The sequence below is a fragment of the Rosa chinensis genome, chromosome 4 (genome assembly GCF_002994745.2).
Source record: "Rosa chinensis cultivar Old Blush chromosome 4, RchiOBHm-V2, whole genome shotgun sequence".
NCBI classification, from domain to species: Eukaryota; Viridiplantae; Streptophyta; class Magnoliopsida; order Rosales; family Rosaceae; genus Rosa; species Rosa chinensis.
The window spans coordinates 59,859,126-59,982,590 of NC_037091.1; the positions used below are offsets into that span (position 1 = coordinate 59,859,126).

The 123,465-nt window shown below is 38.7% G+C and overlaps 12 protein-coding genes and 2 long non-coding RNA genes across 17 annotated transcripts; 2 read left to right on the top strand and 12 right to left on the bottom strand.

Annotated features, from left to right (window-relative positions):
- Positions 1 to 4,771: 4,771 nt before the first annotated feature.
- LOC112198382 lies at positions 4,772 to 7,566 on the bottom strand. The gene is made up of 6 exons (XR_002935964.2): positions 7,178 to 7,566; positions 6,278 to 6,348; positions 6,010 to 6,080; positions 5,758 to 5,835; positions 5,320 to 5,415; positions 4,772 to 5,153 (listed from the first exon to the last, which is right to left on the bottom strand). It is a non-coding gene; the product is annotated as an uncharacterized LOC112198382 (long non-coding RNA).
- A 9,008-nt stretch (positions 7,567 to 16,574) lies between these two features.
- LOC112198375 (trans-resveratrol di-O-methyltransferase) lies at positions 16,575 to 18,019 on the bottom strand. Its single transcript, XM_024339487.2, has 2 exons — positions 17,221 to 18,019; positions 16,575 to 17,104 (listed from the first exon to the last, which is right to left on the bottom strand). The coding sequence occupies exons 1-2, from the start codon at positions 17,986 to 17,988 to the stop codon at positions 16,793 to 16,795; spliced, it is 1,080 nt and encodes a 359-aa protein (XP_024195255.1). The 5' UTR covers positions 17,989 to 18,019; the 3' UTR covers positions 16,575 to 16,792.
- A 1,319-nt stretch (positions 18,020 to 19,338) lies between these two features.
- LOC112199680 (protein FAR-RED IMPAIRED RESPONSE 1-like) lies at positions 19,339 to 21,282 on the top strand. Its single transcript, XM_040518818.1, has 4 exons — positions 19,339 to 19,533; positions 19,819 to 19,992; positions 20,202 to 21,182; positions 21,265 to 21,282. Exons 1-4 carry the CDS (start codon positions 19,339 to 19,341, stop codon positions 21,280 to 21,282), a joined length of 1,368 nt encoding a protein of 455 aa, XP_040374752.1.
- Positions 21,283 to 48,441: 27,159 nt separating this feature from the next.
- On the bottom strand, positions 48,442 to 49,981 carry LOC112197309. The gene is made up of 2 exons (XM_024337928.2): positions 49,506 to 49,981; positions 48,442 to 49,429 (listed from the first exon to the last, which is right to left on the bottom strand). Exons 1-2 carry the CDS (start codon positions 49,799 to 49,801, stop codon positions 48,553 to 48,555), a joined length of 1,173 nt encoding a protein of 390 aa, XP_024193696.1. The 5' UTR covers positions 49,802 to 49,981; the 3' UTR covers positions 48,442 to 48,552.
- A 1,470-nt stretch (positions 49,982 to 51,451) lies between these two features.
- LOC112197308 lies at positions 51,452 to 53,118 on the bottom strand. The gene is made up of 2 exons (XM_024337927.2): positions 52,736 to 53,118; positions 51,452 to 52,551 (listed from the first exon to the last, which is right to left on the bottom strand). The coding sequence occupies exons 1-2, from the start codon at positions 53,053 to 53,055 to the stop codon at positions 51,675 to 51,677; spliced, it is 1,197 nt and encodes a 398-aa protein (XP_024193695.1). The 5' UTR covers positions 53,056 to 53,118; the 3' UTR covers positions 51,452 to 51,674.
- Positions 53,119 to 54,214: 1,096 nt separating this feature from the next.
- LOC112197684 lies at positions 54,215 to 55,850 on the bottom strand. Its single transcript, XM_024338449.2, has 2 exons — positions 55,320 to 55,850; positions 54,215 to 55,199 (listed from the first exon to the last, which is right to left on the bottom strand). Exons 1-2 carry the CDS (start codon positions 55,631 to 55,633, stop codon positions 54,335 to 54,337), a joined length of 1,179 nt encoding a protein of 392 aa, XP_024194217.1. The 5' UTR covers positions 55,634 to 55,850; the 3' UTR covers positions 54,215 to 54,334.
- Positions 55,851 to 56,749: 899 nt separating this feature from the next.
- On the bottom strand, positions 56,750 to 58,831 carry LOC112199963. The gene has a single exon (XM_024340959.2). It carries the CDS (start codon positions 58,276 to 58,278, stop codon positions 57,049 to 57,051), a length of 1,230 nt encoding a protein of 409 aa, XP_024196727.1. The 5' UTR covers positions 58,279 to 58,831; the 3' UTR covers positions 56,750 to 57,048.
- A 3,062-nt stretch (positions 58,832 to 61,893) lies between these two features.
- On the top strand, positions 61,894 to 64,223 carry LOC112197451. Its single transcript, XM_024338129.2, has 8 exons — positions 61,894 to 62,301; positions 62,573 to 62,653; positions 62,750 to 62,809; positions 63,211 to 63,254; positions 63,378 to 63,420; positions 63,519 to 63,590; positions 63,671 to 63,772; positions 63,858 to 64,223. The coding sequence occupies exons 1-8, from the start codon at positions 61,942 to 61,944 to the stop codon at positions 63,975 to 63,977; spliced, it is 882 nt and encodes a 293-aa protein (XP_024193897.1). The 5' UTR covers positions 61,894 to 61,941; the 3' UTR covers positions 63,978 to 64,223.
- A 248-nt stretch (positions 64,224 to 64,471) lies between these two features.
- On the bottom strand, positions 64,472 to 70,382 carry LOC112197450 (choline/ethanolaminephosphotransferase 1). 4 transcript variants are annotated; one of them, XM_040518332.1, is made up of 19 exons: positions 70,215 to 70,382; positions 69,633 to 69,828; positions 68,968 to 68,977; positions 68,817 to 68,867; positions 68,500 to 68,577; positions 68,288 to 68,363; positions 68,168 to 68,190; positions 67,967 to 68,067; positions 67,570 to 67,664; positions 67,379 to 67,447; positions 67,008 to 67,077; positions 66,425 to 66,488; positions 66,306 to 66,346; positions 66,117 to 66,201; positions 65,882 to 65,944; positions 65,607 to 65,665; positions 65,434 to 65,486; positions 65,126 to 65,198; positions 64,472 to 64,912 (listed from the first exon to the last, which is right to left on the bottom strand). In XM_040518332.1, exons 2-19 carry the CDS (start codon positions 69,767 to 69,769, stop codon positions 64,891 to 64,893), a joined length of 1,170 nt encoding a protein of 389 aa, XP_040374266.1. In that variant the 5' UTR covers positions 69,770 to 69,828; positions 70,215 to 70,382; the 3' UTR covers positions 64,472 to 64,890. The 4 variants fall into 4 exon arrangements, with proteins under 4 accessions (XP_040374266.1, XP_040374264.1, XP_040374265.1 ...); XM_040518330.1 differs by having other exon boundaries at positions 69,633 to 69,811; positions 70,215 to 70,381; XM_040518331.1 differs by lacking the exon at positions 70,215 to 70,382 and adding an exon at positions 70,030 to 70,177 and having other exon boundaries at positions 69,633 to 69,811.
- A 6,435-nt stretch (positions 70,383 to 76,817) lies between these two features.
- LOC112199865 (protein STRICTOSIDINE SYNTHASE-LIKE 10) lies at positions 76,818 to 78,648 on the bottom strand. Its single transcript, XM_024340837.2, has 3 exons — positions 78,303 to 78,648; positions 77,645 to 77,914; positions 76,818 to 77,438 (listed from the first exon to the last, which is right to left on the bottom strand). Exons 1-3 carry the CDS (start codon positions 78,557 to 78,559, stop codon positions 76,934 to 76,936), a joined length of 1,032 nt encoding a protein of 343 aa, XP_024196605.1. The 5' UTR covers positions 78,560 to 78,648; the 3' UTR covers positions 76,818 to 76,933.
- Positions 78,649 to 99,938: 21,290 nt separating this feature from the next.
- LOC112199681 lies at positions 99,939 to 100,751 on the bottom strand. The gene has a single exon (XM_024340658.1). The coding sequence runs from the start codon at positions 100,749 to 100,751 to the stop codon at positions 99,939 to 99,941; it is 813 nt and encodes a 270-aa protein (XP_024196426.1).
- A 399-nt stretch (positions 100,752 to 101,150) lies between these two features.
- On the bottom strand, positions 101,151 to 106,296 carry LOC112196586 (protein STRICTOSIDINE SYNTHASE-LIKE 10). The gene is made up of 3 exons (XM_024336959.2): positions 105,968 to 106,296; positions 105,562 to 105,831; positions 101,151 to 101,885 (listed from the first exon to the last, which is right to left on the bottom strand). Exons 1-3 carry the CDS (start codon positions 106,243 to 106,245, stop codon positions 101,390 to 101,392), a joined length of 1,044 nt encoding a protein of 347 aa, XP_024192727.1. The 5' UTR covers positions 106,246 to 106,296; the 3' UTR covers positions 101,151 to 101,389.
- Positions 106,297 to 108,931: 2,635 nt separating this feature from the next.
- On the bottom strand, positions 108,932 to 111,206 carry LOC112201133 (ubiquinone biosynthesis O-methyltransferase, mitochondrial-like). The gene is made up of 7 exons (XM_040518819.1): positions 111,079 to 111,206; positions 110,721 to 110,799; positions 110,372 to 110,449; positions 110,198 to 110,246; positions 109,648 to 109,709; positions 109,459 to 109,557; positions 108,932 to 109,331 (listed from the first exon to the last, which is right to left on the bottom strand). Exons 1-7 carry the CDS (start codon positions 111,204 to 111,206, stop codon positions 109,242 to 109,244), a joined length of 585 nt encoding a protein of 194 aa, XP_040374753.1. The 3' UTR covers positions 108,932 to 109,241.
- Positions 111,207 to 111,244: 38 nt separating this feature from the next.
- Positions 111,245 to 113,431, bottom strand: LOC112196968. Its single transcript, XR_005809403.1, has 5 exons — positions 113,233 to 113,431; positions 112,528 to 112,651; positions 111,784 to 111,962; positions 111,520 to 111,662; positions 111,245 to 111,314 (listed from the first exon to the last, which is right to left on the bottom strand). It is a non-coding gene; the product is annotated as an uncharacterized LOC112196968 (long non-coding RNA).
- Positions 113,432 to 123,465: the final 10,034 nt, after the last annotated feature.

The window sequence follows — 123,465 nt, forward strand, 5'->3', positions numbered from 1 at the left end:
CCACAGCTTTTACATACATTCGTAAGGATGAGTCTCAGCAAGAAAGTCTCAAACAGGCACAAGTTGAAGTATCCAGCCTCGCTATTCAGGCATCAGCACCTTTTCTTCAGCAGCAGAGATCAGTCCCAGTTCATCAGCAAGGACCTCCGCCCGGCTATGCTAATCGCCCTCGTCCTCAGTGTTCTTATTGCACCGATGTTGGGCATATTTGAGAGACTTGCCGGAAACTGAATCCGCACCTCAAACCTAAAAGGCAAGGTTATCGTCCTAAGGCAAAAGCAGCTGCTGTTCAATTGGTTCAAGAACCAGATTTCTATGGAGTGGCTGGCCAAGATCATCATACAGCCGGTGGAACTACTTCTACAGCCTCTATAGCTGGTCGAGGTAAAAGTGGTATGGCTTTAAAGGTTTCTAACTTTGTTGGTTCTGATACATGGATTATTGATTCTGGTGCCTCTGATTATATGACTTATGACAAATCATATTTTACTTCATTGTCTTCCCCACCAGTATCCTATGTAACCAATGCCAACGGTGAGGCTTTTCCTGTGTCAGGGTCAGGGTCAGTGCGTATTACCCCCACTTTAGAACTCCATAATGTGTTATATGTGCCTGACTTATCTCATCACTTGATATCTGTCCCACAATTGAACACTGAGTCTAAACTCTGCAACCTTTTATCCTATGTATGTGATTTTTCAGGATCTTCTCACCAGGGAGATAGTCGGTCAGGGGTATCTGAGGGGCAGGTTGTTCCATCTGGATCAGACATACGCAGGAGAGAAACCAGGGGTACAGTCCCGAGCCCCTTTGACTTCGACTTCTGATAAGCTAAGTGAAATTTGGTTGTGGTATCGCCGTTTAGGGCATCCATCTTTTAGTCTTATGAAAAAAACCATGCCTACTCTGTTTATTGGTGTGGATGAGTCAGTTTTACATTGTGAAACATGTGTTTTGGCCAAGAGTCATCGTGCTACTTATTCTCCTAGTCTTTCTAATAAAAGTGTTATTCCTTTTGAGTTGATTCATTCTGATGTTTGGGGACCTTCTAGAGAGCCTACTGTATCGGGTATGCGATACTTTGTGTTGTTTATTGATGATTGTACGAGATTGTCATGGGTTGCTCTTCTTAAAACCAAAGATGAAGTCTTTCCTGCCTTTCAAACATTTCATAATCTTGTTCAAACACAATATCATAGCACCATTAAAGTCCTTCATTCTGACAATGGGGGGGGGGGGGGGGAGTATGTTAACCATGTGTTCCAAGAATTTTTTCAAAACCATGGGATTGTTCACCAAACCATGTGTCCACAAACACCATAACAGAATGGAGTGTCCGAACGGAAAAACCGACATTTACTTGATATGGCTCGTGCCCTTATTTTTAGTGCTCATATGCCTAACTATCTTTGGGGCGATGCTATACATGCTTCCTCTCATCTTATCAATCGTCTTCCATCCAGTGTCCTTCAGGGCAAAATTCCATTTGAGGTCCTCGCCTCTCATGTCTCCTTACCATCATTTCATAATCTTCCCGCTCATGTATTTGGTTATGTTGCTTTTGTCCATGTCCCCAAGAATCAGCGGTCTAAGTTGGATGCCCGAGCCCTTAAGTGTGTGTTTGTTGGCTACGGAGGCTATCAGAAGGATTTCTTTTAGTCTTAAGAAATCTTTTACGTGATCTGGGTTTCAAACTCAAAAATTCCATCCAGTTATATTGTGACAACAAGGCAGCTATTGACATATCACAGAATCCAGTACAGCATGATCGTACTAAGCATGTGGAGGTTGATCGTCACTTTATAAAAGAGAAGCTAGATGCCAAAATTATTAGCTTTCCTTTTGTTCTAACTGAAGAGCAACTTGCTGATGTACTTACCAAAGGAGTTTCCAAGAAGGCGTTTTATGACTCACTAAGCAAGTTGGGCATGGTTGATGTATATGCGCCAACTTGAGGGGGAGTGTTAGTGTGAGTCTATATCCCCTATTAGGAATAGATTACAAGGGAATATATTGTTGTAACTACTTACCTTGTATATGTTGTGTAGTACAATAGTACACAATAGTTGTAGTACGCTGTAGTATGATTGTAATATGTTTATATACACCACAGAATGGGTGTAATAATCACCAGGAAATTCATTCTCTCAATACTATCTTATTTGACTGGATGTTTCTCCTATTTCGGGCTGCACGAATCGAACTCGATCCGTCTTTCTCAAATCTGGGGCGGAGGCAGTGGTGCAGCAGCGACGGACTTCGGCTTTCCAATGGTGGTTTCTGGCGTCATCGATCCTACGTGGGTTGTGGCTGTGGCGATTCAGATTGGATCGAGGCTGTAGAGATCTCAAATGGGATTTGCCTCCGCTTTGGTCTGGGATCGTTTTGTGGCAGTCTGCCTAGTGTAGGGGATAGCTACGACGTGACAAGGCGTTGAAGCTCCAAAGGGATTCAGCGCAATGACATATTATTGCGTAATGTTGGTGGCTGGGTTGTATTGGTATAGGTTTGGTTGATACTCATTGTAGCTCGCTAGTATGGGCGTAAAATTTGGTTAGGGGTTGAGCCTCTTTGGTTCATGGAAGTCACTTATGTTGATGGTCCCGTAACTATGGATCCAATGCTTTGTAATCTGTTTGGTTATTGATAGAATTTTCATCTACTCAAACAAACAAACAAAAATTTATCACATCAAATATATATCTAGTACTCATTTAAATATATATATATATATATATATATATATATATATCTCTAGTAATAACAATTCAATCTCAACCTCTTCAGCACACCACAAAAGTTATAAATCCATGCCAGACGAAATGGGTGTTGCTAGAATCCAATAAAGACGATGACTTTCTCAACTAGGTCAAGCACAAACACTGAAAAGAAATGGAATTCACAACCAGGTATTCTTACTTGGCTGCAAAATTGATCTGGGTCTCGCTCAAAAAGTTGGGGGAGGGTTCAGATATCCAAGCGATAATGATGAAGAAGAAGAAGTCGATCTGGGTTTTAATTAAATTAATAATGAAGATGAAATAATTAGCAAGTAGTAGTAATAGTGTCCTGTTTCGGAGTTTTCAAATAAGTCTTCTAAATCTGTGGTCAAGGACTCCATTCTTGCCTTATCCTTCCAATCTCCACAGACTTATGGAAATGGACATGTTTTCCTCTCTTATTTTATAGATAGTTAAGCCTTTGGCTTCTACTAACTTCCCATCATCTTTCGATTTGGCTACTCTTGTGGCTCGTCGTCTTCATCACAATCTGAGACCTAATCAACCCAGACGAACCAAACCAGCTCCGGTGTGCTCTTGATTTTCAATGGAGTTGGTGTTATTTTCTTAAATTGAAACAGAAAGACATGTTTAATGGGTGGAGGATGAAGAACTGGAAGAGTGCGCTGGATATATATATATATATATATATATATATATATATATATATATATATATATATAGAGAGAGAGAGAGAGGCAGATTGGCAATGGTAAAGGAAAAGTGAACTTTAGAAACAAAATGAAAACCAACATTAGATCTAATAATAGCCACATGTCTTTATCTCCTTGAAAGCTTAGGTTGCTCAAGTAAAATACTAGCTTAGGAGAGGATCCTCTCCTTCTTATATATTCTCAATCACTGTATGATGGAAAAAGTCGTCAAGTTTAATGTTTGCCTGTATGCATCATTCAACTTCAATGTCAAGAACTCAATAATGGAAGACATTACGGCCACGTTTGGTAACCATTGTTGGGTTTTCAGCCCATGAGTCTTTCCTAAGACAATTGTCTTAGAGTATGAGAATTGTTTACCCAGTAGGTTTTGGATTCCTACTGATGAATGGAGTTCCAATAAGGAAGAAAAATCCGTATTGATGTAGGATCACCTGTAATCCTTGTTGATTACAGAGAAGGAGAAGGTATAATCGTCTACCACCAATAGGAATAAGTTTCCTAATCGGTGAAGAAAGCTGATATCCTTATGGCTATATAAGGAGGGGTTTTGCTCTAGGTTTTTCATCACAAAGACAGAGAGCAAAGTATATTCCATTCTCGGAGTTAGAGAGTGAGAGAGGGCAAAGAAGAGAGAGATAGGAAGAGAAGAGAGAGTCTTTGTTATTATTTTTGGATGAACCCATTATAAATATTGTGGAAGATCGTTTTTCTGCCCAGTGGACGTAGGCAATTAAAGGTTTTACTGAACCACCTTAAATCTGTGTTCTTGTGCTCATATCTTTGTGGTTGTTTCTCTTGGTGTGCTGTGCTTATTTGTGGTTCTCAACACATATTGACCGATTCTCAACAACCATGAAAGGATTGGATTGGTTTACTTGTCTGAATAGGATTGGATTTGCAATAGGTTAAGATAGCTAATCCTAATCTTATTTGTTGTTTGTTACAAGATTGAATAACAAACTGAATATGTTCAAAAATAAATAATAAAAAATAAAATTAGATAGAGATCCATCACCATCGAACCGTGGAAGGCGCAACCGCAGTGAAGAGTGAAGCCCTTGAGGGCTTCACCTAATTCATAATTATAGGGTGTTCTCATGTACACCCTCCACCCTTTCTCCCTCAAGAAGCGAGGAGGAATACCATCTGAAGCAACTGACTTGGCAGTAAAGTCACCCATCTCACGCAAACGTTGCGATACATAATCTCCATATGCTGATAAACATCTGAGGGATCGATCTAATGCTTTTGGTTCAACCTCATTAATATAGTTCTTGGGGAAAAGGCTAGGGTTCTTCCAACTTGTGCATGCACTACTACAAATTTCCCCAAATCACACTGAGTTGAATCAGTCCCTATTGGGACAAAGCACACTGATAATAGTGGCTAATGCCATTAGCCACTATGCAGCCACTAATGAGATATCAGTCCCCTCTATTAGAGGTGCTATTGGGACAATCCACACTGTTAAAACAACAGTGGCATACCAAAACCCAATGCAACATAACCTTTTTCTCTCCCACTGTTATTGTATCAGTGTGTTCTCAATGGCACCAACATCAGTGGCAAAACTTGGGGATATATTAAAAAAAAATAACAATTTGACTCAGCTACATCTACATATTTCTGTGGAGTTTTCCCTCTTCGAGGCACCCATCGCTTGCTTTCAACAGTAAGCCCTCCCTCTGCAATGTACCTGATTGATTAACAAATCGGTCAACAACACAATAACAAAATTATATATGTACTTGTGTGCTTTCTGAAGTTGCAGTGTGGGTTCGATCATAATTACACATTTCATGAAACTGAAAGAAAAAATGAAACATAACAAAGCAAAGCAAAGCACATTAACCAATACAGACCTGGCCATGTAATCAATCTCATGTCCAAGTTCAGCTTCCTCTTGCAAAGGTTCAACCCTTGAGCTCACCAGTGTTTGATACTTTCTGCTCAAAATCCTGCAAGAAGGTGGAATTTGGGTCTGTCTTAAAACTCCAAGATTGATGTACTAAAAAGTCTTTAGTAGGTTAGAACTCTCTAACTGAAAAGTTCCAAAGTGAAGTACATATCTAATTATCTCAGAAGGTGATAGTTTGGAAAGTGAAGAGGGATTTGATTAAAATTAATTGGGACGAATTCCCTTCAATAGAAGGCCAAGGTCATCCCTGGTAAAGATGAATTCAGAACAATGTCAAGAGGACTCACTGTGAACTAGAATGGAGTGTGACAATTTAAAATGTTTTAGACAAAAAAGGAAAAAAGGAAAAGAAAACACCATTAACATTTACATAAGTACTTACGCATAGGTTTTCACATTAGGCTGCAACCGCTTGTGGTCTTCAACCATCATGCCAAGTAACTCAGCAACATCTTGCACTCTACATATCATTTTAAAACAATGAGGGAATGACCAGTATCATAATAGAATCCAAAGAAAATTGAATCTTGAACTTGAAACAACAACTAATTTGTCAAAAATCCACATTATCAGAAAAGAAAAATTGAAAGAACACAGTATAAAACACACCAAAAAAAAATTGAAACAACACTACCTATCATAAGATTCAGCTCTGGAATATGCTTGGATCACCCAATTATGTCTCTGTATCAGGTTTCATGTATTCTGTTTTGTAAAGAAAACTATAAGTATAAACCCTGAAGAACAGAAAACAAAGGCTTTTGAGAAGTATTAAACTTGAAGAAACATAAATACTACCCTGCAGCCAGCAAAATGTAGAAATCATATATAGACACAAGTAACAACAAAGTTTAAAAAACAAAAAAAACAAAAAAACAAAAAAAACTAACAAATAAACAAACCTTCTCCATACTCCATGTTCTCAAACGTACGTAGCGAAAGCTATTTCACTTCAACACACCAAAAATTTATTCTGCAAAAAATAGAACAAAGTTACCCTCCATAAGCTTTTACTTTTCTTCAATAACAAAGAATATGACCCAAACCCTTAAAAAAATCACATCTTCATACATTTCTAGACCCAATGAACAAAAGCCAGAAAAAGCCCTACACTAATTTCAGTGTGAGCGGAAGCCATTGTGAAGCAAAAATTGAATAAAACTCATAAAGATTGAACCTTTCTTGCCGTGGAGATGCAGGACTCACTGCTGCGGCAATACAATTGTTGGACATATGTTAATAGCCCAAACAAATTAAAAGGAGCTCAGTAGTACTAAACCTAGAAACACTTATCATTTAAACATACCTGATGCAACTAAGAACTAAACCAAAAAAAGAGGAAGTTGCTTTTCACTATTGCAGCAAAACTGTGCCCTAAACCAAATAAGAACTTCTACAGAAACATGAACGAATCCATCTGCAAAGTGCTTCTGTAGGCTTTGGCAATGGAAAATCCTAAAACTGTACTAAATTTGATCAAAGTTATGCACATAGATAAGGGAAGCCCCGTAAATTCTTACGGCATTAGCTATTTAACAACTCTGCCTAGCATTTTTAAAACCAAACAATAGAAAGAAATTTAGCCCTGCTGAGTACTGACTGTACTATGTTTCTAGATGTTACCCTAATCATTAGAATCAACATAACAACTTTCAACAACTCGCTCTGCATGTGTTTAATCCAAACTATAGCAGCTAAGTTTTCTAGGTGATAATCACACTACAATTTGGAACAATATGCACACTGATTGCTCAAGAATCAAACTTTCCAACCAAGGCAAAAGTAAGAAGGAGTTGTAATACCTTGCAAATACCACATTCCCAAATTGCCCTGCGCATTCCGGTCACCGGCCTCGGCAGCTTCCCGGTACAACCCAAACGCCTTAACCTTGTCGCCTCTCTCCCAGAATATGAGTCCGGCATCGACCATCGCCTTCGTGGACCTAAGCTCGGCAGCCTTCAAGAACATCTTGAGAGCATTGTTGACATTAGGTTTGAAGTCGCCGTGGCCGTGCTTGAACTGCTTCCTCCAAGTCAAGAACTTCGTGGCCTCCCTGGCCACATCACAATTGAAAGAAGTCACGCAGAAGATTGAAAACACTAGAGAGGAGAGAGATCGAAAATTAGGAGGGGAGAAAAAACTAGATCTTGTTTAGGTCGAGAGAGAGAGAGAGAGAGAGAGAGAGAGAGAGAGAGAGAGAGAGAGAGAGAGAGAGAGAGAGAGATGAGGGGAGAAACTTCCAGATCTAAATGAACTCTGAAGGGGGTATATTGAATGAAGTTTTTTCTCATCGTCAGATTAGCTCTTCCATCACTAATCCGACGGCTATAATTAGAATTGGTGGCTCTGCAATAGTATGAAAAATAGCTGAAGAGATAAACAATGCTTTAAAGTAAGAATAGTATTTCTTGTTGACACCATTAACAGTGACATAGTAATTAAATAATTAATTACTTATATGTATTGTATAAATTAGACACTGATGATCAGTGAGAGGGAAAAAAATTTCACTGATGTTTTATATCAGTGCTAAACTATTCATTTTGGGACTGATGACTTTTTAGTGGCTAAAAAAAGGGTGCTAATGGGGAAATTTGTTGTAGTGATGCTTCCCTGAAAATAAATTGTTTATAAGTAATAATTAAGCCAAATTAAAGAGAGCAAGGGGCATGAAGAGATGAACATGCACGAAAAATATTGTACCTTCTGTGCCTCCCACTACGGCGTATCACATAGTATGTATTGGAAGATAAGGGCTGATCAAGCACTAGAATGAAGGTAACCTCGTCGTTAATATCTTCGGTATATCCAACGGTTAAGTCCATGGTCTGAGTGAAAGGCAGCTGCTTAATATCAATATGTTTGCTGATGTAGGACGAGATTTTAGCCAATTTCAATAAAGAATCTTAAAAAGAAAGAAATGTCTTTACATTAAGAAAAATGATTTGAATATTGGAAATCGATATTCAAATAGGCTTCTTAATGATGAAATTAATAATAAATTACTCTTTTGGATATATCGGGATTCTAGAGCAAAATCTTGATTGGGATTCCAAATACATATTTGTGTAATATTCTTTAGTATCCTGGATTCTATTTCTGATTTTTATTTAATGATGTTTAATTAGGTTTCTTAGTTTTAGTCTATAATAAATTGTTCTTTTTGTTTTCTAGTTGTATTAGGTTTATGCTATGTGCCCTATATAATATATAATGCACCTCTTAGATTGTAATTTTGATTCAAGTTATCAATATAAAAAAATCAAATATTCAAGAAATTTCTCTATGTTTCTTACAACTGTGTCCGTAATTGCTAGTGGATTCTAATTCATCTCATATGGCTTTTGTCGCTTGACGGAGTCTCTTGTTATCATGTTCACGCTTCCCGCATCATTTGGTTTCAGAGTGGGTATCGCCCGCTCCTTAGCAGACGACTATCCAAGGGAGAAGTTCACTACCGCCAATGTTAGTATAGGAACTTGTATGTTGGCATTCCCTTTATACAAAACTAGAGAGTTCTAGCTTAAGAGTGTGTGTGAGAAGAATGATCTTAACAATTGGAATTGAAGTTCAACGCATGTAACGCAAGACAAGATCTTACTGACTAGTATGGAAGTTTTTGGTAAGGTTTTTTTTTTTTTTTTAAACCCACCCCATTCCCACCCTTGGTAAGGTTCATTCATTACATTGTGCATAATTAAGTTCCAGTATTGTTAGGTATGCTTCAATCTTGAGGTCGTCTGTTTAGTATTCCTTCTATGTACATTATCTATGTGTCATGTTTTTAAAGGATATGTGTCATGTTTTTAAAGGAAACCATCATCGAGATTTGATTTCAATTTTTACGTCACTAATTTACTAATTTAGTCGTGTACTGATTAAAGCATATATATGTTTTATTTAGTATAAAATCATTGTCTTATCTTTTAGGAAATCTGATTCCTATTAGATATCAATTTACTTTTATTAGTCTTTATCACACCCTAATTGTTTTAGGGGAAGTCCACTCTTGATGCATATATAGGTTTTGCATTAGGTTGCATTGGGTTGCACTTTGCATGATAGAAAAGTTTCTTTGTTTCATAAAGGCAAAGCTTGTTTGATCAGTAATTCATTTGTTCCATGTCTAAGTGAATTAGTGAATCAAGAATTCATTCATACATCATTCACATCATTCTTATGTCTTGGAAGTCCTATGAGTTAAGCTAAGGTTCAAGCACAATCAAGTTTTGAAGATTGACGACTTGAGACGTGTGAAGCACAACTAGGGGCAGTAAGCAAATTGAGGAGAAGTAGTTCAACCGGCTAGAATGTGTGTAGCTAGAGGTAACCGAGTCCAGAGTTATATATCCAGATTTTAACCACTTTCAACAAAGAATCTCAAAAAGAAAGAAGTATCTTCACATTAAGAAGAATAATTTGAATATTGGAAATTGGTATTCAAATAGGCTGCTTAATGATATAATCAATCATAAATTACTCTTTTGGATATATTGGGATTCTCGAGCAAAATCTTGGTTAGGATTCCAAATACATATTTGCGTAATATTCTTGAGTATCTAGAATTTTATTTTCAATTTTTATTTAATAATGTTTAATTAGGTTTCTTAGTTTTAGTCTATAATAATTTTTTTTTTGTTTTCTAGTTGTATTAGGTTTATGCTATGTGCCCCTATATAAGACACCTCTTAGATTATAATTTTGATTCAAGTTATCAATAAAAAAAAAAACCAAATATTTGAGAAGTTTCTCTATGTTTCTTACGGTTGTGCCCGTAATTACTAGTAAATTTTAGTTAATCTCATATGGCTTTCGACGTTTGACGGAGGCTCTTGCTATCGTGTTTACGTTTCCCGCATCATTACATTCTAAAACACAAGGTTTGGATTGATTCTTCATCTTGGAGTACAAGATAACCAGAATTTGGTCCGTCCGGGCTTGGTATTCTGGTCCCTCGGGTTGGTAAGAACAGGAACTCCGGAGACCACATATACATAGACAGAGGCCTTGTCACATACATTTTAACTGTTTTCTTGAGGTTTGATGGGTCACTTTGTCACCAACGGATTAAGGAAGAAGATGGTGAATAGATAAGGAAGACTCATCACTTTGAACGTGCTTGATGGAAGGTTAATTGATTCAAAGAGTAATAATTTATAGGATTTTCGTGTGAACTAGCTAGCTAGTTATCGACTCTACTTTAATCCTAATACTGTGTGTTGATTTTTGTTTCTCCTTTTGGATTCTATACCCTTAGTCCGGCTTAGAATATTTCAAATGTCATTGTTGTATTTTAAACTAATCAAATTAAACTAATTTCCGTAAGGAAAATGATTTGTGGCCTCAATGAGGCTTAAGATTTGTGGTCTCAATCTTAGATGTCATGCCATGTCACCTATACACATCACCAATTTGTCAAATCATGACATGTAATTCTTGAAAAAAATATCATATTATCCTTCCAAAATCTAATGAATCTAAGTTATTTTGGCTTCTTTTCAAAACAAAATATATATATTTTAGCTTTCTTCTAAAAAAAATATTTTGGTTTTTTTTTTATTTTTTTTTCTTTTCATTACACTCATGCTTAGATTTAAACAACAATTTTTTTCTTCAATCAAGAATAGAAAAAAATTCATGTAATTTAGTCAATAAATTTGCACGTACACTCGATCAATAAATTTGCATAACATATGTATATGAATTTAACATTTGTTGGGCTTGTAAATTTTGAAAATATAATGTGAAAAATACATATTCATATGATTATATATATTCTTTTGTTCATTTTTTCCTCTCTTTATGTAGCGGGTTTACATGTTATATTTGAGTTTATTATTGTTTTTTCCCTTATATTTAGATTTGTAGATGATAATTAATGGCTGGAATTTTTTCTTACCTTTTAATTTAGACATATGTATTTTCCAAATTCAATTTATTAATGCTATTTTTTTTTTGATGAAATTAATCAATATTTGAAAAGAAAAGTTAATGCCTATTTCGTGACTATATTGATGCTATTTGGAAAGAAAATTTATAGGAAAGAATTTAATTAAATGAAGAAAAATATTTTTCAAAGAATTTGTAGACATATCTCTTAAATTAATACATAATTAATAGCTTATCTTTTTTTTTTGTCACCTAATTTAATTCATCAATGTAATTGATTCATCCCCTAACATCTAGAAAGAAATATAAAAGGGTAAAATTGGTGTTGCAATAGTATGACGTGACAAGATTTATTATGTGGAATTGAAAATAAAATTTGTATTTACTTACATGGCATGACACCTAGAATTTGAGGCCACAAATCTTAGGCCTCATTGAGGCCCTATATCATTGCCCTTTCCGTAATCTTAAACAAGAAAGCTAAGTCAGAACATTCCGGGAATCTTTTGAGGCCGGTTTTTAATGTTTGTATTTAAAGGAAATGATGGAAAAGGTCACATTAGATTGTGAAATGATAAAAAGGTCACCTAGTTTCCCACTTGATAAAAAGGTCCATTATAAATTGTTAGTAATATTAATTTAGTCCTTATTAATAATAAAGTGATGTTAAAAAAGGTCAGTTTTTAATTTTTTTGATTCCCATTCTACCCTTAAGCTTAATACACGTTTATAACCGTGCATTCAAATTTGACCTCCCATTTTGATCAGAAATTCCAAAACCTAAAAGCTTGATTCGATCTTGATAGGAGCTCTCTCTCTCTCTCTCTCTCTCTCTCTCTCTCTCTCTCTCTCTCTCTCTCTCTCTCTCTCTCTCTCTCTTCTTCCTTTTCCACACAGACACAGACCTCGCCTGCACCAGAGCTTACTTCGATCTCTTCGTTTTCATCACCGCGGCGAAGTCGATATCTGCTTCTACAGTATCGGGACCGACTCGCCGGTAATCGGATTGCTCCAGATCGTTCAGGTTGATCCGGCGTCGACCTTGAAGGAGACGATGAAGGTTGCGGTCTCCGGGAACTGCTCCATTATTAGCAGCTTGCCGTCGCGGTACTCGAAGAGGAAGAGCAACAGAGCAGTATACCAAATGATGCACTGGAGCACGATGACCTGGACCATAAGGCTGCCGGACTCCGGGATTTTGTAGCCGTACATGGCGATCAACAAAGGAATCCCTATGACCAGAGTAATCGAATCGCTTAATTGAATCCAACACTTCTCATTCTGTTCCAATTTTTATATGTATGCATCATTCAGACTTGATATGTGATGATGAACTAGTACCACTAATTTCTGCACTAGCTTGCTTGCTTGCTTCAATTTGTACTGGTTGGGATTTAAGCGGAATCAGAGACTTGCTTACAATCGAAGTTGAAAAATTAACCTCGCTAGAGCTTTCATAGTGATATGAGAGAAGAATTAACTTTCATGTAAGTGTGTTTTGATCCTGCAAATCAAACGGAAACATCTCAAATTAAACAAATCAAGCTTTAACATGCATGATATAAATTAAATTCCCATTAAATGTAGCTTGCATTTGATATTGGAATTCATGAGACCATTGGTATTGATTATGCGTGTATGCAATTAGTAACAGTTGTGGTTCTCTGTAAGCTGGAGCTTGTTCTTGGGATGATCAAGTTATATGGTGAATAAGTGACTCATATCTTTGGTTGGTATTGATGGTGTGGGAACTAAGATGAGTCATGTGGGAATAATGAACTATCAAGAAAGTTTGTACTATAATCCATATAATTGTGTTTGTTGTATTATAAATTTTTTTTTTTCCATAATCCATGCTATGTTCATTGATTCTGTTATGTCTTTTAATTGATTCTATGTTCTTTGATTTGTTTCATTATGTTCCAGCTCTTATATTTACAATTCATTGGCTAAATTCAAGGTAGAACAAAGATCTGCAAATCTGAAATTGTGTTTCTGGGCTTTTGATACAGTTGCCTTTTTACTGAAAACTGTACATTTTGGTTGGGTATTTGAAGTTGGTGTCTTCATAAAAGTTGCAGTAGACATCTTAAAGATCATTTAAAAATTCGAATCTCTGGAAAAAGATTTTTCTAGAATTAGTTATGATTTTTCAAAGTTACAGGTCTGTTGCATGATTTTTGTTTTAGACAGCAGCACTGTCATGTTCTTGGTATTTCTTTTACTAGCTTCCTATTCAATCATGCTTGGAGGAACCAGCATTTCAAAACTAGACATCCCCAGGTTTCAAATGAAACAAACCTTTTCCTTTTTGGAATTCATACAAAGGATTTAATGATTTATGTCACCATGAAGTTAGCGTTTTGCATAATTCATGAGACCATTGGTATTTATTTGGTAATACTAATACCCAAGATGAGTCATGTAGTTGTGTACGTGTTTTGATTTCTGTACTGATCAACTTCAATTCTCAGGTTGCTATGAGTGTCGATGATATTGTCACTTCTGGAGCCAAGCCATTATTGTCGATGATATAGTGACTTAGGCAATGACATGCAATATGACAGTGACTTGGTTAGTGACATGTATATAACCTTAAAAACTGTAACCTGGTAACTTGGCCAATGACATAATCAGTGCCTTGAGGTTAACAGTGACCTGGCCAATAACCTTACAAACTAAGGACCTGGCCTAGCCAATGACGTGTATAACAGTGACTTGACAGTTACTCGGTCAGTGACTTGACAGTTACTTGGTCAGTGACTTGATCAACATTGGACATGGCCACTGACTTAGCCAGTGACATAGTCAGTGACTTAGGCAATGACATGCAATATGACAGTGACTTGGTCAGTGACATGTATATAACCTTAAAAACTGTAACCTGGTAACTTGGCCAATGACATAATCAGTGCCTTGAGGTTAACAGTGACCTGGCCAATAACCTTACAAACTAAGGACTTGGCCTAGCCAATGACGTGTATAACAGTGACTTGACAGTTACTTGGTCAGTGACTTGACAGTTACTTGGTCAGTGACTTGATCAACATTGGACATGGCCACTGACTTAGCCAGTGACATAGTCAGTGACTTAGGCAATGACATGCAATATGACAGTGACTTGGTCAGTGACATGTATATAACCTTAAAAACTGTAACCTGGTAACTTGGCCAATGATATAATCAGTGCCTTGAGGTTAACAGTGACCTGGCCAATAACCTTACAAACTAAGGACCTGGCCTAGCCAATGACGTGTATAACAGTGACTTGGTCAGTGACTTGACAGTTACTTGGTCAGTGACTTGATCAACATTGGACATGGCCACTGACTTAGCCAGTGACATAGTCAGTGACTTAGGCAATGACATGCAATATGACAGTGACTTGGTCAGTGACATGTATATAACCTTAAAAACTGTAACCTGGTAACTTGGCCAATGATATAATCAGTGCCTTGAGGTTAACAGTGACCTGGCCAATAACCTTACAAACTAAGGACCTGGCCTAGCCAATGACGTGTATAACAGTGACTTGACAGTTACTCGGTCAGTGACTTGACAGTTACTTGGTCAGTGACTTGATCAACATTGGACATGGCCACTGACTTAGCCAGTGACATAGTCAGTGACTTAGGCAATGACATGCAATATGACAGTGACTTGGTCAGTGACATGTATATAACCTTAAAAACTGTAACCTGGTAACTTGGCCAATGACATAATCAGTGCCTTGAGGTTAACAGTGACCTGACCAATAACCTTACAAACTAAGGACCTGGCCTAGCCAATGACGTGTATAACAGTGACTTGACAGTGACTTGGTCAGTGACTTGACAGTGACTTGACAGTTACTTGGTCAGTGACTTGACAGTTACTTGGTCAGTGACATGTGTATAACCTTACAAACTGTAACCTGACCAGTAACTTGGCCAATGACATAACCAGTGCCTTGAGGTTAACAGGGACCTGACCAGTAACCTCACAAACTAGGGACCTGGCCTGACTAATAACTACACTGGCCGGTGACATGACCAATGACATACAATGTGACTTGGCCACTGACATGTGTATAACAATGACTTGTGGTAGTATTACAACACAACTAATCAAGAATTAATACAACAGCAAAATACTTCACACTCACTACAAAGAAGAACTAAGGCACCAATAATCTGGTGTTTGGATTATGAATTGGAAAGGAGGAGATACTCTATAATTACACGTGTTTGAATCTTAATATTTTTTATAATAAATTTCAATGAAACAATGAATGATAAGAAGTCCCCAATTTCCATTTCAACGATCCTTGATTATATGATTGGGGTCTGTATCTCATGTTGTTCTTGTTTGCTACTAACTCTTTTGCCCTCCTTGCTCGTCCATTGCACTCATAAACTCCTCTACTGCTTAAACTGCAATCAAATCATCCCACATTATTAGAAAGGAAGTCACCTAAAGCACAATAAGAAAAAAAACTCATTTGAACATAGAAGCCATGTTATCTTTTGTCCGATACTCACATATATATATATATATATATATATATATAATCAAATGTTCTACATACTTAAGCCAAGTACATATCAGCCCAGATTTCCTTTGTTTTCGTGATGTCAGATTTCCTTTGTTTTTTTTACTTCAACAATAAAACCTGGGCTTACCTTGATGGTGAGGTCGAGAGGGAGAGCCCAGGAGATGGAGTTATGCTTGGAGGCTCGTCGTCTCGCCGAGATCTTACCGGCCTCGAGGAGCACTGATCTCAACTGCAGGGCGTGATCAATGAGCTTGATCTGATCGGTGTCGGAGTTACGGGAGTCGAGGATCCACTCGAAGGAGAGATCGATGGTGAAGGGCGGCGAGTCGGAGAAGTCAAGGAAGGTCTCAAGGAGTTGCGGTCAAGGAGGTTGGGATGGTAAGGGTTTGTGGGGAGAGAGAGAGAGAGAGAGAGAGAGAGAGAGAGAGAGAGAGAGAGAGAGAGAGAGAGAGAGAGAGAGAGAGAGAGAGAGAGAGAGAGAGAGAGAGAGAGATTTTGGTAAAGGGTTGAATCTGAACGGATAACATATTAACGGAAGGGAGGGAGAGAGAGCCAGCGGTGGCAGCTTTTGTAATTAAGTTTAACTCTAGTGGTAGGTTGTTAATAGCTGACTTTAATTATCAGGAGGATATTTGTGGTGTCTGGATTATCATAAAGTACTTTAAAATGATCTCTTTTATCATTGTCCCTTGTATTTACATGCATTACTCATCCTTAATAATTAAATTTAATTTAATTACAGGAGCTCGAAATTGAAGACATTATAACGAGGACAATTTTACATCTCATCCATAGAGCATTCTTTACATTAATCATGCATAAATAAATTTGAATTTATTCTATACCCCATCCAACTTCTTGTGGCCAGCTCATAATCCAGAGTGTTGCTTTTATTCCAAAAGGTGTCCAAATTTTTCTTATTAATAGAAAGTACTACTAACATAAAATGGAATGCAAATTTCACATAGCTCACTCATCCCCTTGTTATATACTTTCAAAGGTAAACCTCAATAAGAGACCTAACTCCCAGTGTATGTGAAATCTTATAGTAAGTGAATCCTGCAGCCACAAACAGCTTCTCCCACTCTTTTTCAGTGCGTTCTCTTCCAGTGAGATTCACCATCATCAACATGTCCCATAACAGTTGTGTTTCAGTTGCCCTGTTATTCATCTCCTTGTTATCTACGGTTACAACGATGTCTATAATGATAACCTTTCCTCTGTCACTTTTGCTGATCGAAATTGCTTCTCTACACCTCTTCAATATCTTCACGCTTTCTTCATCATTCCAGTCATGCAGAATCCACTACTCATATAAATCATCCAAAAATTAATAATTCATTAGTAACACATGTATGAACTATGAAGCACAAAAGTTATTGAAAACAAAAAAATCCATTTGAATATATATAAAATACATACCTTGAGTAAAATTGCATTTGCTGGGGGTATTTTCTCAAACATGTCTCCGACAACAAAATCCAAGTTGTTGGTCCCTTTCAAGTTATCAATGACATGTGGGAGATCCAATACAGTGCATTTTATGTGTGGAAATGCATTGGCAATGGCAAAAGCCATAGTTCCTCTACCACCTCCGACATCAACAATTGAATTCAAACCCTCAAACACTCCTTGACACTCTTTAATCACCACCCTCGAAACAAGCTCCGAGTCGGCAACCATTGCTTCGTCAAACATGCTACCAAACCTTGGTTCATGAGCCCCCAAATCGAAGAACGACATATCATATGTCATCTCAAATGGGGTGGATCCGTGTTTTCGGAACCACGAGCCCAACAAGTGCAACGGGGCAATCAACATTGGGTCGAGTAGGAGAAGCAAGAACGGTGTCATTTTCAAAGGCTGGTCATTGAGGAGAAGCTCGGAAGATGGTGTCAGGGAATAGACTACTTCTTGATGAACGTCGTTATGTTTGACAAAAAATCCAGATTGGACTAAAATGCGCATGAGGCGATAGATGAAGCGAGATTTAGAAGGGTGGACATTGAGTCTAGAAATAAGGTTGGAGAGGGTAATGGGTTGGCCATGGTTGTGAATGATATCTGGGATGCCTAACTGAATTGCACATTTTAGTGCCATGGAGTTTATGAACTTCAATATGTGATTCCAAACATGGACTTGAGCTTGAAGAAGCTCACGAGAACTACTATTATTAATAGCTAAATCCATGTCAGTTTGATTTCGCTATATTATTGTCAAAACATATGGACGTGCAGTTCTACTTATAGTTGCATGTTGATGATAAAGGGAGGACCGGAGGAGCCTATTGCCAAAATTGAGGATTTCAAATTTAATAAAAGCATGCACGTGTTTCGCATTTCAAGATATACAAGCATTTCATATTATGCATTGGATTCTAAATAAATATTGAAAACTTGGATTGTCTATCTTCTAATCCAACTACTAAAGTAGGAATTATTGATTCAGAATCCATGCATCTAATTAAATATTGATAACTTTTGGATACTCAATCTTCAAGATATGTATAAAGCACTACTGCCAAATTATGTAGATTTAGCATGGAGTAAAATAAGATAAATATTCTGACATGCGGACATGAATGTACCAAAGTGGATCCAAGGAGGCGTCGCGCCTTCTGGACTAAGCGTTCGAATTCTGGAGGGCAAAAAAGAAGAAGAGTGATGCAGTTGACGGCGTCATGTGCGTCAACAATGGTAATTCTGAATGGATGAAAGTGAAAAATCCCCGTGGTAAGTCGATGTGAGTTTGACTTGTATTGGAGAGGCTGGAAGTCATATGAGCTGAAAACATTATCCTGAACCACCACGTGTATCATGTTATAATTTCCCCTCATAACATTAGTTTAAGTTCTTATATATATATATATATATATATAGAGAGAGAGAGAGAGAGAGAGAGAGAGAGAGAGAGAGAGAGAGAGAGAGAGAGAGAGAGAGAGAGAGAGAGAGAGAGAGAGAGAGAGAGAGAGAGAGAGAGAGAGAGAGAGAGAGAGAGAGGTTCCAAAGAGGACATCCTTGCTATAGTTAATTTGCAGATGGGTCAAGCACAGCCGTCCATTTCTTTAAATGAAATGCAACGGCTCAGATCAATCTCCTTGAAAACCAAAACGCGGGTCGAACTAATATGTTCCACAACGATCAACTGTAGACCCTCCACTTTGGTTGTATTGAAGTCTCTGCATCTGGTTCGATCAGTTCTCCACAATCTCTTCTCATCTTGTCTCCAAATACTAGAAAGAGAACTCAGGTTGCACGATTGTTGCAACCGAAGCTTTCTTTTTTCCTTTCTCTCATGAAAATTGCATCTTTCTTATGGTCCCGACATCTCTTGGAGTTTTCGAGCCAAAAGTTGCAGACTTGGAAGCAGAGAAACACATCTACAGTATGGATTCTCTCTCTTTTCTGATTTGTTTGATTTCCAATTACAAAATCTAGGGTTTTTAGGGTTTCCATATTTTGGGACTTTTCTTCTTTCTGTTTCTGGGTTTGGTTTTTGTTTCGATTGTTGATCTTATGTGTGCTTTTCAGTTTCAAATAAATGGAGTCAGAGGATGATCAAGTTTATATTCCTCAAGTAAAGGCAAAGTTGATGCCTAAATTATACCAAGAGTTTGAAACAATAGATGATGTTGCTGCTTTCTACAATAGATATGCAAAAGAAGCAGGGTTTAGTATTAGAAGTCATTCTAGTGCGACTAGCAAAGATAAGAAACAACTTATAAGGAAGGAGTATGTCTGCTATAAGTAAGGAGATTCCAAAGTTGAAGGAGAAAAGCGTAAGAGAGGATTACCAAAAGTGGGTTGTAAAGCGAGAATTGCAGTTATGAGAAAGAAGGAGTCTGGAAGATATGCAATCTCTATATTTGTTGAGGCTCACAACCATCCATTAACAAGCCCGCCTAGAGTACATTTGTTGAGATCTCACCGTCGTGTTTCAGAAGTTAACACAGTTCTATCACAGCAACTAAGTTTGGTGAATGTGGAGAAACATAAACAGTTTGAATTCTTTGGTGTTCAGGCAGGTGGCATTCCAAATATTGGTTTTATACAGCGTGATCTATATAATTATGGAAGAACTTGTCGTGAAGAGAAGAAGGGGCGTAATGGAGATCTACTGTACATGCATTTTGAGAATGAGAAAGAAAAAGATTCTTCTTTTGTCTATACAATGGATGGAGATGAGGAAAACAGAGTAACACAGTGCTTTTAGGCTGACTTAATTTCAAGACCAGCTTATAGCTTTTATGGAGATGTAGTTATCTTTGATACTACATACAACACAAATCGATATGGAATGATTTTTGCACCATTCACTGGTGTTAGCAATCATGGGCAGACAATCATCTTTGCTTGTGCATTCTTGAATGATGGACAGCCGATACTTTTGTTTGGTTATTCAAGGAATTTCTAAATGCTATTCCAAGAGATGCACCAGAAAATGCCCCCAAGATGATCATTACCGACCAAGATCCTGCTATGACTAAAGCCATTTCAGAAGCACTCCCACAAACATTTCATAGATATTGCAGTTGGCACATTCTTAATAATTTTTTTGAGAAGCTAGATGCGATTAAATATCGGGATTCCTACCAAGACTTTCATAGCTGCATATGGAATTCAAGTAGTAGAGAGGAGTTTGACTCAAGATGGATTGAAATTATTGAGAATAGTGGGTTGAGTGATAACAAGTGGCTGGAGTCGATATACGAAATCCGTTCATCATGGATACCAGCATATGTCAATCATGTTTTCTCAGCTGGAATGTCAAGTAGTCAAAGACCAGAGAGTCAACATTCTTTCTTCAAGAATTATGATTCTAAGTGGAATTCATTGGTGGAATTTATGGTTCAGTTTAAGAGGGGACTTCTTCACCAACGACATTATGAGTTAGAGGATGATCATATTAATATTGATGAGAAGGCAAAAACTGTCATGTCCTTTGACATAGAAGATCATATAGCCAAGGTTTATACACATAAACTATTTTATGAAGTTCAAGAACAGTTGAGAGAGAGCTTCAAATATAAACTTGAACTTGTGTTTGAAAATGTCACTCAAGAACAGTTTAAGGTTATACGAAAGAATATTGATACTTGTAAGTCTCGTGAACTTACTTATGAAAAGAAATCTGATTTTGCATCATGCAGCTATAGAACGTTTGACAGTCAAGGTTTCCCATGTCGGCATGTTTTGGCATATTTGATTAAGATCCAAGAAGTTAATAAATTGCCTATTCAGTACATCTTGAAGAGATGGACTAAAGCTGCAAGACATAGAGTTGTGTTAGATTATAATGGAATGGAGATAAAAGATAACAAAGCTTTACTTGTAAGGAGGACTAAACTATTCCAGCATGCTACATATGCAATTGATAAGGTTATGGTGAGTGATGAGGCTGCCAAGCTGTTTATGGAAGCATTGGATGCTTTTTTGGAGAATATTAAACCATTAATTAGTAATGAAGGTGGACAAACTGCAGTAGATTTGGAGACCGAGACCAACAATGCTACTATTCGGCATGTTTTTAATGAACCACATCAAGTGAGAGCAAAAAGGTGTGGGGGAAGGTTGAAGAAAGGAAAAGAGAAGAGGAAAGTTAAGGTAAATGCCAGTCAAGGTAGGCAATGCCATGGATGTGGACTATTTGGTCAGTCACATGACAAAAGAAATTGTTCAACACTTCATGGAAGGTAAGATACTTGTGTTTGATATTATTGTTCATGGAAACATTTTTATCGATTGATATTGATGACTTTATTTTTGCTTATTTATGTAGACCTGCTATTGATGAAAATGGAGATTCTAGTTCCACTAGTATGGATGAGGATAGTTGTTCATCATCTCATTTGGCAGAATAATGTCTCAAACATGTCAGTTCACTACCAGAAAACATGCTCTTTAAGGTAAGCTTTGAGTTTTCTGTATTTGGTATTTTTTTGGATTTTGCATCTGATTTGGTCAGTTTAAGGGATATTGCTACTGTGCTTGTGTTTGATTTGTTCAGAAAAAAACATTTTTTGAATTTGTTGAGAAACAGCTACTGTGCTTGTGTTTGATTTGTTGAGAAATAGGTATTGGTTTTCAGTTTTCAGTTTCTAGGGATATTGCTACTGTGCTTGTGTTTGATTTTGGTTTTGGTTTTGAGTTTTCAGTTTCTAGGATCTATTGGTTTTGGTTTTGAGTTTCTTGAGAAATAGCTGCAGTGCTTGTGTTTGATTTGTTCAGAAATAACATTTGTTGATTGGTTTTGAGTTTGTTGAGAAATAGCTACTGTGCTTGGTGTTTGATTTGTTGAGAAATACCTATTGTGATTGGTTTTCAGTTTGTTGAGAAACAGCTATTGTGATCTTCATTTACAAGTTTGGTTTTGAGTTTATTGAGTCTGTTTGATTCTGCAGGTTTTGGATGCACTGATCAGATTATGGCAATGCGGTGTTTTGGTGGTCTCTTTGATTCTGCAGGTTTTGGAAGACATTTTGGATCATTTCAAGATTATATGGTAGAGTGAGGATCATAGTGAATTCATTATGTAATGGTTTCAATTGTGGATACTCAATTGTTGCTGATTTGTAATGATTCCAGATGACTTGCAATGATTCCAGAAAATGAGGTGTGGAATGACTTAATATGCAATGTTAGACTCAAAATGTTCCAATCTGGAGCAAAACTTTAACATTACGTATTGACTCAAAATGCGGAGCAAAATGACTTTAACATTGCATATTGACTCAAAATGTGGAGCAAAATGACCTAATATACAATGTTAGACTCAAAACCATGGCATCAAAAGTTCAAATCTGGAGCAAAATGACTTAATATGCAACATTTGTCAATCGGATACAATATACAAAGACTAAAGTCATTTCATTCCTTCTATAATTCTGTAGAGTACAACAAATGAGAAATAGCTTAGCAAGAGCAAAGCTCTGTGATTCCAGAAAATGCACATTACATTCACATTACATTTAGTGTTTACTACTACAAACATTCCACCAATGACCATAGTTTTCCTATCCCATAGCCAATACATTATGCAGCAACCAACCAATCCACCTCCCTCAAATACAATCGTCACTCACTGCCGGTGCATCCCAAACTTGAAGAATCAAACACATCACAAAATTCATAACAATATTCACCAATAACAGCAACAAGCCAATAGCCAACCTGAAATCACCTTACAAATACAAAACCTGAAAAATCACACACACTAGATCAATATCCTAAAAGCTCTATTGAAATTTCATGTGCTTCTAACAAATAAATGACTTTTACATAACTATAAGCTCTCTCAAAACTGAACATGTCACTATTTACGATCAAAACATTGCAAACATGTTTAAAGAAGCTTGAACTCTTCTTCTAGACTGCTGAAAGTGAGGTTGAGGCTTGGAAGCAAAAGTTCAAATAAATTTGCACATGTAAATTCCATGTGGAAGTTCATTTGAACTTTTGCTCCAAGCCTCAACCTCAAATTACATTATAACCATTTTACTTTTCTAAGATATGCATTTTACTTTAATTTCTCCTTCTGCCAAACCCTTCAATCAAATCTATATACAAAATTAGTAATCCCAAATCAGTAATCCAAAATCAGTAATCCCAAATTAAATTTCCCAAAATCAGTAATCCCAAATCAGTTCTACCCAATCTTCAATAATCCCAAATCTTCAAACTCAGAAAACTCAAAGCTTTACCTTATATGGGGGCGACTTGAGGACCTTCATCGGGGTCTTCACCGGTGATGAGCTCTGTTGACCTCATCATCGTCGAACCCAAAAGGCAGCTGTGAGGATGACTAAGGAGATGACGAGGTTCGGCGGGGACTGATATTGGGCGTCGTCGGAGGAATCACTCCAGCGCTATTAATGGTTTTGGGTGAGGAGACTTATCACAGTGTTTTGTTGTTGGGTGGAGAACTGATCGAACCAGAGTTGGAGACGAGATGAGAAGAGATTGTGGAGACTCAACAATCGTGCAACCTGAGTTCTCTTTCTAGTATTTAAAGACGAGATGAGATGAGATTGTGGAGAACTGATCGAACCAGAACCAGAGACTTCAATACAACCAAAGTGGAGACTCTACAGTTGATCGTGGTGGACCATATTAGTTCGAACCGCGTTTTGGTTTTCAAGGGGATTGATCTGAGTCGTTACATTTCATTTAAAGAAATGGACGGCTGTGCTTGACCCATCCACAAATTAACTATAGCAAGGACGTCCTCTTTGGAACCTTGCTGTGTGTGTGTGTGTGTGTCTATATATATATATATATATATATATATAAACATTAGTTTAAGTTATTGGGATTGAAAGATTTTGGTGGTTACTGCTGGACTCAAGTGCATGCTCGCAGAAGCAGCAAGGTTCCAAGTCCTCTGTTTGAATAGGTGTTTTCTCCTGAAAAGCTATATTATAAGAAGATTTCCGAAATATTAATTAGTATCTTCGTGAAAACTTTTGATAAATCTATGGACCGCGCTGAGCTTGCAATTTTTTTGGAAAGCATGTATGCTGCCGGGCTGGCCGCGCAACAGACCACAATTGATCCGCAGACTTTGGTGGTGAGTCCGTCGGAGACTCCGGTGATGCTACCAATGCCCTATCATTCACACCTTCCCCCTGCTAGCCAACCTGAGGGGCCGCTTGGTGGTGGCACCGAGCAAGGGGCCGTTTACGGGAGCCAAGCTACTATCGCTGTAGCCAGGACCAAGAAGGTTTCCGCCTAGCGGCGAGGGTTGCAGACAGAGAAAACGGTGCCGCAGAGAGAGCCCATTACCATTGCTGGCCTAGAGCCGCAAGCCCCGTTGAGGTCTGTTCTCTGGTACTAGTACTACATGGGCGGTTCTGCAAAGGAAGAGGCGACAGAATGACAACGAGGAGGAGGAGGAAGCAGATAATGCGGAGACCATTGGGGCTCGCCAACAAAAGAGAGCCAAACATGCCTCACAGACGGTGGCTGTGGCTGGGGAGGTGCCGTATGGCTGTCTTGACTCCTTCGCGTCCTATGCGGAGTTCCTGACCGATCCCGAGCTGGAGTTTCTCTTCCACCTGTGTGAGTGGCTAGGATTTGGTGGGTTGGATGGGACCCTCTGCCCGACCGCGGTGCAACAGTCGCCATTCAGCTCGGCGTTTGGACATCTGTCGGTCGGGCTGCATGAGCTGTTCCATGCCGCGTCAAGCCAGCCTTGGGTTGAGCGACAACTGAGGGAGGAGATCTAAGGTCTTCAAAGGGAGTTGCAGGAGACCAAAGACAAGCTGGAGGATGTTCAGCAGCGCCTGACCAAGGTAGAATGCTACGCTATAGACGCTCGCTGCAAGTGGCTGCTAAGGTTAAGAAGGTTTAGATCATTCAGCGGACTCTGCCACCAAATCTGCGGAGGTGAAAAGGTTGGAGGGCGAGGTTGCCCAGCTGGAAGCTGAGAAGAGCCACTCTGAGGCTGCTGCCGTGGAGGTGTTCAAACAATTCGCAGAGTACAAGCGAGCCATGATGGGGGCGGCGAATGCTAGTGCTGTCGCCAATCTAGACATGCTGAAGCAGAAGGGCACCATTGACTGGGTGAAAGCGTCCCAACCCGCTGGGTCATCCGGTCAGCGGGATCTTGCAAGTAGCATGGTTCCTACGCAAGAGAAGGGTGCCCGCTCAGGTAGTGGAGAGAGTAGTGAGCATCTGGCAGACGATTCTCAGTGGACTCCACTTCCTACCCAATCCAAAGTCTCCCGTGTGCTGACTTCATGGCTGCCCACACCCGAGCGGATGGCACCATGGTGACGCCGAGCCCCATCGCTCTTGGATCTGACCAGATGAGCCGCATGGGCGCCCAACAGCCCCTGGTGCTCAATGAAGAGGTCGCCGCTGCCCCAGAGAATTAGCGATGAATGTTCTGTATCTTTTGTAATGCAGCTGAGGCTTCTATATTTTTGTAGTGACTACTTTGGGCGGGGAGTCCCGACCCTGAATATATGAATTATTTTGCTTTTGAAATATTCCAAGTGTGGGATTCCTTTGGATGATTTTTGTTTGACTATTGCTTTACCGCTAGAGTTTTGACTTGTGCTTTTACTAATCAACGAAACATTAAAGGAATTAATATTGTTCCAAGTGCACGATGTAGTGGACGTGGTCCGCCGAATATTGTTGGCGTTGCCAGTTAACTCTTGTGCTTAGACTTGGAGACAATGGTTTGAATAATTCCTCATTTCATTGATAGCTGACAGATCAGCGTTTACAAAAGCGGGGTTGTACCAGTTGGGTAGCTTCCCTTAGCTAAATATTGAACAAAAATTTAGCTAAGTCAAGATGCTCTTGGGTATCGGCATGACTATTTGTAGTAATACCGAAGGTGTTTGGTGTTCCAAGGGTGGTCATTGTGATGCCATCCTTGTCCATTAAGTAGAAGGTGCCGGGGCTAACCACTTCTACTATTTTGTATGGTCCTTCCCAAGTTGGGCGGAGTGCCGTTAGCGGTGGAATGACTTCCTTCATTACAGAGTCCCCCAGTTAGAGGTTCCGCGCTTTGACTCTGGCGTTGTAGAAACGTGATTCCCGTTGCTTGTTTTGCAAGTTGTGCAAATGAGCCATGTGTCGTTTCTCCTCGAGGAGGTCTTTGTCGAAGCTGATGCCTTCACCGTTGGTCTCACAATAGTAGCCTTCGACCCTAGTGGTAGGTTGAGTGACCTCAATAGGTAGGATGACCTCGGTTCTGAACATCATGCAGAATGGTGTTTCACTAGTGGCGGAAGTTGGGGTGGTCCTGATGGCCCATAGTACTTCCGAGAGTTTCTCTGCCCATAAACCCTTGGCTTCGTCGAGCTTCTTTTTTAGCAGCTTCTTGATTATCTTGTTTGTTGCTTCGACTTGGCCGTTGGTTTTGGGGTGAGCACCAGATGCAAAACTAGGCTTAGTGCCAAGATTAGCGGTGAAAGATATGAGTTCCTTGTTGTCGAACTGTGTGCCGTTGTCTGTGATGATTGTGTAGGGACGCTGTAGAGGCAATAGATGTTCTTCCAGAGGAAGTGAGTTACCTTGGCGGTAATCATTGCAGTCAGCGGTTCCGCCTCTATCCACTTACTGTTGTAGTAGATGACGCGATGATGTACTTGAACTAGCCCTTGGTGGTTCAGAATTTTCCAAGCAAGTCTAGGCCCCACGTAGAGTGGATCCATGGGCCAATGATGATCGAAAAGGGCTCCGCTGGGGCATAGGGGAGGTCAGCGTATTGTTGATACTTGTGGCAGGATCTAGAGACCTTCCTGGCGTCGTCGCCAAGCGTGGGCCAAAAGTAGCCCTGTCGCATTGTGCGATTGGCTAGAGACTTGACGCCTGAGTGGTTTCCACATTCCCCAGAGTGTATCATGGCAAGAACGACCTTTCCGTCCTCTAGGGTTAGACACCAGAGATTGGGATGGGTGAACCCTTGGTGGTAAAGCTTGCCATTCTGGATGTTATAGCGGGTTGCCCTCCGCTTAAGTTGCCTTGCCTCGATCTTGTCAGTGGGCAGTATTCCATTGTGCTTGTACTCTATATATGATTTCATCCATCCAGCTGGGATTGACCTCAATGTTGAAGATCTCCGCCAAGGTTTTGGTGATGCTTGGCTTGTCAAGGCACTCCACCTTGTGTCCGCTAGACTTTGGTGTGGTTGGGAAGTTGCTAGTCTTGCCAGTGAGTCAGCCTTGGCATTCTCTTCCCTGGGAATTTGTGTGATGGTTTGAAATTTGAATTTTTTTTAGTAGTGTCCTGAAGTACCCCAAGTATGCCGCTAACTGCTGGTCCTTGGCCTGGAAGCTATCGTTGACCTGGTTAACGACTAGTTGAGAGTCGCTGAATATGTTGACACTGTCAGCTCCTGAGTCGATGGCAAGAAGTAAGCCGGTAATGAGCACTTCATACTCTGCCATGTTGTTTGAGGCTTTGAAATTGAATTTTAACGCATATTCCACGTTTAGTCCCCCTGGTCCCGTCAAGATGACTCCGGCGCCGCAGGCCTTGGCGTAGGCGGAACCGTCTACGTGGAGGTTCCAGTTGGACTGCTGCTAGGGGGTTGGTTCCTTAGCGGTTACCATTTCTGTGCTAGACTCTTGTGCCCCTTGGTTGGGTTCATCTTGACTCTTGGTGAGCTCAGCGATGAAATCTGCCACTGTCTGGCCTTTCATGGCGGTCCTTGGCTTGTAGTCAATGTCAAACTCACTGAGCTCGATGACCCACTTGCTGAGTCGCCCAGAGTGCTCAGGGTTTTGCATTATCTGCTTTAGCGGTTGGTTTGTTAAGATATGAATGGTGTGGGCCTGAAAGTATTGGTGGAGGTGTCTAGCGGAGACAATGAGTGTGAGACCGAGCTGCTTTAGGGGGGTATATCTTGTCTCCGCTCCATTCATGCCCCTGCCGGCATAGAATACGGGGAGCTCTTCGTGGTCCTCTCGTCGCACAATGTCGCAGCTTACCGCTGATGGGGATACCGCCAAGTAGATGTATAGTACCTCTCTGGTACAGGAATGGAAAGAAGTGGGACTGATGCCAAGTATTCTTTCAAGCTTTGGAATGCCGCCTCACAATCTGGTGTAGAGTCAATTACCTTCTTGTGGGTCCTCTTCAGTACTTTGAAAAATGGGAGGCCCTTGTCAGTGAGTCTGGAGATGAACCGAGATAGGGCGGTTAGTTTGCCTGGAGGCTCTGAACGAGCACCTTCCATTCCAGAGCCTTCATGTTGAGGATGGCATGCACCTTGTCAGGATTGGCCTCTATGCCCCGTTCACTGACGATGTAGCCCAGAAATTTGCTGGCGGTGACGCCAAAGAAACAATTTTCTAGGTTGAAGAGCATGCCATAAGCCAAGAGAATGGTGAATATGATTCTGAGGTTTGCCACGTGTCCGCTGGCCTTGATGCTTTTGACTAACATGTCCTCTACGTATACCTCTATTATCTTGCTGAGCTACTCAGTGAACATGGCATTCATCAACCGCTAATAAGTTGCACCGGCGTTCTTCAAACCGAAAGGCATGACATTGTAGCAGTATAGGCCCTTGTCGGTAGTGAAGGTGGTGTATTCCTGGTCGCCGGGGTGCATCTTGATCTGATTATAGCCGGAAAAGGTGTCCATCATGCTGAGCAGTTCATGTCCAGCGGTTGCATCGACCAGTTGATCAATACAAGGTAGCAGGAAGCTATCCTTTGGGCATGCCTTGTTAAGACCTTTGAAGTCAACACACATCCGCCACTAGGCTTCTTGACCATGACTAAGATGGAAATCCACTGAGGGTAATTAACTTGGCGGATGAACCCAATGTTCTGAAGTTTAGCTACCTCTTCCCCTTTTGCACGATACCTCTTTTCATTGAAGGCCCTTCACCGCTGCTTGATAGGATAGAAGGATGATTTTATGCTCAACTTGTGTGTGATAATCTCAAGGGAGATGCCCGGCATATCAGCGTAGGACCATGCAAAGACGGCGACGTTGTCACGTAGAAACTGGGTGAGTTCAGCCTCTATCTCTGGGGCTAATTGAGCGCCGATGCGGACTGTCCGCTCAGGGTGATCATCGAAGATGCTGATAACCTTCAAGGATGTTTCTGGGTTGACAGACTCCTTTTTGACATACTTCTCCTCGTCGTCCCTAGGATCCTCGAAAATACTTTCCGACGGTGCTCTATTTTCTACAGTTAGGATCTCATGGAAGCGCGTCGATCGTGCCATAGTCATTGAGTAGCACTCTCATGCCAACTGTTGACTTCCTTTAACACATCATGTTTCCTTGGGTGTGGGGAACTTCATGAGAAGCATGTATCCTGCTATGATGCCCTTAAGCTTGTTGAGTGTTGGTCGACCGATGATGGCATCATAGGAACTGGAGCAATCGACAACGATGAACTCCATATGTATCTCCTTGTACATGGACCAGCGCCGATTACTAGTCGCATGTAGTCAGAACCGAGTGGTTGTGTGACGTCACCGGAGAAGCTGAGCAGCGGCTCATGATCTTGGAGTAGTTTTCTGTTTCGCTGGAGTTGGTTGTAGCAGCCATTGAAGATGACATTGACAGCGGATCTGCTGTCAACAAGGACCCTTCCCACTGACCATTTGTCAAGTATGGCGTCGATCAAGAATGGGTCATCGTGGGGAAGATGTTCTCCGCGCTCCTTTTCCAAGAAGGTGATTCGTTCCCAGCCCGACCTTGGGAGCTTAGTGGATCTTTCATAGCGGATGTTGCAAACTTCTTTGGGGTAGTTAGCGCGTGCATAGTGCTTTTTTGCCCTATGAGACATGTTCGTGATTGGGGCACCTCCGTCGATGGTGTTGATTCGGCGCATGGGTTCGAAGTTGGCTATCACAGGTGGCAGTTAGCTCACCCTGAATTGTTCCATCTTACCATCACGGTACAGAGTCTCAATAGATGTTTTGAGACCATTGCAGTTGTTGGTGTTGTGACCGCTATCCTCATGGTATTTGCACCACTTGCAGGTGTTCTTGGGCTTCCCCACTCTTGGGTACTTTCTTGGGGGTGGTGGCGGAATCTGGTCCTTGCACTGGTCGTATATCTCTTCATACGAGGCTGTGAGGACTGTAAACATTGCGTAACGCTAAGAAGACTTCGTCTACTTGATACAGTTATCCCCATGGGATGAGCGGTTGCCCTTGTTGTAATGTTGGTCCTTCTGCCGCTTGCTCTAGAAGTTGCCTTGCTGCCACTCTCTCTTCTTATCAGTTAGCGGCGTAGCAGAGGTTTTGTTAGCGGTTTCCTGATGGCTGGAGGAGGGCTGAGAGAACTTTGTCGGTGTTGGCGGCGATGGTGGTTTCCCCATATGTGATGAATTATGCCTATGCATGGATGACTACCTCGCCCATGACGTGGTCAAACGTGGCACTTGGGTGATTGTAATTGAGGTGGTATAGAAATGGCCCTTTGAGGAGTCCTTGCTTGAAGGCTGCCACAACCATTGTTTTGTCAAGATCTCCGCACTAAGATGTCGTCGCCCTCCATCTAGTGACAAATGCCTTTAATGTTTCCTCGGCACTCTGTTTGACGTTGAAGAACTGACTTGTGTTATGATGTCCCGCGGCTAGGGGATGAACCGAGAGAGGAAAGCATTTGATAGTGCCTGGAATGAGTCGATAGATCCCAGTGGGCACTCAAAGAACCAACTCATCGCCTCACTATCCAATGTTTCGCTGAACAAGTGGCAGAGGGTGGCGTCATCAAATCCCTTGTTGTTAGTGACTTTTTTGAAGGTATCCATGTGGACGAAGGGGTCGGTCATGCCTTGTAATGTGACACCTTTGGTGTCTTTGCATATGCTGGTCTGACGGCTTGCAAGATCCTAGCAGTGAATGGTCCTGGTCTAGACCCAAAGAGCGGATTTGTGATTGGCGCTGGGGCGCCTGCCCCCGCCTGGATTAGCCTTTGCTCTAATTGCTGCATCCTCTCTAGGATTAGGGCTGTTGTGTTGCCAGCGGGCCCTGCTTGGAGATTTCATTGAACCAGCTCCTGCTTGGGGACAGGTGGATTTCCCTCAGTCCTGGCCTTAGCTGCCGAGCGGTTGGTGTGCGGTTGTGCTCTGCTTCCTGTTCCATCATTAGGCGGGGCAGGGGAGGTGGTACTGGTACCTGCATCTGTATGATTGGTACTGGTACCAATCCGCCAGTATTGGGTCGACTACGTCTGATGCTCCGCGATTTCTCGCTCTGCGCTGGGTTAGTGTTTGCCTCCAGCGCCCTTTTCAGTTAGTCGAATTTTGACATCAGTGTGGTCACTGGCTTTTGGGCCTCAGCCTTCTATATGCGCTCTTGTTCGCGGTCCCTATTTACCTTGTGGAGGTCTGCCAATGCCAGCTCATACATAGCTGTGAGATCCTGACCCGGCGGGCCTATTGTTACCTGGTCGTGCCTTCGCTGCAGTTTGGATCAATGGGACCTGGGATGAGGCCTAGGGTTCCCTTCTAAGGTTGACCGGAGTGTTGAATAGTGTTCGGTTAACGTTAACCGCTGGGTTAGCGTTAGCAGCGAGGTTGGTGAGATGGGGGTTGGTAGATTGATCTGCTTGCTCCTCCGCATTTCTCCCGCTACCGTTAGTCATGGTGATTGTTATGGTGGGATGGCCTTTTGTTCAAGGATTCCCACAGATGGCGCCAATGTTAATGTTTAAGATTTGAGCGATAGCCCAAGTCTTTGTTAACGTGGGTCCGATGGGCGGACCGATACTTGCAATGTTCTCAGAGCTTCTACTATATGTCAAATGAAATACACAAGGGCATCAGAGGGAGACCGCGTTGGGCTGTCTTCTCTTCTCCGATGCCTAAGTTAGTCAATGTATTTATGTTGACAGAATAACAGTAAGTAAGTAGTAAATGCGTAATTAATGAGGAGAGATGAGAGAACCTTTTATAGGTGAGGAAGAGGCCGAGCTCTTCCATGTTTTCGATGTGGGGATGAAGTGCTTCAGTTCCCAGCTTTTTGGGCTTCTGATGCTATCTTGGCATGGCGCGTCAGCGCTGATCTGGGGGTGAGTTGGGGCTTAGGCGGTAGCCTGCTTGGCTGTGTTTCCGTACGTCACACAGTTGGGGGTAGTTGGTACCGCTAGCGGTATCATGGGTGTGGCTCATTATAGCTAATTATGCTTGCAAATGCTCATGTAAGTACATGTGTAAAAGCTGTTCCAAGTGCAGTCTATATATGTAATTGAAACAGAGGAAATAAGATAGGCTTTTAAGTCAAATTGCTCAGTAAGCTTTCAATTACAATTCTCTCTTGGTTTTAACATGAATTGCTCTTAAACCCTAGAGTTGAAATTGGAAATTGAAAATTTTCTAGTATGAAAGTGTTGAATGTTGAAAATTTTGCTGAATGAGTTCGTTTATGACAACAGGTTATTTGATAAAAGAAGACATGAATTCGGAGCATGCTAGTTCCGGAGACGGAAGATTGAACATGCTAGGTTGCAGGTTTATAATGCACCAACAACAATCTTTTGCATGAAGTGATGGTGTATTTTCTTAGGATGCAACTTCTGATCTTAAGTGCGTCTTTTTGATTTAGTTTATACAATGAATTGATATTTTTTGCTGTTTCTATGATGGAAACTTTTTATGAATTATGACCAACATTCTTTCTGTTTATCTCTTGTTGCAAGTTTATAATGCAACAACAACAATCTTTTGCACAAAGACTTGGTGTATTTTCAGTGAGCCTGGTAGGCAGCACATGGAAGGTCTCTTGAAACACATCTATGAGCTGTACACTGATTATGTCCTGAAGAACCCCTTCTATGAGATTGAGATGCCTACCCAGTGCGAGCTCTTTGATATGAACCTAACACAGGCAATACAAAAGGATTGTGTTGCCTTGTTGGCCCGATAATCTGCATATAGACATGTATCTTACCAACTTGTTGCTTGATATATGTTTCTTTAGATTTATACCTTCTGAGCAATCTCATCTTACATTCATGTGAGATATATGTTGCTTGACTTGAGCTAACTATAACTTCAATGTTCAGTATTGGGTTTGTGAGGAATGGCTACATCTTCTTATGTTAATGTTCATTATTTTCAGAAGTTTTGTTCTTCTAATTTATGTCTGAAGATCAATAGCCCATTTGTGAGGACTGAGGACCAACTTGATTGATCTGGAAGAATGAAATCATTGGATTCAACAGTACATGGCATACTTTTATGAGTTTATCAATTTTATGTGAAATTTGAGCCTGGGGTTTGCTCGACCAGACGTATTTGGTAATTTGGGTATTTCCCACCCATACCCTGGCTTCGACTTAGTATAGAGCTGTATATTAAAACATCTAGGTCCTAGAATTTTCATATGTTCACTTGGAATATGCAAAATAATGAACACAAACAAGTACTGGGTAGGGTCAATTTCTTAACGAGTCTGAATGAGATCAAACTCAATCATGATCACTGGCTACATGTCAATATGATTATTCCAAAATAACAGTGTCATTGTTAAGAGCCGGTAATGAAGCAACAAAGATCCACAAGAAACAAAGCCCTTTTTTTTTTGGCAATAGTTTTCAATACAACTAATAAACAAGTTAAACCGCATTAGCAGGCATATAAAGATTTCATGTGATCCAAAAAAATTGAAACTGAAAATCGATAAACTTGACATTATCCATCTACTTGTAGTGTATTAATAGTTATTGTGTAAAAAAGTTAACCTGATCCGCTGCCATTTAGATGTCAAATAAAGTGGTCAAACATTTATATACTTATAACTCCCTAAGGGGAGTTTAACCACGAGTAGATAAACTTTCTGAAATTTTTATATTAGTTGATATAGCTCATAGCCACGAGAGTGTGAGAGCTGACAAAACGAAAAAAAGATGCTACAAGTGAGCGGTTAAAACCATATTAGTTTTATGTGGTATTTAGGGTTTAGGGTTGACCTAATAGATCGAAACGCAAACGATGACGAAAATAGCTAAAATTTTGACCATAACTATTTCTTCTTATCATGATAACATCCAATGGTCGGTTTTGATAAATTTTATTTCCTTCACCTTGTTGCTCATGGAAGGTATATTTTTCAATACAACTAATAAACAAAGTTAAACAGCATTAGTAGGCATATAAGGATTTTGTGTGATCCAAAAAATTGAATATAGAAATCGATAAATTTGACATTACCCATCTACTTGTAGCTTATTACTAGGGAATGTGTAAAAATGTTAACCCAATCTGCTATCATTTAAATGTCAAATAAAGCAGTCAACCATTTATACACTTATAACTCCCTAAAGGGAGTTGGATCGCAAGAGTATAAACTTCCCGAAATTTTTACATTAGTTGATATAACTTATAGCCATTGAGAGTGAGAGAGCTGACAGATCGAAAAAGGAATTTGCGAGTGAGAGGTTATGAGCATATTAGTTTTATGTGGTATTTAAGATTTAAGGTTGACCTAATAGATCGAGACCCAAACGACAGCGAAAATAACTGAAATTTTGACCATAAATATTTCTCCATGTCATGATAACATCCAACGATTGAATTTGATAGATTCTATTTCCTCTACCTTATTCGTTATGGGAGGTATACTTTTCCATATAACTAATGATTAAGTTAGACTACATTAGTAGGCATACAAGGATTTTGTGCGATCCATATAATCGAAATTTAAAATTGATAAATTTGAGATTACCCATGTATTTATAGCATATTAATGGGTATTGTGTAAAAAAATTAACTCAGATCCGCCATCATTTCAACATGAAATAGACCGGTCAACCCTTTAAAAGCTTCTACTTCCCTAAGGGGAGCCGACCCTTGAAGAGATAAAATTCTCAAAATTTTTACATTAGTTGATATAGCTTCTACCCGCTAGAGCGTGAGCGTTGACAAATCGAAAAAATAAGTTACGAGTGAGCGGTTATTGTTGTGAAATTTTAATTAAAACTCGCAAGCGCACGAATCGTCGTTAGTATAGTGTGCAAGTACGAGGTCGTTCCAACTGAGGATTGATAATTAATTTAAATCCTAACCTAATTAATCCAAACACAAAAACACAAACACACGATGAACAATTAAGATAAACAAAGTATTGTTTTTAGATTCTTCGAATAAAGAAATAATATGAAACAAACAAACAAACAAAATAAAGTTTATAAGTTGAAAAGCAAATATGATAAAACATAGAGTTTTGGAATCAACCACTAACAATCCTATTTATGTTTCGATGCAATTAACAGATTCTTTTATTTCTTTTGATGACAATTCCCGTATCTAAGTCCAGGTACGGCACTTAGACCATAGTTTTCCTTAAGTGTATGATTCTCTCCAGGTACGGCAGAGGTCGTATATCCTAACATGCAGTTTATCCAGGTACGGCATAAATTTAACACATAGGACTCATTACGTACTAGAAAACAAGAGAATCATGCAAAACATTACTTCAGGTACGACAATAATGTAATTCACAACTCTTAATCACAAGAAGCTAATTTGAATTATATTGCAGGTACGCCTCAAATTCATCTTCTAATTACTAGATGCAAAGCCCTAAGGTGATCAATCAAAGAACTTAAACATAAAGCATCAATTCAAATAGTGACTAAGAATTCATCATAAAGAAACTATAAATCCATCAATAAATCCTCAAAGTACATAAACAATCATGCTAAGGCATCATCTTAACCCTAGAAAAAGGTTTAACAAAATATAACTAAATAAAACATAGAAAAAACATAAAAAGAATGGAAGGGAAAAGATGGATGAGTCGTCTCTGCTCCTTAGGCGTCTACATTGTGCTCCCGAGACTCCCTCCTCATGTAAATTCGTGCTCCCTTATATAGGGAAGATTTCTGCTCATCTTTGGCTTCATGTTTCCTTGTAAAACTTGGATTTAGATTCCTTTATTCATTTGGAATGGGAAAAGCTTGAAATATCTCTTGTAGAAGTAGGAAAAAGTTCCTCATTGAATCCTCATCTGAATTAACTTCCTTGAAACATTAGGATTGATCATCTTGTGCAGCGAAACTTGAGTTCTCCACGAATGGTTGTAAATTCCCGAGTAGATTTCCTGTCCGACCTATGTTCACTAAAATAATCATAACTTTTTCCAGAAGTATTGAAATCAAGATCCGTAAAATTCTACAGAAATTAGACATCCGTAGCTTTCCATGCATATAAGGTTCATTATCTGATTCGATCTGAGTAACTCCCAGTAATTCGGCGAAGTTGGGTGTTCTGCACAGGCAGATTCTGGAACTTGGGCGTCTTTCAATCCTACTTAGCTCATTTTGGCTTCTTTTCTTCTCTTTATGAGACAAACCTACAAAAACACTATAACAACATAAATGACTCGAAATAAGGAGAACTAAACATAAATACCAAGATTAAGAGGCATAGAAATATAGGATAATATGAGCATATCAGTTATGAGCATATTAGTTTTAGGTGGTATTTAAGGTTTACGGTTGACCTACTAGATCGAGGCCCAAACGACAAAAAAATGGTTGAAATTTTGACCATAATTATATCTTCTTATCATGCTAACATCCAACGGCTGATTTTGATAAATTCTATTTTCTCCACATTGTTCGTCATGGAATGTATGGTATTTGATACAACTAATAAACAAGTTAGACCACATTAGTACACATATAAGGATTTTGTGCGATCCAAAAAATTGAAATTAAAAATCGGTAAATTTGATATTACCCATCTATTTATAGCATATTAGTAGGTATTGTGTAAAAAAATTAACTCAATCCACCATTATTTCGACATGAAATAAACCTTTAAAAGCTTTTACTTTCCTAAGGGGAGCCGACCCTTAAGGAGATAAAATTCCTAAAATTTTCACATTGGTTAATATAGCTCCAACCCACCAGAGAGTGAGAGCTGACAGATCGAAAAAATAAGTTGCGAGTGAGCAGTTATAAGCATATTAGTTTTATGTGGTATTTAAGGTTTTGAGTTGACTTACTAGATCGAGACCAAACGACGACGAAAATAGCTGAAATTTTGACCATATACATTTATTCTTATCATGATAACATCCAATGGTATTTTGATAAAATCTATTTCCTCCACCTTGTTGCTTATGGAAGCTAGGTATATTTTTTTATACAGCTAATAAACAAGTTAGACTACATTAGTAGACATATAAGAATTTTGTGCAATTCATATAATTAAAAATTTGAGACTATCTATGTATTTATTGCGTATGTAGAGTTGATCACCTTAATCAAGGTTGAAATAGTGGCAACTTTATATAGTTCAGTATATACGCTTTTTTCCTGACCTAGCTGCTCTGCTAGGGTTTGCTTTTTAGGGTTCTAGAGAGAAAATCACTAAGTGCCATTACCATGGATATTATTAGCTGGAATTGTAGGGGAATCTGAAATGATGCGACTGTAAGGGCGTTGAAGGATCTGATTACCCAGAATCGTCCCCAAATTGTGTTTCTATGCTAGACAAAGATCAGTAGGAAGGAAGATTTCCAAGCGTTGCAGTTGTCTCTAGGGTTTCCTCTTTCTGTAGAGGTCCTCAGTGATGGTCAGTCAGGAGGGTTGGCGTTGTTTTGGTGTGCGGAGGTGGATATCCAACCCCTTACAAAGTCTGTGCATCATATTGATGCGGAGATGTGCGGTGGACCAGGTAAGCCACGATGGGGATTATCTGGTTTCTATGGGTATGCGCGCATGGCTGAGCGTGACAAATCATGGAAACTGTTGAAGGATCTTAGTGATCTCGACTCTCTCCCTTGGGTTGTAATCGGGGACTTCAATGAAATACTCAACAATGGAGAGAAGATTGATGGGCTTCCAAGAGTTGAACGGCAGATAAGAGGTTTCAGAGAGGCTTTAGGTTATTGTGAGTTGTTGGATCTTGGGTTTCAAGGTTCTAGGGAAACATAGTGGAATTATGAGACACATCTAAGGTTAGACAGGGTTGTTTGTACGCCCTCCTGGTGTAATGTTTTTGGTTATGCAAAAGTTATTGATCTGCCTCCTTCTGAGTCAGATCATGTTCCAATATTACTCCATGCGAGTACAGTCCCAATACCAAAACGTCCTCGACACCATAGATTTAAATTTGAATCCTTCTGGCTTCAACATACTGATTGTGATTCTTTGGTTAAGGAGAAATGGCAGGCTGACTTTTCTGGGGCACCTATGTTCCAAGTAACTAAGAAGATTACCAATACATGAATGGCCTTAGATAAATGGCAAAGAGAAACCTTCAGAGTGAGACAACAACAAATGATGGGGGTGAGAACCCGTCTAGAAGAATTGATGGATGCAATAGTTACAGTGACTATCCAGGAAGAGAAGAAAACCCTAATGGATAAGCTACATGTTCTGCTCTCTGAGGAGGAAGCTTTTTGGAGACAGAGAACAAAGATCTAGTGGTTGATGGAGGGTGATAGCAACACAGGCTTTTTCCATCGTAAGGCAGTAAACCAGAAACGTAAAAATGTGATACATAGTCTATATGATGAGAATGTGGTTTGGCGCAATGATCATAAGGGAATGGAACAAATTGTGACCTCCTAGTTTACACAAATGTTCACTGCGTCTCCAATTGATATGGAAGCCATGCACCATACTTTGGAAGCCATTCAACCCTGTGTTTCGGCAGAAATGAACCTTCAACTTTGTAGGAAGTATATAGAAGAAGAAATACGTGAAGCACTGTTCCAAATGTATCCTACAAAATCCCCAGGACCAGATGGAATGCCTCCATTGTTTTTTCAATATTATTGGGATACTATTGGCAAGGATGTAACAGAAGCTGTTCAGAATTTTTTACATACGGGTAATCTTTTGAAGCAAGTGAACTTTACCCATATTTGTTCAATTCCGAAAGTGAGCAATCCGGAAAGAATGGCAGATTTGAGACCCATAGCTCTTTGCAATGTGATATATAAGATTTGCTCAAAGGCTATTGCAAATAGGCTTATGTTGGCAGAAAGAAAACGACAACTTTTCAATATATCAAAGACTATTTGGCCAAGAAACTCAAAGGTTGGCAAGGCAAGATGCTGAGCGGTGCGGGGAAGGACATATTAATCAGAGTGGTGGCTCAAGCTTTGCCCACTTATGCTATGAGTGCTCTCCAACTGACAAAGAATTTTTGTGAAGATTTACAACAAATGTGTACTAAGTTTTGGTGGGGAAGCACCGAGGATAAAATAAAAATACATTGGAAAGCATGGGATGCTCTTTGCCTACCTAAAGAAGAAGGAGGTTTAGGTTTTCGAAGCTTGACTGAGTTTAACTTGGCAATGCTGGCAAAATAGGCTTGGTGAATTATTTCAGCTCCGGCTTCACTTATAGCTAGAGTCTACAAGGCCAAGTATTTTCCAGTGGGCTCTTTTTGGTCAGCTACTGCTCATACTACTCCTTCTTACTCTTGGAGGAGTATCTTTGCTACGAGAGAGTTGCTAAAGTCAGGGTCCTATTGGCAGATTGGATCGGGGACTAAGGTTAATGTTTGGTAAGATGCTTGGGTACTGGGTCTGCCTAATTTTGTACCTCATGCTGCACAGATTCAGGTAAATGATAATTTGAATGTTAATGAATTGATGAGGGCACAGGGTGTTTGGCATGAGGAAATGGTTCGAGCTTTGTTTAATGGGGCTAAAGCTGAAGCTATTCTTGCAATTCCTTTGTCTACTCATCCAGTTGATGATAGGCTAGTTGGAAGCTTGAGAGTAGAGGCAATTTTACGGTTAAAAGTGCTTACCATTTTGCTTATTCTAATTCTATAGAGAGGGCAAATGTTTTGGGGAATGTTACATCTTACTTTTGGAAAAAGATTTGGCATGCCAAGATCCCAAATACAGCTAAGGTGACCATTTGGAAAATATGTCAGAATATACTCCCCACAAAGGATCGTCTAGCATCTAAACAAGTTCAGATTGAATCTCAAAGTTGTGTGCTATGTGATGACAATGATGAAACAATACTACATTTGTGTAGAAACTGTTCTTACTCGAGGGTTATCGTTGGATCCAATTTAATACTGAGGCAGACTTGTTTTACATAAGCAACAAATGAGATGACTGCTTTGGATTGGCTTAATTACTGCTCTACAAGGTTAGATGCTACTCATTTCTATAACTCTTAATTTTCTTGTTATAGAGTGTATGGAAGGAGAGAAATTGTAGAGTTTGGGATGGAAAGACCAAGAATGCTAGTGATGTGGTGTTATTGGCCACTTCTAGACTACAGGATTATGTTTTTCATAACCAAAAGAGATGGCAGTAGCAAGGCCGAGTGAAATGGTCACAAAATGGAGGTGTCCTTTGAGTGGTTGCGTGGAAATTAATGTGGATGGGGCATTCAACTCGCAGACCAAAACAGGGGGCACCGGTTTGGTGTTCAGGGATGCTACTGGACATTTGTTAACTGGAATTGGTAGACCACTTGTTGGGTTATTGTCAGCAGAGTACGCTGAGCTGTTTGCTTGTAAATGTGTAGTAGAGTTTATTATGGAGCAACTTACTCAGCCTGTGGTTTTGGAAACGGATTCATTGGTTGTTCAACAACACTTGACTACTGCAGGGGACTCCAATTCTTCTCTGTTGGGACATGTTTATGAGGATTTACTGGTACAATTGGCTAACTTACCTAATGTACGCATTACTCATGTCAATAGAAAAGGCAACATGGCAGCACATTTGGTGGCTGCTCAAGCTAGTGCTTGAGGAGTATCCTTGGATTTCAATCATATTCCTCCTTTTATGACTGCTGTAGCTAAACTTTGTACTTCAATAAAATGTTGACCACATTCACCTCAAAAAAAAAAAAAAGATTGAAATAGTGGCGAATGAGACCAATTATGTCACTCACAAAATAATTTCTCACAATTTCAATTTTCTTAGTAAAATATTAAGTAAAAGAAGAGTTTACCAAAACTTCACTTATCCAAAAAGTCTCTCTCGAATAGTCCAATGCAAGTAATGTGTTGTTTATTATAAAAAAATTTTAGAGTTAAACTTCATAAATTGCAGATTGCCAAATGTATCCCAAACAAAAGATCTGCGTCCTTCTGCCTCCTCAAGATTTTCTCCTCATACTAACATTACTACCTCATAGAGTAACCTCAGTCGTCCGCTCCCCTCACTTGGTAAGTTGATATACGGTTAGAAACGGGTTTTTATCATAGGTGGGGTCTGAACTATGTCTGACCGGACTGAATGGTACCTGGACTTTTAAAATGATCAAATAGGTACCTGAACTTCCAAAACCACATCATTAAGGTACTTCCGTCTATATTCCGTTAATCCTCCGTTAATTGCAGGGATAAATCAGACATTTCACCCAAATTGACCACTAAAATGACTGTTATAACCTCATCTGACATTTTGTCCATTTCCCTCCTTTCTATCTTAATTTCCCTCCAAAAAAAATTGACTCTTCCCCCAACACTATTCATGTAAAACTTTTCATCAAATTTTACCTCCAATTATTGTCTTTCGATAAATAATAATCAACATCTCAACATCAAGTTTTCTTGAATAATTTTTATTGTTCTTCAAAAATTAGCCTAACATAAAAATTATTTTGGTATTTCATTATGTTAGGCTAATTTTTGAAGAACAATAAAAATTATTCAAGAAAACTTGATGTTGAGATGTTGATTATTATTTATCGAAAGATAATAATTGGAGGTAAAATTTGATGAAAAGTTTTATTATGTTAGGCTAATTTTGGTATTTCATTATGTTAGGCTAATTTTATTATCGAAAGACAATAATTGGAGGTAAAACTTGAATAATTTGGTATTTCATTATGTTAGGCTAATTTTTGAAGAACAATAAAAATTATTCAAGAAAACTTGATGTTGAGATGTTGATTATTATTTATCGAAAGACAATAATTGGAGGTAAAATTTGATGAAAAGTTTTACATGAACAGTGTTGGGGGAAGAGTCAATTTTTTTGGAGGGAAATTAAGATAGAAAGGAGGGAAATGGACAAAATGTCAGATGAGGTTATAACAGTCATTTTAGTGGTCAATTTGGGTGAAATGTCTGATTTATCCCTGCAATTAACGGAGGATTAACGGAATATAGACGGAAGTACCTTAATGATGTGGTTTTGGAAGTTCAGGTACCTATTTGATCATTTTAAAAGTCTGGGTACCATTCAGTCCGGTCAGACATAGTTCAGACCCCACCTATGATAAAAACCCGTTAGAAACTGGAGTTCCTTTTCTATTTATCTCTTCTTTCGTCCCTTCTGTTTCTCCCTCTCTGTTTCCTTCATCTCGTTTTCTTTTCTTTCTGAAACATGTAAAAGACTCAAGCCATCATCCTCGTTTCTGGTTTGCTATCTCTCCCAAATGAAATCAGTTCATTTGTTATTTCTCTTCTGAAACCGATTCATTATCTTCTCTGTCTTTTTCTTTATCCATCTAGCACTTACAGACTCCATGCTTATGCTATCTATGACTCGATTTTAGGGAAACAAGCAAAGAACATATTTCAGTTGTCCATTGCTACTGTGAATATGAGATTCTCTCTCTGTTTTTTTTTTTCCTTTTCTTTTCTTCCTACGGTCTACTTAAATCTAAATCCTTAATTTCTTCCCAAGAAATCCTCATCTTAAAAATTGTAATCCGTCTTGGGAGTGCAGATTTGGATTTGGGCGGCCGGAGATGCACCGCCGACGATACGAGAGCCGCTGTTATCACCGCCATAAACCACTCCAGCTTCTCCAGCCGGAAGCCCTCTCTGAGCCCACTGGGTTTCGAACCCTCGCTATAATTCCAAGTCGCCTTCCAAACAACAACATTTGAAATCAATAAATTCAGAATCCTAGAAATTATAAATCTGAAAATTTCAAATTCAAATTCAGTATCCAAACGGTGCCTGAAGAAAGATTTGACATATCGAGGGAAGCTCACCTCTTGTGGAAATGAATAAAGAAGGTTTTTCTATATTTCAATGTATAAAGATTACACAAATATATAGAGAGAGGTGCAGCACACTTTCTCCAGACAAGCATGCAGCAGACAACACAACATATTCCAGACAAGGTCATGTCAATCCCATACTTCTCCTAATGCAACTCACCTAGGGAGAGGTGCAGCTGCACACGTTCTCCTATCCCCACACTTTTCCTAAAGCTAGTTACATCAATAGTATATACCTGTGAGTGCTCTCATATGACAACACTCAATACTCCCCCTCAAGCTGGATCCAGAAGATTGATGGATCCAAGCTTGGAAAGCAACCGGAGAAACTGGATCACAGGCATTTCCAGCCCAATCTGCATCAGAGAACCCCATTATCTTTGTATGTTGATTATTCTGCATTAGTATTCCTCTTCCAATGGAACCCTTGAGATATCTGAGAATCCTTTTGAAAATCTGCAGATGTGCTTCAGTAGGTGCATGCATAAATTGGCTGACCAGACTTACTGCAAAAGTAATGTCTGGTCTTGTAATGGTGAGGTAGATCAACTTCCCAACAAGTCTTTGATACTCACCTATATTACTGAGTTTATCACCTTCCAGTTTTAGTTTCAATTTGCTGTCAAGGGGCGTGGCACGAGGCTTGCTGTCCATTATCTCAGCTTCTTCCAGAAGATCCATTAAATACTTTCTTTGGTTTAGAAATAGCCCCTTGTAAGATGTGGCCATTTTAATACCAAGGAAGTATTTCAACACTCCCAAATCCTTAATGGCAAATTTATGATGCAAGGATTTCTTAAGAGTGTTGATCTCATCTTCATTCTCTCCTGTAATAATAAGATCATCAACATAGACGAGCACCACTAATCTCCCAGAGCTACCACTTCGAACAAACATAGATGAGTCTGCACTGCTTCTTCTGAACCCATTTGCCTCCAGAACAGAACTGAGCTTAGAGTACCATGCTCGAGGAGACTGTTTTAATCCATATAAGGATTTGTGAAGTCTACACACCAAACTGGGATCACATTCTTGAGGATGACCTGGAGGAAGTTGCATATAGACCTCTTCTTCAAGATCTCCATGAAGAAAAGCATTTTTTACATCCATCTGGTATAATGGCCAAGCATTATTAACTGCAACAGATAGGAGAACTCGAACTGTGTTCATTTTGGCAACTGGAGCAAAGGTTTCCTTATAGTCAACACCAAAGGTCTGAGTGAATCCTCTCGCTACCAACCGAGCTTTGTGTCTTTCGATTTCTCCATTTGACTTGAACTTTGTTTTGAAGATCCATTTGCTTCCTACCACTCTTTTTCCTTTAGGAAGTTTAACCACACTCCAAGTTTGATTTTCATCCAAAGCTCTCAGCTCTTCTTTCATAGCTGTAGTCCAGACACTTTGTTGTGAGGCTTCTTGATAGCTTTTAGGTTCTGATGCATTAGAGATTTCAGAGAGAAAAGCAGCATGAGCTTTTGAGATCTTGTTGTAAGATACAAAGTTCTCCAGGGGATACTTAGTGGTGTACACTTTATAGTCTTGCAGCTTGAGAGGAGGCCTCCTGGTTCGAGTAGGATACCTTCTTGGAATGGGGATAGCTTGTCCTTGTTCTGGAGTAGCTTCTTCTGGGTCATCAAGGACATCATTTTGGTAGTTACCATTGCCTTGAGCAGGAGAAGAGTGAGTTTCTGGCTCAGATGATGTATCTGGTAAATTTGGAGCAGTGAGATCTGTTTCTATTTGTTGCATGTCAACATCATCTCTTGGTAATTCCAATTGAGAGGTTCTGCTATCCTGTGAGGTTGATCCAGAAATTGGCAGAGAAAGAAAATCATGAAAGAACTCCCCCTGAGGAGAGGAATCAGGAGTACTAAAAAATGAAGTGTTCTCAACAAATCGAACATCCCTTGATACAGACAGGTTTTTAGTGTTTAGATTAAAACACTTATATCCCTTTTGTGTAGTTGAATATCCCAAAAAAATATGCACTTTATAGCCTTGGGATCTAACTTATCCCTGTGAGCATATTGCACATGCATGAAACAGACACAACCAAAAACTTTGAGGTGTGTAATGTCAAGTTTTCTTCCTTTCAAAACTTCATAAGGTGATTTGAAATTAAGGACTCTACTTGGCAATCTGTTTATAAGGTATGCAGCAGTAAGGACTCCTTGAGACCAAAATGTCTTGGGAACATTCATTTGAAACATTATGGATCTTGTCTTTTCAAGGAGGTCCCTGTTTTTTCTCTCAGCAACACCATTTTGTTGTGGTGTTCCTACACAACTTGTCTGGTGTAAGATTCCATTTGTGCTTAGAAATTGTGACATGATTTTGGACATATATTCGGTACCATTATCTGATCTGAGAGTGTGGATTTTAGTTGAGAACATAGTTGTGACAAGATTATAGAAATCTTTGAAGACAGACACAAAATCACTCTTAAGCTTCAGAAGATATAACCAAGTGACACGAGAAAAATCATCAACAAAGGTAACAAAGTACTTATAACCATCAAAGGAATCTAGAGGAGCTGGCCCCCAGATATCAGAGTGTACAATTTCAAAAGGTTTCCTAGCTCGAGATACAGATGAACCAAAAGGAAGTCTAGTAGACTTAGCTAGATGGCATATTTCACATTGAAAAGATTCTTTACACAGATTTGGAAATACAGAAGACAAAACATGTTCTGAGGGATGAGCCAAACGCTGGTGCCATAGCTGATGTTCTTGAGCTAGACTAAGATTAGCTTGGGAGGCTTTGGGAACTCTAAAATCCTTTGAGAGGTAGTATAGTCCGTTAAGGTAAAAACCTTCACCAATCTGCTCCTTGGTGGCTAGATCCTGGAAAATAACCTTGTCAGGATAAAAAATGGCAGTGCATCCTAGAGAATTGGTAATCCTTCCAACTGACATTAGTTTAAAAGGAAAGGATGGTACATATAAGGCTATGGATTTTATGGTTTCTGAAAGAATGTTTATTTCCCCTTTTCCTAAAACTGGCACACCTCTACCATTAGCAACAGAGACATGAGAAGGAGTTGACAATTTTTCAAAGTTTTGAAGCTTAGAGTTTTGGTTTGTCATGTGATCAGTGGCACCCGAATCTATTATCCAAAAATCATTCATACTACTTGCATGTAAAGCTGTAGAGAAAGCTTTTAAGATACCTGACACATCATGTTGAGTTATTCCATCTGCCTCTGCTAGAAAACCAGCGAATTTTCCAAGTAAAGCTGTTGAGTCTTCAGTAACAGCCTCTTTTTCATTTCCTTGCTTCAATTTGATGTAGGATGCAAATTCATTTATCAGTGCAGCTGGATTTGCAGTGAAGTTTAGTAATCCCTCAGTAGCAGAAGCCACATGATTTGTCTTGTGACCATGATTTTTTGGAAATAACCTGGTATCTCTAGCTTGCTTATCAAACTTGGGTTTGAGTTCTGGATGCAGTATCCAGCACCTGTCTCTGAGATGTCCAGGATGATCACAGTAAGTACAGTGAAGATCAGGGCGTTTACCTCTGTAAGGTTTCTTCTCAGCTGGCTTATGATCACTTGCAAAAGCTCTAGCTTCAGAAACAGATGTCTTTAAGTCTTCATTCATGACTTTTCTCCGAGTCTCTTCACGTTGAATGGTAGAGCAGATGCTGGTCAAAGTTGGTAGTTCAGGAGTCATGAGTATGTGGCTGCGAAGATCTTCATACTCAGGTCCTAAACTAGCTAGGAGCTGAAACACTTTATCTTCTTCGGCCCTTTTTTGTAGAATTGCTGCATCTGTGGTGTGAGGCCTATAGATATTTACCTCATTCCACATGTTTTTCATGCTGCCAAGATGATGAACAAAAGAGGTTGCTCCTTGCTTGAGATTGGTGATGTCTCTTTGAAGTTGAAAAACTCTGGCACAATTATTTTGGTTGCCATACATTTCTTTCACAGATTTCCATATATGCTGAGAAGACTCAGAATAGTTAAAGATCGCAGCAACAGATGGCTCCATAGAATTTAGGAGCCATGACATGACTAGCTGATCTTTGCTGAGCCATGCTTCATAATCAGCGGATAGAGGTGGTGGGATTTGAATGTCACCATTGATGTAGCCAAGCTTGGATCTTCCACCAAGAGCAAGAGTGATCGCTCTTGACCAAGATATATAGTTGAACTCATTGAGTAAAACTGAACACAGACGTTGATTTGGGTTTGAATCACTCTCATAACTTTTTGGTGTAGAGGAAGAAGAAATGAAGCTATCTCCTCCGGACATTTTTCAGACACAATACAGAAGAAAGAGTCAGACAGGAAATTGGTCCTGCTCTGATACCATGTGGAAATGAATAAAGAAGGTTTTTCTATATTTCAATGTATAAAGATTACACAAATATATAGAGAGAGGTGCAGCACACTTTCTCCAGACAAGCATGCAGCAGACAACACAACATATTCCAGACAAGGTCATGTCAATCCCATACTTCTCCTAATGCAACTCACCTAGGGAGAGGTGCAGCTGCAAACGTTCTCCTATCCCCACACTTTTCCTAAAGCTAGTTACATCAATAGTATATACCTGTGAGTGCTCTCATATGACAACACTCAATTCCTCTTAATTGAAACTTTTAAAATACAAATCAATATATTAATCTCGATCAGTAGTGGAATTTGATTGGCAGAAATAATCTCAATGCTAAAAGAGTCTGGAGAGAAGGGAAAGAGACCAAACAAAATATGCTCTCGGGAGGATGATGGTTTTCAGAAGGGGAAGATAAGCCAGACCCAACAAGCAAAAACGAGGAGGAGATGATGAGATCGAAAAAGGTTACTTCAGAGTGTGTTGTATGATACAGTGCACGAGTTGTCTTCCAATTTTCTTGTGCCAGAGAGTGTGTTGTCTTCTTGCATGTGCAGCCTTGTAATCTTGTGATTTGCTTCTAGTAATGTCTTCATCTTATCATATATAGTACCATATACAGACTTGAATAGGGGTCATCATTTGGCCCGCGGGCCTAAAAGCCCATGGGCGCCCGCCCGGCCCAGTGGGCAAAAGCCCGGCCCGGCCCGCTGAAAAGCCCATCTCAGCCCTGCCCATTGGGCACGAGGCAGGGCTAGGGCGGAGGGTTCAAAGCCCAGGCCCGGCCCGCGCCCCGGCCCGTTACATGCCCATTAAAGCTCGCCCGGCCCGGCCTTAAAAGCCCGCCGGAAAGCCCATTCAATTTTTGTATTAATATATTTTTATGTAGTTATATTGAACTAATTATTGCATTAGGCCATATGTTTTTTCAATTTTATATTTTATTTTGTTCAATAATTAACATATCATCATTTTTTTCAATGAAATAACAATCTAGATACGTATTATGACTTCCAATAGAAATTACGAGTTTGTCATTCCCATTTGCACCTAATCTGGTGAGTGTGCTTGAAATCATATGCCAATAATGCTAAGCTTCTATCCATTCTCTTCAACACAAACCTCTCCACCAACATATAACAAGCAAATCTATTCCAACCATCAGTTCCCCCAAACTTTTCGGTTTTCTCCACTCGCACTTTTCTTTTCTCCCCACCAACCCATCCAACTCTTTCTTGCTCCCACTTCATTCTCTCAATAATTTTCATGCTCAACCCTACACTCCTTTCTCCTCCCCCACCATCAGAGCTCTTAAACCACAAGAAATCATCGACGACATGAACTCTGTCTAGATTATCGGAATAAGCTTCTCTTCCAGCAATAAATACCGCCTCTCTTTGAACAAATGCATCCACAAACACAGCATTAGCATTGTTGCTCTTTCCTTCATTGTACTTGTCGAAAATTCTCTCCCATCTTTGCTCCAGTCTCATTTCATAGAACATGCAGTGCTTCATTTGGTGCTTCAACTCCAGTCCCCCTTCCTTGATAAACAAGAAAGGACAGTGCCACTTGCCAACTACCATAGCCTCAGAACAATCTTTGGACAGTGGAAAGTCGAAACCAGGAAGGCCTGATCGCTTCGAAGCGTTGAGTCCTGGAGCTTCACCTAGTTGATAATGATGGGGTGTGCTCATGGTCACTGTCCAATCTTTTCTCCTCAAAAAGGAAGGAGGAAACCCATCTGAAGCAACAGCCTTGGCAGTAAAGTAACCGCGGTGTTTCCTTGGAATTATCTCAATTTGTTGATATATGTCTGATGGATCCAATGGTTTTGGTTTTACATCTTGAACAGTTTTGCCAAAACAGCAATCTGCCATGTCCTCTTCCTTTGAATTTGTGTACACTTTCCTGCAAATAAATTTGTGAACCTTATTAGAAAACTATATATGCTCATATATGGCAATTAATATGAAAAAAATCATACCCTCTGTGTCTCCCATCCCGGCGTATCACATGGTATGTATTGGCAGATAAAGGCTTATCAAGAACTGGAATGAAGGCAACATCATCATCATCTGAGGAATATTCAACTGTGAGATTCTTGTTCTGAGGGAAAGGCAAGCCTTGCACATGAGGATCTTCGCAACATCCGAAACAGGTAGTTTCATCTGATTCTTCATCGTGTAGTACAAGATAACCGGAATTTGGACCTTCCGGCGTTGGTAGTGATAGTGAATCGGGAGACCTTCTATACATAGACAGAGGCCTTGTTACATACATATTGACTGTTTTTCTGCTGAGGTAGTTTTTTTTTTTGCCAAAAGATTGAGGAAGAATATGGACAGAAAGGGGAGAGTACTCACTTTAAATTGGCTTGATGATTTGCTTGATTCATATGTATAGTACCAATTTATAGAATTTCCTTGTGATAGAATTCATGAACTCATTCAAACTTTGCGGTTCATAATTTTCATGCATTTTCCTGTAATTATATTCTTTATACTGACTGCAATTATTTGTTAATCATGCCTCAATCCTATGTTTGGTCTTTTGGATTGCGGTCACCGACGGCCAAGTATTTATCACAAACCTAAAATAATTTAAATGTCCTTGTTACAGCCTAAATTAATCAAATTCCACTGATACTTTAAGAAGCAATTAGCAAAGTCAAAAGTAGTAGCAAATGCTAGGAAGGTTCATATTTTTCAATCACTCTATGATGGAAAAGTCTTCAAGTTTAATGTCTATATCTGTATCTATTACACTCATCATCAAGGACCTCAATGATGGAGACATTGTAATGAGGACATCTGTAGTTCTTGACTATGGAAAAAAATTCAATTAAACCAATTCTCCCTTATAACTCCAATACATGAAGCTAAACAAATACATCCTTTTAAAAAAAAGGAAGGGGATCACTTTAATATGATAATGTTGTAGTAAAAATGGAATTGCAGAGAGAATTATGTTGTATTATTGATAATAGGAGCCCTTTATATAGGGAGTTACAGAGTACACGAAAGATAATAGAATCAAACATAACTAGGAAATCTAGAACTTTCTCCTATTACAAGATACTTTAAGAAGCAATTAGCAAAGTCAAAAGTTGTAGCAAATGCTAGGAAGGTTCATATTTCTCAATAACTCTATGATGGAAAAGTCTTCAAGTTTAATGTCTATATCTGTATCTATTACACTCATCATCAAGGACCTCAATTATGGAGACATTGTAATGAGGACATCTGTAGTTCTTGACTATGGAAAAAAATTCAATTAAACCAATTCTCCCTTATAACTCCAATACATGAAGCTAAACAAACACATCCTTTTAAAAAAGGAAGGGGATCACTTTAATATGATAAAACAAATACTTAAATACATGAATTTCAACTATATATGTATGCTATATAAGCATTGATGGGTTTACTACAGAATGGATTACGTCTCACACCCATTTGCTCCAACTGTGATTAGTGTGTGTGAAACCATAAATTAGTACCAAGGTTCCATCCATTCTTGGATGGAGTTTAAAATATCTCAACTCTTCTGGTGCTAACATATACTTTATAGTACAGTACAGTGTTTTTTTACTTCATGAACTCATCCAAACTCTGAGAAGCTCGATCATAATTTAATCATGCCTTGATCTATAATGAGAGGGCCAAGTACAACTTAAAAATATTCAAATGTCCTCGTTGCGGTCTATCAATCACACCACCAAATCAAATTTTATTGCTATATCAAGCAAGCTAATTCAAGATTTGTAGCAAAGGTTCACCTTTTCGAATCACTCTATGCCGGAAAGTTTTCAAGTTTAATGTCCATGTGTATGTAATTATGTATGCTATTCATCAATGCCACAAACTCAACAATGGAAGCATTATAATGTGGACAGTTTATATATTATTTCTTTACAATGGAAAGCTTCAATTGAATTTAAATAATCAATTCACCCTTATAATTTCAATCAATCTAAATAAACACATTCTTGAAAAGACAATGTTATCACTCCTCTGTTTATTAAAAAAAACTATGTTATCACTTCAAAATAATATACATAAAAAATACTTCAACACATGAATTGCAACTACGCTATCCTCCAAGCATGGAATTAGTACAAGATGGATTGCGCAATTGCAAACAAAAGAATACCTCACACCCATTTGCTCCTAATCTGATGAGTGTGTCTGAAACCATAAGTCAGTACCAAGCTTCCATCCATTCTTTTCAGTACAAACCTCTCAACCAACACATAGCAACCAAATTTCTTCCACCTTCCCGTACCCCCAAACTCCTCTACTTTCTTCACTCTCACCTTCCTCTCATTCCCTCCATTCCATCCAAACCTTTGTTGCTCCCACTTCACCCTCTCTAAAATTGCTAAGCTCACCCCTACAATGCTCTCTCCTCCTACTTTGTTAAAACCCCTATACCAGATTACCCCATTAGCCATATCCCTCTCCTCATGCACAGCTTCCACATAATTTCCAGCAACAGTAACAAATTCATTTTCGACAGAAACATCAACAACCACAACATTATTTTCCTCATTTGCATCACTGTCACGTGCAAATATTTGCTCCCATCTTTGCTCGAGTGTCATCTCATAATACCTTGTGCTACTCATTTGATCTTTCGGTGTTAGTGATCCTTCCTTAACAAACATGAAGGGACAATACCACTTCCCCACAACCACAGGATTCGAGCTTGCATTCGATACTTCAAAGTTGAAATCCGGAAGGCGAGCACGTAGTGCAGAGTCTAGACCTGGTGCTTCATCTAAATGGAAGTCACGTGGAGTTGAGGTATATATCTCCCAGCCTTTTCTTCCAAGAAACTTTGGAGGAAACCCATCCGAAGCTATAGCTTTGGCAACAAAACCACCACATTGGTTAAATCTGCCTTTGCGTTGGACCTGAAATTGCTGCCATGTGTTATTAGGATTTAAGGGTTGCGGTGGTACATCTCGGACGTAAGTGCAGAAGCAGCAGGTTCCCAAGTCCTCCTCTGTTGAACTGGTGTATGCTTGTCTACAAAGCCAATTCAAAAAAAAAAAATGTCAGTTCATTCCTATGAAAATAATAAGAGTAACGCTAGGAGGACTACAAATTAAGACCGTATCAGTGACCAGTTGATAACTTACATACACTGAAAAATGCGATCTATCGGTTTATATACCATAAAATTATGTGCAGTTTGAGATATCATTCATACCCTTTATGCTTCCCGCGGGACGAAATTGCATAATAACAATTGGATGCCGGAGGCTGGTTAAGGACTGGAATGAAGGCAGTGTAGAAATAAGAAACGGATGTTTGCTCTCCATTGCTTGTGGAATAACGAAGCTTCAGATTCTTGTTCTGAGGGAAAGGAAGGTCCTTGAGCTCGTGGCCTTTAAACAAGCCAAAGCAAATTGTAGGCTCTGATTCTTCATCTTGTATGACCAAAATACCGGAATTTGGACCCTCTGGAGGTGGCAAAGAGAGCATGGAAGGTTGCTTCTGGTACATAGAAAGAGGCCTTGTCACATACATTTTCTCTCTAAATGTCTTTGCTCAGCTATTTTGGGTTCAATTTTCGGGTATAAGGATCATAAGAACTTTAAGCTACTTTTATGTGATGAAGTTGTCAGCTTAACGTAGACAATTAGGACAAGTTATGACGTTTCTTTAATTCATTGGATACTACAAATCAAACGTTTGACTAATATTAAGAATGTGTAGAATATGGATTGGTCTACAGTTGAGGTAATTTATTTAACTTCAATAAGAAGTATAGAGATGAAGAATTGAAGATGGATGCAGCTGTTGACATTTGACATGTATCATGCTGTGTAAGCTAAGAAGAAAGTGAGAAGAAATTACCTCATTGAGTTTTCTTCACGTTTCTTTGAGATGGGGATCACCAACAGGGTTAATTTGTTGCCAAGCACAAGACTAATGATTGGCCAATGAATTTTTCAAATGAGAATCAGTTAAATTTTATGATACTTCAGGCAGCTTGGAACTCAATCCAGTGAAATGGTCAAAGCCTTGATATGTAAGCCTTGGGTACATATGAAGGAAGACTGTTGATGTTTTTGTAGTTAAGGGTTATGGCTAATGAAGGAAAATGCTTCAAAGTCACGTTGTAGCAACGTTTTTCTTAAGACATTATTTGCCCTAATATTAAGTGTGCAAAGGGGATAATCAAATACGCCTCTAGGATATAATGAAGCCTAGCACAATGCTGTTCTTGATCGGCATCCTGCACTTACGAAGATCAACCTAAACACTCAAAAGAAGGTATACAAAATGGCTCAAAGTTACTAGAAACTAATTACGCACTATTAGTTTCTATAAGTTTTATAAGAAAACAAGAAAATTGTGAATATTGGAGGGTTAGATCTTCTTAGGATTTTCTTGGGATTCTCTTGGATTGTCTCATTTTGTAGAGAATGAATTTTTTATATAAAAATATATGAGGTTCTTCAAATGGTAAGAAACATTTTCACTTAGGCATATACAAATAGTGCAAACATAAATTACACATTTTCATTTCTTTAATAAAAATTACATTTTGAAAATCTCTCCAACAAAGACGTGGACAGATTGGTCAAATATCAGAATATACCTAAATTGGTATTTCTTGAATCAAAAATTTATAATTCCATGAATCAAAGAGCAACTTAGAAAGGTTTGTAAGCAACAAGAATTTTCAGAAAAAGCCCAATTTGCAAAACTTATCATTGATTCAAGTTTGTGGAATAAGCCCACATATTTGAACAAATTTTCCCAGATTGAGATTATACCAATTGACAAGCTACATAATCTATCATTCCCATTTACACTTGATCTGATGAGTGTGCTTGAACTCATGGCTAACTAACAAGCTCCCATTCATTCTTTTCAACACAAACCTCTCAACCAATACAAAACAACCAAACTTCTTCCACTCACCCATCCCTCCATATACCTCAACTCTCTCCACTCTCACTTTGCCTTCATCTCCCCCAACCCACCCAACCCTTTCTTGCTCCCACTTCATCCTCTCAACAATCGCTAAGCTCACCCCGACCCTTCTCTCTTCACCCACATTGTTGACACTCTTAAACCACACCACCCCATCATCATCCACATGTTTCTCATCACAAACACCTTCCCTCCCTCCAAGCACAACTGCAACCACCTCACTTTGCACAACAACATCCACATTCACAGCATTGCCTATATCATGTTCCTTATTACGCTCCTTCACAAATATTTGTTCCCATCTTTGCTCAAGTGTCATCTCATAGTATATTGTTCTCGACGGTTTCGGTGTGCCTTCCTTGACAAACATGAATGGACAATACCACTTCCCTACAACCACATTATTCAATGGGAAATCAAAACCAGGAAGTTGGGCGCGGAGAGTAGTGTCTAGGCCTGGTGCATCACCTAGTTCGAACTCCTGTGCCGTTGAGCAAGTGAGTTTCCACCCTCTTCTCCACAATGCATCTGGGGGACAACCATCTGTAGCCATAGAATTAGCCACAAACCCACCAGAAATGTTCACAAGTTTTCTGTGAAGATCAATCTGATATTGCTGGTACAGGTTTTTGGGATCAAAACGTTGCGGCTTTACATCATTAGAACAGCTGCTGAAGCAACATGGGTCCATGTCTGTTTCATCCTCTTTTGAGCTTGTGTACCCTTCCCTGCAAAGAAACACAAAAAAACTCGTGGCTCAAATTAACAATCTAACATCATAACATAACTTTCGCAGTTCATAACATGTACAATAAAATTTAATTGTCAATTGATATAGGCATACATACCCTCTATCCTTCCCAAATGGATATATTGCGTAGTACTGATTGGAAGACAAGGGCTGATTCAGAACTGGGATGAATAGAACTTTGAAAAAATGAAGTTCTCTCATTGGATGAAACCCTTGTGCATAGTAAAGCTCTAGACTTCTGTTCTGAGGGAGAGGCAGGTCTTTAATCATATCAGTCTTGAACAAATTCATGCAGCACTTGGGTTCTTCATCTTGGATAACAAGAATGCCAGAATTTGGACCTTCAGGAGGGGGCAATGAAAGATCAGCAGGAGACTTTTTGTACCCTGAGAGAGGTCTTGTCACATACATTTTGCCACAGATTCTTCTTCAAAAATTGAAAAAAAAAAACAAACAAAAAATCGAATTCTCTCTGGTCTTGGAGGATCTCAAGTTCTTAATGTTCATGCTCATATGGTCCTACAGTTTCAGAAATTGAAGAAGTCAGTAGCAGCCCTAGTTGACTGTTATTAACTCGTTGAACATAATATTCTTTATTGAATTGCCCCACTTGCCAGCTGCTATTGGTGATAAGATTTACCAAATGTGTGGTTGTGACTTATAAAGTTTAAGCGGCGGACTTGTTCACTAGAGGCCAAGTCTCTCTTGTGGGTTGGATTGGACATGGATGTTGAAATGGTTTGCAGTTTTCACAGAAATTTCATCAACTTGACTAATGGCTAGGGTCCAGGGAAGAGGATAAACCCAAAAGTTGTGGAATGTATGAAAGACAATAAATCACTTGCCAGAGCAAGTTCACTTGTTGGGTCACCGGATTACTTACTATTCACTACTTTTTAGGGTTTATTTTTACCATTTAAGTCACGGGCATAGTTTCCAAACTAACCTGGGTCACTTTTGTGACTTGCAAACTGACCCCGTGACCCAAGACAGTTTGGAAACCTTGCCGGTGACTCAAATAGCAAAAATAAACACTAAAAAATAATTAATAATGAGTGATCCGGTAACCCAACGGATGAACTTGCTCCAAGAACTTCAATAAAGTTCAAGGTCAACAAGACTCGCTTGCAAAGCAAAACGCCAAAACCCTCTTGTATTGAAAAGGAAGCATCACCTAAAGTCCTATAACTTAAATCTTGTAGCAAGTTGAAAAAGATGAAACCCTCTCTTTTTCCTGGGCTCCTAGACTAGCAAGTCTATAGATCTTATTTTCTTTTCTGTACTGACTAGATCTTATGCTAGTACCCTTTATTGATATTGGGGAAAAAGAAAAGGAGGGCTTTGCTCTTTTTTAGCTTTAAAACTTCATACATATATGCACTGGCTAAATGCATTCAAATAATACTGATGTGATTTTGTCCTTTTCGCCCTTTGCAGGTTAAGCCCTGTATGCATTTTGAACAGCCCTTCATGTAACTAGTGACATATATAAGAATCAATCAATATGGATTTAATAAAATGCCATTATTTTCTGAGCAAAATTATTATGATCTTCATTCCTCAGTACAATGCTGTTTGCACAATCATACCCTAAGCAAAACACTTGAACTCTATGCAAACATCCCAGTTAGTATGAGCTATTTTCTTTAACATTTACTAACAGCAACATAAATACAAAGAGGAGAGAAATTAGAGAGGCAGTGAAGTGAATGTGGTAACTAGTGACTAACTACAAATGCGAATTAAGACAGAAAATAACAGACAGAAGATTTTCTGTAAAGCTGAAGAAAACAGAGAATTTTTGTCATTTTGGCCCATCATTTTTCTCAGGTTTTGAACATCATATCTTCTTCATCTTTCTTCCTCCTAGTACTTGATCCCCAGCTTGGATGATGCCTGAAAATCCATTTCCAACCACCCTTCAAGCTTTTCCTTCCCCTCTTTATCCCTCTCTCATTGACTGTAATTCTACAAGATCCACTATGACTGAAAATCCCATCCCCAAATTGACCTGGACCATATTCATGTGCCACAAAGTCACTACTCCTCATGCTTCCAAACACAGATTCTGAACCTGTCAAAGTTCCCATCTTCAAATCTGGCTTGGATTCTGTTGAGTAATCAAGCTTCAAGTCAATAAACCCTGACTCATCCAATCTACTAAAATCACTCTCCTTGAGTGAGAAAACTCTCTTGGTTGCTCCACTAAAATCACTTTTCTTCACACCCTTGAACTGATCATTACCACCCAATTCAGAAACCAAGACTTCATCTTTCTTTTCACCATCAAAACCACTCTTCCTTCCTTCACTAAAACCACTCTTTCTCCCTTCACTAAACCCACTCTTCCTCCCTTCACTAAACCCACTCTTCCTTCCTTCGCTAAACCCACTCTTTCTTCCCGAATCCAAAACCATACCAGCAGTGACACTAGAACTCCTTGCAGCTGAAATTGAACTCCTAGCCCCAGAAACCATTAGGTGATCACCACCATCCTCAGACTCAAACAAACCACCACCTCTAAAACTACAAAGAGACCTAGACCTTGACACACCTACATGATCAACCAGCCACATCTCACTTTTGTCATCAAACCCACCAACACTTTTGTTCCCACAATCCTTCTCTGACCTCTTCTTCCTAAACAACCTCCCAAATCTCCAAAACCCACTTCTCTTTATCTCAGCACAGCTGCTGCTGCTCCTCCTCAGCACCACAACATCCTCCTTCTCTTGGGGTTTCGGCTTTTGTTTCGAAAGTAGAGCCTCATTCTTCTCATTCTCAATCAGAAATGAGACTCTCCCAACACTGCCTACCTCCCCGGTACATGAGTTTCGATTCGATGAGGATGAGATCTCAGAACATGAACAAGAAGAGAGACGCTGCTCACCACAATCTGAACACACCAGCAGAGCTAGGCGCTCTTTCAAACAATAAGCACATATTCCAATGGAAGAAGAATTCGGGTGTTTATTGCATGGCATTTCAGATGAAGAACAATAGTACTCCATGTCAAAGTTGTGAGCTGACTCCACAGCTTTGCCTCTGTCTCTCATGGCTTGAATGAATGAATGAATGAATGAAAGCTTGAATCTTGAAGATCAAGTTTCAAGTAAAAAAAAAAGGGTCTGTGAGAGAGAATGAAAATGAATCAAAGGTTTGAGATTTTGAAGATCAAATGCCAGCTCCGAAAGGCCTTGTGGGCTATAAAATGAAAGGCACAACGCAATATGACTTTAGAAAACTTGAAAGAATTGGGTTAGATGATTGAGTAAAGTAAAGAGATTTTCTTTGGGAATGAATTCAAGTATTGAGATTTAGAGTGTGATTGAATTGATAGATGAAAGGAAGGCGTCAACTTTACGTTTGCTTTACAGCCAACAGTGTAAGCAAGGAAGAGAAAAAAGAGTGAGTGGTGCAAGAAAAGCACTAATTCCTGCAGGCATTATTGTGTAGGGAAGTGAATGTTACAGCAAGTTTGAGTAAAATCAAAGAACAGAACCAAAGAGAAAACCTCCATAAATCTATTACTACTCACAGAGTCGTTGTACACCATCAATGCTATATCAGACCCACCAAACCAACCCAGCTACAAACCCCTGCTCCAAATAGTCCCCACTTATGAAGAAAAGTCATTACATCATCTGGTCTATATCCTATCAATATTTCATCTGTTTTGTCAACTTCATTTTTGCCCTCCAAGATTTCCTTAATCCCTCTCCTTTTTCTTTTTCCTCTTGTCCTTGCTTTTGATGCCAAAATCACTTTAATTTGAAAAATATTTGTAACTTCTTTTTTTTTTTTTTTTCTATAAAAGGAAGAAAGACAAAAGATGCAGATTAACGTAATTATTCTAAATTCAAGAATTTTTTAGGAGAATTCGAATTTTGGAATTTTTTTTTTCTTTGTAACATAAATTTACAATAAACATAATATTTTTAAGACAATTCATCAAATATTTTCTCTAATTCCGACATGAAACATTAAAAAAAAAGGCACATGAAAAGTGAATGAAACTCACATGGTGTTTTCGTTAAGCTAAGTGGTGACAAGAGGCCAACAGTGAAGCAGACATTGCGTTTGTCCATTTCCCTTTGACATTCTACCATCATTCATGGAGACACAATCTAATACAATGTCGTTTTCTTGTTGTGTATGGGGCACGTGTCCCACCGACAAATAAATTGTGTGTTGTTGACCCTTCTCAACTGGGAAATGGACGATGTTAATGTGTTTAAGCTGCCACTGACCCGGTAACAACCATCTGAGGTCAGCATCGTAATTTTTGAGAAGATCTGGAGTGAGCATTTCAATCGATCGAGCTCGAAAACATGGTAGGCTGCTATCCATTACCCTCAAAGTCGCAAAGCTGGCGAGGACAACAATGATGATGGTTTGCATCTGTCACCATGTATAGTAGGGTTTCATCAAACAAAAACAAAAGCAGCAAAATCAGATCGGAGCTTTTGACGTGCCGTGAAGACTTAGAGTTTGTAGCTATTCTCGTCGTTTCTGTCCATTAATTCCATGACATGAATAAAGCTATCCGATGAAAACTCGCCCACGTTATTAGTGATTATCACACACTTGCTATCACACCATTCGATCACAAGGTGTGATGTTACTTGAATAACTTGTCTACTCTCTATCTCAGGTTCACAATAACACACAAAAAAGTCCTTGGAGAATTAGACAGGTCATTAAATTATAACAAGTTGTGTAATTTTTATAAGCAACAAAAGGTACGTACATTGAATTTTTACAAGAAAAACAATAGATGTTTTCCTTTTCACAATAACACCTATAAAATTCTATCATACATAGTATATATGACACATCCCACGCTTATCTATCGTGAATCGGTCAATGAAAGCACAGCTAATGATGCAAATATGTGTTGTAAAACATGGTACATCGGTGTCTTTTGAAATATCAGAATTGCAATCTGACAATTTTCTATTCTAAAATTTCAATACCTTAGACTACAGTAAAGACACAGAGCTAGCGAGGACAATAATGATGAGTGGTTTGCATCCGTCACACTGTGTGTGACATGTATGCTTCATCAAACAAACAAACAAAAGCAGCAAAATCAGACCGAGGCTTTTGAGTTGCCGTGTAGGCTTGGAGGTTATACAGTTTCTTTGTACTGATTCTCGTTCTAGTCCCTTCATAACATGCATGAATTAAGGGACCCCTTTTCATTTGATGAAAACTCACACTCATTACTGATTATAACAACTCTTAGCACTTGGCATCACACCATCGGGCCACCAGGCCAGGTGCCATGCATGCCGCTCCATTAACTCCTCTGGTCAGATATGATTTTCCCATTTTCAGCTTCGTGAACTTGATTTCGTATTTTCTTTGCGTTCTTATTCGAGAGGTTTTGGTGTTAATCTCCCTCTCGATCTCTACTTATTTTTTCGGTTTCAGTTGAGTAGGAAATAAGTAAGAAAATGGTACACATCAGTACAACACTACAACTAGAAAGCACGTCTTGTTAGAGACCATAATAGCAAGGTCGGCACGCCCAACGCATGCGAATCCTGGTGCATAGTTAAGACACACAATTATTTGGTGAAAGAACGTTTTGTATAATGTAATGTGGATTAAACAATAGTGGAAGTGTGGTAATCATTATGTTTCCATTGCTCTGAGCTCATTAATTATTTTGTTGCTTTGCAATTCATTGGGTTTAAAATTGTTATTGGGATCGAAAGGTTAACACTAATTATATGGCTAATGGCTGTATCACATCGAGTGATCTGAGGAAGGGAAAAAGAGATAGGGTAGGGCAATACTGGAGCCTAGGGCTTTATTTTTGATCTGAAGGTGACGAGGTGCACAGTGCTAATGATTGAGTGCAAGTTTAGCTGCAGAGATGATTATTATTAAGTGAACACGCTTGCTGTCTGACATGCACTTTCTGTGGGCTGTCAGTCAGTGCCATGTGCCTGCACCTAAGGCTTTCATAATCATTCATATCATTTAGCTTCAAGTTAATTTGGTGATTGAATCAAAATAAATGGTTTGATTACAAAGGATGAAGCACTTTGATTTAGAGTAGTTTTTACTTTTTTCCATACTTGTTCAAATCTCATTCATCGATTTGTATCTTAATTACTTTCTTCAAAAAACATACTTATTCGTTTAAGTTATAGTTAACGAATCTTCACTTTACAGTTTAATAATCAGAACAGTTTGTTTTCAAAATCACACTTAGTAAAATCATTTTATCACAAAATTAGACCACTTTTATGGTAATGGGTATATAGTCGAGTTCCCATCTACAAAGATGTTATTCTCATTCGTCGTTTCTCCTTTGCAAAAGTAAGAAATGTGTATGGATAGGGAAAAAAAAAAGAAATGTGTCTTAACTTTGTGTATGTTGCCAAATACCGTTTGATCTAGTGGCATGAGTCTCTCATTCGTAAGTGGAAGGTAGTGAGTTCGGCACATGAAGACTAATTATTTTAATTCTATTCTTTTTTATTGATGTAATTCTATTCTAACACGGTACGATCATACCAGCAATAATACACAAGATCTCATCAGAACTCCAAAGTAATTCTACTAGAGCAAGAACATCAGGCCCAATGAAGAAACACAAATAACCCAGCCCGAGTTCAAGCTAGGCCCAAATCCTCAATGCCCCTATTAGCCCAATCGACCGCTCTGAAACTCTCTCTCTCTCTCTCCCTGACCTCTGAGCTCCAATGATTCCTCTGCAAATTCAGCACCTCACTCCACCCTTGTCAATTTCCCAAACTACCCCTCTCTCCTCTCTCCCTTCCCTTCCTCACCTCCTCTCTCAAAGACTCGACCTTTCCCTCAGACCCAACCCCTTCACCTTCTCCCCAATTTCACCGCCCAAACCCACCCTCAAGCTCTCAAGGGCGTCGCAAAGTCGATCGCTTTTCTTCGGAAATGAGGACACCGCCGGAATTTCAACTGACCTCGACGACTTGTCCCCAAACGGCGTCGTTCACCGGAAAACATTGGCATTGGTTGAGTGCTCCATGTTTGCTGCGCTTACTGGGTTGGTGTATTTCCTCAGCAATTCTCTCGCAATTGAGGTATTGAAATCTGGGTTCTTCTCCGTTTGTCCAAACAACCCGAATTAACTATCAAGCACTAGGCTTTATATGCATGATGAATTTAGTTTCACTATTTCATTCTAGTCGTGAGAATACTTTGTTTGAGTTTTAAGCTTTGCTTGGTTCAAAAGGAATCAAAAGATTAAACTTTTGTGTAACTTAATGCGCTTGTTTACTAATTAGGTTTAAAATTTTGTTATGGTTACTTGGATATGTGGATTGGTCTCAATGGGGTTTGGTTTTTGTGCAGAATTACTTTGGTTGCTTCTTTTCGCTGCCCATAGTGATCACCTCAATGAGATGGGGCACCGCAGCTGGAAGAAAAACTATGGTTTGTGATCATATATCATTTTCGAACCTACAGATTGATGTAATGTTTGCCGTATGAAATTTTGTAGTAATTGCAATGATCTTTCGGTATTTGTAGGTGGCAACGACTATGCTATTACTTGTCTTGTCTGGTCCGGTGAAAGCCTTAACCTATTTGGTGAGCGTGCTATCTGTTCCGTTTTGTGCTTGTTACTATGAATTTGAACTAGCATGTGTTGCAATTCTTTGATTCTTCATGTTCAAACTCTTTGTTCTTTAAATCTTTACCTTGCATAGATACAGTTGTTAGTTGATATCTTACTCGTGAAAACTATATTGGACTTGTCTATCCATTATGGTAGACCAGTAACTGGCTAGCCAGTTGGCCATCTTTTACCCCAAAACTGGAATTAATGTCAACTGGCCTACTCATGAAGTCATGATAAAACTAGCCGGTGCTTATCATTTACTTTAGAAAATGTTTCTATGTTCAAATTATTTAGTATAGCTTATGAAAGCTTTACACTTGACCATGCTGATTGATTATTGACTTGCTTAGTAGATGTCTCTCTTGTGCAGCTTAAGCATGGATTAGTTGGCTTTACAATGGGAAGTTTGTGGAGGTATGAACTAGTTCACCTTATTTTGAACTCTAGTTATGGATTATACTTTTGACATCTGAAGTTTTTAATGAGTTTATGTCATGCTGCTCAGTGGTTTTAATTTTTATTTTCGCATCTTCTCAGGTCGGGAGCAAATTGGACTATTTCAGTTTTCTTGTGTGCAATTGTAGTGTTTTCTCCTTACTGCTATGAATTCATTATATATGTTGAAGCAATATTTCTTGTCTCTAATTCTATAATTAAAATGTTTGATTTCATATGCAGGTTCGAGCATTGGGTTCTGTAGGGTATGTTTTGATCACTTCTTTCTTGATCAGAGAAAACATATTTGCTCTGGTAATGCTTTCTCCTAATATTTGCTTGATGCAGTATAAAGATTCAAGTTACATTTCTAATGGTACACATTTTGCTTGCAGATCACGATAAACATTCATGCTTCTCTAACATTCATCTTCACAGCAGCAGGCATCTATACAGTTCCATCGATGGAAGCAATATATGCCTTATTTAGTATTCTGGTATCATCAACTACCCCCATTCACTATTCCCTCCCCCGGCGGCCTCTGTAATATTGAACCACTGAAGCTTTGCATGTCTTAACAGGTTTTTATAAATAGTGGGTCCTTCACATTCTTGCTGCACATACTGTATGGTGCCTTCCTTTCGAGGCTCGGGATGAAAGCATCTTTGAGATTGCCAAGATGGCTGGAGAAGGCAATATAGCAGCATTTGGGTGACTGAATAATTATTGATGTCTGCCATATGTGGTACATTATACGTGAAAAAAAAGCTTCATAGGTTGATTATTGGATGGGGTTGGGATAGAAATACCAGGGGTCATGTAAGCATCCCAACTGTAATCTCATGTATCATCATGAATCATCATTATTCATGACTACAATCTTTACATGTAAAACTCGATATCATTTGAGTAAAGGAGAATCCAGATTGATTTCCTCTGGCCTGATATTTCTTGCTGGATTGATTTTGTTCAACTTTTGTGTAACCCCTGTAACATGCCCTCGTTTTACTCACAATATGTGCAAGGACTTGAGTCCTGTTTTCAGATTAGGTTGGGTGAAAAGTGACAACAGAATAGACCATTTGGGGTTTTTGGATTCACTCCTACATATTACTGGGGAAAACAATAGATGTGAAAGTCAATACACACATTCCTCCCACATCATACAAAAGATGTGCATTCTGCACATATCATATGTTCCAACATCTATTTTTATAAATTCATATGTTCCAACATCTATTTTTGAAAAAAAACATCTATTTTTATAAATTCCAAACGATGCAACAAGTGAACAAGAAAGATAATTGAATGCTCTCTACTCTATTCTTAAAGTCAACAAAATAATCTAGTACAACAGTGCAATGAAAATAAATTGGATCTTGATCAATGCATTCTTTACTACACTTCGTATACAAAATCTATATCAACGGCAAACTTCACTTGACCTGCATCATTTTTGACTTGCTGGCAGAACTGAAAGAAGTTTGAAACATCAGAGAACGAATGCCAAAGGAGCACGTCTAACATAAAGGGGAGCAATATCCCACAGTGAATCATATAAAATGATGAAATGAATAGGCAGAAAACGGACCCAAAAGTCAACACAATCAGAACTCAAGCTTCTTTCCTAGTTATCCTGTAATTCAACAATGAACTGAAAGTTAGGATCATAAGGTTGAGTTGGCACTCTATATGATCAAGTGGAATGGAGAAAACTGTAGTCCAGGTCAAACACCACAACTTAGAATTTATTAGTCTGAGGATTATTTGAACCTGGTAGGTGTTAAAAAAAAATGCTAAAATCTATAAAAGTGGAGAATAATATGCTTTAATGCAATTCCATACTCACCTGAAGCAACAGATTCCCAAGGCTGTCGTAATTTCATGAATGACTGATGTTGCAAAGTGAAGATAGAGTGTCACTGTGTTTGGAAGAAGAGAAATATCAGACAAAAGTTAAGATAACAATATAACATGATACGAGATTCATAAGCCACTAGATTCATATTAATGCAGCAGCTGCAAATGCCTATCTATCTTTGGAAAAGATTCTCAAAGGCGGACAGTAAGTTAAGAACGGAACTAGAAAATCTTGTCGGGAAAAAAGGACATTGTACCATATTTTTATACATATTTGCACCAAAAGGATTATCATACCTGTAAATGCACAGTAACCAAGGAGAACCAAACTGTCATCAACCAATGGAACACTGCAATAGAAGGCAACAGAGGAAGTTCAAGAGATGAGAAGGCAACAGAGGAAGTTCAAGAGATGAGAAACATCAGTACTGTCATGAACAGAAGAAATAGTAATATCAAATACAACATACCCGTCGTTCAGTCTAGCTGTGAGTGCATTTGCAATGGCAAATGGGAGATACAACAATGACTGTACAATTAATAAATATGGAAATTAGTAATCCAATCTGGTCTTCAATACAGGTATTTCATACAAAATTAATAAAATTCTGGATAAAACATCAAAATTTATCCCCTTCATGAAAAACTAATAATAAAAAGTAAATAAACTGGTCTTTCCAAGGAGAAAAACATGACACTACCATATTGTATACAAAAGGTAGAATCTCAACATAAACCTACATACCATGCACATTCCAGTTTTCAAGCCCTTTGGCTCATCACACAAGTGAGCAAGAATCATTCTTCCCTGCAAAAACAAGCTTTCCTTCAATAAAAATTGTATAAAAAGAATTTGGTTGTTCAGACGCTGCTTAAAATGGCGTAATTAGAATATGACTTCATAGCAGCAACCATAGCAATCCCATTTAAGATGAATAAAATGAGAACCTTTATGGGTTATAAAGAGACATATATCTTACCACAAGGTACCCAAAAGCAAGCCCGGTTCCCATTACGACTAAATGTGGATAGTTCCTCATGATGCCAGCTGGTGACAAATAATCCCTGAAGATAAATATTTACAGCATCAATATGCCACTAATTTGATTTTTCTCTTTCTTTAAAGGACAAGAGAAGGCAGGCAAGGCGTAAAAAGAAGCGGGACATACCATGCCAAAACTACTCCCAAAAGAACAGCAAAAGGATAAAGCTGGGAGGAAAAAATCAGAAACACATTACGCCCATTGAGTATAAATCAACATACAATAACACAAGATGATAGCATTACCATCGCCAGTGCCAATAGCATGCTGCCTTTCCTTGCCTGGACGACCTTATAAACATTCATAACACTGCACATGAGCATGACACCACATAAGATCTAACTGTCCTTACCCAGGACTATTCGAAAGTGTACATTTCAGCTCTGACAATTCATATGAATTTAACGGGGAGGAGACATTATATAAAAGCACTTGAGAAACATATTTTGCATAAATCCACACTGGGTTGCTGTTACATATAAAGTAGTGATATTAATTTGACCATGAGATCACTACGCAGGCAAAATGAGGATGAAAGTGCCAATGTATTAACTATGAGTTCACGTCAACAACGTGGGCTCATCAGTATTAACTCTGCTTCTGAGACTTTAACACATGCAACTACACTCATTGAAGTATTAGGATCAGATTACAGACTCTACAGAGAATAGTCAAACAAAAATAAGTTAAACTGAGTTGGAAAAGTCGGGATGTATGCATTTAAAGAGTTCAGAAATATATTGTAAAAGGAAAGAAAGAACAAGAAAATGTTATACTGTACATGAATTTGACATAAAATTCAAATTTCAGAGAAAAATAGCTACGTACTTGAATGTTACTGTTGGGATAACAGCGAAAGCTATCATTAGAAACAACACAGCGTTGGCCATCGTAATTTCTGAAGTAAAAAACAGCAAAAGGATAAATTTTAGATCAACTGCAGCGAGATATTTGGACAAAGAGAGCAGAGATCAGACACTTCTGACTTGATGATAGCTTGTTGGGATAAGTAAAATAAAACAAAAGTACTGTTATCAGTTAGCCGGTTAGGTTATGAAACATGACCAAGTTATCTTTAACGGGAGTCCAAACGAAATTCATGGTAGTATCCAGGCCAAGCCTCACAAAATGTGGATTCCCATACATACGTTTGATGCCAGATATTAAATTGTAGGGTACCAACTAAATTATACTCTTACCACTTAGAAAAGGGATCCAGCTCAGAACAGGCAAAGAATTTCCAAATGGTTGAGCCCACCACTCAGAACCTGAAAAGTAAAAGACGCAAAAAATAAAGAAAAAACTAATCACTATGGTGTCAATTTAAAAAGAAACTTTCAAATTTATACATAAGTAAGTAAAGAATACCAAGACAAGAGTAGGATTTTACCAACAAAAGCTGTGAAACAATGACTCAAATATATCAGCATGAGACCCTCTGTGGGCCCATTCAAGGCAGGAAGTATTAGGGTATTGGTGAAGTAACTGGATCAATAAAGTCAGATATCAGTACTGATAAGAAATCATATAATTTGCATATAAGACATTTTTTAGCAGTAATAAATTACACAAAATTCTATCCGAGCAATTTGAATCAATCAACTCCCCAGTTCTTTCCACCCAGAAAAAAAAGGGTGGAGAATAACTTTTTGATAAGAACAGAAACCATCATAACTTGAGAATCAAGGTATACATCCTTAATCATAATATTGGATTTTACTTGCCGACGGATGAGATTCTGAGAATGTGTAAACTAAATATAAATTAAACTCAGTTCGGCAACTCACTGCTCCCAAGTTGCAAAGTAAAATGGAACAGCTGAAATCACCCAGAACCAGAAAGTGTTCCTTCCACACATTGCAGTGCTCCCAAAAGCCAACGCTTCAAGCTAAACAAAACCATAGGCAGATGAACTTGCATACAGATATAAACAAGAAGAAATGCATTTTTTTAGGTTGCAAAATGATAAGATAGATGAAGAAACATACCGCACATGCAAGGGCATCACAACCTGCAATACAAGTTGAGAATGGCCGATATATAAGTCATCAATCTCTAACTCTTAGTGTACATAGTGGACAAAGAAGAAAGATGATAGAGTAAATTACCATGGTCAAAAAGTTCCCCCAGTGGACTTGAGGAATTTGTTCGTCTGGCTTGCTTGCCATCAACAGCATCAAAGGTCTAACATAATTGATCTTTTTCCAATCAGCAGGCAATAACAAAATGGGAAATCCCAATGTACACAAAATTTCATATACAATAGTACAATACAAGAGGCACACAGCAAACACATAAATTCAACATGATTTAAGCAAACCTGGTATAGGAAAAGAAGCAATCCATGAGCAAAATTGACCCATCTAGGTGGAGCAGAATCCAATCTTGGTGAATATATCTGGGCAGAAAATAACACCACATAGTTCATGGGAGTTTACTAAACAATAGTTTTTCTATTCTACATATCATGCACACTGCAACTAAGGGAAATGTATATAAGACCAATAACAATAGTAAAAGCAAACATAGAAAAGCGTAGATGTTTAAGTTTATGATTAGCATTATGGACGAGGAAACCTAACAAATAAGTCAAATATAAATAAGCATGAATACATGATAAAGATAAGTTTTACTCACATAGCCAAGCAGCGCAGATGTGAGCAAGAACATGAACCCTGTAAGTGTTATCTGGCAGAAAATAAAACATGAGCAATATAGATTTCTGTATAGTGATGGATACCAAAACTCAAATGGAAGCAACATAATCAGTTGGAAGTAAATACTCTACCATGTTTGGCCTGAAAACGAACTCAGAATTGTGAATATGCGTGGCAACCAAAGGAAAAGAAAAAGAAAAAAGTTAGCAAACTCAGCAAAAAAGATAAACACATGATGACGCTCTATAAGCAAATAAACAGGCAATGCAAAATTCCATGACCAAATTATAATAACCAGACATACAAAAAGACCCTGGCAACAAAAGTACCCTTAAAAAAATGAAACTCATAACTCTTATAGCTCCTAAGCTATAGCTGCAACTGCAACACAAATACATATGCGCACACACACAAACACGCAAAAAAGCTCACATCTTTAAATAAAACACACAGTGCTGGGTTTGTAATACAGCTAATAATCTAGCACTATACACACTAACTGAAACCCTTGCCTATTTGGAAATTATTTTTAAATAAATGCATGAGATGAAAAAGGAATAACTAAATCCAAGACATACTCAGCACAGCCTCATCAAACAAGAAACTTATGCCTATAAAATTTCAGAAAAGAAATGCCTGTTCTCAGGAACACAAATAACCTGGTAGTTTTAGCAACCCAATAACACTAGTGCGTAACAAAAATAACACTAGTGCATAACACAAGACAACAAATTTATTCTGAACTGTAGTCATGCACAACACTCATAACTGAAACAAAAACCGGGTTTTAACTTACGGCATCCATAGGGGAAAGAAGTTAACAAAGCGTGTCCAGAAGGGATTCAAGACATATTTGGAGACCAAGGAGTGATCCACACCACTATACTTGTATCTGTGCAAAGCATTCACACCATGTGCCCCAATATATCCCATTTCTTCCAAATCAAGCTCTGCCTTTTCGCTTCACAGAACAACCTGCATGGTAAATTGAACTGAAACAACTCAATACAAGCATCTGAACACAACCCATCATTGCAAAAGTGCTCAAAAACTCAAAACTAATTCCAATCTGTGTAATAAATAACATGTTCAAGCATCTCGGCAATGCCCAGAAATCACAACCCAATACGTTTTTTTAACAGTAAAACAAAGAAAGATTCAAACTTCCAAAGCTTTACAGTTTGAACAAGTACCCAAAAGATCAGTCTTTTCTCTTCCGATAAAATGGGTGTGAAGAAATATCATGCATGGATCTAAATACAGAAAATTTATATGAAAAAAAGTGGTGAAATGAAAACTTAACAGATCAGAGAAGGCTGGAGAAAACAAACACAGTAGAATCAAAAAGTAAAACAGCGAAAAAGGGAATAGATTTTACCTCTTTGAGGGGTAGAGATCGTGCAAAAGAGAGGAACAAGATTTGTTCGACCGGAAACGAGAAAAATAAAAAGGAGAAGAAAAGAGAAAAAGGTGATATAATTTTTATTGTTACTTTAATCTCCCGCGTCCCGCCCTAAATGCCAAAACAGAGGCGGGTGATATGGAATTAGAAGAAAAATATCCCCCCAACTTTTTGGGGCAAAACCCTATCGTTTTCTTCACCAACTTATATTGGACGACGTTGGTCGGTCGGACGACAACCGTCAAGACTTCGTGAAGGCTAGCTAATTGTGTCACCTTTGCTCCGAGTTAGTGGCTGGTGTTTGAAAGGTATGGTCTTTCGATTTCATTATTTTGAAAAAATTGTATGTTATAGTGTGAAAGATTACATTAATGTTAATGTAACTTCAATTTTCATTTGATAAATTCTCATAATGTGAACGTGAGCGATTTAAAATGCAATACTCCCAACAACAATGTTTTCCCATTAGGTACCTCATACTCTCAAAAGTTACAATTTTAATTTGTTAGATCAATTATCATTGGCTGATTTTAAATTTCAAAACATTGTACCCAAAAATTTAAGGGTACAGTATGTAAAATGGTACGGCTATTGTCACCGTACCATATGCTTAGTTCACCCTACATGAAAAGAATTAGCCAAATATTCCAGTATTACCCTCAATCAAAATGAAAAAATATATATAATAAGGACTAAATTTAGTTTGTCCTCCTCAAACTTTGGGTCAAACATCAGTTTGGTCCTGACATTTTTTTTTAATCATGATGATCCCTATACTTTCATTTTCCATCAACTTCGTCCAAAATTCAAAATTGGCTCGAAAAGTGACGTCAGATGCTGAGTTGGACCCGACATCCGGGTCTACTTTTCAGATTTTAAACCTTAATATAGATAAAATGTCCAAACTACCCTTATTACCCAAAAACCAAAAAATAATGGCTGACTTCCTTTCTTTTCTTCTTCTTCCTCTTCCTCCGCCCTCGAACTCCTTCTCTCTTCTCCATCAGAACTCAAAAGCACAAAAGGCCCAAAACAATTGCTGAACTTCATGCTCTATCACACTGATTTCAAGAAACATATTACCTTACTGTGAAGCAGAAAACTAGTTATCACTTTCAGGTAAAACCAATTTTTCTTACACTTCAATTTTCCTTACTAACATACCATAAATAATGTCCTTTAGTTTCATAACACAAATACACACATAAACAACGATACCCAAATCGATTCCGAAATTTCTAAACCCCCAAATAGCCATACCTAGAACAAAACCCAAACTTTCAATTTCAAATTCAAACTCATTTCCTCAGCTACTAACAGCACCACAGAAATGTAAGAGACAACAAAGATCTAAGAATCCACGGTGCTTATAACTCAACAACCTGAAAAGTAACCGTCGGGAGCTCGACTCGGCTTCCAAGATCTAAGAATCCTGCGGGGGCTTTGTAATCGAGTTGGGCTTCAGGTCGGAGGTTTCGTCGCTGGAGCTCAACTCAGAGGTCATGGTAGAACCAACTGTCGAGAGCTCGACTCGGCGTCCAAGTTCTTTGACTAGTGTTGATTTGGCGGCTGCTGTTGAGGCTACGTAACAGAGGATTAGAGCTGAAGCAATGTGTTTTGGGGGTTCGGAATCGGAACAGGAGGTGGAGGAGAAGGCGGGTCAAAATTGATCTGGAAGATCTCACATGGATTTGAGTGTGTGGTGGCCTATAGTTGGTGGGCAGTGAGGGAGAGTGTGAGTTTTGAGATGAAGCTTCCATTTTGAGCGTTGGTTTTGTTGACCTCACTTCTTTGAGAAGTGCAGTGGCCTGAATCTCAGGCTCGACAGAGGACAGGGGAGGAAGATTGAGAAGTTATTTGATAGCTTTGGTTTTAGGTTTTGGATAAGTGGGCAGAAGAGAGAGGAAATACAGAGAAGAAAGAAAAAAAAATTAGAAATTAGATTAAATTCTAATAAAAGAAAAAAAAAGATTAAATTAGAAATGTTCATTTTGCCCTTCTTGTAGGTTTAAAATTTGAAAAGTGGGCCCGGATGTTGGGTCCAACTCAGCATCTGACGTCACTTTTCGAGCCAATTTTGAATTTTGGACGAATGTGATGGAAAATGAAAGTGCAGGGACTATCATGATTAAAAAAAAAGGTCAGGGACCAAACTGATGTTTGCCCCAAAGTTTGAGAGGGCAAACTGAATTTAGTCCAAAATAAACGAATAAAGAACAATAAAGATCAATATTTGCACCTCCCTCATCAGAGATTCTTGCCTCAACGGCCACCGCCACCTTCAGCAACTAACTCGGATGCCATCGTTCTCTTCTGTTAGTCCCTGGGTTGTTCACTTAATATGAGGGAACCCCCTCCAACCCATGAGAGCAATACATAAAAGCCCATAACTTTACTCCCTAAACCAACCGTTGAAAGACAGGGAATTCAATCAGTGGTGGCATAGTCCATGAGATTACCAAGAGGTGATAATCGATTCTCTACGGCGTTTTTGTATTTTGTAATTAAAGGTAGTATCAGACCAAAAAAAAAAAACTAAGGATAGTATTGGAAGTTTGGGTGGCAAAATTTGGATTTAGGGTGAACTGAGCATATAGTAGGGTGGCAATACCCTATGTAAAATTGCAAATAAATCTTTGGGGAAAAATGCACGAACAGTGTCTGGACACTTTGAGGACTGTCAAAGTGATACCTGAACTTTAAAACTTATCAATGTGATACCTGGACTTATATTTTCTTGTCAATGTAGTACCTGTGTCAACTTTCCGTCAGGGCACAGTCAACTTGATCACATGTGAAACACGTGAGGCCGAATATGAGGGCAAAAAAGACATTTTCACTCTATCAAACTCTAAATGAATAAACTCAAAATTACAAATAAAAACTGAATAAATTATTATATTGAAAATAAAAGTTGAATAGCAAAACTGTCGGCGACGATCCCCCCTCCTCCGCCCCCACAGCCTCAGCGTCTTCCTCCTCCGTTGCCGCCTTCACTTCAGTAACAACAACAACAACAACAACAACAACCGCCGCGGCTTGTCGTCCTCCTCCTCCACCTGCGACCGAATTCATCATCTACTGATACAACACTCACAATCACTATATCATCTACTACACCTCGCATCACAACTCAGACTCACCTCTTCCTTTCTTCACTTTACTTTAGCTCTCTCCTCTCTTCAATCTCATCTCCGACATAATCGTATCTATCACCTCCATATATGCGTTTTCTGTCCATTTATGAGCTCGGATTCAAGTTTCAGTTTCTGGGTTTTTGTTCTTTCCTCTGCTTTAATTACCAGTCGTGTTTTTATTTTTTCATTCATTTATGTTTTCTGGGTTTCTGTTTGAACTTAAACAACCCTTTTGGGACTGATTTCTGATTTTTGCCCAATAAAGCCTTGAAATTTGAGTTAAAGATTCATGCTTCCTGGGGTTCATGTAGGAATATTTTCCCTATGAGTCAAAGATTCAACCCTTTTCTTGCCACTGGTGCCTACATCCGAAATACTCAATTTCAAAATATCTTAAACCACATCAAGCTCAACCTTTGCTACAGAACTATGTGCATACCCAGAAAAATCAATGTCATCATCATTAATCAATTTATCAAAGAAATCCTCGTCGGTCTGATCCTCCAACTCAAACTAAGAACTGGCCATCTAACACCCTATACCCTCCAAATCAACCTCCATACTCAATCAAACCTCCAACCCTCAATTTGATTCCCACCACAAATTTTCAGTTACTCACCACAAAAACTCAAACAATTGAAATTCTGAGAAGTACTACCATTCAATAATCTGAAACCTAAATTCATTACACACAGATAACAATAGAAAATCAGAAGACTAGGAGTTTAACTGGTGTCGCCACAACCTCTACGGTTCGCCGTGGCGGCGGCGTCGATGGTGAGAGTGAAATTGGAGGCCGAATCGATTATGGGTAACTGATGATAAATGAGAGAGAAGAAGAAGAAATCTTTTTAATTCTTTCTTTATTTCTCTCTATTTATTTAAATTAATTATTTTATTCATATTAAATTTGTGGTTCATATAAAAAAGCAACTTTTGAGGGCACATCAGCCATTTAGCTCTGTTTTTCGGTCTCACGTGCGTTACACGTGATCAACTTGACGGTGCCGTGACGGAAAGTTGACACAGGTACTAGATTGACAAGAAAATATAAGTCCAGGTATCACATTAATAAGTTTTAAAGTTCAGGTATCACTTCGACAGTTCTCAAAGTGTCCAGACACTGTTCATGCATTTTTCCCTAAATCTTTATGAAAAACATTATAAACTAAAAACTCACACGTGGGTCTTGTACAGTTGTAGGTGTCAACTGTCAAGCATAAACTTTGAAATCAGTCAAGATCTTCAAACCACGATTATTGTTATTATTTTTTTTAATTAATCTCTCTGTTTTCTATCGTCAAAATCTCAGTGAACACGTGGAACTCTATAGGCTCTTTAGGGCTTAGGCAAATTAATATCGAACAACTAACTGCATGAGAATGGAAAAGGGAAAATTTTGCAAACAATACACCAAGTAAAGGCCACTAATAATTTCCATACATAAAGTTTCAAACTGAACATTTTGGTATATGGACTTTTGAGCCTGACTCACTATGTAGACACGACGTCAATGATGCCGTTAAATATTACCTTGCAGAAAAGGGTAATTTGGTACTCTCACACTCTAATTCATTTTTTTTGGTAAAAAAAAAAAGAAAAAAAAAACAGAAAAAAAGAACTGAAGAAAGAGAACTGAGGGCATAATAGACATTTTGGTGTCAAATTAACGGCGTCAATAACGTCGTGTACTGATAGTGGGTCGAGTTTCAGATTTCGTGTACCGAAATGATTGGTTTGGAATTTTATGTATAAGAATTATTAGTGGCCTTTACTTGGTGTACTGTTTGTGAAATTTTTCCAATAGAAAAAGATCAAAGTATATATTATCATTGGGCAATGCTTTGGAATAAAATGAGGCCACACTTCCCCTCTAATTGTCTTTAAGATTGACAATGACAATTGTTAATAAAATACCATTGTTAATTTGTAGTTTACAGTACTGATAGCTTTGGCATAATTCCCTGTGCCCTTTATACTCATCGATATGTGACGACTGGGATCGATTGTCCGGTACGGTGCTGTAAACCTGTGAGTCAAAAAACAGAGGAAATATTAGCTAGGGAATGAGTTGATTGGTCGAAAGAAAGAGGACCCTTTTCTTATACATGAAGTATTTGACTGTATTTCAACGTAATATTCCTTTATCCGATCTCACAATTTTGATTTGAATTCTTTGCGGTTTGTGTTTGACAGTTGACTCATGAGCATGCAGCAAGTAAATTCATGGTTCCATGGGTGGTGTACGTTGAAGATCAGTATGTAGATCTAAGAAATTACTACAAACTGTTATGTTAGTTTGATATATATGACAGAGACTTATTTGATGTGACACAAGTTTTTAAGATACTTGTATATTTTTTTGAATTCAGCTCCTCTAAAGTCTAAAATGAGTAAGTCATAAAGTTAAGTGAAGATATCCACGTATCTTTACGTTGAGGTTAAAGATATACAAGCATCGTAAAAACTCGTGTCATAACAATTAACAAATAAAAGATCCAATTTGTATGATGTCCACGTAACATTGAGGATACTCGTGTTACTCGTTAATTGACGTGGATATCTTTATAACTATTAGATTACATTGAGGTTGAAGATTTTATGAACTTCACGAAATTCATGATTTGCTCACTTTAGAGGAGCCAAATCCATCTTTTTACATGCAGATTAAAACAGTTTAAAATTACGGAAGATGAAGTTGGTTTAATATGCATCGTTGATATATTAGTATGGAGAGCTTTGCCTTTATTAATAATTGAGTAACGAATACGTATCATTGTGACTCATGTATTATGTATCTAGAGCCGAATCAGCCGATTAAGTTTGACGTGATATTTTGTGAATCTGTGAGGTGATATATATATATATATATATATATATATATATATATATATATATATGCACCATGTGGCGGCCTTGCAAGTAGGCAAAGTAGAAAAACAGAGCTGTGAGTTGAGACGCGCATCAATGTATGCACTGTTCCTGAGATTTTTCTCTTCCACTTGCTTAGAAATCTATTCTCAGATCGATGAGTCCGGCCGACAGATAGAATTCCCTTTCACCAGATGGTCGTTCTTTTTATTGAATGGACCAGAATTAATACTTCAATTTCAAGCTCAAAGCTACTTAGCTTCAGCAACACTACGTACAGAAAAAAAAAGGCGCAGAAATAAGTTAACCAAGTACAAATCCAAACAGGACTCGCACTACAGTCGGGCCATGCCAAAAGTTAATTTGCTGAGGTCGGTTTGATTAATATCCCAATTGACCTTAGAGGCTAAAACGAAAGTGGTCGAAATTAAAAGCCGAAAGGGCATTTAGAGCTAAAGAGCTCATCCAACATTGCTGAAGGAGATCTCTTCACAGAAATTAGCCAACTGATGAATATTGCAACAGAACGAATATATGTGTATTTTTATTTCCAAGTTAATAGCTTGTTGGATGCAAATAAGTAATGCATTAATGTTTTTTTATTGAACTCGTCTCATGTGAAAATAATATAAATGAGGTTTCACAATGCGTCAATTTGATTGCTTAGAGTGCATGTGGATATATTATCTATGACTTGATAACTCCAACATAGGACTTTACTACCGATCCAATCCACAACTTTCCGTTGTGTTCTTCAACCTCACTAATGGACTCAAGCGTCGGACCACCCTCTCCATCTAACACCTCCATTACGTTTCCTTGTTCATCAAACTTCACTCCCACCGGATCTTTCGTCAACCACAAGGATGGAGAAGTCTGGTTACCCTGTAATCCTCTTAGACTATTGAGCGCAGCCCAAAATTCACCACCGTTGGTCCTCTTAATGTTATCGGCTGGCCTTTTCAGTTGAGTGAAGAGTTTTACGTCGTAAGCTTTGGGTCCTCGAAGCCAAAGCTTGAAGATTTTGAATGTGGCGGATTCGGCTACTAGGAGGAAAGAACTGTCCTCGCTTAGAGCCACACCATTTGCAAAAGCCAAGTTATCGAGCAACACAGTCACCTTCTTTGTACAAGGGTCGTATTGCAATAACCTTCCGGTTTTGTCACCTGTGGCAATTGACAAAGGCCACAACCTTAATTTGGCATTGATCATGATGAGAAGAACAATTAGAAAAATTGTAAGCCAATTAAAGAGAACACAAAAGGAACTTTGAACTGCATCAGGTTTAGATCGACTACGTACTAATTATGGGAAGAGTAAACCGAGAAGAAGAACAATGATGGTTAATATATAGTACCTTTTTTTTTCGATTGAATTAATATATGGTTAATATAGTACCTTCTTTGGTAAACTGTGCTGGTGTCTGTAAAATAAACAATTCCACTTTGACTATCAATGTCCAGAGCATTCAGAAAACGGAAAGGGACTCCATTTAGGGAAGTGGCAAGTTGTTGAGGACGACCACCATTGCGACCTATCTTTAACAGCCCGAAGTAGGCGTCTGCTATATAGAGTTCACAAGTTTTTGGGTTGAACTTCAAGCCTAGTGGCCTTCCACATATTGGTTCAGTCGTATTATCGGTTGAACCATCACATATTTTCCTTGGCCTGATTGATAATACAAACTAATTAATGTCGGTCATTCAGTTTTTCCTAGACCAAATTTGAAATGTAGAGCTTGACGTATCATGTATTTTTATTTTTATTTTCTTGCTCTCAAACATCATTTAAGCACTTGGTTGTAGATTTTAGACTTTAACTTGATAGTTAAGAGACTTTTCGATATAAGTTAATCTCAATTTCTATATCAACGCTAATATTTGCAACTGACCAACAACCGACCAACTAGCTAGCTAGTGGACTTTCATATATAAACCCCAAGTGCTTAAATAAAGTAGTCATATGTGCAAAAGTCATCTTGTGAATAAGTGAAAAGAATATTGCAAAGAATCTGGTGTTTATATTTGAAAAAAGAGAAGTCATAAAGATAGCTTGCCTGGTTGGGGAGGTAAAGGCAAACTCCGTCCAGCCCCGGCAAGGCCCTTGCCATTTGAGAATTCTTCCATCTGAAACTCCAACATAAGGTCCTTTTCCACGGCAGTCGAACGCAATGCTTTCCGGACCAACTACGCTTTTTGGGAGCTCGATCTGATGGTAATTTGTGAGGTTGACAACAAAGAAAGCTGATGCTGGTGTGGATGATGCTAGGATTAACGAAAAGAAGAACAAGAGTGAAAGAAAATATAGCTTCATGGCTAGCTATGAAGATTTTCTTGAGAGAAACAGAATGTGGCTCTCTCAAATCTGATCTGAATATGTTGAATTTCTAATAACGTACGATTTTGGAGCTCCCCAAGTTATATATAGAAATATAGAAGATAAATATTACAGGCCAGCTCAGCATCTAATTTACAAAACGAGCTAATGTAGAGACGTGCATATGACTTCTTCGATTTGATGACCTCAAAGAAAAGTGACTTGATAACTACAGTATCAGGAAACAAGCTATAACTAATCAGAAGACTGACAACCTAACATGCAAAGACGTTTGGTTCGCGGAAATGAAGTATCAGGACTTGTTCCTTTCCTGCATTTGAGATGCAAAAGGAAAGGAAATCGTTTCCTGAAGGAAGGGAAAATAAGGGGGAAAGTGGTTCCTTCCAAATCTCAAATGAATCACTTTCCCCTCTTATTTCCTTGCATTTGTTACTCATAACATATTATTTTATAACATTATTGACAAATTTTTAACGACTTTTCTGATAACTTTTCTTACGTTACCAAACATCGGAATGGAAAGTTGTTGGGAAATTTCATTTCTCTTCCCATGAGAAAGACAAAGGAATTACTTTTCTTTATGTGAACCAAACGAGGCCTAATTGCTGGTGATGGGAACCAACTCTAGACGTCAATGTAATTTTGATACAATGATATCTTGTAAGTCAGTCCAGCTAATTTGTAAGACATAAGGAAAAACCCATGTTATTTACAAAAAGAAAAATAAAGCCCCATGGAGGTCGTGAGAGCTAGATATATATATATATATATATATATATACACAGATCCTATCCAGAGCGGAGCTCAGCTTTGAAAATTAACTTGTGAAGTTCGAGTTTTGGGTCACTTTTCTGTCGCAGATCCACATCTCGACCGTTCAGTTTTTAGGCACTAGTGTATAGATCATCTCTGCAAATTTTCAGCCAAAATGATGATCGTTAAGGCATTGATAACTGCCTTAAAGCTAGTACGGTTCAAGTTGACAGATTCAGTCCGTCTATTGGTTTAAGCGAGTTAGATACCTTAAGATCATCAATTTGGTTGAAAATTTACAGAGATGATCTATACACTAATACCTAAAAACTGAACGGTCAAGATGTGGATATGCGACCGAAAAGTGACCCAAAACTCGAACTTCGCAAGTTAATTTCAAAACGGAGCTCCGCTCTGGATGAGATCTGTGTATATATATATATATATATATATATATATATATATATATATATATATATATATATATATATATATTAGTAGAATAGAGATTTAGTTAGATCCCAAGTTCAATACATCCCTATGTGCTTGCACCCTAAAGGCCTAGATAAGTGGTCAAGCAAGTAAGGGGAAATGGGTATCATCCACTAGATCGTACAGATAATTGAGATTATTTCCAGTGCCTACAGAACTATATAAAGCTGTAAACTCACTGTACACAAAGTAAAATAGTTTAAATCTCCCTTCGTCAATGCACTCAATTGTTGTACTCCCAGATATCTTTTAACTGGGTGTACAAAAGACCTCATAGTATGTAGACAGAGCTAGCCATAAGTATGCTAGCAACAACCACTCCAAAAAGAAGTAACTCGACTAATATAATTCCACCAGGATCCCAAATGTGATACTTGAAAGAATAGGAGCCCGATTAGTCCAACGTGAAACCCAAAATTGAGCCCAGATCCAAATAACCCTCCAAATCACTTTTGACACCCAAATTGGTTTGGGTATCCCATTTGCTTTAGATACCCAAAACTGTTTAAGGGTGCCCCGGTTGATTAAGGGCTAGATATATGTTGTACACATACATGATTTATATACTATATTAGGTTATATATAATTTTAGAAATTACAACTTTGTCTTGAATTATGCTGTATTTATCATTAATTTTGATGTAGAATGGATAGCAACGAGAATCAAAAAGTAGCTTGATCGTGAAAAATGAAAACCCGGTTTAATGCAGATTTGGCATTTGGTGTCAGAATTGTGATTGCTATACCTTGGTGAGAAGGGAACAGCGTCAGGAACAAAACTCGTCGCCTTGCCACAACATGTGTGCTTTCTGGGGCTTTTGGGATCGTTTTGAGCCTCAAAACTGCAATTTACTATTTTTCAGCATTTTAGGTTTTCTAGTTCGATTTGGATTTGTTTTGTTTTAACCTGTGGGCTTTAGGGTTTCATTGTTAGTCTCCCTAGGGCTTCTTTTCTCATATATAAGCAACCTTAAATGGCTGCATAACCTATTTTTTAATCATATTATCAATCAAATTGAGAGTTTCTCATATATCTCTGGTAGACTCCAAAATTCTTGGTTTAGGGTTTATCGCTTGTAAACCTAGGTTACTCTCGTTTCTTCGTTAATTTTTTCAAATCAAAAGTTCAAAACAATCGAGCACATTGACATTGGTTTGCGAACTCTCGAAGCTAGCATTTGATCACTTTGTGTATGCATAGTTTGCCTAGAAGCCAGGGCCTTAGCCACAGTATGTAGGTTAGCCAATTGCCTATTTTCCCAACTCTTAGTCAAAACAGCTCGATTAAGTGGTTGTGTCACTTTTGTGTGTGTGTGTGTTATGGGAAGTAAAACAGTAAAAAATACCAAGCCATAAGCAAATCAAGTGGCCATACTACATAAATTTATCAAGAAAATAACATATCCTCTTTGTTGGAGATTGTCTGTCATTCCTACTGCTTGCTTAACTGTATGTGTAGGTCAATGTAATAATTGAAAGATAACAGAAAGAGAACAGAGTTTATGGAAAACCTCACACACAGAGGATCAATTGTATTGCTTATTTATATTACACTAGATACATGTATTAAGGAAAGTATTAAACACATACATTTACAACGAGATTACAGAGACTGAGCTTAGGCATCAAGTAGACTTGGCCTCCAAGGCTAGAATCATTTAGATGATTCTGACGTGTTCTTCAAGGCACAACGATTCTATTCATCACACCCCCGCAAGCTAACGGGGCGAGCACGCAGAGGAAGCTTGGAGAGCAAGAACAAGAAACAAGCAGTAGACAACCTTTTGGTAAGTAAATTAGCAATCTGGTCTTGTGTACATAAGTAACCAACTTGAAGCTCATTCCGAATCACTTTCTCACGCACATAATGATAATTAACCTCAATATGATGAGTGCGATTGTGAAAAACTGAATTAGAGGCTACAACAATAGCACCAATGTTATCACACCACAATTTGGGACAAGACAGAGGAAGACATAAGTCACGAAATAAGGACCAAAGCCAAGAAATGTAGGAAGCAGTATATGCCAATTGCCGGTATTCAGCCTCAGTACTAGATCGTAAAACACCATGTTGCTTCTTAGAACTCCAAGAAATCAAGTTAGGACCCAAATAAATACAAAAGCCACCGGTAGAGATACGATCATCAGGATCCCCAGCATAATCGGCATCACAATGAGAGCTAATTTGCAAGGAGCCAGGCCGATAAAATAAACCATGAGATGGTGTATGTTTGAGATAACGAAGAATCCGTTTAACAACAATCTAATGGATAGTAGTGGGACGATGCAAAATTGGCAGACTTGATTCACAGCAAAGGCAATATCAGGATGAGTAAGAGTAAGATATTGAAGAGCACCTACCATACTTCGATACTCCATAGGATGAGGAAGAGCTTCACCATCATATAAACTAAGACGTCGACCACGAACAACTGGAGTAGAGACCAGCTTTGCATCAATCATATGTGTACGATGCAGGAGATCAAGAGTGTATTTAGATTGAGTCAAGTGAAGACCAGTAGATGAATAAGTAGCCTCAACACCCAAAAAATAATGCAAGGGACCTAAATCCTTCATGAAGAATAGACGACCCAAATCTTGTATAAGAGTTTAAATATGTGCAGTATCATTGCCAGTGACCAAGATGTCATCCACATATATAAGCAAATAAATAAGGACTGAACCAGATTGAAATATAAACAAAGAGGAATCAACCATAGAAGCAACAAATCCTAACTCTTCAAGGTAGGAGGAAAAACAAGAAAACCAAGCACGGGGCGCTTGTTTTAGACTATAGAGAGAGAGCGACGCAACTCACACACGTAAGTAGGAAATTGTTGATCAACAAAACCTGACAGGACCCGCCTCAGATTTCATCCTGAAATCCTGAGTGGCCCTGCGGGGCTGTTGGTGACAAAAAATTCCGTTGAGGAGTTTGACTCACCAATGAATGCGGACTGGAGCGGGAGCTGACCGGGAACAATCGAGAAGCTTCCCTCGAGCGTTGACCTGGAGTTTGACCGTCAGCTCGAGGAGAAGGAGGGGTACCTGCAGAAAACTCTCCGATGCCTAAGTCAGTACGTTTCTTAATTGTGGAGTAGAAATAGTAGGAATTCGATGCCTTACCTCGACGTCGAGCAGCCTATTTATAGGCGTGGGCTGCAAGTAAACTTGCACAGCAAGTTGCAGTGACTTGAGCGGCACGCCACCATTAAGGCCGTATTCACTCCTGCAATAATCGTCACTTATTGGCGGCCATGATTGTCATACTGAATGTCGCATTTATCGTCGTATTTATGGCTACATCAATTGTTGCATTTACTGTTGCCATTACTTCTCTTTAATTGCCTTGATTGCAGGGTCAAATTTATTGACCACCCCCACAATTCCCCCAAATTTTCTCCTTGGGAATTCATCCCAAGAGAAAATTTTCAAAGCTCAAATTTTTCTATGGGCTCCACATCTTTATACTTCTTTTTGGGCATCTTTCTTTGAATTTCATCTAGGCCTTCCTCGTGTTGAAGATGTAGAGGCTCGTATAAGAAGATCCTCGTTCCTTGTTTAGAGTCGGCATCTCATCTCGTCGACGACGCCGACGCCGACGTGCCCAAATCAGGATTCAAATCTGCCTTTGTCTTGCAGCCATTCTAGTGTCAAGTCTCCGCGTCGCGGACTTGTCTGCTTGTGGAGTCTCTGGTGCCTAGCCCCTAGCGCCGAAGCCTAGTTTCTAGTCCCGCCTGCGTTCGATGCCCCCGTTGAGCTACCTCATTCCTAAGCCGTGCCCCCAGCGCAGCTCAAACCAGACTCCGAGCCTGAGGTACCATCCTGTGAAACTCTTCCTCTTTTCCCTTCGTAGTCACCTAACATTCTGTGACGTCGGCCTCGACGTCATGACGTCTCCTTCACAATGACCACGATGTCGACGTCGACGTAGGCGTTGATGACGTCTTCTTTAATGTCTGCGGCGTCAACCTTGACGATGGTGACTTTTCCTCAATAACCTCGACACCAGCCTCGACGTCGATGACATCCTTCTCAATAACTACGATGCCAGCCTCGACGTCGATGATGTCGCTCTCAATAACCTCGACGTCGGCGACATTTTTCGCAATAACCTCAGTGTCGACTTCTACGTTGGCGTCTCGTCGTCGGCCCTTGGTGTCAACCTCGACGTCAACGTCTCGTCGTCGGAGTAGGCATTTTTCTCAATAACCTCACTTTAGCGCCGACCTCGACCTCGATGTCGGTGTCGACCTTGACCTTGATGTCGGTGTCGACCTCGACGTTGGCGTCTCGATCTCGATGTCGCTGACATCTTTCTCAATGCCTTTAGTGCCAATCTCTATACCGGTGTTCACTTCGACAAGGGCGCCTTGACGTTGAGGGCGTCAACCTCAGGTCTCCGTAGGCGTCCACTTTGATGAAGGCAAGGGTGTCTCGACGTCGGCGTAGGCGTCTACTATGATGAAGGCAAGGGCGTCTCGACGTCGACAAGGGTGCCTCGACGTCGGCGTCCATTTCGATAAGGGTGCCTTGATGTCGGGGTCCATTTCGACAAGGGTGCCTCAAAATCGAAGTCTATTTCGACGAGGGTGCCTCGAAATCAAAGTCTATTTCGGCGAGGGTGCCTCGAAATCGACTCTATTTCGGCGAGGATGCCTCGAAATTGAAGTCTATTTCGACGAGGGTGTCTCGAAATCGACTCTCCTATGCGCCCCAAAATCGGCGTCTATTTCGGCGATGATGCCCTGAAATCGATGTCTATTTCAGCGATGATGCCTGTCCAAGAAGTCTATTTCGGTGATGATGCCTCGAAATCGAAGTCTATTTCGGCGAGGATGCCTCGAAATCGAAGTCTATTTAGACGAGGATGCCTCGAAATCGGCGTCTATTTCGAAGAGGATGCCTCGAAATCGGCTTCTATTTCGGCGAGGATGCCTCGAAATCGGCTTCTATTTCGGCGAGGATGCCTTGAAATCGGCGTCTATTTCGGCGAGGATGCCTCGAAATCGGCGTCTATTTCGGCGAGGATGCCTCGAAATCGAAGTCTATTTCGACTAGGGTGCCTCGAAATCGACTCTCCTATGTTCCCCCTTGTATTCCACTCCCCTAGTGGCCCTCTTGTTTTTCTTAGCTGTGCTCGCAGACACTCAGAAAGAAAAACAAAACAAGAGTAAAATATTCGAGGCATGGAGCTGTGTAAAACAATGGAAGAATGGAAACCAAACCGTGATGGTGGGTCTATCTGCCACGCATCGCGTTTTAACAACATCTGGGGATAGGATTGCCCCCAATTCTGGGACAGGACCGGTTACACACCCCATATCCTGCATGATTAAAATTCGTCATGCCATCCCACCCACGCCTGCAACGAGGGTGTGGTCCATCATCCCACCCCCGCCCTCGGCGAGGGGTAAGGCACGCCATCCCACCCCCGCCTGCAGCGAGGGTGTGGTCCATCATCCCACCCCCGCCCTCGGCGAGGGGTGAGGCACGCCATCCTACCCCGACCTGCAGCGAGGGCGTGGTCATTCATCCCACTCTCGTCGGTCCCCGAAGCATTAAGGTAACTGTCCTACTCGAGGAACCAGCTCCTATAAATCAAATGTTATTGTCCTACTCGAGGAACCAGTTTTGAACCATTAAGGCAACTGTCCTACTCGAGGAACCATCTCCTATGAATCAAATCAACTATCCTACTCGAGGAACCATTTCCGAACCATTTAGGCAACTGTCCTGCTCGAGGAACCAGCTCCTACGAATCAAATGTAACTGTCCTACTCGAGGAACCAGTTTCTACAAATTGAATGCAACTGTCTTACTCGAGGAACCAGTCATACATTTTAATAGGACTGTCCTACTCGAGGAACCAGTCCCAGTGATACTATTCACACAAGAAATACAAAATACATAATTTCAATAGTCTCTCGAATGAGATATCAACACGCGCAAAAATCACTTAAACTCTTTTATGTTTCTTACCTGAGTTTTACGAGTTGTGCCATCTTTTGATCAAAATGAAGTCACCATATTATCGTACCTTCTCCATTACTCAAGATGAATTTCGACGCGTGGACTTTTCCATGAACCTTCTGATTGCCTTAATTTATATCATTTTATACTGAAGGAGTTTACCAGCCTTCATTGCTGTAACGATTGCTGGTCGCACTCCCTGACACTTATATATTCTGTGCCCCCTTGTCTCGTGGAGCGGGCAATATCGACTTCTTTCAACCTCGTCACTAGCCTCCGGTTGGGGCGGCGGTTTTTCAAATATTCCTTCATGACCGTGTCTTTTGTATATGGTCACGGGGTGAATCGTAAACCATTTTTCAAGGGGATAATCTTGAGGCTTCCCTCCTTTATCACTCTGAATGTCATTCTTTGTGTTATTCCATTCAACTTCTCTCGAGGTGACAACGGCAGTGAGTTGGGCTTCGCGTGCTTCTTTGGCTTTTTTAATTCTGATCTCCCCCTGAACCCTTGTAATGATGTCGTCCATGTCCTTTGGCGGATCACGCAGCAAACTTTCGCATAATGGCGTCCCCAAAAGCAATCCTTCTCGGAAGGCGATCGCGGCGAATTGGGGATCACAACTAACATGGTGAATTTCAGCTGTAAATCTTTCGAAAAATTTCCCTACCTTTTCCCCTGTCTTCTGCTTGGTATTGAAAAGAGTCTCCATGTCCTTCTTTTGTTTGCGATTGCAAAAGTATTGTGAAATGAAAGCGCGGCTCAATGTGTCGAAATCCGGTATGGAATGCGGCTTGAGGTCTTGGAACCATGTCGACACCGGCCCCATAAGACTGGAAGGGAAGATCTTGCACATTAGTTTCTCGTCGGTTGTCTCGATGGACATCTGTTGCTTGTTCCCCTTGATATGGTCTACCGGATCGGTCGTTCCGTCGTATTTGTGGAATAACGGCGTGGTAAACAAGCGAGGTTTTGCCGCGTTTAAAATGTCGTCAGTAAACGGCGACTTACCAACGTCTCTTGCGATTTCCGCCGCCAGCTCTCGAGGGCCGGCACGTTTGCATGAATCAATCATTTTTTCCATCTTCTTGGTCCACGATTCATTGCGCGCCCTTTTGGATTGGCCTACTCCGGCTCCGTTCTGCCCTCCATTTGCCATGCCTCCCACCCCCTCGACGAGGGGTCCACCAAAGATTCCTCCCATAACGCCGCTGGCGCCTGCATTTGCTACTCCATTGTTAGTTTGATGGAGGTCGCCGACGGCGTCGTCGTCTGACGAATCACTGTCAAGTTGTAAGATCCTTTCAAGTTTTCGTCGTCGACGAGCCTCGCAGTCCTGCTTTTCCCTCCGCAATTGCTCGAGTTCCTGCCTTAGCCTTTGCATTTCGTCAGCCGGAGGCAAGTTCAGGTCGCCGATGGGACTCGGGATGGACCCGTTCGGTGGCTGGTGGGGAGGAATTTCATCACTACCAGTCCTCAGTGACAGAAATGGAATCCCGTCAGGGGCAGCTCCCGCCATCACTTTTTAGGGAAAAGTGTTTCCCACAGACGGCGCCACTTGTTGGTGACGAAAAATTCCGTTGAGGAGTTTGACTCACCAATGAATGTGGACTGAGCGGGAGCTGACCGGGAACAATCGAGAAGCTTCCCTCGAGCGTTGACCTGGAGTTTGACCGTCAGCTCGAGGAGAAGGAGGGGTACCTGCAGAAAACTCTCCGATGCCTAAGTCAGTACGTTTCTTAATTGTGGAGTAGAAATAGTAGGAATTCGATGCCTTACCTCGACGTCGAGCAGCCTATTTATAGGCGTGGGCTGCAAGTAAACTTGCACAGCAAGTTGCAGTGACTTGAGCGGCACGCCACCATTAAGGCCGTATTCACTCCTGCAATAATCGTCACTTATTGGCGGCCATGATTGTCATACTGAATGTCGCATTTATCGTCGTATTTACGGCTACATCAATTGTTGCATTTACTGTTGCCATTACTTCTCTTTAATTGCCTTGATTGCAGGGTCAAATTTATTGACCACCCCCACATGGGCCCACCTTAAAAGAAATTCTACCAGAAATTTGGCAGAACTTCCCATAAAAGTGGACTACCCAAATCTGTAGAAAGACAATTACACTTCTAATACCAAAATACCAAATAATATACAAAACCGATTAATATGCTCGACAAATATTATGATAAATAAGTAAAGCATTAATTCGAGAAATAAATGCATGCATCGTTACTTAAAACAAAAGTCCACTCACAGTACGATTTAGGCGACCACGCATATGGATTTCCTCATCAACCAGTAGCTCGATACGTCGCCATGTACACAACTATAACTCTTACATGACGATTCCAAAATAAATATGATCCTAAAACAAAACTCGAAAACCCCTCGCACAAATAATTCGTCCAATATCCAATATCACATCGGAAACTACCCAAACTTTCGGCAGAACCTCCCCTAGAAGTAGGCCCCGCATGGCCACCTCGGATTTCAGGGTGAAATTTCAGGGTCGGTCCTGTCGAAACCTGTAGGCTACCACATATACACATCCTCAAAGAGATAACCATGAAGGAAAGCATTTTGAACATCAAGTTGATGAGTAGGCCACCGAAAGCTCACTACAATTGCAAGAATAAGGCGAATGGTGGAGTGTTTAACAACGGGACTAAAAGTTTCATCATAGTCCACACCCTCTTGTTGATGAAATCCATTAGCTACTAGACGAGCCTTGAAGTGATCAATAGTACCATCTGACTTGCGTTTAATGCGAAACACCTACTTATTAGGTAACACATTCATCCAAGGCACAAGAGGAACTAAATTCCAAGTGACAACACATTGAAGAGCATTGACTTCATCGTTCATTGCTTGACGCCAGTGTACCTGTTTAACAGCTTAACTATAACAAGAAGGCTCAACCGAATCAGTAGAAACAGAGGCATGAAGTGCATATTTGGGATTAGGCTTCCTTATATTATTTTGGCTTCGGGTAACTATAGTGCGAGTAGTAGACAAACCCCTCTTGAGGTGTAATGGTTGGAGGTGGCTCAGAGGGTAAAGAACAGGGTGGAGCAGAAGATATAGAGGGGGAATAAGGAAGGAAATTTTTTGGTAGAGGTAATGGAGAAGACACGACATGGTGGTGGAAGAGTCATTGGGCAGTGGTGGAGGAGTAGAATTGTTGGGTTGAGAAGGTGGAGGCAAACCTGCAACATTAGAATCATAATTATAAGTAACAACCTTTCTATTAGGGTTACAAGTGTATACCTGAATAGGAGGTGTGGGGGAAGGAGTGGTGATTACACGCATTTATATGTATGTAATTGTATCTAAAACACTATAAATAAGTTAATCTTCAAATCAATTATAATATAATTATCCAATTTTATTTATTGTGTAGGAAATAAGCGGAATTACGGAAATCGAGAGAAAATTGTGGAAAATTGAGCAAAATGGAATTTTCAACAAAAAGACAAAAAGTCAACACCAACTCAACCATAGTCGATGCCCTCCGAAAATATATATGTGAATGTGTATGGAGAGAAAAGAAAAGAAAATAAAGAAATGAAGTGAAGAAACAGTTGACTAACTTGATTAATTAATCAAGTAGCCAGCCATCATGTGTGTGCAACAATTAAGCATGGCTTTGCTTAATTGACTGGAGCCAATTAAATGCTGCCATGTGGCAACTTATCCTTTTCTTTCTACGACCTCTCCAGTACGGCGCCGTTTCTGTTCTCCCTGCCCGACGCATCTCTATCCCTTTCTCTACCCTAGAGACGGGCCACCTATACATACATATTCACAGCCACCCCATGATTCGAGACCCTCTCTCTTGAACAGCAGTCACACCACAAAACAGAGGCAGCCCCTTTGGGTTGCTCTTTTCCCCCTCTCCTCCTCCATTTTCTACATTTTCTCTAGTTTTATTTTAGGAATTTAAAGAATGACTCACTCAAGCCTCAAGGAATCATATCAAGAGCACCACACTTTCATTTTGGGTAGTTGGGTGAAGAAATTGCTTGGTTTGTACTAGCTCATAGCTAGAAGTGACCAAGCTAACTCTCCCCTCTCTTCCTTATTATCTATTCTATAATTTTATTTGCTATTGATGATGTATTTGAGTATGGGTAGTGAGTAGTTCAATTTTGGGAGTTAGGATTGGGAAGCCCTAACTCATCTTGTATAAATATTGAGGCTTTAATTTTAATAAATGCAATTTTCATTGTGTATGCTTTAAATCCGAATTTATTGGTCCTTAGAAGCATGTTTCTAGGCTTTGTCAACCTTTGAAATCATGTTGTTGGCAATTGTGATGAATAGATTGATAAATTGACAACTTATTAGTCTTATGACATCTAGGATTTAAGTGTGGTGACTATTAGCTAGTTTAATTGTAGCTAAGCTTACTTGGGTCTCTATTATCTTGCTTTCTAGGCCTCTAATTTTGGATATTGCGGCCTTAACCGGCATAATGTCCAAATTAGAGAGTTGGTTGTGGCCTTAACCGACATAGTCAATACACCGAAAAGATAATTGGTTTAGTAGCCTTGACCTGTACTAGATACGGGATTCAACACATATAAGAAATGCATGCATTTGTGAAATTGGCATCGATATTTGCAAGATAGTTAGTGTGAATCATCCGACACTCCCATGTTTTCATTAATTTGAAATCCGAATTTAATTTTCTTGTTTGTTAATTAGTTGTTTAGTTTACTTTTCGGTTGCGTTTAATTTAGTTAATTCACAATTCAAAACTTCCTACAATTTTAGACTCATTTGTGCATATCCACCACTGGGCTCTTAGTTTTCATTAGGCTTTGGTGAAAACTAGAGCTGAGCATTGCTAAGGCTTGGTGCCTTAGAATAGAATTTTTATTTATTTTCTTTTACTTTTTCCTTGATTTGTTTAGTGACTCTAGTTCCGACTATCTAAGGATTGTGGGTTAACCACTAATCCCCGAGGTATGATAATAAAGGTTTTAATACTTCCCTTACTTGACAACGATTCGTACGCTTGCGAGACTATGTGCATCAAGTCAGGTGAGTGGTAGTGACATGAACTCTAGAGCAAGGGACACCCCTATGGTTGAAGTACCAATGGTTTTACGAAAGTGAAACATAGTTTCATTAAAAACAACATGGCGAGACAAATATACTTTTCCTGTAGACAAATCAAGACAATGATACCCATGATAGTTTAAAGAATAACCAAGAAAAACACATTGTTTAGAACGAAATTGAAGCTTCGTAGAGTTATAATTAAGGATGAAGATATGGGTAGCAAGCACACCCAAACACACGCAAATAATCATATTTAGGAGAATATTGAAAAAGCTTTTCATAGGGTGAAATATTATTCAGCACTCTAGTTGGCAAACGATTGATAAGGTAGAGAGCAATGTTAAGAGCATCAACCAATATCTAGTAGGTATGGAGGCATGAGCAAGAAGTGTAAGTCCTGTATCAACAAGATGGCGGTGCTTGCGTTCTGCAAGTCCATCTTGTTCGGGATGATAAGGACAAGATATGCGATGATGAATGCCTTTAGAGGCAAGAAAAATTTGCAATTATCGATTAAGATACTCACCCCCTCCATCTGTTTGAAGGTATTGAATACTACTAGAGAAAACGTTAGAAATATAAGCATGAAATTTAATAAAGAGTGAGGAGACTTCACTTTTTAACTTCATGGGAAAAATCCAAGAGTAGAGAGAAAAATCATCCACAAAAATAACAAAATATTTGAAACCTTGAATGGATAAACATGATGAAGACCAAACATCCAAATGCACGAATTCAAAAGGTTTATTGGAAACGAACTCTGATATAGGGGTCATCATTTGACCCTTCGGCCATAAGCCCCACCTGCCCTTGATCTAGGGCGGGTCGGCTCGACCCTTGCTCAAATAGGGTAGGGTATGGGCCATGCAAATGAAGTCCGGGCTCTTTAAGCCCGCCCAATTAAGCCCTAACCATTTTCTATTTTTTTTCTATTTTTAAAATATGTTTCTCTTTTTTTCTAGAACATACAATTTATCTCTTTCTTTGTAATTGATTTCCTAAGCTTTATTTTCTTTAATTTTTGTTAATTCCAATATATATATATATATATATATATATATATATATATAAAATATGATCAACAAAAAACGATGAGTCTTGTATTACCTATATAACCATTGGGCCACATTTTGAGAATTTTTTTTTATTTCTTTTGTTAAACAAAATAAGGCCTTTTTTGGCCCAATACGGCCCTATTCGGAAGGCCGGCTCGACCCGCCCCTTTTCGGCCCTAGCGGCTCGGCTCTTTCGAGCTGGTAAGAGTTAGCATATTTAAGCTCCGACCCTAAATTTTGTTGACTTTGACTAGGCCTGGCCGTGTCCTACCCTGCTAAGCCCTAAAATTTAGGGTAGGGCCATCCCTAGCCCGACCCATGATGACCCTACTCTGATAATTGAAAAGGCAACTTCGTGCTTTTACCTAACTGACATGACGAACAAAAACTCAAAAGAACTAGGCAATGAAGGATGACCAAGTCTTGAATACCAAAGTTGAGCATTGACACGAACACCAAGAAAAGCGAAGAAACGACTAGGAACACGACCTTGACCAAGATGAAAAATGTAGAAACCATTGTCACTCCTCCCGTGGAAAAGCGTCCTTCCCGTCTGCGAGTCCTTCACAGAAAAGAAGTTCGGGTGAAGCACAAAATAACAATTATTATCGAGAGAAAATTTATTAAGCGATAAAATATTGGTGGCCGGAGGCATCTGTGTAAGATCAAATATGGACATAACACATATCATCATAAAGTAATTGATGATTAGCTTAATATCAATCCTAGTTTAACATGGATACAAACAGTAAATCAATACTAGTGACTTAATGAATAGTGTATCAATTCATTAAGGTAAGTAATCCTATTCTTAGTCTACAAGGAAGGCTACAAGTTGTGATACATTAAGAATCTAACTAGGAAACCTAAACCGATATGGATAGCTTTAATGGGAAGCTTCTTGAGGTTTAAGTCACCTATATATACAGATGAATTGGTCCCTGATTACTACCGACGTTTTGCATATTGTTCTGTCAATTGAGAAGCAAGTTGGTAAGTAACAGAAGGCCATATTCAGTGTTCGTGTTTGTAGCATAAGATGGAATCCATGCCAGTGATTGCTGAAGGTAAGCCTTAATCCCTTTTATGATTGTGTGCATATGTTGTGAGCATGTATATGGTTTTTAACAATTGGTATCAGAGCATAGGCTCACATATATCAAAATCGTTTTAGGGTTTTGCAAAACAAACATAAAAAAAAAGAAAAAAAAAAGGTTTTTGCTTTACGGGTCAAGTAACTGACCAAGTCACTGACCATGTAACTGATCAAAGTAAGTTACTTAAGTCGATTGCTGCATCTGGTTAATTATCAAATTCACGCTTCCGCTGTGATTTTTAGCAGCAAATTGGGGAAAAAGCAAATACAAGTTTTTCTGTGAAATTGATTTCGATTCATAGCATGATAATTGAGTTTTTGATTGTGCTCAAGAACAGTAGTAGCATTCCCGGCGTGCGTTAGGTTAGAGTAGATGGTGACCGGATGAAATTTACAATTTCTTGATTGTTCTGTGGTTTCTTGGAATCGAAACAATTTTGATTGTGCTTGAATATGCATGATGAATTGATTGATGATATGGTATTGTATCTGTGATTGTGTAAAAATTGCATGAAGAACAAAAATCTCCCAGAATTTTTTACACATTATTAAAATTGACAGATATGAGAGCTTAATTTTCTTACAAGGATGAATCTGGGTAGAATATAAAGTTAAAAGCTCATGGGTTTTGTGGTTTTCTGTTGGCATAAGTGATTATGATGCACAAAGCATTCTTCATTGATGTTGGCAGAAAACGATGATCAGGTAACTGACCAAGTAACTGGTCAGGTCACTGACCAAGTAACTGGCCAGGTCACTGACCATGTAACTGGCCAGGTCACTGACCATGTAACTGGCCAGGTCACTGACCATGTAACTGGCCAGGTCACTGACCAAGTAACTGGTCAGGTAACTAATCAAGTAACTGATCGAATAACAAAACTGAAATTGTGTTTTGTGTTTTAAAACTATGCTTCAGTTTTATCTTCCAAAGAAGTGGTCAAGTATGGTTTTAGAATACAAAACAGCAATATGCGTGCTTGATGAAAATAAATACGGATACTTAGAAATTTTTCTTCTGTCTAAAGATGTGGATAAATTTCTTTGGATAACTTGTTTTCATTGAACATGGTATATTGATAAAGAACTCCAGGATGTTATGCTTCTGCTCAAAAGTGTTGCTTAACATTATTTTTGGTTATGGACTGATATGAATGCAAGTATGGATTGTTTAGGTTTTCTGTATGTTCTTGTTTTGGTTGCTTAAAGCTAAATAAAACACAGAAAACTTAAAGTTATTTTCTTTACAAATTGAGAACTCACACGAATTTTTGTTTTGCTCCTTAGGTAACTCTTACATGAACTTGAACAGTGTCTTGATGCTAACTGGAACCAACTATAGAGCTTGGCTAGATTCTGTAGAGAACTATATGGGAATGCATGAGAACATAGACTATTGCTTCACTGAGGATAAACCTGAAGAGTTAACTGAAAAGAGCACTAAGAAGGAAACTGATCTTTACAAGAAGTGGCATAGATCCAATAGAATGGCTAAGAACCTCATTCGTACCTCTATGTCCAAGACTGTCAGAGGAAGTATAGAAGAACCTGAGCTAGCATCAGATTTTTTGGAACTCATAGGTGCTAAGTTTAAAGAAAGTGAAAAGGCAGAAGCTGCTAGGCTAACCAAGGAGTTTCATGATTTGAAGTACATGGGTTCAGGGGGAGTTAGAGAGCATATTATGAAGATGATCAATATAAATGGCAGACTCAGGGAGCTCTTGATGGGGGTTAGGGATGAGCAGGTAGTGCATTATGCACTACATTCCTTGCCTAACAGTTTTAGTCATCTTAGGACCAGTTACAACTCTCAAAAGGGAAATTGGACTCTAGATGAACTTATATCCATCTGTGTGGATGAAGAATCTAGGATCAAGGAAGAAAAGGAACCTGCTACAACCATTAACCTCATTGAGAAGCCTAAAAGGAAAAAGCCCCAAAATAAGCTCAAGCCTATCAAAGCCATAACTAAGAGTTCAACAGCTGCAGTGGCCAAGGAAAATAGGCCATTTAGGTTCAAGTGCTACTTTTGCAAAAGAGTAGGACACATGAAAAAGGACTGCACTGGCTATAAAAATTGGTTAGCCAAAAAGGGTAAGATTTTTTCTAATACAGTTTTTTCTTTAGAAATTAATCTTATAAATGTTGAACCACAGTCTTGGTGGATAGATTCAGGCTCACCTATTCATATTACTAATTCTTTGCAGGGATTCATAAGGAGGAGAATCCCAAAAAGTGATGAAGTGAACCTGTGTGTAGGCAATGGCATGAGAGTGGCAGTCAAGGCTATTGGAACCTTAAAGCTCGATTTAGGATTAGGAAAATTGTTAGTTTTGGACAATGTTTTTTATGTACCTTCCATGAGAAGGAATTTGGTTTCAGTTTCTCTTTTAGTAAAATCTGGTTGTAGACTTGTTATTGATAGTAATGGAATTCTTATTTCTAAAAATTCTGTTCAAATTGGTTCTGGTGTTATCTCGAATGATTATTTACAGTTAAGTTGTTCAATGGCTCAACAAGAAATTTTACTTGTTGAAGATAACACAAACAGTACTAGCACTTTAACAGGTGTTAAAAGAACCAAACTAAATGAAAAGTCTGCATTTTTATGGCATAGAAGACTCGGCCATGTTTCAAAAGAGAGACTGAAAATTTTGGTGAAAAACAACATCCTAAATGAACTTGATTTTTCTGATCTAACAGACTGTGTTGAATGCTTTAAGGGAAAAATAACTAATACTAGAAAGAAGACTGCATATAGAAGCCAAAATTTATTAGAACTCATACACACTGATATATGTGGACCATTTAGGCATCAAACTATCTGTGGGAATGTGTATTTTATCATATTCATTGATGACTTTTCTAGATACAGTTATATTTATCTACTTTCAGAAAAGGCACAAGCATTGAAAGCCTTTCAAATCTTTAAGTCTGAGGTAGAAAATCAACTAGAAAAGAAAATCAAAACAGTAAGGTCAGATAGAGGGGGAGAGTTCTATGGAAAGTACACTGAATCCGGCCAACAAAAGGGTCCATTTGCCTTGTTTTTGCAAGACAATGGAATTAAAGCTCAATACACAACACCCTATAATCCACAACAGAATGGTGTTGCAGAGAGAAAGAATAGGACTCTTTTGAACATGGTTAGATGTATGATGTGTACAACTGGTTTGCCTAAATTTCTGTGGGGTGAGGCTTTAAAAACTGCAAATTATATTTGCAATAGAACACCTAGCAAAGCCATAGAAAATACTGCTTTTGAGCTTTGGTGTGGCAGGAAACCTAGTCTTCATCACTGTCATGTTTGGGGATGTCATGCAGAAGCTAGGATTTATAATCCAAGCTTGAATAAACTTGACCCCAAAACTGTTAGTTGCTATTTTGTAGGTTATCCAGATAAATCTAAAGGCTATAAGTTATATTCTGCTCATCATTCACCTAGAATTTTTGAAACACATCAAGTAAAGTTTCTAAGTGAAAAAGTTCACAATACAAACCTTGAGGATTTAACCTCAGTTTTTGAGGAAATTGTGTCAGATGAGAATTTAAGTGTAGCATTGCCTTTAGAACAAGATGTAACTGATCATGTCACTGGTCACGTAACTGACTATGTCACTGACCAAGTAACTGTCCCTGGTCGAGTAACTGGTCAAGTGACTGACCATGTCACTGACCAAGTAACTGTCCCTGGTCGAGTAACTGACCAAGTCACTGACCATGTAACTGTACCTGATCAAGTCACTGCCCATGTCACTGCCCATGTCACTGACCATGTAACTACCCAAGTAACTGTACCTGGTCAAGTCACTGCCCATGTCACTGACCAAGTAACTGACCACGTAACTGGTCAAGTAACTGAACCTCAAAATCCTCCAGTAGCTCAACCTAGAAGATCACAGAGAGCAAGAAAACCAACTTATGGGGGGGAAGAGAGTGACTACATTGTTTATCTACAAGAAGCAGAAATTGAAATGGACTGTGCAGAGGACAATGATCCAACTACATTTAATCAGGCCATTGAAAGTAGTGAATCTCATCAATGGCAGCTAGCAATGGAAGCAGAAATTAATTCCATGAGTCAAAATGCAGTTTGGGAATTAGTTGAACCTGACCCCAACCAGAAGCCTATAGGTTGTAAATGGGTTTTCAAAACCAAAAGAGATGCAAATGGCAACGTAGAGAGACATAAAGCAAGATTAGTTTCCAAAGGTTTTACACAGAAGGAGGGCATTGATTTTACTGAGACTTTTTCTCCAGTTTCTACAAAAGACTCGTTTAGGATAATCATGGCTTTGGTGGCTCATTTTGATATGGAGCTGCACCAGATGGATGTTAAAACAGCTTTCTTGAATGGTGAACTAGATGAAGTGATTTATATGAGGCAGCCAGAAGGGTTTGTACAAGCTGGAAGTGAAAACTTAGTGTGTAAGTTAAGAAAATCAATTTATGGCCTAAAACAAGCTTCTAGACAGTGGTACAAGAAATTTGATTATGTGATTTCTACTTTTGAATTTACAGAAAATCTTGTTGATGAGTGTGTTTATTTGAAGACTGTTGGGAACAATTTTATTTTTCTGGTACTCTATGTGGATGATATACTTTTGGCTAGCAGTAACATTAAATTGCTTAAAGATACCAAGAGTTTTCTGTCAAGGAATTTTGACATGAAAGACTTAGGAGAAGCATCCTATGTTCTAGGTATTGAGATTAAAAGAGATAGGGCACAGAGACTACTTGGTTTGTCTCAACAGAATTATATTACCAAAGTTTTAAAGAGATTTGGTATGGAGAAGTGTGCAGCTGGAGAAGTTCCCATGTCCAAAGGAGATAAGCTAACTAAGAAGCAAAGTCCCAATAGTGATGTTGAAAAGGAAAATATGGAGTCAAAGCCTTATGCCAGACTTGTAGGAAGTCTCATGTATGCACAAGTCTGCACTAGGCCAGACTTGTCTTTTGCAGTAGGGATTTTATCAAGGTTCCAATCTAATCCAGGCCATGAACATTGGGTAGCTGGGAAGAAAGTGTTGAGATACCTGCAGAGAACTAAAAGTCACATGCTAGTTTATAGGCAAGTGGAGGATCTGAAACTCATTGGATTCTCAGACTCGGATTTTGCAGGGAATTATCCAGACTTCAAGAAGTCGACTTGTGGATATGTGTTCATGCTTGCAGGAGGTGCTATTGCTTGGAAAACCATGAAACAAACACTTGTTTCAACTTCTACTATGCAAGCTGAATTTATTGCAGTATATGAAACTGTGTGTGAAGGACTTTGGATTAGGAATTTTCTCATGCAGACCAAAGTATTGAGTCACATTGTGGCTGGAACACTTGTGATTTATTGTGACAATGAGGCTGCAGTTTTCTTTAGCAAGAACAGTAAAAGGTCAAATAATTCCAAGCATATTGATCTAAAGTATTACAGTGTTAGAGAAAGAGTAAAGCATGGTGAAATAGCTGTTTTGAGTATTGACACAAATTCACAGCTAGCAGATCCTTTCACTAAGGCATTGTCAGTAGCAGCATTCCAGAAACATACAGCAAGCATTGGAATTTTAGCTAATTTAGATGCTTAGGTTCAGTAGAGAGTTAGTCCAGTTGGAGCATTTAAAATTCTAAGGTTTTTTGAGTTCTTGTGTTTTAGTTGTGATCTTTTATTTTGTTTATCACAACTTGTTTGTAATGACAGATTTTATTATTAATAAATTTTGAGGTATTTTCAGATTTTGGTTATTACTGCAGTTTTTGTTGAATGTTCTGAAAATTATCGATTTTGTGTTTAAAGTTATACTTGCTATCAGATGGCTTAAATCATGTGAAGCATGATGTTAAGGTTCAAGCAATATCTTTAAGCCATCAGTGTTCAGTAAATTTGCTTGAGTTTTTGGTTTTAGAAACATAAAGTAGGACCTAATATATGTTTACTTGTTGATACACATTAACATATATTGTATCACTTCTGGTTTGACATATGTGGATTGCAGGAGCTTGTGTTTGTGGTTTTGAAACTCTGCATTTTTGTTAAAATGTATACTGTTTCTTGCTCTGCATAAGTAACTGTGATCTGACCATGTTGGAATGGATTTTCGATTTAAGTTTGTTATCTGGCGCGCACTTCAGTAAGTTAAGTAGGTTTTGATGTTCTCTGGTGCAAATCATCGAGCATGATATGTGTGAGTCCAAGGGGGAGATTGTAAGATCAAATATGGACATAACACATATCATCATAAAGTAATTGATGATTAGCTTAATATCAATCCTAGTTTAACATGGATACAAACAGTAAATCAATACTAGTGACTTAATGAATAGTGTATCAATTCATTAAGGATAGTAATCTATTGCTTAGTCTACAAGGAAGGCTACAAGTTGTGATACATTAAGAATCTAACTAGGAAACCTAAACCGATATGGATAGCTTTAATGGGAAGCTTCTTGAGGTTTAAGTCACCTATATATACAGATGAATTGGTCCCTGATTACTACCGACGTTTTGCATATTGTTCTGTCAATTGAGAAGCAAGTTGGTAAGTAACAGAAGGCCATATTCAGTGTTCGTGTTTGTAGCATAAGATGGAATCCATGCCAGTGATTGCTGAAGGTAAGCCTTAATCCCTTTTATGATTGTGTGCATATGTTGTGAGCATGTATATGGTTTTTAACAATCTGGACAATGAAGGCTAGGACATTATTAAGTTAAAAGGAAGTTAAGGGGGAAGAAAAAGTAGTAGAACCTATATGTTTAATGGGACAACCTGAACCATAAGCAACACCACCAACATTATCAGGGCCGCGATACTCGCGAGGGTTGGCCAAGTTAGACAAATCTGGGGTGATATGAGCATTCAAGCCACTATCTAATAGCCAAGTTCTGGGGGGAAAGTGAGGAGAATTTTGAGCAACCATGGCACTAAGACGATGAGTGGGAACACGTACGCCCTTCATAAGCAAGATTCAAACGGCTGAAGCAATCCAAGGCAGAATGACCACCACGTCCACATATTTGACAAGTGAGGCGAGGAGTCTGAGAAGTAGAAGCACCATGAAACTGACTAAACTGACCACCATGTTGAGTAGAAAAGCTGCCTTGAGAAGGACCAGGACCAAGAACAGAGCCAGTGCGACTGCTAGAAGAAAAACCACGCCCACCAATCGTAGGCATAGAAGGATGCATGTGTGAAGAAGCACGACCTCCAGAAAAGGAATGACGACCTCCAGATTGAAAAACACGACCACCACGTCCACCACCACGAGGACGAGAGGCAACCAGAGCCGTTGCACCAGAATCAACCAGAGAATTTTGAGCATTAAGCCTACGTTTAGCACTGAGTAACAAGGCTTCAAGAGTATCATATGTTATAGGTGTGTCTCTGGCCTGAGCAGAACTGACAGTATTCTCATATAAAGGTCCCACGTTATTCATGATAATTGCAACAAGATCATCATCAGAAACAGGGTGGCCAGCAAGAGCAAGATTATCAGCAACAATATTCACCTTATCAAGATAATTAGAAATATACAAGTCACCTCGAGTAGTATGAAGGAGTTCACTTTGTAATTGGAGAATTTGATTATGAGATTGAGAAGCATAACATTTTTCCAAAGAAGACCAGGTAGCAGGAGATGAGGGAGAGCGAGCCACAATAGCAAGAACTGAAGGCGTGAGGGAGCCGTTAATCCAGCTAATTAAGGACCAATTGATCATTTTGGATCCAATCATCATTGTCAGGGTTCACTTTTTTAGTAGGTTTCCCATCAGCAGTGGTTTTGAATGGAGAAGGACATTTGTTGGTGCCATCAACAAAGCTGATAAGATTTCGACTCCACAAAATAGGGACAATCTGTGCCAACCAAAGAGAGTAGTTGGTAGGGTCTAGTTTGATGGAGAGGATTTCGACTCTACAAAATAGGGACAATCTGTACCAACCAAAGAGAGTAGTTGGTAGGGTCCAGTTTGATGGAGAGAAGATTAGCAACGGTGGGAATAGCAGTTGAGGAGGAGGATGAAGAGGCCATGGTAGTGACGCTGAGATGTAGAGGGTAAGGGTTGCAAAGGGGAAAAAAAAAGTGTTGTTTAGCTTTGTGACTCTGATACAATGAAAGATAACAGAAATTCATAGAGTTTGTGGAAAACCTCATATCAATTGTATTGCTTATTTATATTACACCTGATAGTCTGATACATGTATTAAGGAATGAAAGTATTAAATACATAGATTACAACGAGATTACAAAGACTAAGCTTAGGCATCAAGTAGACTTGGCCTCCAAGGCTCGACTCATTTAGAGGATTCTGATGTGTTCTTCAAGGCACAAAGATTTTGTTCATCAATAATCAACATGCACGCAACGAAACCTGAGCTAAAACAAGCCAACACCAACATATGAATTTTCCACCGATCCCATCCACAACTTTCCGTTGTGTTCTTCAACTTCACTAACAGACTGAAGCAACGCTGCCGTACTATCCTCTCCATCTAACACCTCCAAAACGTTTCCTTCTTCATCAAACTTTGCTCCTACAGGATCTCCTAGCAGAGTCCGAGATATTGATCTTCCTCTTCCGTTGTTGATCGCAACCCAGAATTCTCCATTGTTGTTTCTCTTGATGTTATCTGGGAACCCGACTAGTTGAGCAAAAAGTTCCAAGGCATTAGATTTGGGTCCTCGAAGCCACAACCGGAGGATTTTCAGCGTCCCAGTTTCGGCTAGGAGGAGGAAAGATTTGTCCTTAGTTAGAGCCACACCATTTGGAAATGCCAATCCCTTGAGCAACACAGTCACCTTCTTTGTACTAGGGTCGTATTGCATTAACCTTCCAGTTCTGTCACCGGAGATGATGGACAATATCCAAACACTATGCCATTGATGAAGAATCAAAAGAAGAAAATTTTAAGCAAGCTAAAATATTTTTACTATAAATACAAACCAGCTTCATTAATGATAAACAAACTCTGTATAATGGTAAACGGTAAACCAACGTATCCACTACACTGATTTATTGTTGCATAAAACCAGTCAACTATTGTATGAAGCTGATCAACCTACGTGTATACAAATCCATGCTTTAATGCTTGTACGTATTACAAACTTTCATAGTCAATGTCTCTGCCTACCTGCTTACCTGGACACAGGAAACCAACAAGTTCATTTACGTACATATGGAGTAACTGTGTTTTTGTGTAATATTTATACGGGAAATTCTAGTGTAGTGGTGGGTATCTCATACCCACATTTACAAAAGTGAGAACAAATTTTATTGTCAAAGTTGTGATTTGAGTCCTACTTTGTGTAATCTTAGTTTTGATAATGGTAATTACACATCTTATGATATTTTACAAGTTTTTGAACAAAGGAAAATGATTTGTGGCCTCAATCCTAGGTGTCATGTCATGTCACCTACACACATCACCTATTTGCCAAATCATGCCATGTAATTCTTGAGTAAAAAGACTATCTTATCCTTCCAAAATCTAATGGCTCTAAATTATTTTGGTTTTCATCTAAAAATAAAATATATTATTTTGGTTTTTTTTTTCTTTTGCTTTTTTTCGTTATATATATAATTCGTCAAAAAAAAATTATATACAAATATGTGTTTGTGTGTATAAATATATATATATATATATATTAATGTCATAATTCTAACCCACAAAATTTAAAAAAAAAAATTGATTAAAAAAAAGTCAAATTTAAAATTGATTCCACAAAAATGGAAAGAAAACATATTAATATCTTAATTATAACCCATCAAATTTGGTAAATTGAAGTAATATTCAACTCTTTTAATAAATGAATTTAATAAAATTAATGGAAGATTAGTTTACCTTATACTAACAAGTTAATTAGAAAAGTCAAAAATTAAATTGGATCCACAAAAATGGAAGGAAAATGTATTGAAATCGTAATTCTGGTAATTGAAGAGGTAAGAAAATATCATTAATAAATTGAATTGATAAAATTCTAGATTCCATCATTTCAGAATTTCTCGATAATTTAATATTGTCTCATCCAAATGCAACATTAGGAAGTGTTCCTTAAAGGTCAAGTGAGACTTCATTAATACAACTGTTCGTTTATTTTTACATGAAAAAACAATTATAATGTTATTAATACTATGTAGAAATTCAATGAACAATAGGTGTATAACACAGCAATAATCAAAGAAAAAGTGCAATTAAGGAAGGTGTAAAATAGAAGTCAACGTCCACATTAACATTAAAGTCAGCTAACATGCCTTACATGAACAAATAAGTAATAAGTAGCTAATAATGAGCTAGTAAAGTTTACTGGGGACTTTTCCCTAATGGCATATTTACACTGAAATAGAAATCATCATCCACACTGAAATTTAAAGTCAGCTAATATGTCTTACAGTAACAAATAAGTACTAAGTAGCCAATGATGAGCTAGCAGAGTTCACTGGAGACATTTACCTAATGGCATGTTCACACTTAAATAGAAGCTATCATCTACTGAAACTGAAAGAGCTAACATGTCTTGCAAGAACAAGTAAGTATTAAGTAGCCAATGATGAGCTAGTAAAATTTACTGAGGATCTTTTCCTAATAGCATAATTACACTAAAATAGAAGTCATCATCCACATTGTCTTACAGTAACAAATAAGTACTAAGTAGCCAATAATGAGCTAGTAAAGTTCACTGGGGACCTTTTCCTAATGACATAATTACACTAAAATAGAAGTCATCATCCACACTGAAATTTAAAGTTAGCTAGCATGTCTTACACGAACAATAAGTACTAAGTAACTAATAATGAGCCAGTAAAGTTTACTGGAGACCATTCCCAAATGGCATATTCACACTAAAATAGAAGCCATCATCCATTGAAACTTAAAATAAGTTAGTGTGTCTTTCACGAACAAGTAAGTACTAAGTAGCCAATAGTAAAGTTCAACGGGGAATCTTTCCCTAATAACATATTCACACTAAAATTGAAGCCATATATCATTCACATTGAAATTGAAAGTCAGCTAAGTTCAGATATGTCTTATAGGAACAAAAAAGTACTAAGTAGCTAATAATGAACAAGTAGAATTCACTGAGAACTTTTTTCTAATGACATATTTACACTAAAATAGAAGCTATCATTCACATTTAAAAATCATTATTGTCTATTGAAAAATTTGGGATCAACAAAACAAGTATACTTTCAAAAATTAATTTCCTCATGTGCAATATATTGTATTCCATATTAAGCAATTTCTTTTCAGATATCAACTTCCCAATCAATTTAGATATCTAGGTTTTCAATCACCAGATTTTTAAATTACGATTTAAATACATTTTCTTTCCATTTTTGTGAATCAAATTTAATTTTTGATTTTTCAAATTAACTTGTTAATGTAAGGTAACTAATTTTCCATTAATTTTATTTATTAAAAGATTTAAATATTACTTTAATTTACCAGATTTCATGGATTATAATTACGATATTAATATATATATATATACACACACACACACACACCACATTCATTCTCCATCGAAAATATATAAATTTTTTGGACGAATTATATATATATATATAACTTTGTTTTTAATGAATTATATATATACAGCCATACTTTTTTTTGAATATATATAATGAAAAAAAATCAAAAATAATGAAAAAGAAAGAAAGGAAAAAAAACCAAACAATATTTTTTTTAGAAGAAAGTCAAAATAATTTAGAGCCGTTATATATTCTACAACATATATATATATATATTTGACGAATTATAGATAAATATATATATATATTCACAAAAATATATAAATATAATTTTTTTAGACTAATTATATATATATATAATAAAAAAGAAAAATAAAAAAATAAAATAATGTATCTTTTCTAAAAGAAAGCTAAAATAATTTAGAGCCGTTAAGTTTTGAAAGGATAAGATAATCTTTTTATTCAAAAATGACATGACATGATTTGACAAATTAATGAGGTGTATAGGTGACATGGCTTGACACCTAGGATTGAAGCCACAAATCTTAGGCCTCATTGAGGCCCTAGATCATTGCCCTAAAATTCGTTGTCAATGTTGTAATCTTAGTTCTAATAATGGTAATTACACCTCTTGCGACATTTTTACAAGCTTTTGAACAAATTTGTCGTCAATGTTGTAATTTTTGTTTAACTATATGTAAATAGTGTAAATGAATATGGTAACTTTTGTTCTCAGTTTTGTAATTTTGGTTCAAATACTTGTAAATTTTTGTTCAAATAGTTGTAAATGAGGGTATCTCATACCCACCAGTACACTAGCTTGTCTCATATTTATACATCCAAGTTAAGTGTTATTGAGTAAAGCGCTGCCCAGATCTTCCGATCGATCAACCCAAAATTCAAGCTAGACTCTTATTAATTAACTTTGAAGTTACCGATTGCTTAGATTCCTTCGAACATCTAATTTGACTTGAGCTATAAGTATAAACGCTAGCTGGATATCCCCGCTGCTTTGCAATAAGCAAAAAGATTAAAAGAAACAAAGAGTTAATTATGTGTGTGTGTACACAATATATACCTTCTTTGGAAATTAATGCTAGTGTCCGTAAAATAAACCATTCCAGATTCGTCATCGATGTCCAAAGCATTTAAGAAATGGAAGGGGACTCCTCCTGCAGAAGTGGCGAGTTGATGAGGACGGCCACCATTTGGTCCCGTCTTCAAGAGTCCAAAATAGGCATCTGCTATATACAGTTCACATGTTGTAGGGTTAAACTTTAGACCCAGTGGCCTTCCGCATATCGGTTCATTTATCTTGTCGGTTGAGCCATCACATAATTTCCTCTGCCTGATTAAATCAACAAAACGATCAAGATCCGTTCTTTTAATAGAGTGCTGAATAGCTTAAAGACAGCAGAATGCAAGTAATAACTAAGCGATGGTAATATCTGTTAATTAAACTGAGATCCAGTTAGCTAGCTTACCTATTCGGGGAAGTGTAGCCAAACTCTCTCCAGCCGTTGTGAGGTTCCTCCCATTTGAGAATTCTACCATCTGAAACCCCAACATAAGGTCCTTCTCCACGGCAGTCGAACGCAACGCTTTCGGGGCCGACTACGTTATAAGGGAGCTCGAGTTGGTGGTATTTCCTGAGGCTAGCAATGGAGAAAGCTAATGCTGGTTTGGATGTCGAGGTTGATACTAGGATGATCAGTAGACAAGACAGGAGCAAGTAGAATGAAGCAAAAGGAGGAGGGTTCATGGCTGAGAGATTTTTAAGCTGCCGGGTGTTATGTTCGAGGACTAGCTTTGACAGTACTTATATACAGCTTAACTACGTTTGCGTATCATTTCCCAACTACTTGTCTTTATGAGCTTCAAGGTTTATATGTCTTGAAAATTTAACTTTTAATCAAATTATTTATCGAAACTAACACCATATAGTTATTTCAAACCAATATACGTACATATTGGATATAATTTCACATACAATGCAATGATGCATACAAAAGTTTCCTCTTAATTAATCATCAAATGGGAGCGACAGCCTTCAATTCAGTCGGCCCCTGATCTATAACGAACCCACCTCTCTACGTACATTCTGACAATTAATTAGTTTCATTAACCCAGTGGATGACTCATGTGTTGTCACATGAATGATATAGAAATGTGATTGTTCGTGGAGTTCTATTATAAGTATAACTATAAGAGGTAGAGAGACTGGAAATTATAACATGGTCCCGGATCATAGTATACGTGGTGGTTTGGGATGACATTATTGGTCCATACTACTTGTATTTATTTCTGATTGGTTTCTTAATTTAATTTTTTTTCACCCTCTGCATGGTCCCCACTAAATTCGAGTAATATTATTGGTTGAGACTACCACATGACAGTGCCATTAAGGCTGTCAATTTCTACACGACCCGATAACACGACTCAAAACCAGCACGAAATAAAGCGGGTTGAACCCATACGATTAAAAAGCAGGTCGGCCGTTGGTCAACCCGCCATATGACCCATTTAACAAATGGGTCGGCCACGGGTCAACGTACCAACACGAAGTGAACCCGTATAATCCGATTATGCAATACTTCTTCTTGAAATTTTGGACATCGGGAGTATTTGATCATAGGATTAGACAATTTGAAATATATTGCTTTATAATTATTGGATCTAATTATTTATGAATATATACATATATAATTATTTATATTATTCGTCTTGTGGAGTTTTTAGTAAATTTAATCAATTTATGTATTTTTTTTAGTTAAATGGGTCACATTGTTAACCCTTAAATAAGTCATTTTGTCTAACACGGCACGACATATTTGTTAAATGGGTTAAGCAGGCTGGAAACGGTTAACCCTTTTAATAAATAGGTTGGGTTTGAGTTTAAACTTTTGACACGATTATTAAATAGGTTGGGTTTGAGTTTATATTTTGCGACATGACAAATACCTTGACCCGACACGAACCCAACCCGACACAACCCGTTGACAGCGCTAAGTGCCATGTGATACTCCGGAACCACAGAATAATTCCTCGAGACATGATCCCTTTGGTTGGTGGGATGGCTACGAGTTGAATTAGTCAATTGTGGAAGCAAGAAATCGGGATACAACTTCATTTCATACATTTCTCATGCATGAACTAATAAGCACATGTGTAGGTCGGCTCATTAAATTTTTTGTATTGAATTATACTATTAGACAAAGGTATGTGCTCGAATTAATGGAAAAAAAATCATACACAGTGTCTGAACTATGACACACTAATAACTTTCATACCTTAATTTTTAAAAATATCAAATTGGTACCTGGATTTTTAATCTCAACTCAACACGCATACCTGGAATCACTTTCGCCGTGAACCGCATTAACTTTTCAAGGATAGAGTCATCCTTTCACTGTTCATCTTCTCCAACACTCTCTCCTATCCCTCTGCAATCTCATATTTGTGCGACCGCCAAGCTCTAGTTCTCTATATGCGACCACCGCTGGGGCTCTAAGACCCAGATCAATGGGCTAAAGGTAAGAAAAATAAATCAAGTCACATGCTTTACAAAGTCATCTTATGTTGTCAACACTACTAGAATTATGGCCTCAGACATCGGCCAAAAACCGATGAGAAAAAGAATTTCGACCGATGTCTTAGTGCCTGATGAGAAAGATCCGGAAAATGCAGACATCGGTTTTTAGCCGATGTCTGGTATAATTATATACATCGGTTCTTCATTATAAATCGATGTAAATACGTTTAAATTCAGACAAATTTGTATGTTTATATACTGTTAAACCTTCATATTTTTGCCTTTAATGCTTATAGAAATATAGATCCTACAGCCCAACTATACATTTTAACATCGTTATTTACTTAAAAACGATGACTGATATTACTTCACACATCAGTCACCATGAACGTTTCTTGTTGTTCATGATTTAGACGTGTAATTTGGCTCATATCCTACCATTCCTAATTCAATATACACAGTTGAATATTATATGAACCGATTTATTTACTTACATTAACATCAGATTCTAGGGAAAAAACGATGTTAATCATCTTATACTACATCGGTTCCAGTAAAAGAACGATGTCTAATGCTATGTAATATATCGAATCACTATAAAAAACGATGTCCATATATTTTCATAACATCGGTTTTCTTGTCCTCATCGATGGCAATACTTATATTGGACATCGATCTTTTTCTAAAAGACGATGTGCAGTAGCTTATGTCACATCGATTCCAACATAATAATTCGATTTCCTGTGGTTAATGGGACATCGATTTTGATTTTGGAACTGATGTATCTCTCTTACTGGACATCAGTTCTTATAGCTATAACTGATTTAAACTTTATACATAGACATCAGTTTGAAATAAGAGGATTGATGTCCACAAAATAAGTAGCTGCTGCTATACAATATTGCAATATCCACAGTTGACCAAAGTGATTTCAATATATATTGGGGTATTTTGTCCAAAATCATCATCATTGACAGTTCACAAAATAGGCAAAACAAAACCCCAATTAACCTACTACAAGGCTAGCCTAACAATGCCCTATATACAGCAATTTTGTTCATAATTGCTACATTCACTTCATCTACTACAAAAAAAGTGAACCAAAAGCTATGTAGCCTGACTCAAAATCCTCATCCTAGTCAGAATCTACAACAAGGTCTGTAAGTAGTCAAAGTGAACCAAAATAGCAATCTAGCCTTACTCAAAATCCCCATCCTAGTCAGAATCTACAACAAGGTCTGCAAGTAGTCGGCCACCTCCATGCGCACCTCGTCAAGTTGTTGTTGGGTATATCCTTTCCGAGTCTTTACCGCCCACTACAAATATATATATATATATATATATATATATATACACACACACAACAAACATATATCAATGTAAGTCATAATGAAATGCGCTAATATTTAAACCAAAGTTTATGTTAATTCCTAATACGTATACCTTGGTCGAAAAGGAAAGTGTGTCATCATTAATAATATCCTTCATGTACCGCATAACATAGTAGCCACACTCAATTCCGCCCGGTTGTTTAGGTACGCCCTATTTATTCACGTTATTAATTAAATTTCAATTACTTTATCACTCTAAATCAAATATTATAACTCAATCAACCACATATACAATGCTTACCGGGAGTAGTCTTAATTTAGGCACTTTGTTAGCCCTCCCCTTTTCAGCATTGTAACTTTTAACCGCACTGTACGGATTTTCCTATTCATTAGTCTTCATTCATGAAACCAGATACAGTAAAATTGCACATAACAAAATATAAGCTTGTCTGTTGAACAAATATAATTGTAGAGGGCCAAAAGAAAGAAGTACTACTTCTGGCAATTTGGGGACTAGCAGCTAGAAAATTACTCTCCATGTCAGATCAGTAAATTATATCTCATGGGAGCCAAACAATAATAGAGGACAAGAAGTCCTCAATTAAGCCTAGAAACACTCAACAGTAGCAAGAAAAAAAAACACTTCAAGATAACAACATTAGTCAAAGTAATAGCAGCTTTCCAATCTTATGATAGGGCTAATAAGAAGTAATGTCTAAACTCTAGAGCGACTGATGCCCATAGAGCAGACCAAAAAATGATTCGATCCCAAAACATAACTACAAAATGGAGTACTTTTTAAAACTGATATAAAGTAAGTTCCAAAAATGAGAGGGAAGGAAAGCATGTACCAGCTGTAGTGCATTGACATTCAAGTTTTGAGGTCACTGGATCCAAGTCCTGCATGAATTATTAATGTTTAGAACTTTAGAAGTATCCTGATGTATATGAAAAGCCCATTTGAACAAAAGAATTACTCGGACACATATAATATATATAGTTATGGTTTAAGAGAATGACCATACTGAGTGAAAGCGAGCTATCTTGATATTTTTCTTAACAGCATCAACTCCTGTTACAGCAGCTCTCATCCGAGCTAAAGGCTGAAAGAGTTTAAAGATTAAAGTCAACCCATTTACCAAATACATTTTTCAGCTATCATTTCAGTTACACATAACTTATAGTAAAGCAGCTGAGTTGACAACATTACATGCTCTTGTAGGGCAATAGAAATGTCAATGTGATGGATACTGTCTCTGCAATCGACAAGTACCAAAGGATATTCAACCAAACCAACACTAGTAGTAAGCATTTTTTGGATTAAATTTAACCCCCATTGCCGAATGCCTAAATTACTCATCTGAAATAACATACCTCAGAAAGAATTCCACCTCCACAGCCAACATCAATAAATTTGAGCCCTTCAAAGGGCCTAGCAGATAATGGATCCCTCCTGAAAATCAAAAACACAAAATAAGAAACATGGAAGCACTATTTTCCTATTAAATCCTAATACATGTTTTCAGGTGTGATTCTTTATAACCGTTTCATTTTAGTAAACAGTACCAGAAAGCAAGGACACCTACTTCTTCATTACTTAGCAGCTACCGATTTTCATTATTCACTAAACTCATAACTACAGTCAGAAAATAATTGAGCTTCACCTGAAATGACGGCACAGTGTTGAGCAAATGAATGCAAGCCTTGTAGGATTCATTATAAAGTAAGTTACATAGCCACGCCTTTCAAATGGCCTTCCATCACCATCCCCACCAGAGAAATGCCGTTTAGGAGGTGCATCCTTAAAAGCACCCTGACCAGCAGGGGCTGATTCACGATTGTACCCACTGTTGTTTTCATTATTGGCTGAATCACAATTGTATCTACCACCGCCACGCCCTCGCCCATATCCATATCCACTTCCACCCCCACGGCCTCCTTGACCAGCTTTATTCTTTGAATCCCTCACTGCACAAGATGAAGCAACATCTAATTAGTAAGAAGAAACTTTAAATAAAACTTTATACTTCAGTCTCACGACAAAAGATTCAAATTCCCATAACAAAGACGGGAGAAGGCTTTTCCTGATACATATAACTATGTGAAAGAGGAAAATTATGTATGACATATGAACAATATGCCAAAGTAACAAAATTTCCATCTGATGGATTACCTGATCAGATGACAATATGAACAATTCTATGAAATTTTATCCATCTGATGGATTACCTGATCAACAAGAAGATACACATTTGAGCCAGCTACTAGGGCCACAACTCTGAATTTTTTCGGGTTCTCTGCAACAATGTCCAATGTCTGTAGAAACAGGAAATTGTGATTTTAACCAATTAATGCAATTTCCATAATCTGTCCACTTACATTTTTATCTTTAATCCCAAAACAAATATTAAATGAAAGAAAGGGATCTCTGCCATACCTGGGTTCCAATGGAACCAGTAGATCCAACAACAGAACTAGGCTTTTGGACCATCTCAAGTCCTCTGGCCCGGCTCCGGAAAAGCACTTCCTAGCCAAGCTGGAGGTGGTGCTTGTGCTGAACACTGAATTCTTCTTCCAATCATTGTCCTGCAATTTTTCTCTTCAAAGCAAACCCACCTATGTACAACAAATGAGCACAACACCATCATTTCTCATTCCATATTTCACAAGCAACTGAATTTTTATACATCAAACAACCATATAATCATAATTCAGAGCTTCATACAAGTAAATTTACAGACTTTTTTACATATATGCACTTTATCATATGAACTTTAATCACCCAATAAAAGTACAAAGACAATATCTTTATACAAACACAGAAATAGTAACTGAAAATTGCATATAATATTCTGTCAAAAATTCAAAATCAACATCCAAACTAACTCAAATTCCCATACTAACTCGTGCAAAAAGAGGTTGAGAACTGACCCAAGACGCGAACTCTCCGTCAGCAGAGAAGAGAAAGCATCCGAGTTTTCATAAACACCAAGAGAAAAAAAATATAGTTACAGTGCTGTTAACAATATTGCAGAGCATATAAATGGAAAATGAGATGTAGGAGCTAAATGGGTATCCCAGTTTCAATATTTACATCAATTTCTACACCTTATAATCTGAATTGACAAAGGCATGGCCAACTCATTAAACATACTATACAACAGAGAAGGTGTAGTCTCACCGAGTGAATACAATTACAGTATGGCGCGGAGCAACACCACCAAACAACACAGTTCCTGTTTCACGGCATTTTGATTTTACTTTTTTGATTCCAAATTAATAGGTCCTAGCCTTCAAACTCCCCACTAACAACAAAAACAAAGGACGAAAACAAAGTTAATCAAACCTTATAAACCATTTACATCTCAAGTCAGCTAGCAGAATATACAACACAGATAAGGACAGTAGCTTGGATAATGAAACAAATACAAAGAAACCGCAAAACTTGAACAATCAAAGACATTTCATGATGTCGATCTGGCAAAAGCAGACCTCTATTAAACTGATTAACAGAGATTAATCTAAGAACCATAGTTCCAACAGAACCCAAATTCATGAGACCAAATTAATGAATCTAAGCACCATAGTTTCAACAGAAAACCCAAATTCATGAGACCAAACCAAGCAATCTAAGCACCATAGTTTCAACAGCAAAACCCAAATTCATGAGACCAAACTAAGAACTAAAAGTTTCAAAAATAAAATATAATCGACATGAACAACTCAAAAGATCAAAAACAAAAACATTCAAAGCATTTAGAGCTTTAAGCCATTCAAAAACAAACCCAACTGAAATGCATAAGAATTAAACAAAAAAGACCCAAACTTTAGATCAAAACCGGCCAGAAAACCAGCACTGGTGGTGAAGAGAAGAGAGAGAGCGGACCTACGATGGTGGCGATCGGAGAACTACCTCAAGCCGGCTCAAGTCGGACAATGACGAGCTCAGGTGGGAGAATGAGTTCGTGGTCAGGTCATTGAATGAGCTCGCTGAAGGAGTTCGTGGTCGTGGTCGATCGAGGCTGTTCTGGGTCGATGAAGGAGCTGAAGGTGGCTCGGATCGTTGAAGGACGAGGTCGGGTCGGAGAACGAGCTCAGGTTGTACAAAGAGGTCGGAGGAGCTCGCTGAAGGAGATCGTGGTCGTGGTCAATCGAGGCAGTTCTGGGTCGGTGAAGGAGCTGAAGGTGGCTCGGGTCGTTGAAGGACGAGATCGGGTCGGAGAACGAGCTCAGGTCATAGAACGACGTCGGGGAGGACGAGGTCAGGTCGGAGAACGAGCTCCGGTCGTAGAACCAGGTTGGGGAGAACGAGGTCGGGTAAGGTGAAGGAACTGCGCGAAGTGAAAGTGGGAGAGGCTGCTTTAGCTAGGGTTGGCTTCTGAAAATACAAAGTGTTGGGGGGAATGAAAATTTAGTCCCCGCGCCTCTCAAATGTTTTAAGTTAGTCCCTCCGCGTTTTTTCAAAATTTTTGAACAAGACTTTACACATAAGTTAATTTAACGACCGATGTTTATAATCACAATAGAAATCGATTTTTTACAAACTGATGTTAGCATGCATTTTTTACATCGCGTGCAATTCCGACCGATTTAATAGTGGTGATGTCTAATGGCATAATTCTAGTAGTGCAACTGGTATTATTTGATTAAAATGAATGAGGGTACAAGATCAGGATGCGTAAGAACTCCCTTTATTTGCAAATTTCTCACTTGTTTACCTCTAATCGATGAATACCCTTCAATCCAAAACCATTCCCATCTCCAACTTCCCTCCAAACCACCATTCCTGCCCAAAGGTCACTGTACAAGTAAATAGCCCCATCACACACTTTATTGTATCCCAACTTCCTTCTCTCCTGTAAACCTCATCCCCAACTCACTAGGCCCCTTCTCAACCATCACCCAACTCTCTCCATCACCGAGCTCCCATATACAACCCCAAAGCACATGTCCCTCCCACAAGTGTCAGCCTCCCATTGCGCAGAACCATCTACTCTTCTCCAGCTTGTCCGCCTTTGGCACACTCATCTCTCTCCAACTGTTAGAAGAAATGTCACGCCCCATTAAGGATATCAGAGACTCATATCCGCAAAATCTGAGATTGTAGAGAGATAGGCCGGAGAAGATGAACAGTAAAAAGACGACTCTACTCTTGAAAAGTTAACGGAGTTAATGGCGAAAGTAATTTTAGGTATGTATGTTGGGTCGGGATTAAAAGTTCAGGTACCAATTTGATATTTTTGAAAATTGAGGTACGAAAGTTATTAGTGGGTCATAGTTCAGACACTGTTTGTAATTTTTTTTCCGAATTAATTAGATCATTACATTGAATTTAATATGACAACAATTGTCATTCAATCTTTTGATTGAAGGTGTTATTACCACAAGGACCAATACTCGATCGGTTAATTTATCCGTTGTAAATTACCATTAAACGACTTAACCAAGTACTAGTCGATCCGGCCTTGTGAAGCTAATCGATCATAGCTTAGCTAGCTCTAATTTACCGAAGCTAGCTCGCTTTTGTGAACCAACCTGCATTAAGGGACGTATAGAATTTCATATATGATCTCTGCAGCTGCCTGATCATCGATCTTATCCAGGTACGTTGTGCTGGTATGGGTTGACTTGGTATTAATTTCCAGGACATGCATCTGTCGATAGATTGTAGACTATTATCCAGCTACAATTATAGTTTGCATAAAGTCTCGAAGAATAAGTCCAGCTGAACATGCAGAACTGTTCCAGTTATTATTCTCGACCAACTCGGGGTTGTCTCGTTTGGCAAGTTGAAGGGGTGCTACCTAATTACGGTGAGATTTTACACTTAAATATACTCCTCTCTTTCTTTATAAATGGGATTGGGGTCTAATTCGAATTCTTGGTCGAGCACTCGAGCTTAATTAGCCTCTTAGGCTCCCTTCCTAAGACACCAGGCCAAGCCCACAGACAACAAGATCTCACAGCAGCAAAACAAAGGGAAGAAACAATGACGGAGCAAAAAGATCAGGTCCAAAAGAAATCTGCAATCAAGGGAGGCCCAGAGCAGGCCCACAGAATACTAGATCGAACATCAACATGTAGAAAGGATAGATAAGACTGTCAAGATATGACACATCCCGGAAGAGATGACAAATGTGTACATATGACACCCAAATCTCACCATCAATCCTCAATTTCCATTACTCTCCATGAGGAGGATGAGAGGTTGGAGGGAAGCAAGTTGTGAATACCATTATACCGATGAGCTTCTATTTGCCATCCCTGCCTTCAAGATGTTAACTACATATATTGTGGATGCCTTTGCTGCACAATGTCTCTTACTAGAGAGTTTGATCATGGTATTTATACGTGTAACTTAAATTTGATCCCTTAATTGTTGAAATGTGGGTTTTTGTACGCGTCCTTCGTGGAGGTTTTTTTCCTTGCACCCCAAAAAAAAAAAATGCGCGTGCAGAAGAATGCCTATTTTTAAAGTGCTTAAATGCCGTTTTACTCTAAATTTTGAAAAAAAATACCTTGAGGATAATCGGATTGATCATCAAAGTAGCTAAAATGTTTTTTTTTTTTTTTTTTAAAAGAAAATTGATAAGAGAGTTATGTAAGTTGATCGTTGGCAAAATATATATACTGCTTGACCAGCATCCCGAGTGTTTCACATAATGGCATCGATCCCTCATTCTACTTGGCCAAAAACACCAATGACCAATATTGCCATGCTTGCAATACACGAAGAGAGTCAATGACAATGCTTAATTTGCGCGGAAGTCACACTCCTCAGCTGCTCTTGACGACGGTTGTGGCCACAATAATCTTCTCCATATATATGTAGTGTCGGAGTTGAGTATCTCCGTACAGCAGTAGAGTTGCTCCATGATCTTCCACACGTCAGTGCATATATATATATTCTTCATGGTTAGGGTGTGGGACCTTGACGTCTCTAGGAAAGCCATTATTAGGGCTGCACACGGATTGAGTTGGATCGGTTTTGACTTCAAACCGTCTCTATGTCAAAGTGAGCGGTTTAGGCATTTTAGAAAACCGGTCATCAAAAAAAAAAAACTCAATCCAACCCAATCCAATCCAATTAAAGTTGGTTAATTTGGTTTGGTCGGTTAGGCGGTTTTTACCTATATAATATTAACATGCTATTTATAAAAAATTCATAGTAAAAATTCAATCTCAATAATTGAAATTATGTTAAATTATCTAATTAAAATCCAAAACATATAGTCCAAAACTAAAACCTAAATTAGATTCAAAGTGATTTACTTATTTAACGACTTAGCCATCAATACTGGCTTAATATGATAGTATTAAAGGTCAGGGTATTAGAGATTGAGAGACTAGAGATGTGATATTAAAGGATCAAAAAAATTATAGCGATTATATACTAACGTTTTAGGTCTTTGGGTCTTGAATTCAATATGATAGTATATCATTTTAGAATAAAGTTATGACTGGAGATTTAGAACTTATTTAGAACAAACCGGACAAATAAATATATATTTATTATGTGTGTGTATAAATATCTTATATTTCAAACATACTGGTCGGTTCGGGTTCCGCGGTTTAAGTACAAGAGAAACCAAACCAACCCAATTCATAAATGGTTTGGTTCGATAGTGAACCAATTTTCAATTTTTAAAGCTAAAAAACCTTAACCAAACCATATTTATTGGTCGGTTTTGGTCGGTTTGTACCATGTTTTGCCCACCCCTAACCATTATTGCAGTGTTCTCGGACCTTGCCTTTTCCATCGCACTACTGAAGGGAAAACAAGATAAGGATATGATGATTATTGTAAATCTTTAACGTTACCTAAAGTCGACAGATATTTAAGAGATTAAGACTATACTTTTCTTGGAATCGACATTACCTCATTGAGAGACTAAGAAAATGTAAAATCTAGGTCTAATTAGGAGATAAGGCCCGTGAAAGTGCTTTGCCAAGTGCTTAACAGCTCATGAACATGCATGCAGATCTTATCATTTCATATTTTATACTTGATCCTGGTTTACTGATTATTATCTTATTGATTTAGCTTTCACTATTTAAATTATATATTTTTTGAAGTCAATTATATATCTATTATGCTATACTGTGCTCGCTCTTTTCATTTCAATATCATCCACATTGATCATTCGCAAAACTTTCCCAAGTCTTCTTTGGCCCGGGGGACCAAGAGATTATTCCACTAATGTTAAAGAAAAAGCACATTATGTGCCTTCGTCAAAGAAACAGACGAAGAGAGAATCAAACAATTACAAATCACAGCTCAATCAGCATTTAGTATCATCAATGTAATTGATATTTCCGTTGTAATCTTATCCCTATATAAAGGGGTTATGAATGAAATGAGTAGACAAATTCCAATCCATTTTTACTTTAACACGTTATCAGCACGCTCAGAGCCAATAGCCAAATATAAAAAAAAAAAATCCTAATTTTCTAGTTTTCTTTCTATCGAAAAAAAAAAAAAAACCAAAAACCCCAAAAGTCTGAATTTCTTTGTTCTTCCCATCGAAACCAGAAGAAAACAAAACCCAGAAGTATGAATTTCTTTTCTGGACACCCACGTTTCCCCTCTGGACACCCAAGCCCCACACGGACCTCACCTCGACCCGACCCGGACGGGATTTCGGTCCGGTTTACGTTCCCAGCTCTGACGCGGTCCAATCCTGCTCACCGGCGCGGCCTCGTCCTGCTCGCCAGTGTCCCAGATCGACTTCATCTTCTCCAGTCGATCACCTGCAGCCCACCTTGTTTCCAGTCGCTCACCTTCGTTTTCCTCCAGCAACGACCCCAGCGATTCCGCCTTGCACCTCCGGCGTTTGCAGTCGCAGCCCAACCCACATGCAACGGCGCTGATCGCGGCAGCAAGCTTCCGATCTCGTCGCTGCAGCGCGCTCCCTCCAGCCTCGGCCCCAATCACCAGCGCGGCCTCGTCCAAACCGACCTCCATCTTCCTCTGCCGTGTGTCTTCAACCTGCTACGTCAAAGAGCGAAAAGAAAACCAGAACGAAGAAGACGAGAGGAAGAAGACGATCAAAGAGAGAGAAAAAAAAAAAAAACAGTGTGACCCGGCCCAAAGAACAGGACCCGGCCCAAGAAAAAAGTGGTAATTTAAAAAAAAAAAGGGGGGCTCTGCAGCCCAGCCAGAAAAAGAAAAAAAAGAGGCCCTGCGGCCCAGACAAGAAAAAAAGAAAAAGGCTTGCAGCCCAGAAAAAAAAGAAGAGAAAAAAAGCAAAAGAAAAAAAACAAGGCCCACTGCTGAAAAAAAAAAAAAAACAGCCAAGTTTTTTCTCAAGTCCAAAAACATCGCTACACACGCCTGCATCAACACGCGCGTGTACTAGGATTGTTTTCTCGACAACAAGTATGTTCTCCTTTATTTATTTATTTTCATACTCTGATATATTTTTATAATTAGACCTTTTTGAGCATATTTAGTTAGGTAATTTTAATCATTTTAAGCATGCCTTGTTATTTATGTTTTACATAATTATGTTTAAGCATGTTTTAATTATGCTATAGTTTATACTTTATATTGAACATGCCATATATATTTTATTATATATTATTTATGCAATTGTGAGCATGTTTTGTGAATTTTATTTACTCTTATATATTCCTAAGCATGCCTTTATGTTATGTTATTGCTTATTTTACACATGATATATTATTGCTATTATTATTTGTAACATATATTTTGGTATATATTTGTGAAATTTGAGCATGCCATGTAATTTATTTTAATATATGCTATGTTTTTATTATTTATTACGTACTATGATTATTACTTGTTTAGAATGCTATACAACATATAAACTCCATTTTGCCATGATAATGAACATGAGCATTATACATACATACTTACCGTGATAATGTATTTTCACGTAGCATCGAAAAAAAAAAATGTGTGACCATTACGAATCTTGGTCTTGAAATCTAATTCATACGTTTGGAAAATAATTCACGTGGATGTCTTTATGACTGCGTAATTTATATATTCCCTCTTGTTTTATGTAGATGGCTGATCCAACTCAACCTGAGTTTGACATTTTGGACTCAGAAGGACTTGAGTACCATCGTTGGGTTTCCGATATAGAAACTGCCTTTGTGGCAAGAGACTACACGGCCACCATCAAAACTCCCACTGACCCCAAAGATGATGGACCGTCTGATATGGTGAAAGCAAATGCCTTAATGTTTATGAGGCGACATATTGATCCTAGCCTCCGCTGGGAATACCTTCAGTTGAAGACACCCAAAGAACTGTGGGATGCCCTTAAGGGACGTTTTGGGAACATTCATGACACATTGCTCCCAGAACTGACCGTTCAGTGGAATGAAATCCGCTTGCTTGACTATAAAAGGGTAAATGACTTCAATAAGGACATGTTGAGCCTAAAGGCACGTCTAAATTTCTGTGGAAGGGAAATCACAGAAGATGATATGATCTACAAGACTCTTACCACCTTTCCTACTTCAGCTTTTATACTAGCGAACCAGTATCAGTTGGAGTATGACAACAAAAGAATCACAACCTTCAATAAGTTGATAAGCTTACTCCAAGTGGCTGAGAGACAAAATAAGATTCTCTTGAATAACAATGCCAGGCCCACTGGGACAAAGAAAATTTCCGAGGCTAATTGAAAGGTGGAAATAACTCCAATGCAAGGGGGTTTAGACGTGTTGATCCCTACCCACGTGGCAACCATGCACCACGTGAAAAGGGATATGGGGATCATGGAAACAAGATGCAAAAGGAAAGAGTTGGCAATGAACCATGCTATAGGTGTGGAATCATTGAGCATTGGTACAAGAAGTGCCAAGCAAGCAACATAGTTGCAGCCAATTACAAGAGATATAGGGAGTCTAAAGAACAAGAAACTCACTATATGGAAGAAGGAGGCCATGACCCAAATGTCAACCTCACAATTACATACCTCAATGGCAACAAGGAACTTGCTCAGTCAATAGATGCACTAGATTTTGACCGACCTGCTTTATCTATTTATTTTCCAAAGACAGTTGTGAAGGCATAATGCCCCACTTTTACTTAGACTATTGTTTTGGTCTTAAAGTTTATTTTCAATCATGGATTGATGAATAAGATTTCTGAACAAGACTTTGATTTGATTATCGTTGGCTTATTAATAAATTTTGAATTTTATTCTAAAGCACTGAATTTATTCAAATTTATTTCTATACACATATTTACATGGTTCGAAATAGCACTACAAAGATGCAAAGCAATACATCTGGAAAAGAGAAAAATTATTAGAATGAAAAGAATATCATTCTATGCAAATAAAAATACTCTAAAGAATATGAGATATATTTAATGTCACAAACGCTCTGTATGCACCAAGAGCTAATCGAACCTTATTAAGTTTCAAAGATATTCGTGCCAACGGTTATCATGTAAAAAACACACTGTGAGAATGGAAATGAATACATTTATATTACCTCTAATGAATGTGGAAGGAAACACATTCTAGAGAAACTTATGAGTCAATCTAGTGGACTGTACCTCACTACGATTCGGATCATTGAATCCTATACTGTCACCAACAATGAAATGTGGGACACTGACTCATACAGGCTTTGGCATGACCGCCTAGGGCTCCCCAGTCGTGACATGATGATCCATATTTTTTAAAAAAAAAACTCATATGGACATCCCTTCTTTCGAGTGAAACAAAAAAATGGGACAAAAATCCGTCACACTGCAAGGTGTCGGTTCTAGTATGGCTCAAATGCAGTCATTGCCTTCTGAAGTACCAGAAGCACTACCTCCCTCCCATTATGCCTCATTGACTATCTCAAAGGCACATCACTTGTTTTGCAAAGCCTGCTCTTTAGCAAAAACAAGATCGAGACCTTCCTATGCTAAAGATACAAAACAAAACATTCCATTCTTACAAAGGATATAAGGAGATATCTGTGGACCTATCCATCTAGAATGCGGACCATTCAAGTACTTTATGGTTCTGGTGGATGCTTCGACACACTGGTCACATGTCGTTTTATTGTCCACAAGAAATGCTGCATTTGCAAAACTTCTAGCACAGATTATACGTTTAAGGGCTCACCACCCTGATCACCTTATCAAATCTATAAGGCTTGATAATGCTAGAGTTTACATCAAAAGCATTTGATGATTATTGCATGTCTATTGGGATTGATGTAGAGCATCCTGTACCCCATGTGCATACACAAAATGGTCTCGCAGAAGCCACCATCGAAAGGCTACAGATGGTGGCTAGGGCATTGGTTATGCGCACCAACCTGCCTATATCTGCATGGGGTTATGCAATATTACACGCAGCTTTACTTATTCGTTTCAGACTCATAGCTAGCCAACCATTTTCTGCGTACCAGTTCATAACTGGATATGAGCCTGACATTTCACACTTATGCATATTTGGTTGCGCAGTATATGTGCCTATTGCGCCCCCACAGCGCACCACAATGGGTCCTCAAAGACGATTAAGTATTTATGTTGGATACGAATCCCGAACAATTATCCACTAATTGGAACCCTTGACAGGCGATCTCACCGCTAGATTTGCGGATTGTCACTTTGATGAGACAGTCTTCCCGTCGTTAGGGGGAGATAGGAAAAAGCATTTTCCAAGGGAACGATAGGAATTGTCTTGGTTTGTTCCCACTCTGTCTCATTTTGATCCCCGCACTTCATAAAGTGAAAGTGAAGTGAAAAGAATAATCGATCTTCAGAACGTAGCAGATTCGATGCCTGATGCGTTTACTAATATCGTAAAAGTGACGAGATCACAAATACCAGCTGCAAATGTGCCTGCAAGGTTAGAAGTCCCTAACAAGGGGCACAGTGCCGCAGATAGAGGCACTGCAACCACACTTAGTGGAGGTGTGGTTGAGGCCGTGGCTCCCCAAGGAAGAGGGGGAGGTCACTTGGTTCGATCGACACTCACCCAAGGAAAAAGAGGGTGAGTAAGGCACAAACCAATCATCAATGTATAGAATCCCTCTCATGAGATTGTCTCTGATTATAGTTATGTCCATGAATCAATACTGGAGGACGCTCCGATGTTTGAAATGATTCCAGAGAACAAAGAAATCTCAAAGGATTACGAGAGTGCGTATGAGTTGATAGAAAGATCTTCCATACACATTGATGATATATACTGTTGCTTAAGGAATCATAGAGCACGATGATATCGAACCACGCTCTGTTGAAAAATGTCAACAAAGAGCAGATTGGCTTAAATGAAATAAACCAATCCAGGTAGAATTAGATTCTCTGACAAAGGGACAGGTATTTGGTCAGGTAGTGCTAACCCCACCAAGTGTAAAGCCTGTAGGACATAAATGAGTCTTTGTCAGAAAGCGTAATGAGAAGAATGAAGTCCTGAGGTACAAGGCTCGCCTTGTGGCGCAAGGTTTCTCACAACGCCCTGGAATTGACTACGAGGAGACATACCCTCCCGTAATGGACGTTATAACGTTCCGCTACTATGTTAGCTTAGTAGTTTCCGAAGGACTAGAAATGCAGCTTATGGATGTGGTTACTACATATCTCTATGGGGATCCAGATTCAGAGATATATATGAAAGTGTCTGATGACCTTACATTATCCAAGTCAAGTGACTCTAAACCACGGAGTGCGTTTGGAATTAGGTTGAAACGCTCACTTTACGGATTAAAACAATCCGGGCGGATGTGGTATACCCGTCTAAGTGACTATTTGATTAGGAAGGGATATAAGAACGATGAATTATGCCCCTGCGTATTCATAAAGAAAACAAGTTCCGGATTTGCAATTGTAGCAGTATATGTCGATGATATGAACATAACAGGTACTCTTGATGAAATAAGAGAAACCGCGAGCTATTTGAAATCTGAATTTGAGATGAAGGATTTTGGGAAAACTCGATTCTATCTAGGCCTTGAACTAGAACACCGAGTTTGTGGAATACTAATCCACCAGTCTGCATATGTCCAAAAGTCAGGCGATATAACATGGACAAAGCACACCCTGCTAGCACTCCCATGATCGGTCGAAGTTTGGATGCAAGGAAAGATCCATTTCGTCCAAAGGAAGATGACGAAAAGGTGTTGGGAGCTGAAA

What these genes read in the sequence shown, in the direction of transcription:
- LOC112198375 (XM_024339487.2), bottom strand. Translation starts at nt 17,988, where the DNA reads ATGGATTTAGCTATTAATAATAGTAGTTCTCGTGAGCTTCTTCAAGCT. An exon ending in CAAATGCAATTTTACTCAAG is followed by an intron (nt 17,105 to 17,220) that starts GTATGTATTTTA and finishes TTATATGAGTAG; the next exon opens with TGGATTCTGCATGACTGGAA.
- LOC112199680 (XM_040518818.1), top strand. Translation starts at nt 19,339, where the DNA reads ATGGAGTCAGAGGATGATCAAGTTTATATTCCTCAAGTAAAGGCAAAG. An exon ending in AACTTATAAGGAAGGAGTAT is followed by an intron (nt 19,534 to 19,818) that starts GTCTGCTATAAG and finishes TTTGGTGTTCAG; the next exon opens with GCAGGTGGCATTCCAAATAT. An exon ending in ATGGAGATGAGGAAAACAGA is followed by an intron (nt 19,993 to 20,201) that starts GTAACACAGTGC and finishes TGGTTATTCAAG; the next exon opens with GAATTTCTAAATGCTATTCC.
- LOC112197309 (XM_024337928.2), bottom strand. Translation starts at nt 49,801, where the DNA reads ATGTATGTAACAAGGCCTCTGTCTATGTATAGAAGGTCTCCCGATTCA. An exon ending in CGGGATGGGAGACACAGAGG is followed by an intron (nt 49,430 to 49,505) that starts GTATGATTTTTT and finishes ATTTATTTGCAG; the next exon opens with GAAAGTGTACACAAATTCAA.
- LOC112197308 (XM_024337927.2), bottom strand. Translation starts at nt 53,055, where the DNA reads ATGTATGTGACAAGGCCTCTTTCTATGTACCAGAAGCAACCTTCCATG. An exon ending in TCCCGCGGGAAGCATAAAGG is followed by an intron (nt 52,552 to 52,735) that starts GTATGAATGATA and finishes TTGGCTTTGTAG; the next exon opens with ACAAGCATACACCAGTTCAA.
- LOC112197684 (XM_024338449.2), bottom strand. Translation starts at nt 55,633, where the DNA reads ATGTATGTGACAAGACCTCTCTCAGGGTACAAAAAGTCTCCTGCTGAT. An exon ending in CCATTTGGGAAGGATAGAGG is followed by an intron (nt 55,200 to 55,319) that starts GTATGTATGCCT and finishes GTTTCTTTGCAG; the next exon opens with GGAAGGGTACACAAGCTCAA.
- LOC112199963 (XM_024340959.2), bottom strand. Translation starts at nt 58,278, where the DNA reads ATGAGAGACAGAGGCAAAGCTGTGGAGTCAGCTCACAACTTTGACATG.
- LOC112197451 (XM_024338129.2), top strand. Translation starts at nt 61,942, where the DNA reads ATGATTCCTCTGCAAATTCAGCACCTCACTCCACCCTTGTCAATTTCC. An exon ending in CAGCTGGAAGAAAAACTATG is followed by an intron (nt 62,654 to 62,749) that starts GTTTGTGATCAT and finishes CGGTATTTGTAG; the next exon opens with GTGGCAACGACTATGCTATT. An exon ending in ATGCCTTATTTAGTATTCTG is followed by an intron (nt 63,773 to 63,857) that starts GTATCATCAACT and finishes ATGTCTTAACAG; the next exon opens with GTTTTTATAAATAGTGGGTC.
- LOC112197450 (XM_040518332.1), bottom strand. Translation starts at nt 69,769, where the DNA reads ATGGGATATATTGGGGCACATGGTGTGAATGCTTTGCACAGATACAAG. An exon ending in TGCTTCTTTTCCTATACCAG is followed by an intron (nt 68,364 to 68,499) that starts GTTTGCTTAAAT and finishes CAATTATGTTAG; the next exon opens with ACCTTTGATGCTGTTGATGG. An exon ending in TGGTTACTGTGCATTTACAG is followed by an intron (nt 65,199 to 65,433) that starts GTATGATAATCC and finishes TTCCAAACACAG; the next exon opens with TGACACTCTATCTTCACTTT.
- LOC112199865 (XM_024340837.2), bottom strand. Translation starts at nt 78,559, where the DNA reads ATGAAGCTATATTTTCTTTCACTCTTGTTCTTCTTTTCGTTAATCCTA. An exon ending in GCCTTTACCTCCCCAACCAG is followed by an intron (nt 77,915 to 78,302) that starts GCAAGCTATCTT and finishes ATTATCAATCAG; the next exon opens with GCCAAGGAAAATATGTGATG. An exon ending in AGCACAGTTTACCAAAGAAG is followed by an intron (nt 77,439 to 77,644) that starts GTACTATATTAA and finishes TGCCAAATTAAG; the next exon opens with GTTGTGGCCTTTGTCAATTG.
- LOC112199681 (XM_024340658.1), bottom strand. Translation starts at nt 100,751, where the DNA reads ATGATGATTGGATCCAAAATGATCAATTGGTCCTTAATTAGCTGGATT.
- LOC112196586 (XM_024336959.2), bottom strand. Translation starts at nt 106,245, where the DNA reads ATGAACCCTCCTCCTTTTGCTTCATTCTACTTGCTCCTGTCTTGTCTA. An exon ending in GGCTACACTTCCCCGAATAG is followed by an intron (nt 105,832 to 105,967) that starts GTAAGCTAGCTA and finishes TGATTTAATCAG; the next exon opens with GCAGAGGAAATTATGTGATG. An exon ending in AGCATTAATTTCCAAAGAAG is followed by an intron (nt 101,886 to 105,561) that starts GTATATATTGTG and finishes TCAATGGCATAG; the next exon opens with TGTTTGGATATTGTCCATCA.
- LOC112201133 (XM_040518819.1), bottom strand. Translation starts at nt 111,206, where the DNA reads ATGAAAACAACAGTGGGTACAATCGTGAATCAGCCCCTGCTGGTCAGG. An exon ending in CTAAATTAAGACTACTCCCG is followed by an intron (nt 109,558 to 109,647) that starts GTAAGCATTGTA and finishes GTGAATAAATAG; the next exon opens with GGCGTACCTAAACAACCGGG. An exon ending in CACTTTCCTTTTCGACCAAG is followed by an intron (nt 109,332 to 109,458) that starts GTATACGTATTA and finishes ATATATTTGTAG; the next exon opens with TGGGCGGTAAAGACTCGGAA.